We start from the raw sequence: 141,415 nt of genomic DNA, 5'->3' as shown, positions 1-141,415 counted from the left end.
ACTGTATGGATATGGTATCAGAAAACAATTTTATTTACAACCCCGATTCCAAAAAAGTTGGGACAAAGTACAAATTGTAAATAAAAATAGAATGCAATGATGTGGAAGTTTAAAAATTCCATATTTTATTCAGAATAGAACATAGATGACATATCAAATGTTTAAACTGAGAAAATGTGTCATTTAAAGGGAAAAATTAGGTGATTTTAAATTTCATGACAACAACACATCTCAAAAAAGTTGGGACAAGGCCATGTTTACTACTGTGAGACATCCCCTTTTCTCTTTACAACAGTCTGTAAACGTCTGGGGACTGAGGAGACAAGTTGCTCAAGTTTAGGGATAGGAATGTTAACCCATTCTTGTCTAATGTAGGATTCTAGTTGCTCAACTGTCTTAGGTCTTTTTTGTCGTATCTTCCGTTTTATGATGCGCCAAATGTTTTCTATGGGTGAAAGATCTGGACTGCAGGCTGGCCAGTTCAGTACCCGGACCCTTCTTCTACGCAGCCATGATGCTGTAATTGATGCAGTATGTGGTTTGGCATTGTCATGTTGGAAAATGCAAGGTCTTCCCTGAAAGAGACGTCGTCTGGATGGGAGCATATGTTGCTCTAGAACCTGGATATACCTTTCAGCATTGATGGTGTCTTTCCAGATGTGTAAGCTGCCCATGCCACACGCACTAATGCAACCCCATACCATCAGAGATGCAGGCTTCTGAACTGAGCGCTGATAACAACTTGGGTTGTCCTTCTCCTCTTTAGTCCAAATGACACGGCGTCCCTGATTTCCATAAAGAACTTCAAATTTTGATTCGTCTGACCACAGAACAGTTTTCAATTTTGCCACAGTCCATTTTAAATGAGCCTTGGCCCAGAGAAGACGTCTGCGCTTCTGGATCGTGTTTAGATACGGCTTCTTCTTTGAACTATAGAGTTTTAGCTGGCAACGGCGGATGGCACGGTGAATTGTGTTCACAGATAATGTTCTCTGGAAATATTCCTGAGCCCATTTTGTGGTTTCCAATACAGAAGCATGCCTGTATGTGATGCAGTGCCGTCTAAGGGCCCGAAGATCACGGGCACTTTTTTGTACCTTTTTTGTACCTTTAACTTTTCCAGCCTCTTATTGCCCCTGTCCCAACTTTTTTGAGATGTGTTGCTGTCATGAAATTTCAAATGAGCCAATATTTGGCATGAAATTTCAAAATGTCTCACTTTCGACATTTGATATGGCTTCTATGTTCTATTGTGAATACAATATCAGTTTTTGAGATTTGTAAATTATTGCATTCCGTTTTTATTTACAATTTATACTTTGTCCCAACTTTTTTGGAATCGGGGTTGTATAAGCAGTAGCCACATGTACCCATAGGGTACCTATTTTTCTTCCTGTTAAAGGCTGTCACACCTCCCTGCCTCCCTTCAAGCACAGTGGTCTGGTCTTGGTCTTGATACACTTTGGTCTTGGTCATGACTTGGTCTCGGTTTAGGTGGTCTTGACTACATCACTACTGTGGTGCCCAAGTTTCTCCACTTGTTGATGCCTTTCAGTGTTTCATGGTTTAACAATGTTTTGGAACTTCTTTTACAGTATACCCCTCTCCTGATCGATACCTTTCAACACTGGGATTCCATACATGCTTTGTAAGCTCTTTGTGGACCATGGCTTCAGCAGTTTGATAGAATGAACACGATGTCAAGAAAATCCTACAGAAGCAACTGTAGGTTGATTTGGTTAATTATAATTTCATTGACAGCTCTATTATAATTAGTTTTGAACATGAGATTGAATGTGATTGGTTCTTTTTGAACACAGCTACAAAACGGCTAAAAATTGCTTTTCGCTTTTTATACGTTGTAATTTCACATTGAGGGTGGAAAATGGTCTGACATGATTTAGCTTACATTTGTGGGATTTTTTTTTCTTCATTGCAAAAAAACTGCCATTTTAACATGGGGTGTGTAGACTTTTTATATCCACTGTATGTGTGAGCTTCCATATTGCATTCCATAGTGCCTGTTGAGGTGTCCACGACCATGGCAACCTTGACAGGACTGTGTGTGTGTGTGTGTGTGTGTGTGTGTGTGTGTGTGTGTGTGTGTGTGTGTGTGTGTCTTGTTGTGGATGCTACGAGATGCATGAATTTCTACTGCATACTTACCATTCTTATATGCATCCTGCACACTACACTATTACACTACACTGCACTATTACTTGCACTTACATTCCACACCCACCACTTGGCCTGTAATTTAGGTCTAATTTATGTCTTAACTTATGTCTTATTTGTTTATTGTATTATTTGTACATTATGTTGATATGTGCCTATATGTATATTGTTGCCTCTATTGTACAGCATATGTCTATATTATTATTTGTCTACTAAATGTATACTACTACATGTCTACTGTTAAGTGTATAGAGAGTTAACACCTACCAAAGTCAAATTCCTTGTGTATGTAAGTATACCTGGCCAATAAAACTGATTCTGATTCTGCATAAATGAGCTAGTGTTTTGTTTCATGCTCTTAACTGTCAGGGGTGATGAGAATCACCTCAGTAACAAATGCCACAATGTCCCGAGAAAGGAAAAACCCCTTAGTCTCTACTTATACAATGAAATCCCTTGTCTTTTTCCTCCATGAGAGTTGGTCTCAGGATCACCGTTCAGTAAAAGTAGTACCATGGGGTACATCCTGGTCAGAACAAAGATGCTCTAAGTTCGTCTTTACAGAACGTTCGGAGAGTGACTTTGGAGCTCCGATTCTTCTACAGAGGTCATTGTGTTTCAGTGGGTTATTTTCAAAGTCCCCAGTTCAGACACTGTTTATTAAATCAGAAAATTTTGGGGAGAATTTATACTTTTTTAAAACTTATTTTTAAAATCTGGTTAACCTGCAGTTCATTTTGTTTACAATAATAAACCTCTGTTCATGGTCATTTTTTATTTATTTTCATTTTATACAGACAAAATGTGCATTGTTTATGATTCAGAAATAAGTCTTCAGTCATAATTTTTTTCATTAAAAATTTTCTTCAAAATATTCTGCAGATAGAATCAAGATCCTGAAGCCACTATCATGAATCAAATCAAACTGTCACCAGAGTGTTACACCCCTAATATTTACATTTGATTTGCTTAATTGTACATCGGTTTATTGGTTCAAGTTTTGACAAGGGGAGAGAAAGCAGGTGGAGTGTAGTTGCCAGCTAGTGTAGATGTTTGCCAGTTAAGTGTCATAATTTTGGACAACACAAAATATGACAGTAAAACGTGCAACAACAAAACAGGGGGAACCCTTTGGGGAGTGTATTTTACCTGGATTTAGTAAGGTGCTGCAAATACATCATAATGACATGACTTCTTCTCGAAGGTAAGGATCTGTCTGTTAACAGTACAGAGTAGAGTGTGTTGAATGTTTTGTGTGTCTGTGTAAAGTTTTGATGCTAAGCTGGTGGTGACATATCTCTTTTACTGCTGTAAGTTTGTTTCATATTCAAACATTCAGAGATTTCTGGTCAATAACGCACAAACAACATGGCAAATTATTGTAAGACTACATGATTTGACTGTGGCATCAAAAGGAGAACCAGCTAAACCCTTTAAATCAAGTCAGGAAACATCTGATTCTGAGTTAAACATTTTCTCTCTGAATATCTGAATCATTGCTGAATTATAAGGGACCATCACTAAAGTGGAGCAAATAAGGAAAGTGTGAAGGAATGAAAATGTCATTACCAGCTTGATTTCAATCAGGTCTTTCTGCATATAGGGGTAATGAAATCAAAGCAATTCATAAGTTGAATTGTTCAGTTGGAAATAATTCGAACATGTCAACAGAAGCGACAAAATTAGTTATACAACAAACATGACCATGCAACAGATTTTAAATAATTATTAATCATTGATACTGATGGAAAATGAAAGTAGATAACATACATGTAACATACATACAATGTATGTAACATATGAGAGTGGCTGAGTTATTGCTATTACAGTGGTGCTTGAAAGTTTGTGAACCCTTTAGAATTTTCTATATTTCTGCATAAATATGACCTAAAACATCATCAGATTTTCACACAAGTCCTAAAAGTAGATAAAGAGAACCCAGTTAAACAAATGAGACAAAAATATTATACTTGGTCATTTATTTATTGAGGAAAATGATCCAATATTACATTATCTGTGAGTGGCAAAAGTATGTGAACCTCTAGGATTAGCAGTTAATTTGAAGGTGAAATTAGAGTCAGGTGTTTTCAATCAATGGGACAACAATCAGGTGTGAGTGGGCACTCTGTTTTATTTAAAGAACAGGGATCTATCAAAGTCTGATCTTCACAACACATGTTTGTGGAAGTGTATCATGGCACGAACAAAGGAGATTTCTGAGGACCTCAGAAAAAGCATTGTTGATGCTCATCAGGCTGGAAAAGGTTGCAAAACCATCTCTAAAGAGTTTGGACTCCACCAATCCACAGTCAGACAGACTGTGTACAAATGGAGGAAATTCAAGACCATCATTACCCTCCCCAGGAGTGGTCGACCAACAAAGATCACTCCATGAGCAAGGCGTGTAATAGTCGGCGAGGTCGCAAAGGACCCCAGGGTAACTTCTAAGCAACTGAAGGCCTCTCTCACATTGGCTAATGTTAATGTTCATGAGTCCACCATCAGGAGAACACTGAACAGCAATGGTGTGCATGGCAGGGTTGCAAGGAGAAAGCCACTGCTCTCCCAAAAGAACATTGCTGCTGGTCTACAGTTTGCTAAAGATTGCGTGGATAAGCCAGAAGGCTATTGGAAAAATGTTTTGTAGGCAGATGAGACCAAAATATAACTTTTTGGTTTAAATGAGAAGCATTATGTTTGGAGAAAGGAAAACACTGCATTCCAGCATAAGAACCTTATCCCATCTGTGAAACATGGTGGTGGTGGTGGTAGTATCATGGTTTGGACCTGCTTTGCTGCATCTGGGCCAGGACGGCTTGCCATCATTGATGGAACAATGAATTCTGAATTATACCAGTGAATTCTAAAGGAAAATGTCAGGACATCTGTCCATGAACTGAACCTCAAGAGAAGGTGGGTCATGCAGCAAGACAACGACCCTAAGCACACAAGTCATTCTACCAAAGAATGGTTAAAGAAGAATAAAGTTAATGCTTTGGAATGGCCAAGTCAAAGTCCTGACCTTGATCCAATCAAAATGTTGTGGAAGGACCTGAAGTGAGCAGTTCATGTGAGGAAACCCACCAACATCCCAGAGTTGAAGCTATTCTGTACGGAGGAATGGGCTAAAATTCCTCCAAGCCGGTGTGCAGGACTGATCAACAGTTACCGGAAACGTTTAGCTGCAGTTATTGCTGCACAAGGGGGTCACACCAGATACTGAAAGCAAAGGTTCACATACTTTCGCCACTTATAGATATGTAATATTGGATCATTTTCCTCAATAAATAAATGACTAAGTATAATATTTTTGTCTCATTTGTTTAACTGGGTTCTCTTTATCTACTTTTAGGACTTGTGTGAAAATCTGATGATGTTTTAGGTCATATTTATGCAGAAATATAGAAAATTCTAAAGGGTTCACAAACTTTCAAGCACCACTGTATATCAGAACTTGTTAGCCAATCCCATGTCACCATGATGTTATCTGCAAGGTTGACAATGTTGCTCGAAAACCAGCTATACAATTGTCCACCATGTCTAGATTGTACTATACCTCTGTGCACCTTTTGGACATTCTGACTCCCATGTGTTGTGGGTACTTTGTTAAAATAACTGCAGGTCTTTTTAAATTTGGCTTGCCTGTCTGTTCACATTCTCTATTACGCACACCGACTCTCTCTCTCTTATCTGATTATTTTTTCACCTTTGTATACTTGTCTTATTATAGCTGTTTATTATAACGTTAAGCTTTCCCATTGCACATGACTCTCTCTGTATCTGATGTCATTCATGTCTTTAGGTTGTGTTTATATGGGTTGATTTTGACTTTCCCCGTGGCTGATTGGATCACTATGTGATTTTTTTCTCCATGGCTCTATGGCATGTCTCCATGGCTGATTTGTGATTTGATTTGTTCACAAAACTCTTTGGCATTTAACTCACTCCTGAATGGTGACCCTCCTGGAGAAATGAAGAAGTCCACGTGTAACTCGTAAAGGAGAACTGTCTTAAAAACCATAAACACACAGTCCAGAACATCTAGATTGTGTCAGGTCTGAAGGCTGGTTTACCGGGGAGGCCAGCAATTCATACATGAGCTGTAGTTGCCAGGATTGACATAAGCCTGAAATCCAACAAGTCAGTGAAGAGGCTTTCTTTTTACCAGACATATGCCTTCATTATCAAAGTTGTACTCTCTGGACTTAACTGCTGACCTGTGAATAAACTCCTAAAAGGTCAACCTGCCCCATGTGTCCTCATCAGTATGATTAATGGTTCATGAGATATGAGCCAAAAATAGAAAATACTATGCTGTAGTGTCACAATGAAGCCAACTGTAAAACCTGGTAAAACCTACTGTTTGGTCTGTACAATCAGTTATAGCAAAGAAGTAAATATATGTAAAAGCAGCAATCTTTGGAGTCCAAGCACTTTTCACCAAGAGTGTTCCCAATGGCCAGTGTGTGCCAAGTTGCATAGAACAATATTGAGGCCATAAATGAACCTACTGTTGAAGTTTTGTGATGGTAAAGCAGTGCAAACCCTTTGTCAACTGCTGAAATCTGATTGGCTGATTTTTTTTTTTAAATTAACACAGCCATCATAGTACAATAATGCAGTATCACAAATTTCAGTCAATTGGATTTACATCCTTTAAGGATCATCACACCCCAGCCTTTGCATCAGAATCATGTCATGTTTCATGTGAATCCATATAACCAAACTGGCCTGAGTTTCCCAAAAGCATCATAGCACAAAGATCACCATTAAATGGTAGAGCGAGCAGCACAATAAGCACTCTCTCTCCTAGTTAAGATGCTCTTAGAATTAAGAGGCTTTTAGGAAACCCATCCCTCATCTCATCTCTCATTATCTCTAACCGCTTTATCCTGTTCTACAGGGTCGCAGGCAAGCTGGAGCCTATCCCAGCTGACTACGGGCGAAAGGTGGGGTACACCCTGGACAAGTTGCCAGGTCATCACAGGGCTGACACATAGACACAGACAACCATTCACACTCACATTCACACCTACGGTCAATTTAGAGTCACCAGTTAACCTAACCTGCATGTCTTTGGACTGTGGGGGAAACCGGAGCACCCGGACGAAACCCACGCGGATACAGGGTGAACATGCAAACTCCGCACAGAAAGGCCCTCGCCGGCCACGGGGCTCGAACCTGGACCTTCTTGCTGTGAGGTGACAGCGCTAACCACTACACCACCGTGCCGCCCCGAAACCCACCCGTTTTAATCAATTAAGTTTCACTCTGGGGCGGCACGGTGGTGTAGTGGTTAGTGCTGTCGTCTCACAGCAAGAAGGTCCGGGTTTGAGCCCCGTGGCCGGCGAGGGCCTTTCTGTGCGGAGTTTGCATGTTCTCCCTGTGTCCGCGTGGGTTTCCTCCGGGTGCTCCGGTTTCCCCCACAGTCCAAAGACATGCAGGTTAGGTTAACTGGTGACTCTAAATTGACCGTAGGTGTGAATGTGAGTGTGAATGGTTGTCTGTGTCTATGTGTCGGCCTTGTGATGACTTGGCGACTTGTCCAGGGTGTACCCCGCCTTTGGCCCGTAGTCAGCTGGGATAGGCTCCAGCTTGCCTGCGACCCTGTAGAACAGGATAAAGCGGCTAGAGATAATGAGATGAGATGAGAAGTTTCACTCTGTTAGAATTGATTAGCATGTGGTGGCCATCTGGTTTACAAATTTCAACATGCTTTCAATAATTAATGAGTTTAAGACTCATTCAGCAGATGTGACTTCTGACAGTAACTAAGTACACCATAATTAACTTGACAGTTTCACAGCAACTGGGGGTGAATAGTTATGCAATATAATGAAACTTTTATTATTTTTATTTGTAATGAATAAATTATTAATGATTAAGAATGACTAAATTAGTTGTTTTGCAAACTATATTAATTTCCACCCAGTTCAATATTATTGGATATTTTGTTTTAGATTCATGACGTAATCCCAGAAAATTCACATCACTTCCTGGTTATAACACTGCAAAAAGTTTAAGGGAGGTGAATACTATTGCAAGACACTGTAGTTCATTAGATTTATTCCTAAATTTAAAATGAAGAATTGAAACAATGCAGTTTTGCATTACATAAGAAAATCAATTGTTTTCTGTTTCTCTCCTAGCTATGAATGTAGTGACTAAAAAAAGTTCTTGGCTGGTAGTGGGTCGGTGCTGCTTTACTCATACCCACCCCCTTTTCTGTTCTTTTTTTTTTTTTAACTTCCTCAGTTGGTGACATGACTGCTCTGTACCGGTACTTCTTAACCACTAGAAGGCACTTACGAGCAAATGTAGCTTAGGTCTTATTACTAAAGACCACAAGCTGGTTCGCTGTTTCTGGTTTTGGGTCTCTGTGCTCTCAGTCAGCTTCCTCTGTACTTCATGCACACTGTAAATATTTATAGTCAAAATGTTATGTGTTCCTCTGTCACTGTTAAAATGCATCCTGCTGCCTTATGTTAATTCAGCAATTAATACAGTAGTGCATTCAAGATTCCAAGGATGAATGGAGCACAAATGGCATGGTACAGACTTTGCCATAGTAGAAGCTGGCAATCAGGTAAACAGAAGAAAGTGCAACATGACCAGCACTGCAAAAAAAAAAAAAAAAAGGTAATACAAAGAACAAGCACACCAAATACAGAAACACAACACAGGAATTAGTGATGTTAAATTTCTTGTGCATTTGAGGTTATAGATAAGATGCATAGAGAACCAAAACTATAACACTAAATGACTGAAAATAACTTAATTATTATTAGTAATCTACTCCAGTAATGGTGAAAAAAGTCAATATTTATTGCATATATTATTTAGTGCTTTGTTATATGAGCTTGTTTAACATTTCATTCTTGTCTATAAATAATATTCCAAATATCTAGAGTGTGTGTTTTATTCATATCCTTTATTTGTTCAGTTTTTCTTGTTTGGACATTTGTATTAATTTAAAAAAGGACATCTCAAAATCTCATGACTGAAGGCCACATTCACTTCAAAGTGGATAATGGTCGTATCACTTAATAGTCTGTGTCTTTGTTGTAATTAACATTTCCAAATGAATTTATTTGGCATGTATTTTAATGATGTGTTAAAATTAATGTCAAGTTATTTCAAATTATTTGTATAATAGATTAGTAATTACATACAGCTCTGGAAAGAATTAAGAGACCACTTTAATTTTTTTCTTAAATCAGCATCTCTGTTTGGCAGCCATTTCATTCCAGTGTCTGTGCTGGAATTCCAACACAAGCACACCTCATTTTACTTAATTAGGTACTGATTAGGTGATTACCTGAACTAAATCTTATTTAACGAGGAAAAGTATTTAAAAAAAAAAACACTGCTGTGGTCATCACTATCCTCTTGCAATAGGACCAGTTTGGATGGCAAAAATCATGCTCGTAGTCCCTTAAATTTAATTGGAATACAAAAATATCTATTCATCATGCTAAAAGAGTTAAAAGGAAAAGTTTTGAGAGAAAAAGAAGGGTTCAATTCTGACTTTACTAGCAGCAGGATACAGTGAGTATCATTGTTTCCTTCCTTAACATTTCAAAATCGGCAGTTCATAAGAACAAGTTCAAGCAGCAGACATTGGGGACAACAAAGTTAGAGACTGGCAGAGGGTGAAAACAATTCACCACTGACCAGGATGATAATCAATTCCTTCAAATGTCACTCAACAACCATAGAATGACATCAAGTGACCTACAAAAAGAATGGCAAATAGCAGCTGGGGATAAGTGCACAGCAAGGAGGGTTTGAAACAGGCTCCTCTGCGTGGGGATGAAGTCATACAAAGAAGAGCCAGGCTGAGGTTTGCTAAAGATTGGACCGTAGAGGACTGGAGTAAGGTCATCTTCTCTGATTAATCCAATTTTCAGCTTTTCCCATTGCCTGCTCATCTAACAGTTAGACGGAGACCTGAAGAGGCCTACAAGCCACAGTGTCTTGCACTCATTGTGAAATTTTGTGGAGGATTGGTGATGATCTGGGGGTGCTTCAGCAAGACTGGAATGGGGCAGATTTTTGTTTGTGAAAGACACATGAATTGAGCCATGTACAAGGTTATCCTGGAAGAAAACTTGCTTCCTTCTGCTCTGACAATGTTTCCCAACTCTGGTGATTATATTTTCCAGCAGGACAATACTCCATGCCACACAGCCAGGTCAATCAAGGTGTGGATGGAGGACAGCAAGATCAAGACACTATCGTGGCTAGCCCAATCTCCAGACCTGAACCCCACTGAAAATCTCTGGAATGTGATCAAGAGTAAGATGGATGGTCACAAGCCATCAAACAAAGCTGAGCTGACTGAATTTTTGTGCCAGGAGTGGCATAAAGTCACCCAGGAGCAACATGAAAGACTGGTGGAGAACATGCCAAGACGTATGAAAGCTGTGATTAAATGTCAGGGTTATTCCACCAAATAATGATTTCTGAACTCATCCTAAGTTCAAACATTAGTATTGTGTTGTTTAAAACTGAATATGATCTTGATTTCTATGCATTATTCAAGGTCTGAAAACAATTAATCTTTTTTTTGTTATTTTGACAAGTCATTTTCTGCAGCTGAATGCTCTAAGTGACAATATTTGTATGTGGAATTTGGGGGAAATGTCAGTAGTTTATGGAATAAAACAAAAATGTTCATGTTCCTGAAACCCATACCTATAAATAGTAAAACCAGAGAAACTGATAATTTTGCAGTGGTCTCTTGATTTTTTTTTTTCCAGAGCTGTATGTACAAATTTTAATTGGTTCTGCTGATTTTTGATTCCCCATATTGTATATGTTTAAAAGCAAGGCATACCAGTAATAGTGTTTGTATTTAATATATGTGAAATGCTAGTAATAATAGACCTACAATATTAACAAATCACATTATTTTCAACAATTATTTAAAAGTGTGCTAGAAAAAAAGACAATTACATAGCATCAACACTGTACAGAGTGGTCTATAGTAAGATCAATGTATTTTCATATGGTAGAGTAAATGTTTAAAGTTGAAATCCTCTGGATAATTAGACTTACATACTGGTACTCCATTTCATAGCTGCTATGTAGAAATGTGGGCAACTGCTGAGGAGCACCTCCTGCATTTTCTCCACATGTTGTTGTGTCTCACAAGGAAGGCAATAGACTGTATAGTTATCACCTCAATAGGATGTGATGTTTCCCACAAACTATACAACCTACTACCTCATCTTGTAGAAACACATGACCAGATGTGTCAAACTTCAGCAAAGTTCTTTGCTCAATTTTCAAAAAACACCATATATGACAGAACAACTGACAATGAAACCAACTCAAATATCATTAATGTCCTATTGCTCTTTAAATGGAAGCTCCATATGCGTAGGTGCTGAATCACCATGATGTCCAGTCACTCATGAGCAGGAGGTTGATCAGACTGTCTCCTTAGGAAAGACAGTAGATTGTATAGTTATCTCAGAGGGAGGATTAACACCCCACAACTATTCAATCTACTACCTCAGCCTTAAGGACAGTAGCTTTCACAACAAAGCTGCATTTACAACAAGAGTTGGGAGAAAGACAGTTACATATTTAGCATAATAATCTACACATAGCTACAATTTTTAAAATCTTATTTGCATCATGAAAAATAAGGCACACTATGCTCCAAGAAATATAATAGAAAATTTAGAAATGAATCATGCCTCTTAACAGAATTATGACATTTATTTCAAATGAAATTTTGCACATTTTCTGTCAAAAAATATGTCTATATAGTTATTGTGTTCTTGTTTTGCTGGTCCCATTACACAAAAGCTGTATAAAAGTGTATATTTCTCCAAGCGGGAATGAAAATATCTCTTTGTGGAATCTGATTCATTGGAAGCTGATAAAAGCATTTGAAAATGAATTTCATATCGTTGAGTTATCCACCGATCAGCCATAACATTATGACCACTGACAAGTGAAGTGAATCACATTATCTCATTACAGTGGCACCTGTCAAGGGGTGGGATATATTAGGCAGCAAGAGAACAGTCAGTTCTTGAAGTTGATGTGTTGGAAGCAGGAAAAATGGGCAAACGTAAGGATCTGACTGACTTTAACAAGGACCAAATTGTGATGGCTAGATGACTGAGTCTGAGCATCTTCAACATGGCACATCTTGTGGGGTGTTCCCAGTATGTAGTGGTTAGTACTAACCAAAAGTGGTCCAAGGAAGGACAACTGGTGAACTGGCAACAGGGTCATGGGTGTCAAAGGCTCATTGATTCACATGGGGCACAAAGGTTAGCCCATATGGTTGAATCCCACAGAAGAGCTATTGTAGCACAAACTGCTGAAAAAGTTAATGCTGGCTAAAACAGAAAGGTGTCAACATTAACTTTTTCAGCAGCATGTGCTACAATAGCTCTTCTGTGGGATTGGACCATATGGGCTAGACTTCGTGCCCCATGCAAATCAATGAGCCTTGGCATCTGGAATTGCAAGGAGAAAGTAGACACTTGCAGAGTGGTTGAACTCAGCATTTAGCCATGCTCACATCCATGAAGTGATGTGAAGAGACATGGGGTAGAGTTCCAAACAGAATATACAAACCATAATGACATAAGTGCAAGTTTTTATGTTCTACTGCAATAGCTAAACTGCAAACTGCAAGCAAACTAATGTTAGTGTAGCCTAACTAGCTAGAAAGTTATCTAAATAGTTACTCTGTGCATATAACAAGTATCATTTAACATAACTGTAGAAAATTAGCTATTTGAGGAGAACATACAAACTTTTATTTGGTTGACCACTCTGAAAGTGTCTGCTTTTCCCTGAAGAATTGCAAACACTTTTCTAATTTACACACAACCAGAATTTTGATGTTTGTACATAAGGTTCTCATTTCATAAAATATCTAAACTGTAAGCTGTAATTTGAAATTATGTGTTTTAATGGGACATTCATAGCCCTAGCAAGTTCAAAACAAACAATAAACATTAGCAAAAAATATATATATTAAATCTATTGAAAAGAGAAGTTATTTGATGTTAGAATGCATATAATTCAAATATCAATTTTTATATTCGCATACTTTTGTCAGGTTCAAAGCTCATAGTATGTAGCCCAATATCATCTGTGCCCCGTCCCCACACACTCCAAAAGCTGAACTGCAGAACTGTATTTAAATCATTGGTGTTAGTAAGTTTACCGGAGTCAACATTCAGTATGGAACTGCAGTTTACACCAAGTGTTCTGTGCATAGAACATTTATTTCTGTGCTCTCCTAGACTGGGTTAATAAATATAACATGCAAATGTTTGTACTACTATGCTCAATGGCACCTTCACAATGTTTAACTAAATTTTAATCACCAAGAGAATATGTGCTGCTGCTGTATGAATGAAACATTACAAACATGAAATATAGCAAAGTACTGCTTATACTGTGGCATACACTGCACAAAGTAGTATAATTATTGCTTTTTTTTTTACATCAAAATTATACAATAGTATTCTGTGTAATGAATTTAGGGTAAATTAAAGTAATATTATGATGCATTCTGGGAAATTTTAGCTGTTTGAAACAAATAACTGGAAAGTCATGTCCATGTGATTTTAAAGTAATGTATGATGCAAAAAATTACTATGCACTGAATAGATTTTCTGATAGCTTGAATAACATCTTTTGAAGTCCTTTTTTGATTCATTAAAAACACCAGATTTGGTTAAACATTTAAACAAGTTAAATAAGGCCCAGTGTAAAATTAGTGTGAGCTAAACTGGTTATTAACCTTCTGAAAATAAAGTCTCAAATCTATAACAACAACAACAACAACAACAAAAAGGGTTTAAAAAGTTAAGCAAAACCTTAATAAGTGGCATCACAGCAATCTTTGGTTTAAAGTCAGGTAATAGGACTCCTACTGAGAAAAGTAACAGATATCCTGTGTATTAACTTGAGGAAACTATTTCTTTTTCCTATCTGTCCTTTTGGTTTGATTTTAGAATTCCTGGTCGAAGTTCAAAAATCCTGAGTGAAATCTCATTCATCAGCCCCAATCTTTCTTCAATGGACAGGCCATGTCCTTCATCTAAACTCACAAACGGCAATCAGTAGTTGGATAAGAAGCTGAGAAGAACTGAGCTCATTTTGTTCCTTTTTTCCCCCTTTTTTTCTTTTGGAATGAGTATCAAAGTAATCGGCCTAAATAACACAGCCCCGATGGAAAGCATGATAATTTTGGGTAAACCTTATCCATAACTCTGAACTGGCATTCAACTGTTGGCATTAGGTCAAGAATTAATCTTTGCCAGGAAACAGTGCCCATTTTCTGCAAAATTTATCCTTTAAAAACCAGCAGAAGCCTGTTGTTTAACAGGTTGTGGTACACAATTATATCTTGTATTGATAGTAAGTAGTCAGCATAGAGGAAGTTTCAAAAGGGCCCAAACAAAATGGCTGTTCTGCTGCCATTTTAGATAGCTTGGCTCTGATGAGAGGGAACCTCTAATACCTGCCCAAGTGCCAATGCAATCCAAATACCCTGCATGATTTATAATATGTTTGCCAATGCAAGTGAAGATTAAAAAAAATTACAATGTCAAAAAGTAAAATTCTGCCTTTAGTTGTGTAATATGCAGATTTCATGATGGTAATCATTCATACTTGGAAGTGATTTTAACTCTGAAGTGATCTTGCATAGCTGCAGCTCTGATTATTTGATATTATTTGAAATAAACCCCATATTTCATATTAACTTGGTGTCTGCAGTGGCAGCTGAGGCAGTTAGACAATGCCAAGCTCTGGCATGAAGCTGTGCCTAAATAGGGTGGCAGACAAGGGTTATGGGAGCAGTCCAAACAATTGACTGGCATGCAAGGAGGGGTAGGACAGTTGCCCTGTCACTTTGCATAAATTAGCATGTGAACCAGAGACAGTGAAAAGCACCATGGTAGCTCATTAACATGCAAAATTCTTCTTTGGCCTAATTAATGGGGGCAGTGATTGAAATGTTTTGGCATGGCAGTTGGCAGAGGAAAAGGTGGCCCTCTACTCAACAGGGTGGAAAGAACAGCATGAGTGTGGGGGGTGGTGCTTCAGAAGGACAAATAGAAACCTCTTAATTGAGATGTTGAATCAGTTTAATGGTGAGTGGTATCAAGTCTGCAATATAAAATGTAAATATTAAAATCAGACAATTTTGAAAAATGCTTTAACTGCTGTCAAAGAAGAATGCAGATTTAAAATAATTGGGCAAAAACTGAAACTTGAACAGTCTGAAAAATGCCCATAAGCAATCACCATTTTCGAAACAGTTTTTAGGGCTTAACTCCTCAAGTCCAAAGAGCAATTTAATAATACAGACAATGATATCCAGTGTCACCTTCTTGTCTTCTTCAGGAGTATAATGAATATAATGAAAACCTTTCCAGATTTCTTCTAAAATAATGATTTGTTGTTTTTTTTTGTGATTCATGTCTCATGAAACCCATAGATCACTCCACATAGTACTGTGTCAACATAAGCTTTGGTGAGAGACAGTATATGTTAGCTGTAAAATGTATTCCTGAACAAATAATTGCATTTATATTCAAATGGATATTTAAGTTTTCATTTATTTGTATTTGAACTCTTTTTGCACCTATTCTAAAATTTTGGCTTAAAATGCAGCTTTAAAAAATATAACAACTTGACAGTGTTCGGCAATGATTTGGTAACTTTTTACTGTGTAAATAAATTGTTAAAGTTTCTTTATGTAACATTTCCAACATGAATTGAACTGAAGGCAGTTTCAACTTTGACATTTTATTAAGGGAAAGTGATAAACAAACAGGTTTTTACAACAACCTTGATAGAGCCCATATGAAACTTTTCGGGTTCGATAGATTTGCAAGTTTTGAACCGAACTATTGATTACATTTGCTGTTCATGTTCAATAAACAACCCCAGTACATCAATCACTGATTTGGAGGTTGATTAAGCAATCCACTAATAAGTTTCTGAATAAGCATATTAATCTACAATATTTGAATATAGTAACCTTTTGTACTGTGCAAAGCTGGTGATTTTCAGATGGAATCAATTAATTGTTTCTGTCACTTTAATAATGCCATAATATTACAAAGGCTAACTTTTGTTAGTCGTTCTATCATTCAGCAGTAACAGGGAAACCGCCCTGCACACAAAAATAGCATCTCTAAACAGGAAGTCTGCCTTCTGCCAACTTAGTTTGACTCTGTCCTGTGTGCGTGGAGGTCTTCAAGTTCATCTCTTATCACTCAGATAGTGGCTCAACAAACAAAAACAGTTATCAAGCCTAGTTTCTCCTTTGGTTCATTCGGCACATAGGCAAAAGCTGTAAATTAAGTTTGGGCAGTGTTACTCCGTGGTGTCAGATTAGACACAAAAACCTTCATAGAAGTCATATTCTTATCTTTGAAAATGATCAGTAATGCTATAATTGTTTAGGAAAGAGGAAAGTCCTCCAGTACTAAAGCAGACACTCCTGTATTTCTAGGTACAATTAAGCAAATTTGACTAACTTTGTATAACACACCTATAAACCTTTCAGCTAGACACATCATAAAAAGATATCCACGGTTTTGAAATCTTTCCAAATAGGCAAAAAAAAAAAGGTGTACAATTCAGTTCACTTTTACTCAAACTCCATAGTTGAAATGTGTTTCCTGATAAAGGAAGTGTGACTTTATTCCTGGTTACCATACCAGTAATAGTCAAAGACACAGGCAGAAAGAAAGAGGGAGGAGGGGACACAAAAATAGCAGGAAGTAGAGATGGCAGGCCTGAAAGAAAATATCATGAAGTAACACGACAAGTTCATCTGAGGATAGCAGAGGGGAGGGGAAATCCTTCTCATTTTCTGCCTGTCACCCCACCCTTTATCACTCCTGCTCTCTCAATCTCCATTTTTTGGACAACATTATACACCCATATCTCCCCCCCGCTTTGATAGCATTGAAATGGTTAGAAGACTGATCCTTTTTATGCTATAGAAAAACTGTATAAAGTAGTTATTGCTGTTATTGTTGTACAGAACATACTCGTAATCAGTATGCTGGCATAAGTACTGAACAGAGAGTTCACGCAAACTATTCACTAAAATTATACATTACCCAAATGCAGCAGACTTATTGGAAGTATGAATAGAAAGTTTTATGAATTAAATATATGCAAATTTAAGGGATATGCATGCATAATAAATATTTTTCCTGTATACATGCTTCAAATGATATACTCTGCATTTTTGTATGCATGTAATGCATGATTAGTGAGATCAAAAATAAACTACTGTTTAGATTTTGAACCCTTGAAAGCATCTTCTGCAGCTGTAATGTGAGAGAAGAGATCACTATAAATCGACTTAATTCATGGTTTCTTGCTTTTTCTTGCTTTCTGTTATAGATATGTTATATAACGGTAATTCCATCAATACTATTGTTTTACAAAGCTGCCTGTTGCTTTAGCAGAGTTCATTCCTCTCTTTACACAATCAATTCTACAATACTTATTAAATATCAGGCCAATAATAAAGATTCCCTGAACAGCTCTCAGTGTCAAGAGAAATAGACTATGTTCTCTTTAGGTTTATCGTGTTAGCTTTGTTGTTTATAAGACAAACGCTGCTAATGGTTTGTTTTTAAAATCTCTACAGTGCAATTTATTAGACTACACACAAAATGAATTTTGTTGCTTTTACGGTACACTACGTACGTTCATGTACCTCATCTTTGTGAGGTGCTTTCTTGACCGCCATTATACAAACAAGTTGTATGAAATGATTGAGCTCAGCCTTACTGTGAATACACAAATGGAGGCATGGATGAAATCTGATGAAGTTGCAGTCACTAACAGACGGTGTAAAGTCTTCACTTCTCAAGTACGGTTTGATTTTTTTAATAATATGGCATTACTAGAGAATAATTCTTAAATCAGACCGCATTATAAGGGTGGATATGGTAGCAATGGCGACAGGGGGAAGGCAGACACGTGTGCAGGCGAACAATGAGGACGATAGGAAGCAAGAATGAGCATAAAAGGGAAAAAAATTGAACACTTGTGAGAAAGCAGAAAGTTAAACGTGAGGAAAACAGTGTCCAAACTGAAGGAAAAGTGGGAAATACCTGAGTATGAATTCTGCAGGACGGCACAGCGACTCGGGCCAAGGGCTAAGGAGCACGATGGGCGGGTGGGTAGGCAGAGAAGGAGGAGACATAAGAAGAGGGAGATGAGATATTATTTGTGTCTTGATACTTCGCTGGCAAAAGGGAATAAAGAAAAATGAGAAAATGAGAGAAACTAACCGAGCCAACAGTAACACTCTGCAGCCATACCCTCCTATCTCCCTGCCCACTATGACCATGATGCCAAGAAACTAATGGGAAAGACATGGCATGAGGTCACAGCAGGATGAAAAGGGAAGAAAAAATAATTTGGGGTAATAATACTTTTGGAGCACGTCCTAACTTTTAGGTAAGAGAAAGCAACTGTATTTATGTCTTTGTAAGAGATGCCAGGCAGAATAGGGTTCCCTTCACCATTTCATCTTGAACACTACACGGCGTTTGCCTCCCAGGGCCCTGAGGCATGGAGAGAGAATGGATTCCCTCCAAAATCAGCAAAACAACATCGCTTGACACATCCCACCATGAGCACTTTATGACCAATGAGAGTTGCCAAGAAAGGAAAAAAGAAGCACATGTTTGTTGCGAAAACAAAAGTATGAAAAGAATCATATGAGTATACTTACACAAGCTTTGGCTTCTGTTCAAGGAGCAGGTTTGAATTAAGAGATAATGCCAGTGATTTAAGCTACCCTTAGAATAAAGAACTATGATTTCTCCCAGAGAGAAAGGGAGTTCGGTGAAGTCTTTTGTCAGCATTTGGCATTCGTCCCAGGTAGTACATGTCTCTCTGTTCCCCTTCTACAGAAGTCATTTCAGCGTCTTTAGCTGCCCTGGTGTTGCCTGTGCTTTTTGTGTGAATTTCCCTATTAGGTTCGTGTCCTCTTAGACATAATGGTAAAAATTTGTTTTGCTTAGCACCCCTGCAGCAATACAGGCTCTAACTTTGGAAAGAAATAATTTTGGAAAAAAAGTCTTTCGACAAACTTACAAAACAATCAAAATGTGCAACTTTTGTAGGTGAAAGACAATCCACCAGTCCACAGTCCTGGACTTTTAGCCTCTTTATGGCTAGGACACTAATAAGCTGAGTTTGCAAGAATGTTAAAAGTGATTTTTTAAGCCACTTGCAGGAGTAAGTTGTTCCTGTGATGAATCCTATTCAGCCATGGCGAAAAAGGGGCTCGGAGCCCAGGTGGCCAGCCAGCCAAGAGAGAGAAGTGTCACCGAAATAATCCAGTGTAACTGTCAAAAAGGTGTACTTCCTGGAATAAAGATATTAAGAAAAATAAAAAGAGAGTTTCCCAGCGAAGTGCTGTGCTTGCCATCCCTCGTCCTCATCTCAGGCATTGTCCAGGACAGCTCAGTGTGTGATGTCACGGCCCCCTTCGTTCGCTTTTGTTGTATGTTCATTTATTTTGCTCTCCCCACTGTACTCCTCAGCTCCTCCCCTCTGCAGCCAACACGTATACACTCTACCCTCGTCGCCAAAAAAAAAAATAGGAGAAAAGCCTTTCCAGAGTTTTACAGTAGTCCATTCCAACAGCATGTTATGGTTAAAGATATGAGGACAACCAAGGCAGCAGTAGCAGAGAGAGAGAGAGAGAGAGAGAGAGAGAGAGAGAGAGAGAGAGAGAGAGACTGCCTTCACAAATCTCTCACTATGTCTTTGCCTTCCTGCCTTTGCAAGCAGGGAGCTTGTAAAAGTTTCAGCTGCGCCGGCTTAGGGCCAGCCCCTGTTGGCAGCGTTTCAAGAAGAGCACTGACTGTTTCTAAAGCACCCAGAGATTGTCAGGGTGGGGGTGAACCTACCAGGGGGTAGAGAGGTTCCCATCAGTACACACGGGTATTGAGGGAAGGAAAGAGGGGCATATATGCCAGCTGCAACTACTCCAGGGTTGAAGCAGAGAGGAAAAGAGTACAGTCAAGATAGTTCTATGCACATTTTCCCCTTCTGCATGGACTATTCTGCTTTCTTCTTGTCACAGATGAAGCTGCAGTATAAAGCAATTACACTGTTTGTGAAGTTTGGATAGTTGGCTTCTGAGCAATGTTTTGATCTAAAGCTTTGATATTGTACACTGCCAATCATTATTTATGATGGGTTTTGGACCAAAATTGTGTATATAGTTTGACTGTGCACAGTTATCTACGAGGGCAAAACTCTTTATCAGTTTTAAAACGTGCGTCATTCTAGAACAAGTAAAAGCACTATGTTATCAGCTGTAACATTGTCAACTGTCTGCCCTGGGAGAGGCCACCTGTTGCTTGTTTGTATAGCTGTATAGTTGGCAGGTGTCAGCTAAGGACACTGTCCTGCTGTAACTGTGATTGCACCAATACACACACACACACACACACACACACACACACACACACACACACGTATATGCACATACTCATGCAAAGCATGAAAGCTGTCACACCACTTCCGATGCACACACAGATATATTTAATTTCTGTCTATGCTATATTCACCATATGGAAATTGAAGTAGACTCTCTTAGTTTAAGCACACTCTGCATAAGCCGGACTGTTGGAGAGGAACCAGTGTTGTGTTTGGCAAGTGGCAAAAGATGCCATACTTCAAGCCAGTCTTGGATTCAGTCTGACTTTCAAAACAATCCACAAATGAATACTTCACGCCACTGGATACTGTGAAACAGTTATTAGCGGAGCTCCTTGTGTATGCGTTGCAGAGCCCCATACTTAAGAGAAAATGGTAATACATCAACCTGATTTTTGATGGCTTTTGACCATATGACATCTGTCCCTACATATGAATGTACGTATGAACAATGAACGTGTACCACCACAGGGTACCCGACTGTAAGTGCAAGGCAATGTATCTCATAAACACTTGACCATCTGACAATTAAATTTGTATCTTTATTTACATAAGATAGATGGGTTTTTATCTAGAGGTTATTTTAATTGAGGCTTAGTTGTCCACAAGCAAGGAAGGGCGAGGTTCAGCATTGTGAAAAAACTGCATGGGCAAATAGTACAATAGTTTAAAGACAATGTTTCTCAATGTAGAGTTGCAAGAAATTTAGGGATTTCACTCTCTAGAATCCATAACAGTGGATTCCATAATACCGTACTTAACAGAAATGCATCAATCTGATTTCCAATGGCTTGACCGTACAATGTCCGTACATACATACAAACGTCAAACACGTACCACCAAAGGGAACCTGACCGTAAGTGGAAGGCATTGTATCTCAAAAACTTGACCACTGAACAATGAAATTTGTATCTTTATTTACATAAGATAGATGGGTTTTTATCCAGCAGTTATTTTTAATTTACTTTTTAAAAAATAACATGGGATTATTTCCTGATACATTTTGCGGAAAATATTCACGACAGTTTCATATAAAACTAGTTAAAGCATTTTTATGAGTCCACTAACTTGTTAGACAGTTGACAGTTTCTGTCATGTAAGGGTGATAGACGGATGTAAGTGCAGGAAGAGTTTTATTGAAAACACGCTAGCAAACAAATCCAAAACATAGACAAAGGTAGAGTAAAAAAAAAAAAAAAACAGGTAGTGATTGAGTGAGGCACAGACAGGATATCAGAGGTAATACAATACTCAAAGTCCAAAAACATAAACAGGGTCAAAACCAGAAAAGTGATACAGAATACAAGGCTTTCACAAAGTCTGTGTTACTAAGTGTCCTTATATGTATGTGCTGTAATTGTGCTCTAATCAGGAACAGATGCATGCTAATTAGTCCTAATGGCATGTGCGTACTTTGCTCCAACACTCATGGACCTGAACGATGTAAACAAGCAACTGTTTGACATATCAAGTTTGATATTGGACTGTAACTATGTAGTAATGATGTAAAGTGAAAGTGCTGGTTCACTGCTGTTCACCAGACACCCAGCAGAGTCACAACATAATAAATGCTGTGGTGTTGTTTCTGGCGCACGGCATGCGGTGTCAAAGAAAGGAATAAATATGTATTCATAACTGCAATGTGTATATCATTATTGGAGTCACTGTCACAAGAGAATGCAGCAATTTACTGATGTAAAATACATGACACGATACAATTTGATGGTTCATATGCTACAGGAGCTCTGGTTTTAGGCAGTGCCTATATCTATCTACCTACCTACCTACCTACCCACCCACCCACCTACAGGGGGCTGCAAAAGTAGGTATACAGTAATGTAAAATAAAATGATACAAAATGTTAGTATTAAATGAAACCTAGCACCACTATTATAATACTGGTAATACTGGAATAATCTTTACTGTATACCTACTTTTGCAGCCCCCTGTATATATATATATATATATATATATATATATATATATATATATATATATATATATATATATACAACCCCGATTCCAAAAAAGTTGGGACAAAGTACAAATTGTAAATAAAAACGGAATGCAATAATTTACAAATCTCAAAAACTGATATTATATTCACAATAGAACATAGACAACATATCAAATGTCGAAAGTGAGACATTTTGAAATTTCATGCCAAATATTGGCTCATTTGAAATTTCATGACAACAACACATCTCAAAAAAGTTGGGACAGGGGCAATAAGAGGCTGGAAAAGTTAAAGGTACACAAAAGGAACAGCTGGAGGACCAAATTGCAACTCATTAGGTCAATTGGCAATAGGTCATTAACATGATTGGGTATAAAAAGAGCATCTTGGAGTGGCAGCAGCTCTCAGAAGTAAAGATGGGAAGAGGATCACCAATCCCCCTAATTCTGTGCCGACAAATAGTGGAGCAATATCAGAAAGGAGTTCGACAGTGTAAAATTGCAAACAGTTTGAACATATCATCATCTACAGTGTATAATATCATCAAAAGATTCAGAGAATCTGGAAGAATCTCTGTGCATAAGGGTCAAGGCCGGAAAACCATACTGGGTGCCCGTGATCTTCGGGCCCTTAGACAGCACTGCATCACATACAGGCATGCTTCTGTATTGGAAATCACAAAATGGGCTCAGGAATATTTCCAGAGAACATTATCTGTGAACACAATTCACCGTGCCATCCGCCGCTGCCAGCTAAAACTCTATAGTTCAAAGAAGAAGCCGTATCTAAACATGATCCAGAAGCACAGACGTCTTCTCTGGGCCAAGGCTCATTTAAAATGGACTGTGGCAAAGTGGAAAACTGTTCTGTGGTCAGACGAATCAAAATTTGAAGTTCTTTATGGAAATCAGGGACGCCGTGTCATTCGGACTAAAGAGGAGAAGGATGACCCAAGTTGTTATCAGCGCTCAGTTCAGAAGCCTGCATCTCTGATGGTATGGGGTTGCATTAGTGCGTGTGGCATGGGCAGCTTACACATCTGGAAAGACACCATCAATACTGAAAGGTATATCCAGGTTCGAGAGCAACATATGCTCCCATCCAGACGACGTCTCTTTCAGGGAAGACCTTGCATTTTCCAACATGACAATGCCAAACCACATACTGCATCAATTACAGCATCATGGCTGCGTAGAAGAAGGGTCCGGGTACTGAACTGGCCAGCCTGCAGTCCAGATCTTCCCCCACAGAAAACATTTGGCGCATCATAAAACGGAAGATACGACAAAAAAGACCTAAGACAGTTGAGCAACTAGAATCCTACATTAGACAAGAATGGGTTAACATTCCTATCCCTAAACTTGAGCAACTTGTCTCCTCAGTCCCCAGACGTTTACAGACTGTTGTAAAGAGAAAAGGGGATGTCTCACAGTGGGAAACATGGCCTTGTCCCAACTTTTTTGAGATGTGTTGTTGTCATGAAATTTAAAATCACCTATTTTTTCTCTTTAAATGATACATTTTCTCAGTTTAAACATTTGATATGTCATCTATGTTCTATTCTGAATAAAATATGGAATTTTGAAACTTCCACATCATTGCACTCCATTTTTATTTACAATTTGTACTTTGTCCCAACTTTTTTGGAATCGGGGTTGTATATATATATATATATATATATATATATATATATATATATATATATATATATATATATATATATATAATGCTTGCTTTATATGTTACTAAAAAGAACAGCTCAATTTTTTACATGTAGAATTTTACTGTACCTATTAGTTGCTTTTATTATCAATTTGAAAGGTTAATGAGTTTATATTTTTGCAGCTTTACTAAACTCACAGGAACCGTAGCTATGGCCTTACCCTTCTCTGCATGCCTCACCTGTGAGCTCATCTAAACAGGCGCATGGACTGTACATTGGCCCTGATGGACTAGTCCTGTCTTCTACTGTGTCGCCTCCACAAATGGCTCTTACTGCCTTAATGACATTTAATGACTGGATTTTAGGAGGTTAGGAAAGGGCAAGAGGAACAATCTGGGCATGGTAGATAACAGGGTAACAGGAGGACAGAGGACGGGAAGGAGTAGTAGCCTAGCCTAACAATAAGCAATACCGGACAATGTGCAATATAAAGTGCAATATCTCTCCTGCTGCCACCCTTTTCCTTTTTTTTCTTCCTCCTCTCTCTCCCCCTTCCTGTCTTCCCCATATCTTATTATTTTTATATTTGTATATGTAAATACTTAATTTATTTTAATTTATCTAGAAGTTTTTCTCTATTTCTGTTCTCTGTTTATCTGTAATGATGCTGCTGGAAACTTAATTTCCCTGAGGGAACCCTCCCAAAGGGATCAATAAAGTTTTATCTAATCGAATCGAATCAAATGTTCTAATATCTCCTCCCCACTTCCCACCATGTCATTGAAAGCCATAGGTCCTGCTAGGACTAAAAGACTGGAGGGTAGAAGGTCTTTTACTCTGATGTTATTTTGTCATGATTTGAGAAATGCCAGTGTTTCAGAGCATCATCTACAGTATATCACATTCAAATGAACTACCTATCAGCCATTTTAACACAAACAAGAGGAATTTGTTTTAACACAGCTCAAAAGAAATGATAAAAGCACAATTACACAATTTATCATTTTAATCTCTATATAATCTTCATCTGAAAATATTAGTATGAAAAATCATCATGACAATCCAGAATTATTGATGGATATCTGCACAAGTCTTATCCATCCAAGTCTGGTCACGATAGTTATTTGAGGAACTTGTGTTGAGTTCTTATGGCATACAGAAAGAGGGTAGGTGCTGTTGACTACATGAGGCACAGCAGTGAATGCTCATCTGAATAAAGGGAGGCAGTTTGTAGTAGTTGTGGTAGAGTTCAAGATGCAAGTTAGATATTAACATTTAACACATGGCAGGATCACTGAGTGTGATGTGGTGATGCACCGTGATTGGAATGCCAGACCATCACAGGGAATGCACATGTACATTCGCACACCTATGGGTCAATCTATCTAATGGCATCTTGTTAGGAGGTGGGAAGAAACTTAAGAACCTGGAGGTAACCCACACAGTCAAAGGGAGAGAACTGCACAGACAGTAACCTGATCTCAGGATTGAACCAATAACCCACAGGCTGTGAGGCTGCAATGGCACTCCCCCACCATGCCACCCCACCAATATTTTAAATGATTATACATACAGGACACTTTTTCGATGGAATTAAAACGTATTCTATTCCCTTCTAGTGTGTTCCAGTCATTTGGTTTGATAGCATGCAATATTGTTAGCATATCGCTTATCCTATGTGTATTATGTCACTCCACCTAATGGAGAATGAGTGTTGAATATGGTTTGCGATATTGCATGGTTTTCAAAACAACATGACATCACACATTGGAGCTGATGTGACTATTCAATGAGAAAGTTTTCTGCTGCGCATGTGCAGAAGCATTTCTTTGTTTACTGGCAGTGCCGTCAGTAAACTGTCACAGTGAATTGAAAATGGTAAGTAACCCCCCTGTCCTTAACTTTTTGTAAACTCTGTAATTGTTCCATCAAATGTGTATGTATAACAATAATAATATTGGCTGGCTTTTTTTCATGGTATATCAGATGTATTCCATTCAGCTAGCATGATATTGAACTCATCTTCAACTCTTTTAGTATCATGCTAGCTGAATGGAATATATCTGATATACCACTCAATGCCAGCCAATATTATTTAAATATGCTCCCGAAGTGTCCAGTGATCAGTGTAAATTTTTCCGTGTGCATTTTAACATTATGTTTCTGAATATGAACTGACTTAGCAAAGTGAATTTTATTTTCAGAACCAAATTTAAGGAAATTTATGGATTTTGTAAATTAAATTTTATTCTTCACCCAATTTTATTGGAAAATCCCTAGGTATGCCTAGTACTTGCTTTGAATCACAAAGCACTACAGTGTCTGGTAGGGCAAAGGCTTGCTTATGCCTCAGTTCAGTCTTTGGGAGGCCTGTGACTAAGTCATTTCACAATGCTGCATGCACAGTAATGCAGTAAGCTCAGAGAGAAGTTAAATGAAGCTGTCTTATAGAATAATCATGATTATGAGCTTAAAAATAATGATAAACAGAGAAACGTTGTTCAGGAAATGTGGTCAGTGTTCTTTAACAAACAGTATAAACAAGCAACTCATTTTGATTAAGTCTCTTTACATAACACTATCTGAATGCATATCAGGTGAAAATTCAAATTCAATCCAAATTGCTTGAAACTGGTCTCACTGAATTCAGAATTGAATGCTAAACAACGTACTTTTTACAGAATTAAAATGTGTTTATCCGTTCTTGAGATATTACAAATGAAAGATTAAAACATGGCTTAATTTTTAGAAAACTGATGCAATATTATGTATGAGGATAACATGGTCCAAAATGGACCTCATTAATGAATGAGATGAAATGTTTTTTCTTAATAACTTTTTTTTAATTGTCAAGATAGTTACATGGAGGGCAGCACGGTGGTGTAGTGGTTAGCGCTGTCGCCTCACAGCAAGAAGGTCCTGGGTTCGAGCCCCGGGGCTGGCGAGGGCCTTTCTGTGTGGAGTTTGCATGTTCTCCCCGTGTCCGCGTGGGTTTCCTCCGGGTGCTCCGGTTTCCCCCACAGTCCAAAGACATGCAGGTTAGGTTAACTGGTGACTCTAAATTGACCGTAGGTGTGAATGTGAGTGTGAATGGTTGTCTGTGTCTATGTGTCAGCCCTGTGATGACCTGGCGACTTGTCCAGGGTGTACCCCGCCTTTCGCCCATAGTCAGCTGGGATAGGCTCCAGCTTGCCTGCGACCCTGAAGGATAAAGCGGCTAGAGATAATGAGATGAGAGATGAGATGAGTTACATGGAAATTGGCAGGCACATAGATGGTTGTATACGGAATACAAATTTGAAAAATTAGTAAAACCTGATAATGCAAATTAGTTTTTATTTAGTATTAATTATGCTAATTAGATAAAACATAAAATTGGGACACTCTTCTTCAAAGTTTCACTAAATGGCTTTATTTGTGCAATATAAAGCTGATCTTAACTCTAATTTATACATCACAAAGAAGGAGAAATCAGTGTTAATTATAAAATACGTATGCATAAATAAGCATTGAATGTCATTCACACCTACCATTCTCTATCAAAATAAAAAAGTTATAAAAGAATATTTCTAATAACCTCTGCGTTCTGTAGGCCTTTGTATTTCTATGTAGGGCCTACTAGTGTTTATATGAAAGAATATAAATGATAATATTCAGAGCTTTCAAGGCTAACCTCAAAAAAACTGTGAGCCACATCCAATAAACAATTTCATTTAATTGAACTGAAATTGACACTCGTGTTTCTAACTTCCATTTTTTTAAAGTATCATTCCACGCACTGAGATCTCAATATTTTTCATCAAAACAACTACAGTTATATTCTAAAATAGTTATTTATTTACATAAATCAGGTTGATTTGAAAAAAATAAGTAGGTAAAGCTATGAAAACTCACTTCAAAGTCTCCCATGAATCATAACATCAAAACTAGCTGACAGAAAATTTTGCTGAATACTTCATCAGAAACAGTGAGAGCTAGAAAATATCCCTATAAAAGTTATCTAATTGATATTCACAAGTAATCCAGTCAGAAACCAATTAAAAGAGAGCCTGACCACTTTCCCGTGACTCAAAAAGCACTGGCAGTTTCCCGACGTCACACAAACAGAGAGTGAACTCTGTTGTAACAATTTCAATCTGCCGTTACTCCCAAAGTACTGAACAGATCTTAACGATATACATTTCTTTGGAAAGCAGAAATTCTAAGCTTTTTAATGATAGTATTCATGATAGAAAATATTCAAGAGTTAAGCAATGACAGATTTGGAAACTTAGATGAGCGTCTGCATGCAGAATTTTCACAGCATGGACAGTGAGCATCTGATATGCCTAATAACACCATGACACATATTGCAGAACCAAGTTGTTTAGTCAGTGTTTAGTTGAAAATGAGGCTAGGTAATTTTTTAGAAGCATACTATGTTATATTTCCTGATATTTTCTTTACATCCTGATCAGAATTAATAAATCAAATGCTCTGACAATAAAAAGAAAAAAAATCCATAATCTGTGGCAGCTGCAGAGCTGTAAAAAAGGTTGCCTAATCATTTCATTTGGTCTGACTGAAATGATTAGATAGTCTGCCTACTTGTCTACTCCCTTACCTACCTACCTACAGTGTCTTGCAAAAGTATTTATCCCCCTTGGTGTTTGTCCTGTTTTGTCACATTACAAGCTGGAATTAAAATGGATTTTTGGGGGGTTAGCACCATTTAATTTACACAACATGCCTACCACTTTAAAGGTGAAATTGTTTATTTGTTTGTTTGTGACATAAACAATAATTAAGATGAAAAAAACAGAAATCTGGAGTGTGCATAGGTATTCACCCCCTTTCATATGAAATCCCTAAATAAGACCTGATCCAACCAATTCACTTCATAAGTCACATAATTAGTTAATTAAGATCCACCTTTGTGCAGTCAAAGTATCACATGATCTGTCACATGATGTCTGTATAAAGCAACCTGTTCTGGAAGGACCCTGACTCTGCAACACTACTAAGCAAGCAACATGAAAACCAAGGAGCACTCCAAACAGGTCAGAGACAAAGTTGTAGAGAAGTATAGATCAGGGTTGGGTTATAAAAAAATATCCCAAACTTTGAATATCCCAGGGAGCACCATTAAATCCATTATAGCAAAATGGAAAGAATATGGCACCACTACAAACCTGACAAGAGAAGGCCACCCACCAAAACTCACAGACTGGGCAAGGAGGGCATTAATCAGAGATGCAACAAAGACCCCAAAGATAGCACTGAAGGATCTGCAAAGAGCCATGGCGGACATGGGTGTATCTGTCCATAGGACCACTTTAAGCCATACACTCCACAGAGCAGGGCTTTATGGAAGAGTAGCCAGAAAAAAAAAGCCATTGCTTAACAAAACACATTTGGAGTTTGCCCAACAGCATGTGGCAGACTCCCCAAACACATGGAAGAAGATTCTCTGGTCAAATAAGACTAAAATTGAACTTTTTGGCCATCATGGTAAATGCTATGTATGGTGCAAACCCAACACCCGGAGAACACCATTCCTACAGTGAAGCATGGTGGTGGCAGCATCATGCTGTGGGGATGTTTTTCCTCTGCAGGGACAGGAAAGCTGGTCAGGACTGAAGGAAAGATGGATGGCACTAAATACAGGGGAATTCTAGAGGAAAACCTGTTTGAGTCTGCCAGAGGTTTGAAACTGGGACAAAGGTTCACATTCCAGCAGGGCAATGACCCTAAACATGCTGCTAAAGCTACACTGGAGTGGTTTAAAGGGAAACATTTAAATGTCTTTCAATGGCCTAATCAAAGCCCAGACCTCAATCCAGTTGAGAATCTGTGGCATAACTTGAAGATTGCTGTACACCAACACAACCCATCTAACTTGAAGGAGTTGGAGCAGTTTTGCCTTGAGGAATAGGCAAAAATGCCAGTGGCTAGATGTGCTAAGCTAATAGAGACATACCCCAAGAGACTTTTTTTTTTGCAGCAAAAGGTGGCTCTACAGAGTATTGAGTTTTGGGGCTGAATACCTATGCACACTCCAGATTTCTGGGGGGGTTTTTTCATTTAATTATTGTTTTTGTCACAATAAAACAACAATTTTCACCTTTAAAGTTGTAGGCATGTTGTGTAAATCAAATGGTGCGACCTCCCCCCCCCCAAAAAAAAAAAAAAAATTAAATTAAATTAAAATAAATCCATTTTAATTCCAGCTTGGAATGCAACAAAACAGGACAAACACCAAGAGGGATGAATAATTTGCAAGACACTGTACGTGCACTCTACCCTCATTGCATGTGACCGGAGTCTTCCACAAGGCTAGGCAGGCAGACATATTGCAGACATATTGCTAAAGCTAGCAAGCTAGTTGACAGCTGACTAACCATAGCCATGTTCATTGCTTACATTCATTATGATAATGTTAGTGGTTTTCTTACATGTGAATGAGACATGAGGGAACTGGAGATGGTAATGATAAACTTCGCTCCTCTCCCCAGTGCTCTCTCTCATGGACTCGTCCTACAGGAGTAATCAGGCCTTCATGTATTTTGGAGGAGTGACTTTGGAGAGAGGTCTGAAGGAAGGGGGGTGCTGAAGGGAGCTAGGGACCTACCCTAGCTATAATGTGAAATTAAGGAATTAGGTGAACGCATTGACCTGTTGTTGACCCATTATTTTGTCATTTTATTTCTCCCAGGATTTTTCTTTATTTGCATTTTTAACTCCAGAAAGAAGTATAGCACAGTACTAACTAAAAATGTGGCTTTCCATTGTAATGCAGGTCATGTCAATGTGCCCCAAGCATGCAGTTGTGTCTTGTGGTTTCCGTCTAATTGCAGAAGGTTTTTTTTTTCATTGACCTTAAAAGGGTTTCCCATTTCTTTAAAATGAACAATGTTTCATACAAAAGTTTCATTGCCATATACAATTATCTGTATCACATACATATTTTTTTGTTCCCAATAGCTGCAACAATGACAAGATTATTATCTCAGAACTTCCCCTAAGTGATATCACATGATCACTGGCAGTGTCATTTGAGGTGAGTGGTAGCTGACACAACTGGTTGAGTTAACCTTTAATTTTCCTGTTTGTATTTGTGACAACCTTGCATCATATCAGAAAACAGAGAAAATGTTCTCTGACGAGAGTTTGACTTAGTTTTACATCAAAGAAAGCCAATCAGTTGTTATGCTGAAGATTAATGTTATTAACAGGAAATACTACAAAGCAGAAATTCAGAAGTTGATTTCGATCCCTAATTAGCAAGCAATTGGTAACAGTGGCAAGACAACATGCAGAAGAAACCTGAGAGGAACCAGACTCAAAAGAGAACCCTTCTTGGACCTTTTTGATCAGAGAGTTCAGAGAAAATGGCCAGACTGATTTCAGCCAACAGGAAGGTTATGTTAATTGAAATGAACACTCTTTACAACTGTGGGGGGCAGAAATGCATCTCAGATGTCAAACACTGAGGTAGATGAGTTACAACAGTGGAAGACCACATTAGGTTCTATTCCTGTCATCCAAGAACAGGAATCTGAGGCTCCACTGGGCATAGGCACACCAAAACAGGATAGATCAAGATTGGGGGGGAAAAAAGGGGATTTTTTTTTTTCAAACTACCAGCTGATTTCCTTATAAAATTCCACAACAGTGTTCTGAAGACAGCTGATGTATGGCAATACAAGTGTTGGCCATACTAAATACTGATATATATATATATATATATATATATTTTTTTTTATATTTCTTGGAATGTATTTGTTGTCGGCAATTATTATGAAACACACATACCCTAAAACATTCAGGTGTCTGTAATAGAATTAATTGTTTTGGATCCATTTTGGTCCAAATCCAGGATTCAGAGAATGTAAAAGTTGATCCTCTGCACTGGGACCACTGTAATTTTGGTTTGGCTGTGAGGGCAAATCAGGTCAAGTGGTATGTCTGTGACAGTAAACAACTTCACACTAGCTCTTTCACTTTTCCTAGCAGCCCAGCTGCCTCAGACAGAATAATGGCACGCTAGCATATGCTACCCAGGCATGGCCTTCAACACACACAAACATATAGTTCCCTGGAGTCCTTACATATTCTACACAGTGTTTAAGATTTGGGTCTGTTGTATCCCAGCTTTTTTCCTGTGAGGAAGCTGGGACATTGTGTAAGAGGGAGCACACACTGACAGTATTTTCTTTTATACTGTGGGTTTCCCTGATCCCTGGCCTTGACTTGCTGGGTTTATTTGCAGTGAGACACAAACCTCCTGTCATTGTTTGTGTTTTGCTGGAAGACACAATTATTGTTTGGGCTAGAGACACATTGAGGCATCGTTGCCTCCCTTAGGTGTGTGTGTGTGTGTGTGTGTGTGTGTGTGTGTGTGTGTGTGTGTGTGTGTGTGTTTCTTTACCCTACACCTCCCTGGGTTGTCCTCATTGTGTTTCCTATGATAGGAGTTTGTGTGCATGTGTCTCTCTGACTGTGATTTGTACGGTGTGATGAGTTCATGTCCTTACAGTCATGCTACTTCAGCACTCATAGTTCAAGCAAACATCAGGGTCTTCCTGTCCTCTTTAGTGTTTGCTCTCTGCCCTGGATACCAGCAGCCAGCTATTAAAATTTATTCCTCTGTGTGTGTGTGTGTGTGTGTGTGTGTGTGTGTGTGTGTGTGCGCGCGCGCGCACGTGCGTGCGTGTGCATGTTTTATATACTGCTGAGGACCAAATGTCCCCACAAGGATAGTAGAATCTAAAATTTCTGACCTTGTGGGGACATTTGGATGGTTCCCACAAGGAAAGTGTTGTTGTTTAACAACAAAAAAGTGCCAAAAAGTTTCTTTGTCATGACTGAGGTTAAGGTTAGGTTTAGGTGCAGGCACAGCATTAATTAACTGCATTCATAATTATGTCAGTGGAATGTCCTCAGAAGGACAGGTAAGACAACAAATGTGTGTGTGTTGGATATGTGTACACTTGCCTGACTTTTCAGCTTCCATGATTTTACAATGGTGAGTCACATTCAAGGGTTAGACAAAGATAATTTTATGTAATAATAATAATAATAATAATAATAATAATAATGCGGCACAGTGGTGTAGTGGTTAGCGCTGTTGCCTCACAGCAAGAAGGTCCTGGGTTCGAGCCCCGTGGCTGGCGAGGGCCTTTCTGCGCGGAGTTTGCATGTTCTCCCCGTGTCCGCGTGGGTTTCCTCCGGGTGCTCCGGTTTCCCCCACAGTCCAAAGACATGCAGGTTAGGTTAACTGGTGACTCTAAATTGACCGTAGGTGTGAATGTGAGTGTGAATGGTTGTCTGTGTCTATGTGTCAGCCCTGTGATGACCTGGCGACTTGTCCAGGGTGTACCTCGCCTTTCGCCCGTAGTCAGCTGGGATAGGCTCCAGCTTGCCTGCGACCCTGTAGAAGGATAAAGCGGCTAGAGATAATGAGATGAGATGAATAATAATAATAATAATTCCTAGTTATAGCTTGAATGTTTTCAGCATATGACTTTGAAACCAGTTTTGCATCACATACACATTTTTTTCTTTCCTCAAAGTCCGAGGAACAACAGATTTGTTTCTGCATTTTGAATATGATTTTCTTTCTTTCCCCATATACCACAGAAGATGAAAACATACACGGTATTACATTTTACACTGTATTACAGTGTTAAACATACACTATATTACAAGTGCAAATACAAAGACATACATCTTCATTGATCCTTTTTTCCCCTCTGTGGCAGTAGTGTCTCTTTCAGAACTTGATTATGTCTCCTAGACTGTACAGAATTTATAGGCTTCCACAGTCTATCTGCTAAGTGGTTGTTAAGAAACTTAAGTAGGCCTTGCAGTCAGAAGCACATGTAAATTGTAGAATAGTGCCATCTTACGCTAAAACTAAGAACTGCCTGGGTTCTGTTGTCTTTATAACATTATTAATATTGTCATCTAGTGGCTGAGAGTGGAACATTCCAAATACACCAAAACATACTGCATGTTTAGGAACAGTGTGTTAGGATCTTGCAAGGGATGGGTTCTATCAGACTAGAAAACATGGTTCTAGTCAAAGTTGTAGTAGTAGTATTTTGCAAACTCCAGGTGCTTAGGTTTGTGGTTAACTGACAGAAAAGGCTTTTTTTCTGGTGTACCTTCCAAATAATCTGTTGGCATGGAGGTGGCGTCTAATGGTGGTTTTGGAGACTTGGAAACCCCAACATTTTACTTTTTCTTGTAATTCACCAACAGTGAACCTTGGGGATTTTTTTTTTTTTTTTGTCTCTCTTACCATCCTCCTCACTGTATGTTGGGGCAAAATAAACTTGGTTCCTCTTCCAGACAAGTTTATAACAGTTCCAGCTGGTGTCCACTTTTTTTATTATTATTATTGCCCTAACAATAGAAATTGACATTTTCAGGTGAGTAGCTTTTTTATATATATATAATTCCCTGGCTTATGAAGTTCAACACACTTCTCCCTCATTTGGTTTGTGTGTTCTCTCTTCTTTTTCCCATGCTGTTGGATGACTAGGGAAATTTGGCCTCTGTGTCACCTCATATTTGCACCCTAGTTAATCGGGAAGTCATGGGTTAGAGCTTGAAAGTTCCTACACACTCTAATCAACTCAAACATGTACAAGTTAAATGGGGAAACATGCTTCAGTGACATTGTGTTCACTATAATTTCCAGGGGTGCCAATAATAGTGGCACATGTGTTCTTGTTTCAAATAATTATTTCTTGATGAGGGATTTGTTTTTCTCTAAATAAACCTATTTCACTTAAAAGTTGTCTTTTTCTCATTTTTTCAGTGTGAGATGAAGCTACTTCACCAAAAGCAATTTACAGGTGTGCATAAGGTAAACAATAGACACCAGTGTGAGACAAGGACAGAGTCATAATAAACAAAATGGGAATCAGAGTCGGTAACGAGAATAACACAGGACATAAAGCAAGGCTTGGAAATGTGGGGTAATAGCGTGAGAAACTAAACAGTATATTTTGCGAAGTGCTAGCATGTGCAGAGTCCTTTTATGCGTGCACTAATTACGCTCAAAATAACAACAGGTGTATCTAATAATTAGTCCTTGCCATGGGCGAGGTGTGCCCTGCCCACTCCAAAAACAAATGGGCATGCACAGACATGACAGGGAGCCAATAATCATGGAGGTCACTGTATAACTCCAACTTTGGTTTTAACAGTCATTACAGATAGAAGGAATAAGTTATATTTACACTGTCATATATATATATATATATATATATATATATATATATATATAAACAGGCTTGGTAATTGGATTCTGTCTCTAAAGCACCTGTTATAGACTGTCCAATATCAATATGTCCTACATTTTCACCTTCATATGCCTGATAAATATTCACAATAAAAAAGATGCAGTAGAGGACTCATTCAGATTTTTTGAGCTATAAAACCTGCTATTCCTCCTAATTTGGTGTGTCATGTTGACGTAGCAGCACAGCAGATGGCTTAGCAGGAAAATCCTCTTAGCAACTTACTGCTGATTATAATTCATTGAGTAGAGCACTACACTCTCCCATCTCTAGATTAGTTTCCACCCTTTGTTGTGTACCACCAACATTTTCTAAGCCTAACAGAGCTGCAGAGCTATAGATAAAGTCTATACCAAGAAATGTCTTCTGACAAGGTGAGTTTGTCCTCTGCACTGTTTTATAAGCGACTGGCACTGAGAGACAAAGGGGTGGAAATTATGTAGAATTTATAGTCTACTCAGTTAAATTACTGAAATAGTTTAATGGTTTAGTTTGTAGCTTCTTTTGGAACAAAACTACTGAAATTGTTCAAATAGACAATTTAATAATGTCATCTTCTTTTATGGCTTGATATGCTATAGTGAAAAGCTATTATAAAAACTACATAAACCAACTAATAAGTTAATTATTTGGCAACTTTAGTATATTATTATATTTATATTATTCTATTATTTATTATATTACTTGGCAGCTATAAATTATGCTGTTATATGCTATGATATAAGAAGTATTGACATATACCCTTTAATGGTAGGTCATGCCAAATGTATGTTATTAATGTAATTAATGTATTTATTTATTAATGCAATTTTTGCGCTTGACCATTCTCACATTAACTATCTAATTATATACATTAATGTTAATGATTTGCCCATTAGTTTCAAAATATTGTATAGTTGTAAAGCAATCTACACAGCAGTCTATATTTAATATTGTGTTGCTTTTGTAGGAGTAATGTGTTGTCTATTACTTTAGGAAATCTGTCTTATTTTGTGACAACTTGATTGAATGACTATATGCGTGTGTCAGTTTCACCTAGGGGATTGTCCGAGGTTAAGGATATTTATAGTGCTGTTCAAAAGGTATCTGAAGTGGATCTTAGAGAGAGAGAGAGAGAGAGAGAGAGAGAGAGGTCAGACAGACAGACAGACTATTACAAGAGGTTTGTGTATATTTACCCATGTGGTCATTATGATTGCAAAAGCCTTAAATTTAAGTTTTGATGGTTCAGCTCGAATCCATACATACATTATTTATACCACTTATCCAAGACGGAAGCTGACTTTGAACGAGAGGCAAGGTACATCCTGGGAAGGTCACCAGTCTATTGCAGTGTTACACAAAAATGAATCACCACTCACACTTCCATTCACACCTATGGGCAATTTAGAGTAGCCAGTTGACTTCATCCACATGCCTTTGGCCTGTGGGAGGAAACCAGACCACCTGGAGGAAATTTATGCAGGCACAGGGAGAACATCAGAACTCCAAACTCCATATGGAAAGGCCCAAATCAGCCACTAGGTTTGAACCTAGAATCTTCTTTCTGTGAGGAGACATTGATAGCCACTCCATCAATGTCCTGCCCTGGGTCAGATGTAATATAATAATATAATAATAGGATTTGTGCTGTAAGAGACAATATGGATGTATCACTACTGTCTCACAGATGTTAACACATTCAATATTATTGTAAGGTCAGGGGAAAATCCCAAACTGATTTTATTCGATTTGGCATGATGAAATGTGTTATCCACAAGAGAATGACTTCACTGACTGGCTACTTCCATTTATGCTTTCTCTTTTGGGAAGGTGTTTTGTCCAGAGCATCTTACAAATGAGCAGAGCAGTTGATGGTTGAAGGTGTTGCTCATGGGCCTAAGATTTAAATTGACAAACTTTCTGATCAAGAGTTAGAGCCTAAAACACTTACCAGTTTGTCTGTCATTTCTGCCAAGAAAGAAAAAAAATAGCATCTATGTACAATTGAACTGCCATTTATGCTTTGGGTTGTTGGTTTTATTTTTTGCCATACAGTCAGACAGTTAATCTTTCCATTTATGTGACTTTATTTTCGAAACTAAACCAGATTTGCAGGTTGAAGAGAATTCTGAGAGTTCTTCTGAAATCAACTCCCCTCACAATTTGTGGAGGAAGTTCACCAAACTTGGCAAAAGGCCTTTTTATATGACAGTTGTACGCGTATTGAAATTTTGTTTAATTTGGGCAAATTTTACCAGAGTTATGGCCTTAATTATTAACAAACTTGTACTTTGGCAATTTCATCAAGGTGGGCTTGCTTTCTGAAATCAACTTCCCTCAGAATTTTTATTATCTCCCACTGACTGAAAGGCCCGAAAAGGGATTATGTTGTAGCGATGTCTGTCCGTCTGTCCATCTGTCCTGGGAAGGGTACTCACCTTCTGAAATCAACTCTTCTCACAATTTTTGGAGGAATTTCACAAAACTTGACAGGATGCTTTATTATATGTCAGTAATATACATATTGTAATTTCTTTCAATGCAGTTGCATTTTACCAGAGTTATGGCATAGTTGCCAGTGGGGAATATTGTGCTCTCAGAGCACTTTTTTTTAAAATATACACTCATTCTGAATTTAATGCCTGAAAAATGTTCCAAGAATGTTAAACCAGGAGCAACACAAGACTGGGAAAGTTGTGTGATGCTCAAAAACACACATTTGGAACATTCTACAGGTAAACAGGCTAATTGGTAACAGGTGATAGCTTGGGTATTAAAGGATCATCCTCGAAAGGCCTAGTTGTTCACAAGCAAGGAAGGGGCAAGGTTCACCACTGTGAAAAAACTGTGTGGGCAAATAGTACAAAACCTTAAAAACAATGTTTCTCAGTGTACAGTTGCAAGGAATTTAGGGATTTCACTATCTAGAATCCATAACAGCCGATTCCATAATACTTAACAGAAATGCATCAACCTGATTTCCAATGGCTTGAGGGTACAATGTCCGTACAACGTCCAGGGGTGTTTCTACCTATTGAAAAGAACAGCGGCTAAGTCAAGTTTTCCTGGGGTTTGTATTTTTTAAGGGAGATTGGCATAGATAGGTTGGCAAGGTTGGTGAGGAACTTTACAAGAAATATTCTCACCCACACACATTCAAAGGTTATGATGTCTTTATTACTGATTTTTGCACTGCTCTTTTTAAATTTATGTAGTTCACTTCAGTTTCTGTCTCCTTTTTATTAAGTTATTATCAACACCGGGCGGCACGGTGGTGTAGTGGTTAGCGCTGTCGCCTCACAGCAAGAAGGTCCTGGGTTCGAGCCCCGGGGCCGGCGAGGGCCTTTCTGTGTGGAGTTTGCATGTTCTCCCCGTGTCCGTGTGGGTTTCCTCCGGGTGCTCCGGTTTCCCTCACAGTCCAAAGACATGCAGGTTAGGTTAACTGGTGACTCTAAATTGACCGTAGGTGTGAATGTGAGTGTGAATAGTTGTCTGTGTCTATGTGTCAGCCCTGTGATGACCTGGCGACTTGTCCAGAGTGTACCCCGCCTTTCGCCCGTAGTCAGCTGGGATAGGCTCCAGCTTGCCTGCGACCCTGTAGAAGGATAAAGCGGCTAGAGATAATGAGATGAGATTATCAACACCCATAATGTCTCAGGAAACTGAGGCATGTATCAACGGACTATTAAAGGCCGAAAGAAATGCTTTTTTTTTGCGCTAAAACAGAATAGCAGTTAAATTCGGTGAGGTTTATTGAGTCCCTGGACAGAGGCAACTATTCTCTAAACCGCACGGTAGCGGATATATTTGCAGACAAAAGCCGAGTAAATTTAGCCCTTTTAGAACCACCCGCCAAGCAACTGGAAATAGCAGATGGGAGCCACGTGATGTCAAGACTGTATGTCGGCTATAAACAACAACATGAGCAACGAAAGCGAGCAGAAATTTTGTGAAGGAGAAAATTCAACTTTTAGCAGTTTTTCGTCAGTTCAAGTTGATGACGACGTACTGACCGAAGAAGAAGTGGCCAGCAATAGGGAAGAAGAGAGAGGTATTGAACTGTACTGATTTGAGCCAGAATTGTCCAATGAGAGCGGGGTCAGTGACAGTGACAATGATGAACCTTCAGTTTTGATTTGATCCACGGCTTCAACCGGCCTTTAAACACTCATAACTTGGCCACCGGAGGTCCCAGCGAAGCCATATTTTGCAGGCACTTCCCTCTACACAATCCCCTACGAACCAGCACAGGCACGGCCTGGTAGGACTGTGCTTCAGGATGTTATTTGCCCCAGCGCAAGCTCTACTCCGCGCCTTGAGTTTCTATATGATTCACGGCTATGGTCAGACTTTAAAGGAATGGAAAATGTAACATAAATACATGCATGGGTTGATAGCTTGTAATACTGAGAACCTGTAAGAAAAGTTTCAGGCATGTTTGACCATTTATGAGAAAGTTGTGAGCATTTTTGTATTGCTGCTCTAATGCCACCAATAGGCTGCCTTGTTGCTTGTTGGAAGGGCAGTGCATGACATCATTTGGGTGCAAGGCTGAGTGTCGCTCTTCAGTACTGAAGGGGCAAAGCGAAAGGTCTACTAAGGTGACAATGTCAATTTTTTCACTATACATCTGAAATAGTGTATTAATGAGATGCAACCCTGACTTATGGACAAACCCAAACTCTTTACCTGTAAAACAAGGCTGAAACTATGCGTTACATCACACTTGTACGGGAAAAGGCAGACATATTACTGGAAACACCTGAGCTGCTTTCCGAATGGTTTCTGTAAAGTGTGACATCACTTACAGTACACGGCCATATTTGACAAAATGGACCATAGCGCCAGCGACATTTCTTCACTGATTTTCTCGAGTATTTCGGACAATGACACGAATAGCGATGATGATCATGATAAACAAGCATTACCATATCAATTGATTACACACAAGTGAACAATATTTATAGAGTTGTTTTAGTTAGTTATTACCGAGGCTTTTTTGGCACCACCAAATCAAAGCATGACACCCATCATACAACAAACATCAAGCTGATTAGCTGCATCAGCAACTATTATGTTTACACCCAAAGGAACTCAAAATAACATATCATGCTAAATTAAAAGTTAGGGAAGCCATAAAGTGTTTTCTTACCCTTTGAACTTCTCTTTTGCGGACTACTGACCGTGTTGTCTCGTTTGTCTTGTCCGCTTTTTGGCCGGAGATTGTGGGAACTGCATCTGGATTCAGCGCTGACTTGTACGGTATTCCTTATGCCCGGTGCATCCAAGTTATTTGAGTGAAACAATTTTCTTCAAAATGTTCCGAGCACACGAGCTGCGAATGTGCTGTTTTTGCACCCAAAGGACCATTCCAGTCAGCCCGTGAGAGGTCTGTCCCTGTGTGGCAAATGGCATTTATCCATTACCTTCTTACCTTTTTGTACTTTGGGAATTGATGCAGGCTAGTTTTTTCACTTCTGCCATTGTTGCATCCTCAGGTAATGTTCACATAAATCCTGTATAGTAAAGCAGTGTTTGTTTACCCTCTTTCTGTGCTGCCACAGGGGTTGGACTGTCTACCACGGTAATTATGGTAGGCTAGCCTCGTGATGTATTGATGAGGAAGTTTTTTATGAATGAGTCAAGAGTATGCTAAAGAGTGCTTATGCTGCCAGGAATGTGGAAAAACTTGCACACTTGCCTCTTCGACAGATTTAGGTAAGTCAGATTGTATGCAGATCTGTTTGTAGGTAGTCTAGCAAGGTTACAGTCCGCAGAATGAGGATGAGGCTGTCACAGCAGCACTACTTGTACCAGGGACATAAATATGAAAAGTTGCCTCCCCCAATTCAGTCACGTAGGAGTATATGAGCTGTTCACTCTTCCCTCACTGTTTATCAGGGACATTATTATTATCGTTCCCCCTCCACTTTTTTGTTAGAGAAAGGGAATTTCCCTTTTTTTCATATAAGCTTTTAATGAAATAATCTCCAGCCAGGGGCAGCTTCAAGTCCTACTCGCTATGCAAAGTTTCCGTGTCTTGCGCCCAAATGATGTCGGACCATTGCCGGAAATGATCTGGGGGAATTTTCTGATTGGTTAAAATATTTTCAGTGGTGGCATCCATGAAATCATCCATTATGGGGGAATTCTGCATAGAAACTGACTTTTGGAGATGGATATCTTAGTTGTGTGAGCTCCTTATTTTCAATTATTCACATGAATCATTAGTTTATATCACAATCTATCTATATTTTAACCATGGGCTTTCTTTTTCTTTAAAAATTCATAACTCTGCGAGGGAAGCTCACAGCGAGGCAAAATTTCGCAGGCACGCCCCTCTCCCTGTGCCCTCATGAAGCAGCACAGGCACAGCCCACTAGGACCGCCCTCTTGGCCTTTAAATATCACGAGTAAAATTTATCATCAGTTGAATAAAAATACATAATTTCTCATTCACATATCTCTCCTTTTGGACCACAAGGACAAATTCTAAGACACATTATTATATTACAACAATCAGAATCCCAGATGACATCCCATCTCACAAGACTATTATCATATATATCTCATCTCATCTCATTATCTCTAGCCGCTTTATCCTCTTCTACAGGGTCGCAGGCAAGCTGGAGCCTATCCCAGCCGACTACGGGCGAAAGGCGGGGTACACCCTGGACAAGTCGCCAGGTCATCACAGGGCTGACACATAGACACAGACAACCATTCACACTCACATTCACACCTACGGTCAATTTAGAGTCACCAGTTAACCTAACCTGCATGTCTTTGGACTGTGGGGGAAACCGGAGCACCCAGAGGAAACCCACGCAGACACGGGGAGAACATGCAAACTCCGCACAGAAAAGCCCTCATTGGCCACGGGGCTCGAACCCGGACCTTCTTGCTGTGAGGCGACAACGCGAACCACTACATCACCGTGCAGCCTAGCATATATATGTGTGTGTGTGTGTGTGTGTGTGTGTGTGTGTGTGTGTGTGTGCGCGTGCGCGTGTATGGGGCATAGTGGTGTACCATCCTTCTCATAGGTTCTGACATTACTTCACCCAATCATTGGCCAGCTCCTCCCAGACATCCGTCGCAATGTCCAAGGCTATCATGTCACACTAGGTCACATTCTTGAATCAAAGCAGTGGTCACCCTTGCCCTCTAGTGCCATCTCTGCGCTCTCTGTACAAGATGACTTTTGGCAGCCACGCATCTGGCATTCAGTGAATGTGTCTGAGCCACCACAGCCTCCTGACTTTCAGCGTCTGGAACAGAGACTTGCAACCTGTCTGAGGCAGCACCACCTCGTTCGTGACCCTGTCCTGCCAAGTAATGCCAAAGATACTTCTCAAACAGCGCATGTGAAATGCATTCAGCTTCCTCTCATGCCGTGCATATGCTGTCCATGTCTCTGATCTGTAAAGCAGCACACTCACTATGCAGCACTCGTAGATGTGCGCCTTTGTGTGTTTAGTGATGTGCTTGTTTTGCCAGGCCTGGATGTGCAAGCGGCTGAAGGCAGTTGCAGCCTTGCCAATTCGACATTGGATCTCCCTGTCCACAGACAGGTTGCTGCTGATTGTTGAACCAAGATACACAAATTGGTCCATGATATCTAGCGCTTGGCTGTTAACTGTTACTGGCGCCACAGTACATTCAACTTGATGCATGACAACTGTCTTCTTTGCCTTGATGAATAGCGCAAATTCAGAGCATACTGCATTGAATCTGTCTAATAGGTACTGCAGGCAGGCTGCACTGTGGAACACCAGAGCTCCATCATCCATGAACAGGAGCTTGCGAACCAAGACCTTCCGAACTTTGCTTTTTGCATGCAGGTGAGCCAAGTTGAACAACTTTCCATCTGAGCATGTGTGCAGAAAAACATCATCTTCATCTTTGTGGTTGTTGAATACATGGTGCAGCAAAACAAAGAAGAAAATGCCAAAGAGCGTGGGCGCTAACCCACAGCCCTGCTTGACTCCACTGCAAATGGCAAAGCTGTCTGATGTTGATACTTTGAAGAAGACAGTTGCTGACATATCTTTGTGGCATGATCTGATTAACCCAAGCAGTTTTGGTGGACAGCCTAGCTTCTGCAGAATGGCAAACAATCCTTCCCGGCTCACCATGTTGAACAACTTCATGAGATTTGCAAATGCCATGTGCAATGGTATGTGTTGCTCTCTGCATTTTTCTTGAAGTTGTCGCATCGTGAATATCATGTCTGTTGTTGACCAGCCGCTATGAAAGCCGCACTGCGACTCCGTGTAGACACGGTTGGTGAGCTTCTGTAGCCGTGTCAGCAGTACTCTGGTGAACACCTTGGCAAGCACACTCAGCAGTGAGATTCCATGGTAAGTATTGCAGTCACCCTTATCGCCTTTCTGCTTGTACAACATGATGACCTTGGCATCCTTCATGGCTGCTGGGAATATGCCCTCTCGCCAGTATTGACAAAGCAGCTCATACATGTGTGGCAGCAGGCAGCTGTTGCACTTCAGCAGGTCTGTCGGGATGCCGACCATCCCTGGGGCTTTGCCTGTGGAAGTGTGCTTTAGCACATTCTGCAGCTCTGTCATGGTCGAAACAGTGTCCAGCTCAGCCATGGTGACAAAGCTGGGTGTCAAGGCCAGGGCCACATTACTGATGCTTCTTGCTTGGCCATGAGAGTAGTGCTCAACCCATCACACCATCTGCTGCCCCATGTCAGTGATCAACATTCCATCTGAATACTTCAGGGGGCATACCTTCCTTGCTGAGGGACTGATGGCTTTGTTCAGGCCCCATACAGTTCTTGTAGGTTTCCTGTGTCTGATGCCCATTGGATCTTGTCACAATGCTTGTTCCACTATCGATTGGTGCAATATCGTGCAGTCTTTTGCAGCTGGTGTTGCATATCTTAAAGTGCAGACAATGAGCTCTGTATAGCTCGTTCCTTGTAAATTGTGTGCCTTGTTTTTAGCAGCAATTAATGGCTCCAAGATTTCTGCACTTTTGGCCATCCAGTCCTCTTGCAGCAGCCTTTTGGTGCTGAAAGCCTCTGTTGCCATGTCATGCAAAGCAATTCTCAGGGTCTGCCAGGCTTCTCCTGGCCCTGTGCCTGTGCTGCCAGTGGCAATTTTCTTCTCGAACGACTTCCTGAATGTCGCAACATTTTCTGCATGTTTCATGTATGTGGTATTTAGACATGGTTTCTCTTTTTGTTTTGAGACCAGCTTCCATTCGGGCATTCTCATTTGTGTTACGACAAGGGAGTGATTGGTGTTGCCATCAGCAGTGTGATACATCCTGGAACACCTGACTAACCCAATGTCTCTCTTCCTGACCAGGGCCAAATCCAGCTGTTGCCACCGATTGGAATGTAGATGCCTCCATGTCACTCACCGCTGCTCTTTTTGCTTGAACCATGTGTTTGCTATGCAGAGCCCATGCTGGCTGCACAGTTCAAGAATTTGCTGACTGTCTTCATTGACTTTGCCGACGCCAAAGCAGCCAATTGCATTGGGCCACACGGAGTGATCAGCACCAACCCTTGCATTGAAATTGCTCAGCAGCACCACACAGTCACCCGGAGGAATCAAGGGTGCTGGCAAGGCTATCATAGAACTGGCCCTTGATGGAAGTCTCGCTCAGCAGCATGGGCATGTAGGCATAGATCAGATGGGCTGGGTTAGTGGATTGCTTGAGTGTCATGTAGGTGATTCTGACACACTGACTTGTTGGACACCACAAAGCCTACACCATGCATGCGGTGTTCATCTTCAGCATTTCCCATCCAGAAGAAGGTATAGTTCTGCTCCTTGATGGAGCCAAAGCCAGCTAGCCTAGGTTCCTGTAGCATGGTGACATTGATGGCAAGCTTTAACAGCTCCTGGTCAATCGGAGCCATTTTGCATGATGCTGCTTGTCTCTGGAGGTTACTGTCTAGATCCACAGTGAAGCCAGGACATAGTGTGAAGATGTTTCAGCTTCCTAGCCACAGACAAAGATTTGAATTCCAGTTTTGGGTTTTCTGTACTATCCTGGCTTTGGTAGGTGATGATTTTATGTCTATGTTTGCTCCGACCACCCATCGTAGCAGTAGACATGGCGGGTTAGCACTTAACTGGCCAGGGGCTGCCTGGCTTGAGGGGGTGGTAACTGAGCAGTGGGACATGAGGGCCCCTCCCACCATTGCAGAGGACCCATGGCGCACTGTCTTATACCAACCAGACTGGAGCTTAGAACCCATGACTGCCACTCTGCTGCGTTGTTGCCCCGGCGCAAGTTGATACCCCAGGATGGAGTGTCCTTTCCACTGCACTAGCCCAGGCAAGAGTGAGGGCTCCAGTGTTGTGCAGGCAGCAGGAACCACACTTGACCTCTGCTGACGGGCTCCAAGCAAAGACAGTGGTCAGTATGTTGGTGTCAGCACAGGCTGCAGGAGATGGCTGTTAGCTCACAAGGAGCTCATTCGCCCTTTGACAGGTCTTGTTTTTAGTGCTGCTGGGTCTCTCCAACACCCTCCTCACAAGGCTTGCACCAAGGGATGGGGGGTGGGGGGGCAGGTTTCACTGCCAACCACCTGACCATGAGACAGGTATTACCAGGCTTACAGTGTTTACCGGTAACAGATGAATGGTCTGACCTAACTAGTTTGCTATCAATGACTCTCTGTAATAATGTATATTAAAACTCAAATTATTATTAGTAATGATTATTAGTAATATTTATCATATTAGCCCTGTGATGACCTGGCGACTTGTCCAGGGTGTACCCCGCCTTTCGCCCGTGGTCAGCTGGGATAGGCTCCAGCTTGCCTGCGACCCTGTAGAACAGGATAAAGCGACTAGAGATAATGAGATGAGATGAGATGAGATGAGATTTATCATATTATGTACTTTGAAATCTATTGAATACATCTATTTCAATGCAGTCAAAACACAGCATAATTTAGACATTTTCTTACTCTGTATTTCATAAAATAAATAATTTCCCATCATTATTTGTAATAATGTAAGCAAGTTTAGTTAGTTTATATCAGTGAGACATTCAATGAATATTGTGATGTTGACATTAAAGAATATCCTAACAGACAAACATGTGGGTGCATTTGGGTAATTGAGTGATCAGTCTCATTAAATCAGTCTCATATTAAATTTGAAGGTTAATAATTAAATTGAATCAGTCTCATTTGAATCGTTTAAATTGAATCATTCAAAGTGAATCATTCAAGTGAATCACTCAAGTGAATCACTCAAGTGAATCATTCAAAGTGAATCACTTAAATTATTATGATCACTTACCGTATTACATAACTTATATGCACCTTTCTGAATTCTTTGGGAGATTGGGGACTTCGAGTATATTGTAACACAAATAAAACACACAGTTTCAATAATAAATGAATTTATTATAACAAAGATAAAAATGGTTCAGATACATGGATGACACCTGGGTTAAAATCAAAGCCCATGAAGTGGAAGCCTTCTCTAAACACATCAATGCAGTGGATATCAACATCAATTTCACTCGGGAGGACGTAAGTGGGAATAATCTAGCCTTCTTGGATTGTGATGTACACATTAGACAAGACAGAAGCCTTAGCATCGAGGTCTACCCGAAACCCCCACACACGGACCAGTACCTACTCTTCGATTCTCACCACCCACTGGAACACAAATTGGGGGTCATTAGGACCTTGCAACACAGGGCTCAGAACATCCCTACAACGGTAGAGGGAAAAGAGAAGGAGCAGAATCACATCAGGAAAGCACTTCAGAACTGTGGGTATCCCAACTGGTCTTTCTTCAAGAGCAGGAAAAGGAACATAACGGACAAGGAGGATAACAGGAACAAATGCAAGAACATTGTCATTCCCTACATTTCTGGTCTATCTGAGAAACTCAGGAGGATCTTCTACAAACACAACATTCCGGTACGTTTCAGACCCAGTAACACCCTGAAGCAGAAATTGGTCCACCCTAAGGACAGAATACCCAGACACAAACAGGACAACGTGGTGTATGCAATTCAGTGCAGTGAGCAATGCACGGACTCGTATATTGGTGAAACCAAGCAACCGCTTCACAGGCGTATGGCTCAACACAGGAGAGCCAGTTCCTCAGGCCAGGACTCTGCTGTCTACCTTCATCTTAACAACAAAGGACACTCATTTCAGGATTCCAACGTACGCATTTTAGCCAGAGAGGATCGTTGGTATGAGCGAGGAGTTAAAGAAGCCATTTTTGTCAACCTGGAATGGCCATCACTGAACAGAGGTGGGGGTCTAAGGCCCTGTCCACACGGCAACGGATTCAGGTGACTCCGATACAATTGCTTATCGTTTAGGCCTGGCGTCCACACGGCACCGGCGTTTTGGGTGCCCAAAACACAATCTTTTTGAGAACGGGTTCCAGAGTGGAAAGATCTGGCAACGTTGCCGTTGTGAAGTCGTCTGGATGAGTAAAACAGATTTGTTTACGATGACGTCACAACCACATGACTGTGAGTGCTTCACGCCGGGTAGAAGTGTAACGAATATCACCAGGAAAAAGCCTTACAGAGCACTAGTGAGAGTGAAACACGAGCTTGGATATTATTATTATTATTATTATTATTATTATTATTATGTTCAGTGTTAGTTCACAGTAGTAATGCAAGAAGCAGAATAGTGACAGTAATAGTGAAGCAAAAACATGCAATTGTACAAACACTGCAGCTCTACAGCAAAATATTCATTTATGAAATGGTCTGATTCTTAACACCAGTAGTGCCAATGATCTCATTGCGATGCGATGCGAGTTGTCAACAAATCCTATAACTTGGTTCATGAAACGCGCTTACAAAATATTTTCACTGTGAATATTTATTGTGTAATGGTGCAAAGTGAGAGAGAGAGAAAATAGCCCTTAGGGCAGAGTCAATCCCACCAGCAAAACTAGGGGGAAAAAAGAGCGATCTCACCTCTTCAGATGATGGTTTAAGTCCTAGAATACATTCCTCAAAAAAGCAAATTAATCCATCAACGTGTATCATTCAATTTATTCCGGACCATTAAAGACGCCGCCTTCCGCGTACGTCATCCTCGCCGCCATATTGGAAAGGTCAAAGCGGAGAATAAAGATTAGTTGCGTTTAACTGTACCAACAGGTTTACCATCCAAACGAGATCACATGGGATTACCTTTCACAGGTGAGAAACAACAAATTAATCCATCAACGTGTAGTATTCAATTTATTCCGGACCATTAAAGACACCGCCTTCCGCGTACATCATCCTCGCCGCCATATTGGAAAGGTCAAAGCGGAGAATAAAGATTAGCTGCGTTTAACTGTACCAACAGGTTTACCGTCCAAACGAGATCACATGGGATTACCTTTCACAGGTGAGACTGGAAAAATACTTTCCATTGTATTTGGTCATTATAATGTAATTTTTCAAACAGATTTTCCTGACTTTGTGGCTAATATGAAGTCTCACGCATAATAGTTTATGCGCATGCGTCCTTACTTCTTCTATTCCCATACGAAAAAGAACAGTAAAGAACTTATAAGAGTTTACCACTGTCTTAGTAGTAAATCCTTATAAATATAAGGATAAATCCTTATAAGGATTTATAAATAAATATATATGCCATGTATGATTTACTCCTGAAAGTAGCCCATTTTGCATTTTCCTCATACAATTTTTTTATGAAAATCTAGTATGTATGAAGTGAACATTGTGCATGGTTTTTACAGATAATGTGTATGATGAATTACACCATCTTTGTATGCTTCACGTAATGTTTGTAGTTTTAAATTATATTTTACAGTTTAAAATGTATATGCCTTTTATATGTAAATCGTTGGATTCGTTACACTTCTACCCGGCGTGAAGCACTCACAGTCATGTGGTTGTGACGTCATCGTAAACAAATCCGTTTTACTCATCCAGACGACTTCACAACGGCAACGTTGCCAGATCTTTCCACTCTGGAACCCGTTCTCAAAAAGATTGCGTTTTGGGCACCCAAAACGCCGGTGCTGTGTGGACGCCAGGTCTAAACGATAAGCAATTGTATCGGAGTCACCTGAATCCATTGCCGTGTGGACAGGGCCTAAGACATAATTTATCAGCCACCTACAATGCAGTCCTTGGCACACTTCCCAGACAACTGAATGCACACCAAAACCCAGCTGTTTTCAGTGGCTCACAGGAGGACAGAGAGAATCCGCATTCCATTGATCACCCTAACGGGCAATCCATTGATCACCCTAACGACTCTCGAGGCCATTCACATTCAGCCCCCAGTGACCCACACCAACAAGATGACTCAACGACACCTTAGATGAGCTTTTCATCCATGAGAGGATAAATACCTGATACTCCCTACCAGTCAGACAGAACTGAAGAAGCCTTTCGGATGAGAGGTGAAACGTCTTCAAGAATCTTCAAGCAAGTCCAGTTGCTCTCTTTTACCACCCATAGTTACTATGACCTGGATGACTGAGAATATTCACAGAAAAGATAAAAATGGATAATAGCAGATGGAATATATACAAACGGTGAGGTATGTGTGTGTGTGTGTGTGTGTGTATGAGAGGCCTTGTGTGGGTGTGGCCCACACAAGAGAATTAGCTTTGTGTAGCTAACTCCACGTGTGTTTGTGGGGGAGGAGTTGACCACGTGGCTAGGCCTATGGCCTAGCAAAAGAAAGAAGCTAGCATGGAATGCTAACTGAAGTATGTTTGGCCACGTGGTGAGGGCCTAGATTAACCTTGTGTTGCTAAGTAGACAAAGGAATGCTAGCTAGCATGTGTTTGAGGCCGTGTGTAAGGCCTAGTGATCCCTTGAGACATAATTAGCCCTGGAGGCTAATGGAACAAAGAATTAGCCGTAGGCTAATTTCACTAGCTTATAACAATACTGAACCCACTGGAATCTTGATGCGGTCAAGATGTATAATAAGAGAACTAAATATGTTAGTAGGAGTAAAGAGAAGCATGCACAGCCTATCTATTAAAAAATTGAGAGATTAAAACAAAACAATAAATCAATTATTCAACACGCTGCGTGTCTATAGTGGAACAATTAAATGTGAGTTTAAATACACACTATTTCAATAAAAGCAAATTCTTAAGACTAGCTTTAATTATGCCCCAAAATGCCAGTCTTACTTAATATCCCGCTTCTATGCGAGATTATGAAGAGATTTTCGAGACTTTGGAGTTTTTCACCATTGTGAAGCACGTGAGTCACAGGGAAGTACTTGGAGAAGTTGAGTTTCACAGAGGCCCGTGGAGCACGTCTGTGGAAAGCAGAGAATTCTTGATCCGGCGCTTCGTGGCTCATGGGAAGAAAAACTCTGATTAACAATGTGCACAGCGCTTCAATCAGGAGGAATTCTGGTTGCTCCTAATTATAAATTAACTGCTTTGACTGCAGTCCATACGTACTTAATGAATGAAAAACGGTTGTAACTCACTGAGTTTAAAATCGCACGATCTTAGAGTCTACCGTGGCCAAAGGTAAACAAAGAAATCGTGCTAACTCGTGGATCTTGCAAGAAAGAAAGAAAAAGAAAAGACGTCTTTATCTGGTTGGCTCGCAGAGCGAGCCTTCCTCTCTGTGTCCGTGTGGAATCACGGCGCCAAAAGAGGCGGAGCTAGGAGTTCCGGGGTTTCTTATGCCTTCATGTAAGATGTGACGTTGGTGATCCCGCCCCGGCGTGACGCAGGTCAACGCGGAAGTGGGCTGATGGGAAATGTAGTTTCTTAAAGAGACGGGCTGTGTACCTACAAACATTATATTTAAATATCATCAAACAATTAGAATTTTTTTTACATGTGCTTGTTTGTGTTTCTTTGCTGCATTTGCTTTTTCTTTACTGGTAAGTTCTAAACTTTATTCATTCATTAATTTATATTACCACGTGAATGTAGGTCTACTATGTAAACCATTCATTCATTCATTCATTCATTCATATGTGTCTGTCATTGAAACATTTATTTATTTCTGTCCATTAGCATATATGCATTAGAAGCCTAAAAAGAAGAAAACTGAGTCTGTTCCTACAGAGAGCAATGGGACAGAAACTAAATCCAAAAAAAGCAAGAATAAAAAAAATGGAGACCTGTCAACAGAGAGCAGCCCTACCACTCAAAAAAGTGAGATAAAAAAGATAGACATTTATACACATTGTTGACCATGGACTGCACTAATAAGTACATCTGTCATTCTGAAGCATGAAACACTCATATAAACACAAACGCATCCAAACAGATGGTGAAAAACTGAAGAAAAAGAAAACTGAAAAGGAAAAAGAAAAGGAATGCCCACAGAAGGAAAAGGCTGAACCCAAAAAGAAATCCAAAAATGCCCCAAAGAAGAAGAAGAAAAGTAAGATAATAATAATAATAATAATAATAATAATAATAATAATAATACAACCCCAAATCAGAAAAGTTGGGAAAGTATGTAAAATGCAAGTAAAAAAGAAAGCAGTGATTTGTAAATTTACTTTACTTGTATTTCATTGCATCCATTCCTTCATTTCCAGCCTGCAACACATTCCAAAAAAAAGTTGGGACAGGGGCAAATTTAGGGCTAGTAATGGTGATACTGCTGAAAAAGTTAATGCTGGCTAAAACAGAAAGGTGTCAGCATTAACTTTTCAGCAGTTTGTGCTACAGTAGCTCTTCTGTGGGAATGGACCATATGGGCTAGCCTTCGTGCCCCATGCGAATCAATGGGCCTTGGACACCTATGACCCTGTTGCCTGTTCACTGGTTGTCCTTCCTTGGACAACTTTTGGTAGGTACTAACCACTGCATACCGGTAACACCCCACAAGATGTGCCATTTTGGAGATGCTCAGAAACAGTCATCTAGCCATCACAATTTGGCCTTTGTCAAAATCACTCAGATCCTTATGCTTGCCCATTTTTCCTGCTTCCAACACATCCACTTCGATAACTGACTGTTCTCTTGCTACCTAATACAGTGGGGCAAAAAAGTATTTAGTCAGTCACCAATTGTGCAAGTTCTCTCACTTAAAAAGATGAGAGAGGCCTGTAATTTTCATCATAGGTATACCTCAACTATGAGAGACAAAATGAGAAAAAAAATCCAGAAAATCACATTGTCTGATTTTTAAAGAATTTATTTGCAAATTATGGTGGAAAATAAATATTTGGTCAATAACAAAAGTTCATCTCAATACTTTGTTATATACCATTTGTTGGCAATGACAGAGGTCAAACGTTTTCTGTAAGTCTTCACAAGGTTTTCACACACTGTTGCTGGTATTTTGGCCCATTCCTCCATGCAGATCTCCTCTAGAGCAGTGATGTTTTGGGGCTGTCGCTGGGCAACACGGACTTTCAACTCCCTCCAAAGATTTTCTATGGGGTTGAGATCTGGAGAATGGCTAGGCCACTCCAGGACCTTGAAATGCTTCTTACGAAGCCACTCCTTTGTTGCCTGGGTGGTGTGTTTGGGATCATTGTCATGCTGAAAGACCCAGCCACGTTTCATCTTCAATGCCCTTGCTGATGGAAGGAGGTTTTCGCTCAAAATCTCATGATGCATGGCCCCATTCATTCTTTCCTTTACACGGATCAGTTGTCCTGGTCCCTTTGCAGAAAAACAGCCCCAAAGCATGATGTTTCCACCCCCATGCTTCACAGTAGGTATGGTGTTCTTTGGATGCAACTCAGCATTCTTTCTCCTCCAAACACGACAAGTTGAGTTTTTACCAAAAAGTTCTATTTTGGTTTCATCTGACCATATGACATTCTCCCAATCCTCTTCTGGATCATCCAAATGCTCTCTAGCAAACTTCAGACGGGCCTGGACATATACTGGCTTTTAAGCAGGGGGACACATCTGGCACTGCAGGATTTGAGTCCCTGGCGGCATAGTGTGTTACTGATGGTAGCCTTTGTTACTTTGGTCCCAGCTCTCTGCAGGTCATTCACTAGGTCCCCCCGTGTGGTTCTGGGATTTTTGCTCACTGTTCTTGTGATCATTTTGACCCCACGGGGTGAGATATTGCGTGGAGCCCCAGATCGAGGGAGATTATCAGTGGTCTTGTATGTCTTCCATTTTCTAATAATTGCTCCCACAGTTGATTTCTTCACACCAAGCTGCTTACCTATTGCAGATTCAGTCTTCCCAGCCTGGTGCAGGTCTACAATTTTGTTTCTGGTGTCCTTTGACAGCTCTTTGGTCTTGGCCATAGTGGAGTTTGGAGTGTGACTGTTTGAGGTTGTGGACAGGTGTCTTTTATACTGATAACGAGTTCAAACAGGTGCCATTAATACAGGTAACGAGTGGAGGACAGAGGAGCCTCTTAAAGAAGTTACAGGTCTGTGAGAGCCAGAAATCTTGCTTGTTTGTAGGTGACCAAATACTTATTTTACCAAGGAATTTACCAATTAATTCATTAAAAATCCTACAATGTGATTTCCTGGACTCTTTCCCCCCATTCTGTCTCTCATAGTTGAAGTGTACCTATGATGAAAATTACAGGCCTCTCTCATCTTTTTAAGTGGGAGAACTTGCACAATTGGTGGCTGACTAAATACTTTTTTTGCCCCACTGTATATCCCACCCACTGCCAGGTGCCATTGTAATGAGATAATCAATGTTATTCACTTTACCTGTCAGTGATCATAATGATATGGCTGATTGGTGTATATTCACTGTGTCCAGAAGTGTCCTCGGCTTCTTTGTACTCGGAGGCATCTGGGATGGACCATCACACAGTGGAGATGTGTATCGTGGTCAGGTGAACCGGTATTCCAGGCCTTTTTTGAAGAAATGGATGCCATGTGCTCCGGACCATAAATGAAAAGGACCATCCTGACTGTTACCAGCAACAAGTCCAAAAGCCAGGGTCTGTTATGGTATGGGGTTGTGTCTGTGCCCTTGGCAAAGGTAATTTACACTTCTGTGATGCCAGCAGAAAAATACATTGCGAGTTTGAAGCAACATATGCTGCCTTCAAGATGACATATTTTCCAGGGATATTTCAACAAGACAATACAAAACCACATTCTGCACACGTTACAAAGGCATGGCTGTGGAAGAAGAGGGTGCCTGTCCCCTCTGTCCTCAATAGAGAATGAATGGTGAATTTTGAAATGAAAAATGCTACAATGACAATTCTTTGCAGGAAGAATGGGACAAAATAACACCTTAAACATTTCACCACTTGGTGTCTTCAGTCCCTAAACATCTTGTAAGTATTGTGAGAAGGAATGGAAACATTATAAAGTGGTAAATGCTTCACCATCCCAACTTTTTTTGAAATGTGTTGCAAGAATCAAACTTCAAATGTGTTTATTTTGAAAAAAACAAACAAACAATAAACTGCAAGAGGTTAAACATCAAATAATGTGCTGTTGTATTGTTTTGAGTGCAATGCAGGTCAAAGCTTATTTACAAATCATTGTTTTCACTTTTAATTTCAACATACCATCCATCTATCCATCTGTAACCACTTATCCTATGCAGGGTCACAGGCAAGCTGGAGCCTATCCCAGCTGACTATGGGTGAGAGGCGGGGTACACCCTGGACCAGTCACCAGATCATCGCAGGGCTGACACATAGAGAGAGATAACCATTCACACTCACACCTGCAGTCAATTTAGAGCCACCAATTAATGTAACCTGCATGTCTTTGGACTGTGGGGGAAACCAGAGCACCTGGAGGAAACCCACACAGACATGGGGAGAAGATGCAGACTTCACACAGAAAGGCCCCCGTCAGCCACTGGGCTCGAACCCAGAACCTTCTTGCTGTGAGGCGATAGTGCTAGCCATCACACCACTGTGTCGCCCATTTCAACATACCCTTCCAACTTTTTCTGATTTGGGGTTATAATAATAATAATAATAATAATAATAATAATAATAAAGTGATTTTCTTACAAATAAGATGTCATATTCCATTATCTGCTGATGTAACTTTTTTTTAAATGTTGTTTATATGGTTTCTGCTTTTAGAATTAAAAAAATACTGAATTTCTAAGATATGTTTGTTTACTATACTTCAGGTTTGACTGATGATGAAGATAATAGCAATGGTGAAGAAGAAGAAATGGCAACACTTCAGAAGAAGACAAAATCAAAGTCCTCAAAAGATGGTTCAGATGGCAAAGAAAAAGACAAAGACAAGAAATTTAAACCTAAAGGTGAGCTTTATGTTCAGCATACAATATTATTTAGTGTCTCTCAATTTGTATTGACATAAGAGTACTGGGTACAGGGATATGTTAATCAGGTGCATACTTCAAGACAATCTAGGTTTAGCAGTAATAGGATTAAGTTAGCTTTTATTTATTTATTTTTTAATCGACACTCTGAGAGATTTTGTCCACCGTTTTAAGGTAGTGTGCGCATGTTTATCTTTATAACTGCAGAGACATAAGATGTAAGGAGAATTTTCTAATCTACACTTATCTGTTCACCCCACTCCATTTATACAATGAGACAAAATACAGTGGTGCTTGAAAGTTTGTGAACCCTTTAGAATTTTCTACATTTCTGCATAAATATGACCTAAAACATCATCAGATTTTCACACAAGTCCTAAAAGTAGATAAAGAGAACCCAGTTAAACAAATGAGACAAAAATAGTATACTTGTTTATTTATTTATTGAGGAAAATGAGCCAATATTACATATCTGTGACTGGCAAAAGTATGTGAACCATTGCTTTCAGTATCTGGTGTGACCCCCTTGTGCAGCAATAACTGCAACTAAACGTTTCCGGTAACAGTTGATCAGTCCTGCACACCAGCTTGGAGGAATTTTAGCTAATTCCTCCATACAGATCAGCTTCAACTCTAGGATGTTGGTGGGTTTCCTCACATGAACTGCTCGCTTCAGGTCCTTCCACAACATTTCAATTGGATTAAGGTCAGGACTTTGACTTGGCCATTCCAAAATATTAACTTTATCCTTCTTTAACCATTCTTTGGTAGAACAACTTGTATGCTCGATGTCTTGCTGCATGACCCACCTTCTCTTGAGATTCAGTTCATGGACAGATGTCCTGACATTTTCCTTTAGAATTCACTGGTATAATTCAGAATTCATTGTTCCATCAATAATGGCAAGCTGTCCTGGCCCAAATGCAGCAAAACAGGCCCAAACCATGATACTACCACCACCATGTTTCACAGATGGGATAAGGTTCTTATGCTGGAATGCAGTGTTTTTCCTTTCTCCAAACATAACACTTCTCATTTAAACCAAAAAGTTCTATGTTGGTCTCATCCATCCACAAAACATTTTTCCAATAGCCTTCTGATTTGTCCACATGATCTTTAGTAAACTGCAGATGAGCAGCAATGTTCTTTTTGGAGAGCAGTGGCTTTCTCCTTGCAACCCTGCCATGCACACCATTGCTGTTCAGTGTTCTCCTGATAGTGGACTCATGAACATTAACATTAGCCAATGTGAGAGAGGCCTTCAGTTGCTTAGAAGTTACCCTGGGATCCTTTATGACCTCGCTGACTATTACACGCCTTGCTCTTGGAGTGATCTTTTGTTGGCCGACCACTCCTGGGGAAGGTAATAATGGTCTTGAATTTCCTCCATTTGTACACAATCTGTCTGACTGTGGATTGGTGGAGTCCAAACTCTTTAGAGATGGTTTTGCAACCTTTTCCAGCCTGATGAGCATCAACAACACTTTTTCTGAGGTCCTCAAAAATCTCCTTTGTTCGTGCCATGATACACTTCCGCAAACATGTGTTGTGAAGATCAGACTTTGATAGATCCCTGTTCTTTAAATAAAACAGGGTGCCCACTCACAGCTGATTGTCATCCCATTGATTGAAAACACCTGACTCTAATTTCACCTTCAAATTAACTGCTAATCCTCGAGGTTCACATACTTTTGCAACTCACAGATATGTAATATTGGATCATTTTCCTTAGTAAATAAATGACCAAGTATAATATTTTTGTCTCATTTGTTTAAGTGGGTTCTCTTTATCTACTTTTAAGACTTATGTGAAAATCTGATGATGTTTTAGGTCATATTTATGCAGAAATGTAGGAAATTCTAAAGAGTTCACAAACTTTCAAGCACCACTCTAGATGTTTGAAGCATGACAGTGCAATACAACTAAACATTGCAAGGACTGCATGAAGGTAAAATGACTATCTAAAGTCCAAATTGTATGACATTCTCTGAAGGGAACAAGGGCAGTATTTCAAAACTGTGGAAGAAAGAATATAGATAAGTAAATATAACCTCTGTAAGGCTGTCTTGATAGACAAATGAGGTCATTTCAGTCGATGTTATTGTGCAATAAAGTGCTCGTGTCAGAGTGGAAGAGTGAAAAGTCTGACTGCCTGAGGGAAGTTGTTCCAGGGTCTGTCAGTACCTATCCTGATGTTGTGGTGCCTTTTGCCAGATGGCTGAGAGGTAAAGAGAGGTGAAAGGCTGCTGTTGGTGGCGCTACTCATTTGCAGTAATTTCAAGTTAGATTCATCATTTTAAAGAAAGATGTGTGAATGCATAGTTGTGTTTTTTGTCAGTGAACCATCCAATGCCACTTAAAGTACCACAAATGTCCAAACTGCATAGTTTTAGTTAGGAAGGTCTACAGAAATGTGTTGAAATTGTCTGTACAGAAACCAGGTTTCTTATTACCTGATGTGAACATTTAGAGGAAAAAGAAGACAAAGACAATAAGGGAAAGTCTAAGACCAAAAAGAAAGAGACAGCATCTATGTTCCAGATAAATGGAGACAAATCTACCACTAAGGGTAAAAAGAAAGGTAAATAACATATTATTTCAACCTACTGTTTCTTATTATAGATAGTAGTTCTACAATAAAGGACTTACTAATGTAAAATAAATTCTTGAATATTTCTTTTAGCTTCAGATATTTTTATATGAGATTATTTGTATGTGTTTACACATAAAACACGAGTTTATTTTACCTTGTACATATTTTGCTGCCACAAGCTGCCAAATCAGACAGTGAAGAGGTGAGTGAGCCAGAAAGCAAAACCAGCAAGAGCAAGAAAAAGAGCAGTTTGAACCCAGGCTCCATGTTCCAGGCTGGTGGAGAAAAAGATAAAGACAAGGGCAAAAAATCTAAAAAGTCCAAAAGTGAGTAATTAACAAATTAACACATTACTTTATCGCCATCAACCAATAAGAATTTTATGTTTGAGTATGGATGCATTACTTCTTTACTCAGGTCTGGCAAAAGCTGAAGAGAGCAATGACTCAGAATCTGAGGTGACACAAAAGAAGAAAAAGGGAAAAGGCAAAAAGGGGAAAAAGGTAAAGTCAGGTCACTGGCAAGCGGTCAGTCGCTTTTGTTGTCAGAGTGAAAAAATAGCCTCAATGAGGCTGTAGCTCATACTGGCCACTGTTGTTGTGTGTGAGCCTGAAATCTGATTAATCCTGTGGGAGGAGTAGTGATTTTTGTGAAATAGTATATGACCCCCGTGTAGCTGCATCCATGGCAGGTGGCGCCACCTGATGAACAATTCTTGTTGGAATATGTCTTTAGAGTCTTCTGGGTGAGTTTCAGTGAAAACATACTCACAGTTTGCGAACAGTAGTGTTTGGTGTGTCAAGTCACCCAAAATTTTCAAACACCTATAAAATGTTAAATATGACAGGTGGCGGGTGGCACAGTGGTGTAGTGGTTAGCGCTGTCGCCTCACAGCAAGAAGGTCCGGGTTCAAGCCCCGTGGCCGGCGAGGGCCTTTCTGTGTGGAGTTTGCATGTTCTCCCCGTGTCCACGTGGGTTTCCTCCGGGTGCTCCGGTTTCCCCCACAGTCCAAAGACATGCAGGTTAGGTTAACTGGTGACTCTAAATTGACCGTAGGTGTGAATGTGAGTGTGAATGGTTGTCTGTGTCTATGTGTCAGCCCTGTGATGACCTGGCGACTTGTCCAGGGTGTACCCCGCCTTTCGCCCGTAGTCAGCTGGGATAGGCTCCAGCTTGCCTGCGACCCTGTAGAACAGGATAAAGCGGCTAGAGATAATGAGATGAGATGACAGGTGGTGCCACCGTCTTGACAACTTTTATACAGATCAACCTGGGGAACATTTCATATGAGCTTGATCAACATCTGATCACTGCTGTAGGAGGAGCAGCGATTTTCGTGAAATTGCACGTGACCCCCCTGTAGCTCATCCATGGTAGGTGGTGCCACCTGGTGAACAACTCTTGTTGGTATACAGTATGTCTTGAGAGTCTTCTGGGTGAGTTTCAGTGAAAACGTCCCAGCAGTTTACGAAAAGTAATGTTTGATGTGACAAGTCACCCCAAAATTTCAGACGCCCATAAAATCATAAATATGACAGGTGGCACCACCATCTTGACAACTTTTATGCACACCCACCTGGGGAACATTGTCAGTTTGATTGAAATCCGATCAATCCTGCTGGAAGAGTAGCGATTTTTGTAACTTGTGGATGGACGACAACAGACGATGTGTGATCGCATAAGCTCATCCAGCCTGGCCAGATGAGCTAAAAAGTCCTTTTCTAATAATTATTTCATTTTCATTTATAACACATCTTCATGCATATGTTCGAAGCTTGCTGATACTGTTTTTTTTTCTACTGGATACACAGCATTGTGTCTTTAAGAAAAAGAAAAATGCATCCAGACTTGTCATATGATCAGCCAATCTTTTTTTCTTGGTATGCTGCATAGTGAAAGGATGAGAAAAATCCCACTGTCATTCCTTCTAAATAAAAATGAAAATGAGGCCAGTTGCAAGGACATGTGCAGCACTTCACACAACTATGTGCTGAATCTGATGAACCTTGCATATAATTATTTGAGAGATCTGAAACTTTGTCTCTTTCTGGACATTTTTAAAGGAGGAACGAACACCTTCACCAGTCATTGAGTTTGATGACCTGGATGAGTTTGTGCTTCAGCCAGCAGAGCAGGGCATCACAGTGAAATGTAAAGTGACCCGGGACAAAAGAGGAATGGACCGGGGCCTTTATCCCACTTACTACCTTCATCTAGATAATGAAAAAAAGGTCTGCATATACAACTGCACATATAATCAGCACTGCTTATCACCTATGCAATTAGAAATATAACACTCTACAAAACCATACAAGACCTTGGAATATAAGATTCTATCTGAATTTGTTTGGCCAAAATGTCGTAAAGTCATGAATTTTAGTTACATGGTAATATAGGCATATACTGTATACAGTACAAATCAAAAGTTTGGACACACCTACTCATTCATTGGTTTTTCTGTATTTTTTCTCTTTTCTACATTGTAGAACAATACTGAAGACATCAAAACTATGAAATAACATATGGAACATGTATGAAATGATATGGTACTGTAAACAAAAAAGTGTTAATGTTTCATATTTTAGATTCTTCAAAGTTACCAGCGTTTACCTTGATGACGCTTTGCACACTATTGGCATTATCTTAACCAGCTTCATGAGGTAGTCACCTGGAATGGTTTTCAATTAACAGGTGTGTCTCGTCAAAATTAGTGCAATTTCTTGCCTTCTTAATGTATTTGAGATCAAACAGTAAATAGTAAATAATATAAATACAGTAAATAGCTCTATTCCACACCTGTAGTAATCCATATTATGTCAACAACCGCTCAACTAAGTAAAGAGAAATGACAGTCCATCATTACTTTAAGACATGAAGTGAGTTTTAATAGATAAAGAACAACATTGAATTAGAAGGTGTGTCCAAACTTTTGACTGGTACTGTATATAACATGTTTGACACCAAAATATTGTTTAAAAGTGTAACAAAATTTAAAGTTGTATCTTTTATTTCATCTTAATATATCACTAAAAGTCAGAGCCTTATAGCTGCAATATCTAGAATTCTTGATGAATTTCTTTAAAATATTAACATTACTGTTTAGATCTGAGCTTCTTAAACAATACATTGCAGCTGGAAAGGTCTTGAAAGCTAAAAATCAGATTATATTCAAAGCAGGTCTTTTTGCTGGCGGGGCGAAAACGCAAAAAGAGCACAACCTCCAATTACTTGATCTCAGTTGACCCTACTGACCTCTCTAGAGGCGGTGAAAACTACATAGGGAAAGTAAGGTAAGTTACATACATTTACTCAGTGTCTGCAGATTTGACCATTTGCTAATGACTTCAGTTGAATGTCTGTCATTTCAGGTCCAATCTGATGGGCACTAAATTCACAGTATTTGATAATGCACTTCATCCTGACCGAGCACTTCCTGACATGTCAAATGCAAGGCAGGAACTGGCAGCCATTATTTATGTAAGCTCACCTACAACCCCGATTCCAAAAAAGTTGGGACAAAGTACAAATTGTAAATAAAAATGGAATGCAATAATTTACAAATCTCAAAAACTGATATTGTATTCACAATAGAACTTTTGCCGCTTTTCCACTACCAACGCGGCTGAGTCGGGCTGAGCCGTGCCGTGCTGAGTTGGGCTGAGTCGAGCTGAGCGGGGCTGTTGGAGTTGCATTTCGACTACAACCGCGCTGAACCGTGCTGGCTGGAAGTGGGTGGACACATTGGGTGGAGTTAGCGAAAGTGGGTGGACGTCATGTGATGTCGTTAAGCAGCGCAAACAGTGACATCAGTGAGCTTTTAAGCGGTAGTCTCACGACCCGAATAGTAAACAATAAACATGGAGGACATGGAGTCGTTAGTGTTGCTGGTCTTGGTTCTGTGACTTGTTGTCACCGACAACGCCAACAGATACTGGCAAGAGCGTATAGATGAGGCGAGGCGCATAAGGCTCCAGAAATTCTCGTAATTCGTAATTATTATTCTTCCGGGTTTACGGTGTTTACAGATCCCAGCGTGCTCACGGGGCATGTGTGGGCATGTGAGGACACTCCTCCTCACCAATCAGTGCACAGGGGAGTGTCTGCTCACGCCCCCAGCCTCACTCGGCTCGCTTTGGCTCGCTTCAGCCCCACTCCAAAACGGTGCGAGTTTTAGGGGCTAAGCAGGGCTGAAGCGAGCCGAGTCGTGCTGTTCTTTGGTAGTCGAAACGCGAGCCGTGTCGGGCTGAAGCGAGCTGAAGTGAGCTGAAAAAGGGTAGTGGAAAAGGGCCAATAGACAACATATCAAATGTCGAAAGTGAGACATTTTGAAATGTCATGCCAAATTTTGGCTCATTTGAAATTTCATGACAGCAACACATCTCAAAAAAGTTGGGACAGGGGCAATAAGAGGCTGGAAAAGGTAAAGGTACAAAAAAGAAACAGCTGGAGGACCAAATTGCAACTCATTAGGTCAATTGGCAATAGGTCATTAACATGACTGGGTATAAAAAGAGCATCTTGGAGTGGCAGCGGCTCTCAGAAGTAAAGATGGGAAGAAGATCACCAATTCCCCTAATTCTGCGCCGACAAATAGTGGAGCAATATCAGAAAGGAGTTCAACCGTGTAAAATTGCAAAGAGTTTGAACATATCATCATCTACAGTGCATAATATCATCAAAAGATTCAGAGAATCTGGAAGAATCTCTGTGCGTAAGGGTCAAGGCCGGAAAACCATACTGGGTGCCCATGATCTTCGGGCCCTTAGACGGCACTGCATCACATACAGGCATGCTTCTGTATTGGAAATCACAAAATGGGCTCAGGAATATTTCCAGAGAACATTATCTGTGAATACAATTCACCGTGCCATCCATCATTGCCAGCTAAAACTCTATAGTTCAAAGAAGAAGCCATATCTAAACATGATCCAGAAGTGCAGACGTCTTTCTGGGCCAAGGCTCAATTAAAATGGACTGTGGCAAAGTGGAAAACTGTTCTGTGGTCAGACGAATCAAAATTTGAAGTTCTTTATGGAAATCAGGGACGCCGTGTCATTCGGACTAAAGAGGAGAAGGACGACCCAAGTTGTTATCAGCGCTCAGTTCAGAAGCCTGCATCTCTGATGGTATGGAGTTGCATTAGTGCATGTGGCATGGGCAGCTTACACATCTGGAAAGACACCATCAATGCTGAAATATATCCAGGTTCTAGAGCAACATATGCTCCCATCCAGACAACGTCTCTTTCGGAAAAGACCTTGCATTTTCCAACATGACAATGCCAAACCACATACTGCATCAATTACAGCATCATGGCTGCGTCGAAGAAGGGTCCGGGTACTGAACTGGCCAGCCTGCAGTCCAGATCTTTCACCCATAGAAAACATTTGGCGCATCATAAAACAGAAGATACGACAAAAAAGACCTAAGACAGTTGAGCAACTAGAATCCTACATTAGACAAGAATGGGTTAACATTCCTATCCCTAAACTTGAGCAACTTGTCTCCTCAGTCCCCAGATGTTTACAGACTGTTGTAAAGAGAAAAGGGGATGTCTCACAGTGGTAAACATGGCCTTGTCCCAACTTTTTTTGAGGTGTTCTTGTCATGAAATTTAAAATCACCTAATTTTTCTCTTTAAATGATAAATTTTTTCAGTTTAAACATTTGATATGTCATCTATGTTCTATTCTGAATAAAATATGGAATTTTGAAACTTCCACATCATTGCATTCCGTTTTTATTTACAATTTGTACTTTGTCCCAACTTTTTTGGAATCAGGGTTGTATTTACTTCTATGACTATTAGAGACCTGATCAAATGTTATTCGAAATAATCGTAATTTGGAGATTGGACATACTGTATAATGCTATTACGTGATGAGATCTTCCTCCTGGCTGTCTTCCAGGAGACCAATGTGCTGGGAATGAAGGGTCCAAGGCGGATGACTGTCATTATCCCTGGCATGGACAAGAATGGAGAACGAGTACCCATACGGCCACGCAGTGTAAGCAAAAAGCAAACAAACAAACAAAAACAAGCAAAAAAACCTCCTAGTAAGTCTGACATATAATACATTTGTTATACCCGGGGTTGGGGCTCGTATGCGAGCGCTTGGTGGCTGGGCCTTTGCCCACAGGGCCTGGCCGGGCTCAGCCTGAAGCAGTGATGTGGGCCCGACCTCCTGTGGGTTCACCACCCACAGAGGTAGCCATAGGGGGCTGGTGCAGTGTGGATTAGGCGGCAGTCAAAGGCAGGGGCCTCAACGACCTGATCCCCGAACACAGCGGCTAGCTGTTGGGACATGGAATGTCACTTCGCTAGGGGGGAAAGAACCTGAGCTTGTGCGGGAGGTTGAGCGGTACCGGCTAGAGATAGTCGGGCTCACCTCCATGCACAGCTTGGGCTCCGGAACCCAGCTCCTCGAGCGGGGCTGGACTCTCCACTTCTCTGGAGTCGCCCATGGTGAGCGGCGGCGGGCTGGTGTGGGCTTGCTAATAGCTCCCCAGCTCAGCCGCCATGTGTTGGAGTTTACCCCAGTGAACGAGAGGGTCGCCTCTCTGCGCCTTCGGGTCGGGGAGAGAGCTTGTTGTTTGTGCCTACGGGCCGAATAGCAGTATAGAGTATCCGGCTTTCTTGGAGTCCCTGGGAGAGGTACTGAGAGGTGCTCAGACTGGGGACTCCATTGTTCTACTTGGGGACTTCAACACTCACGTGGGCGACAACAGTGACACCTGGAGGGGCGTGATTGGGAGGAATGGCCTCCCCGATCTGAACCCGAGTGGTGTTTTGTTATTGGACTTCTGTGCTAGTCACGGTTTGTCTATAACGAACACCATGTTCGAGCATAGGGGTGTCCATAAGTGCACATGGCACCAGGACACCTTAGGTCGGAGGTCGATGATCCACTTTGTTGTCGTTTCATCTGATCTCCGGCCCTATGTCTTGGATACTCGGGTGAAGAGGGGGGCTGAGCTGTCAACTGATCACCACCTGGTGGGGAGTTGGATCCGCTGGCGGAGGAGGAAGCCAGACAGACCTGGCAAGCCCAAACGTATGGTGAGGGTCTGCTGGAAACGTTTGGCCAAGCACTCTGTCAGGGAGGTCTTTAACTCCCACCTCCGGGAGAGCTTCTCCCAGCTTCCGAGGGAGGCAGGGGACATTGAGTCTGAGTGGACCATGTTCTCTACCTCCATTGTAGATGCAGCTGTTCAGAGCTGTGGCCGCAAGGTCTCCAGTGCCTGTCATGGCGGGAATGCCCGAACCCGGTGGTGGACACCGGAAGTAAGGGACACTGTCAAGCTGAAGAAGGAGTCCTATCGGGCCATGTTGGCCTCCGGGACTCCGGAGGCAGCTGATGGGTATTGGCAGGCCAGACGTGCTGCAGCTCAGGCAGTTGCGGAGGCAAAAACTTGGAACTGGGAGGAGTTCGGTGAGTCCATGGAGGAGGACTATCGGTCGGCCTTGAAGAAATTCTGGCAAACCGTCTGGCACCTCAGGAGGGGGAAGCAGTACTCTGCCAACACTGTTTACAGTGCGGGTGGGGAGCTGTTGACCTCGACTGGGGACATTGTCGGGTGGTGGAAGGAATACTTCGAGGATCTCCTCAATCCCACGATCACGTCTTCCATTGCGGAAGCAGAGGTTGATGACTCAGAGGTGGACTCGTCCATTACCCAAGCCGAAGTCACTGAGGTGGTTTTCAAGCTCCTCGGTGGCAAGGCACTGGGGGTGGATGAGATCCGCCCCGAGTATCTCAAGTCTCTGGATGTTGTGGGGCTGTCTTGGCTGACATGCCTCTGCAGCATCGCGTGGCGGTCGGGGACAGTGCCTCTGGAGTGGTAGACTGGGGTGGTGGTCCCTCTTTTTAAGAAAGGGGACTGGAGAGTGTGCTCCAATTATAGGGGAATCACACTTCTCAGCCTTCCCGGGAAGGTTTACTCCAGGGTACTGGAGAGGAGAATTCGGCCAGTAGTCGAACCTCGGATCCAGGAGGAACAATGCGGTTTTCGTCCTGGTCGTGGAACACTGGACCAGCTCTATACCCTTCATAGGGTGCTTGAGGGTTCATGGGAGTTTGCCCAACCAGTCCACATGTGCTTTGTGGATCTGGAGAAGGCATTCGACTGTGTCCCTCATGGTATTCTGTGGGGGGTGCTTTGGGAGTATGGGGCTCGGGGCTCTTTGCTAAGGGCTGTCCAGTCCCTATACGAACGGAGCAGGAGTCTGCTTCACATTGCCAGCAGTAAGTCAGACCTGTTCCCAGTGCATGTTGGACTCCGGCAGGGCTGCCCTTTGTCACCGGTTCTGTTCATAATTTTTATGGACAGAATTTCTAGGCACAGCCAGGGGCCGGAATGAATGCTGTTTGGGAACCACAGGATTTCATCTCTGCTTTTTGCGGATGATGTTGTCCTGTTGGCTTCTTCAAACCAGGACCTTCAGCATGCACTGGGGCGGTTTGCAGTCGAGTTTGAAGCGGCTGGGATGAGAATCAGCACCTCCAAGTCCGAGGCCATGGTTCTCAACTGGAGAAGGGTGGCTTGCCCTCTCCAGGTTGGTGGAGAAGTCCTGCCTCAAGTGGAGGAGTTTAAGTATCTCGGGATCTCGTTCACGAGTGAGGGAAGGATAGAGCATGAGATCGACAGGCGGATCGGTGCAGCCTCTGTAGTGGTGCGGTCGCTTTACCGGTCCGTCGTGGTGAAGAAGGAGCTGAGCCAAAAGGCGAAGCTCTTGATTTACCAGTCGATCTACGTTCCGACTCTCACCTATGGTCATGAGCTTTGGGTAATGACCGAAAGAACAAGATCGTGGATACAAGTGGCAGAAATGAGTTTCCTTCGCAGGGTGGCTGGGCGCTCCCTTAGAGATAGGGTGAGAAGCACAGTCACTCGGGAGGAGCTTGGAGTAGAGCTGCTGCTCCCCCACATCAAGAGGAATCAACTGAGGTGGCTCTTGCATCTCTTTTGGATGCCTCCTGGATGCCTCCCTGGGGAGGTGTTCCAGGCATGTCCCCCCGGGAGAAGTCCCCAGGGAAGACCCAGGACACGCTGGAGGGACTATGTCTCTCGGCTGGCCTGGGAACGCCTCGGTGTTCTTCCCAAGGAGCTGGCCGAGGTGTCCGGGGAAAGGAAAGTTTGGGCTTCCATGCTCAGACTGCTGCCTCCATGACCTGGCCCCGGATAAAGCGGATGAAGACGAGACGAGACATTTGCTATAGTTTGTTTTCTTTTGCTCCATTATCTGTTACTTATACAATATAACTAAAAGCAAAATCCTGAACATCACATTATGTAACTAACAATGCAGAATTTTACCAGGCACATTGATTCATTAAAATAATATTTTAGCTTTCCATTAATAAAACTTTTTATTTAATCTAAATATAACACATTTATGTTAACCTGAGCTTTTACATCTCACACTTTACAGGAAAATGATGGCCTTCTGATTCGACACCAGAATAGGAACATGGAGAATTTGATAGAACTTCGCAACAAGACACCCGTGTGGAATGAGGAGACGTCGTCTCATGTGCTCAATTTTAATGGCAGAGTTACACAAGCCTCTGTTAAAAACTTCCAGATTGTTCACAACAAAGACCGTAAGCAAAACTCATAGCTTCCTTCCATGTATAGGTGCTAAGCCATAACAACATTAGCTCTCATGACCTAGACAATTATTTGATCAAACATATTGCAAATTGCAACTATGATCGATGTCCTAATAAATTGCATCACATTGTGTATCTTTAGGAATCATCTCATCTCATTATCTCTAGCTGTTTTATCCTGTTCTACAGGGTCGCAGGCAAGCTGGAGCCTATCCCAGCTGACTACGGGCGAAAGGCGGGGTACACCCTGGACAAGTCGCCAGGTCATCACAGGGCTGACACTTATAGACACAGACAACCATTCACACTCACATTCACACCTACGGTCAATTTAGAGCCACCAGTTTACCTAACCTGCATGTCTTTGGACTGTGGGGGAAACCAGAGCACCCGGAGGAAACCCACGTGGACACGGGGAGAACATGCAAACTCCGCACAGAAAGGCCCTCGTTGGCCACGGGGCTTGAACCTGGACCTTCTTGCTGTGAGGCGACAGTGCTGACCACTACACCACCGTGCTGCCCTTTAGGAATCATGGACTATTTAAATAATACTGGCTGGTGTTGAATGGTATATCAGATATATTCCATTAAGCTAGCATGATATTGTATGAGTTGAAGACGAGTTCAGTATCATACTAGCTGAATGGAATACATCTGATATACCACAAAAAAATCCAGCCAATATTATTATTATTATTATTATTATTATTATTATTATTATACATGCATATTCGATGGAACAATTATAGATTTTACAAAAAGTTAAGAACGGGGGGGGGGCTTACCAATATCCAGTGCTCATTGGTAAAGAGAAAACTTTCTCATTGAATATTCACATCAGCTCTGACTTGTGACATCATGTTGTCTTGACAGCCATGCAATATCATAAACCATATTCAACGCTTATTCTCCACTCGGTAGAGTGACGTAATACGTGTAGGATAAGCGATATGCTAAAAATATTGCATGCCATCAAACCAAATGAATGAAATCCACTAGAAGAGAATAAAATACATGTTTTTATTCCATCGAAAAAGTGTCTTGTATGTATCATAATTAACAATTATTCCATGAAATCGAGTCGTACATGAAAGGTGTAGAAAGTGCCCTCTTGCTGTTGTGCCGAGGTATAGAATAGCTTTCGATGTTTATTAAATTCTTCCTTGGATGTTTCATTTATGTAATTTTCAAACTTCTTTGAACTTTTGAACCAGTCTAAAAAACTTCAACACATTTCATTGCTTAAAAATGAAGAATGTAAACAAACTGGTAAGATGACAGTAGCAATTTGTGAAAAATGCTATAATAATAATAATAATAATTATTATTATTATTATTATTATTATTATTATTATTATTATTATCATTATTATTATTATTATTCTGTGATGACCTGGCGACTTGTCCAGGGTGTACCCCGCCTTTTGCCTGTAGTCAGCTGGGATAGGCTCCAGCTTGCCTGCGACCCTGTAGAACAGGATAAAGCGGCTAGAGATAATGAGATGAGATGAGATGTTCTTCCCATCAAATACTTTCAGTCCATATTTTGTTGCTTTTTTTGTATTTTGGGGGGTTTTGTTTTCAAGAAGGGTTTTTATTTCGTCCTTGGATGGTTCAGCAAAATGCTCTGCCATTTTGTTTTTCTCTACTCACGGTATATGAGCTGATAGCCTAGTAGAAGAGTAACCAATCAGTGTGCGTGATTGCTCATATCCAGTGAATGTGGATATAATAATTACGTATATTGCCCTTCTAGCCCATGTCATGAGTTAGCTGTATGCTGGCAATGAATACAATATGTAATGTAATATGGTTAAATATCACAGCAAGTGTATGTCATGTGATTGCAGAGGACTACATAGTGATGCAGTTTGGGAGAGTTGCAGATGATGCCTTCACCCTGGACTATAACTATCCTCTGTGTGCAGTGCAGGCCTTTGCTATTGCCCTGTCTAGCTTTGATGGCAAAATTGCCTGTGAGTGACAGATTCAACCAACAGAAGCTTCTGCTCTGCTTCTATATGTCTCTGAAAAACTGCTGCAAATTGCAAATATGAAAGTCATTAGTCTCGGAACTACATGAGAATAATGATGAAAAGTATGCAGTTCAGATCTACTATGCTCAAATAATGAAGTCTCTTAGCAACTTTCAGGTGGCACACATTCTGAAGGCTGTTTTCAAGAAATGAAGGTTTTGACAGAAAAGCAAGTGCAGGGTTTTTTTTCTGTTAAATTTGAATGATAATTGTCACAGGTTAGAGAAATACTAACCCCATTTCCAGAAAAGTTGGGATATTTTCCAAAATACAATGAAAACAAAAATCTGTGATTTGTTAATTCATGTGAACCTTTATTTAACTGACGAAAGTACAAAGAAAAGATTTTCAACAGTTTTATTCACCAACTTAATTGTATTTTGTAAATATAAATTAAGTTAGAATTTGATGTTTGTAACACACTCAAAACAAGTTGGGACAAAGACAAAATAAGACTGAAAACTTTATAGGATATTCAAATAATTCAAGTAACTCTTTTGGAAGGTTCCACAATAAGCAGGTTCATTGGTAACATGATTGGAGGAGCCTACACCAAAGGCTCAGTCTTTGCAAGCAAGAATGGGTCGTGGCTCACTCCATTCTCAGTGTGTAAAGGGCAAGGTCAGAAACCACTGTTGAATGTGCGTGACCTTTGAGCCCTCAGGTGGCACTGCCTGAGAAACTGTCATGCTAATGTGACAAATATAACAACATGGGCTTGGGAATACTTCAGAAAACCATTGTCACTTAACACAGTCTGCCAATGCATCCAGAAATGCAACAGGACTCTGTATTATGCAAGGAGGAAGCCATTCATCATTTCGATGCAGAAACGCCACTGATTTCTCTGGGCCTGAATTCCTCTCAGATGGACTGAAAGACAGTGGAAATGTGTGCTGTGGTCAGATGAGTCCACATTTCAGCTTGTTTTTGGGAAAACTAGATATAGAGTTCTCAGTGCCAAAGGTGAACATGGCCATCCAGTTTGTTATCAGAGAAAGGTGCAAAAGCCAGCATCAGTGCCCATGGCATGGGTGAGTTGCATGTGTGTGAAGGTATCATTGATATATTGGGGCATATATTGAGATTTTAGAGAGACATATTCATCAAGGCTACGTCTCTTCCTGGGAAGTCCATGCATATTTCAGCAGGACAATGCCAGGCCTCATTCTGCACAGGCTACAATAATGTGGCTTCGTAGACACAGAGTATGTGTGCTTGACTGGCCTGCCACCAGTCCAGATCTGTCTCCTATTGAGAATGTATGGCACATCATGAAGAGGAAAATCAGACAACAGCGACCACGGACTGTTGAGCAGCTGAAGTCTTGTATCAAACAAGAATGGACAAAAATTCCAATTGCAAAACTTCAACAATTAGTATCCTCAGATCCCATATGATTAAAAAGTGTTATTAAAAGGAAAGGTGATGTAATACAATGGTAATAATGCCTCTGTACCAACTTTTTTCAAGTGTATTGCAGGCATCAATGTCTAACGTCATTTATATTTACAGAATGTAATTAAGTTGGTCAGTAAAACTACTGGAAATCTTTTCTTTGTTTTTTTTTTGTTCGTTAAATAAAGGTTCACATGAATTAACAAATCACAGACTTTTGTTTTTATTGCATTTTGGAAAATATCCCAACTTTTCTGGAAATGGGCTGAGTATAGCAAAGGTAATTTAATAAGTTTTAACTGGATATTTGTGAGAGTAGATATGAAGAGAGAAGTATGACTTGAGTCTTTGGATGCATCAGGAAACTGCATGCCATAGTAATTTTAACAAGTATAACTTCGGTGTATTAGAAAATTGAGAATTAATAATAGTATTTTGTTTTGTTTGCCTTTTCATATCTTGAAAGTGTTATATGATTGCTTTTATTTCATCATGTTAAACTGTCAATTTTGATATTATATTCATTATCTATGTTTGTTTTCCTTGTTTTCCTTTTTGCACATCACCTAATAGATGTCATTATATCCATAAATGTTTCCATATTGTAAAATTGTAAAACGGAGCTTATTTTTTTGTGTTGATGGCCTTTTTAGTGTTTTATTATATCACTATTCAGTTATGGTCTTTTGTATGAGATTTAGAATATTAATGTGACATCATATTCTTTCCCAGTTTTGGCAGGGATAGGAGAGATTTTATGTAGAAAATGAAAGAAGGGTGATTGCATACAATATTTGCGTATAAAACTTATTTCATTTCACTGTTGGTTTTTTTTTTCCTTTTTTTTCTTACTATGGCTCTGGAGTACAGCATAGTTTGATGATTTAATGCTTAACGACTCCATCCCCCAAGTACCACAACTGTGCACATCTGGGTGATTCCATGACCAGGAGGGTTGTGCTTTTTAGCATAGAATAAACAAATACGCAAAATGTCATTAAGAATGAGTTCATGATTTACTTTTCTTTCATTAATAGTTTGCTTTCATTCTATAATTTGAGTAAGAGTGTTACATGTTCAAAGTGATCTTGTCAGTCAATATCACATTATCACAAAAAAGAAAGAAAGAAGTTTCTTCTTCTCATGCTCGTTAGGGAATTCTGATGATACAATTTCCCAACGTTAGGAATTTTCTAAATATTTTTGGAAAATGTTGAATTTTCCCAAAAACAAGCTGAAAAGTGGACTCGTCTGATCACAGCACACATTTCCACTGTCTTTCGGTCCATCTGAGATGAGTTCGGGACATTTGTGGAATTTTTCAAATATTTTTGTGTTTTAAAATATGAAATGTGTTCAGACAACAGGGTTGAGTGAATGTTGTGGGATCTAAAATGTACATTTTAGAATAACCTAGATAAGTCAAGGAAAGAATACAGGCAAAATACTGTTTTAGTATGTTTTAGTTTAATGTAAGTTTTAGTTTTATTTATGTTTTGGTTTTTGTGAAGGACAGTATATGTATGTTTAAAATGTTTTTTTAACCTTTACTTTACATACATACAGTATTTGTAAGATAAATGTAACATCAGTGGGACAAAAAATGACACCGCTGTCATTGAATCACTCCTCTGACTTAAGCTAATCCATTCAGCATTGAATGTGATTTCAGTTCAAAATACTGTGTAGTAAAGGGCCTAAGGAGGGTCCTACTTTTGGGCAAACTTGAACATTTGAGAAAGTTTTACCAAGGATGTGATAGCTTTGAAATTTTTCTTCTTGGTAGTGCAGTGGTTAGCACTGTCGCCTCACACCAAAAAGGTTCCAGGTTTGAAACTCATGGCCAACTGGAGCCTTTCTGTATAGAGTTTGCGTGTTCTGTCTGTGTCGGTTTCTTCAAGGTGCTCCGGTTTCTTCCTACAGTCCAGAGACATGTGGATTAGGTCAACTAGCTACTCTGGTGTGAATGTGAGTGTGAATGGTTGTTTATCTCTGTGTTAGCCCTGAGACCTCTCCAGGGTGAACCCTGCCTCTCGCCTGAAGTCAGCTAGGATTGGCTCCTGCTTTCAACATGACCCTGAAGGATAAGTGGTACCGTATAGAAAATAAATGAACGAGTCTTTTTCTTAATTTGAGTTGCTAACTTTTTTGAGGTGCACGTTTCAAGCTCATCCAACAGACGGAGCTGTAGGTTTCTACACGGGTGAGGAGAGAACTATGGTGAAAGTGGCTTGCAAAGGAAAAAAAAACATTTTAGGCTGTCTTCCAGAGCATGACATCACTAAGTTTAACTCCTCTACTCTTTTGAGACAAAGTGGCAAACTGTGAGGAACTTTCAGTGCTTACTCATTACTCTGGAATGCTGACAGATTCTCAGTGAATTCCTGGACAAGTTTGTCCTTCTAAGGGTTTGGGAGCTGCTCACATTGCTGCTTTCATTCAGGACTTCACCGAGCTTCTGTCCAAAAATTGCCCTCTGTGTTCAAAACCCAAAAGTCTTTAGTCTGTTGTGTAGGTTATATAGTTTAGTTATTATTCTGTTATACTTTAATCAACGTGTCTGTGGTAATATGTGAGAAAAATGTTTTGACTGTAGCTAAGTAAAGAATTGCCTTTATTTAAAAACAAAACAGACAAACTACTATTGTGTGCTCCCTTTTCTGGGTGTTAGGGGTGGGGTTTGGAATAAAGGCCCGCCTCTAAACTTGTTGATTGACGCCCAGTAAGGACTCCGCCCCTTCTTCAACTTTTTTCCCCCTCCTTCATTTTTTCTCCACTAGTGAAGTGCGTGAATTTCATACCAAACCCATACCTTGCATTCCACCTTTACTGTCAAACCAAGAGAAATATTACTGAAAACAATAAGCGGCTCAAGCAAGAAATAGGTTTTGAACTAATGATATTTCGTCCTTCTGCTGTCCATCCAGACGCGTTTTCCTCATTTAAAGGTGAGTATTTGCGGAGCAGCGCGTGCCCTTTGTCTTGAGCCTGGTTGGTTTTTTTTTTTTTTGCTGGAGTTTTCGTGCCGCTCTTGCGAAGTCTTGAGATCTTTGTCATATTTTGCATTTTTCCACGGAGCTCCCCGCATCGGGTGGGATGGAGAAGAGATTTGCGAATGGATATGCTATGTAGAGAGAGAGAGTGTGCATGAGAACTCATGGAGTTAGTGACAGTGGGAAACTTAACATTTGACTGATGTAAAATGTTTGTTTGTTTGTTTGTTTGTTTGTCAACTTGAGACCATATCGAAGTGTTAAACTGCTTCAGCATAAGATAAGCGGGCAAAATGTTATTCCTGTTATTCTTAAAACATGCTCGTTGTTTTCCCTCAATCTTATTTCTGAGGATAAGAAAAAAGCTTTTACTCTTCTTTAGGACTCTGCCAAGGACAGGGAGAGCTGTTTGGGAAGACAGGTCCCTCACACCCAGAACACTGCGGTTACGGGTAAGGGGCGTCTCTGTGTCTCTCTGACTGAGTCCATGGGCACATCACTGTCGCTTTTACAGTGCTGGGAGACTCGATCACTGTTTATTTAGACAGACAGAGAGAGAGAGGGAGAGATCTCAGATCTCTGTGTAGGTTATTTTTACACTGTCATAAAGGAAATGATGCTAATAATCTGTAAAACAACAAGCAGACGATACTAACTGACTGACTGACTGACTCAGCAGCTGAAACACTCCTGTCTGAGTCATAATATCTGCTCTGGATAATGAGAATAAAGTCACCATCATTTTAGCAAAACTAACTGAAGGGTTGTTTTACAATCAGGGTACAAAGTTTGTGTCACAGGGGTCCAAAATTCAAATTGATTCAAACTGGTTCTTGTGCCAGTTTTTAAGTGAAGGACAAGTTAAAGAACAGATTTCAGGTAATTTTTTGACGTGTGTATGGTAGTTTTGTGTCATCTGCTATAAGATAAAGAAGATTAAGTGTAGCTTTAAGCAGGGCTGGGAGAAACAAATGAAGTGATTCTCGGAGAGGACGTTTTTTTTTTTTTGACAATTCAGAATCCACTACTTCCATAGTGCTTTTAAATATAAGGCTGTAAGCTTTGTGTTAGTTGTCTCTAATATTTATGTCCCAATATCTTGACCACATTTTAGGATGAAAATAATCATTTTAGATATGTTATTTTATATTGAAAAATTAGCTGTCTCGGAGAGGACTTTTTTTTTTTTTTTGGACACAATTACATACTAATTTGATCAAAATAGTCTGAAAACTTACTGGCATTCAACATTAAAACTTAACTATGTTTCCAATGATATGGAACCAAATATTTGTTTTATGGTATAAAGAATGATTTAAGTGCATCCCTTTTGGAGCTACAGTACCTGTGGTCAAAAAAGCACTTTTTCTAAATGACACGAGTAATTTTGCTAAATATGACATATATTGCCATACATTCACCAAAAATAATGTTATCACCAATTTTTTTTTTTTTTGCATGGTGAATAGAGCTATCACAGGGCTACAATAAACAACCAAGTTTATTTAGTCAAGCCTTTTGATATTGAAGATAATAAGTGTTAAATGTGATTTTTAGCTTGCGTACACTGATTGTAAAACAACCCTGAAACACTCCAGGTGATGTTTAAAACAGTACATATCACAGTCAACTTTTTGCCAGATGATTGCTGATATTCCTACGAGTATCTTTTTTTAATATTTATTAGCACAAATTTACATTTATGTAACTGAGGCACTGTAATTAAATATGCATGAATTTGCATGCTTAATAAAAAAAAATCTAGTCGCTTCATGTTCTTGTAATTTACATTACTTATTTCACCGTAAAGACACTGGGAAAACTTAGAAATGTTTGTTGGAATACCATTTCTTTTTTGTTTAATGAAGATTATAGTCTGTCATGCACTTATACAGTATATATTTGGTTGTCTATGTCCAGGACTTAGACAACCGAACCGTGGTGAAAAATAAATGTACTTTATTGTATTTAAAGTATATTCATATTTTCAATAGTGTATTGAAAATGTACTTACACAAATTGTACTTTTTGCAAATATATAAAAAGTATACTAACATCACGCTTTCACCCTAACACTTTTAACACACTTTAAAATAATTATACTATATTACACGTTATAGAAATATACTAAAATATACTTTAAGTGAAAGTTATGTGTAATTTAGCACATAAAAGTACACTAAATACACTTCAAGTTGCACTTTTCTACAATTTAATTACAATTAAAATATATTTAGTACAAAATTAGTTGTTCCAAAATAGCATGCCTCAAGTTAACTAATCATAAACACACTTGAAGTATATTGATGATTAGTGTGGCTTCAAGTACACAAAAGTATGCTAAATTTTAGTACACTTAGCACATTTATTTTTCACCAGGGAAACCATGACATAAATCTTTTTTCGCAGTCCGGTTTCCATCAAATCGTGCGCTCTGATTGGCTCGCAAGCAGTCCGGAATCCTACGATCCGGACCCCGGTTACGGACCTTTGGTGACTCGCTCGTTCACAACAACAAATATAGTAGCAATTTTTTGTCAGCATTTATTTCTGCATTTCTCAGTATTAGATTAGATTAGATTAGATTAGATTAGATTAGATTAGATTAGATTAGATTAGATTAGATTAGATTAGATAGAACTTTATTGATCCCTTTGGGAGGGTTCTCTCAGGGAAATTAAAAATTCCAGCAGCATCATTACAGGATAAACAGAGAATAGAAAATAGAGAAAACTTCTAGATAAAATAAATATTTACATATAGAAATATAAAAAAAAGATATGAAAACAGTCCAGCAGGAGAGGTATTGCACATTATATTGTACATTTATATTGCACATTGTCCAGTATTGCTTTTTTGTCAGGCTAGGCTACTGCTCCTGTTACCCCTCCTCCCCCCCAGAGAGGAGTTGTACAGTCTGATAGCGTGAGGGACAAAGGAGTTTTTAAGTCTGTTAGTCCTGCACTTGGGAAGGAGCATTCTGTCACTGAACAGGCTCCTCTGGTTGCTGATGACGGTGTAATAGCATTTGTTTTAAGGCATGGATAGCGATAACGACAGTGTTCACAGCGAAAGCAAGTTTTACTACCCTGATGAAGACGAAATAAAAGAAAACATTTCAGAAGAAAGCCTAAAAGCTGTAACTGTTGCTAACGCCGAGCTTGTAGCAAGTTTATTCTAAATATGGTTTCCCTTTCGGGCGCTCTCATTTTCTGTTAGAATTTGTTAAGGAAAAAAATAAATATATTATTTACCAGCTTAAGGTTGGTCCGTATCGTGAAATACCATGGCCGAGGTCAGTATTTTCAAGGTCAAGGTCTCGGTATTTCACGATACGGACCTCCCAGCTGGTAAATTTTATATATATCACTCGTGAGGAAATCGACAAATTGTTTTGATAAATTTGGGAACTTTTTGTTTGTGAATGTGTCGATATAATAAAAAGAAAATCACATGTTGGCTTGAGGATATGAAGTTTATTGTCTCGTGTTAAAAACCTCGCATTTTTCATACGAAATACATCGTGGATCTGAGTGACATATTTCCCAATGATGGCACTCCCGATGTTTTCCTGCTGACTAGATGTGCATTGTCAAAATGGCGAACTGCTTCGCTCACTCATGAAATATACATTCACCACTCAGCATATTTCCTGATATTCCACTCCAATAACGTCACTCCGAATGTGATATATGAAAAATATATCACTTAAAGATAAACTTCATATCGTTGTGTAACCCTGTAATGTCTGAGAGAGAGAGAGAGAGAGAGAGAGAGAGAGAGAGAGAGAGGATATTACACAGTAGCGTGACGATATGAAGTTTATCTTCGAGTGGTGTACATATTCACGAGCTAGCAAAGTGAACAAGTGAAATAATTTTCAATATGAGAAGATAAACTTCATATCTTCACACCATCATGTAATGCTCTTTATATTATATGGACACATCCACAAAAAATACGCAAGTTAATCAAAAGAATTTTAATTTTGAACCGGTTTGCTATTTTTACAACGCGTACCAAGTCAGCAGGAAAACACTGGGAGTGATGTCTTCGGAGTGAAATATCAGGAATTATTATACATACAGGACACTCTTTTGATGGAATAAAAACATATTTATTCCCTTTTAGCGGGTTCCATTCATTTCGTTTGATAGCATGCAATATTGTTAGCATATTGCTTATCCTACGTATATTACGCCACTCTGCCCAATGAAGAATGAGCATTGAATATGTTTTACGATATTGCATGGTTGTCAAGACAACATGATGTCACACATTGGAGCTGATGCAAATATTCAGTGAGAAAGTTTTCTGCTGTGTATCGCAGAAACAGTTCTTTGTTTGCCGGCAGCATCTACAGTATACTGTTGCAGTGAATGGAAAATGCCATAAGATACATATTACTCTAACTCCCCTGTTCTTAACTTTTTGTAAAATCGATAATTGTTCCATCGAATGTGTATGTATAATAATAATAATAATTATTATTATTATTATTATTATTATTATATTGGCTGGCTTTTTTTCATGGTATATCAGATATATTCCATTCAGCTAGCATGATATTGAACTCGTCTTTGACTTGTTCAGTATCGTGCTAGCTGAATGGAATATGACGAAAAAAGCCAGGCAATATTATTTAAATACGTCACTCAGATCCGCAGTGTATTTTATATGAAAAATGTGAGTCTTTCAACATGAGAAGATAAACTTCATATCTTAAAGTCAACGTGTAATTTTATTTTTATTACAAAAACACATTCGCAATCAAAAAGTCCCCAAATTTATCAAAAACAATTCATTGATTTTCTCGCAAGTGAAGATATTGAAAAATATGTCACGGTCATAGGTCTCCATGTCCTGGATGTAGTGCATATGAAAAATACGAGTGGTGTGTGTGTGTGTGTGTGTATGTATATATATATATATATATATATATATATATATATATATATATATGGGTCTGTCTCAGAAACTGGGTACTGTGGGGTACCCCACTAAATATACTCGCAGTCAATAAACTATACAATTTTGAATGGTGATGTTGGTTTTAATTTGAAATAAAATGCTGAAAGAAATAATACAGAAAAAACGAAATCTTTGATGTGAATATTTAGAATTTGGCAAAAATTCTGCAAATTTGTGGAAAAATGGCAGCTTGATCTGGGACAGGATAAATGGTTGACTACATCGCATTCCCTTAAAAAGGTTGTAGTCCACTGAAAAGTCTACAGTTATCACTAATTGTATTTTAAGTTGTAACTTTATACACCTAAGGATTGGTGCGCTCACAGAATAATCATAACCATAATAAAACATCATGCAAAATACTTGATCACCGTTGTAACTCCATTTTCCGCAGACCCAAAACCAATACGATCGTGTGTTTTGATCTAAACGGAAAGCCTCAGGGTCAAGGTCACTACCTCACCAAAAGTAGTAACTTAAAATCACTACGCCATATAAATATTTAGTTATAAACTAACTAAACTAACTAACTAACTTTTGTTTTTTAAAAAGAAAGCTGAAAGTTAGGTATAGAATATGTTTCTTACAGAATATGTTACGATGGTAGCTGGTCTTGTATGAATTTCTGAGCTATAAAATGAGTTGTGGTCTATTTTTTACCGTAGCGTGTTATTTGTGTGCGGGGAAGGACACATATTAACAATTTGCATGTGTAGAATGGAATTTTCCACTCCAATAGTTAGAAGTTGATCGTGTTTCCATTTGTGGTCTTTCTGTTACGCGAGTGATCTGTTCGGACGTTATCACTGAAAAGGTGAGTTTTGACAGTTTTATTTTGTTTTAGTCTTGCAGTATAAGGCAATAGAATGTTTCTTTTTCATCTTACTTTCATATTTTGTAGTGTTTGCGTATTTTTGGCCAATATTTTGTAACCATGGTCAATTTAGGTCGAACTTTTGATAGAATCTACGGCCAGTCATTTTGCCCCGCCTCTGCCTCACACTCCGTCCGGTGCGGTAGTGATGTCCCGTTGTCCCGCACGACCTTCAGCCGGTACAGTCGCTGTTCTTTTACCACCGCCGTTATTCTCATCTTTCCGGTGTGTTCTTGATTTTTCCATTGCGTCCTATTTCGCCATATCAAATACCCAAAATGTATCATATTATTCATATTTAAGTGAATAATCAATTCAGTCATCATAACTTGGCATTTTTAACCCAAGCAATCAAAAAGAGGAAATTTATTCAATATTTTCACTCATCTGTGAAGGAGGGGCTTTAATTCTTCATGATGGAGTTATTTTATATGTAAATCAATTTTGCAAAAGCATTTGAATTGTAATAAAAAAAAATTTCCACAGTGGAGGCCAGATAAAGCAAGATACTATCTTTATTCTTATTAAACATGAGAAAAAAAACATTGAGTGTTAGGTAAATGCAAAAAAAAATAGTAAAATTAGAAAATTTATTTTTTGACCATAATGTCCCAAATGAGAGACCAGTTTCTGAGATGGCCCCATATATATATTCTAGTCAGAATGAACATTTTGGGAAATTGCTATAATATCTTTCTAATTAGTGATATAAGTGTTTCATGCGTGCAAGTTTCCAGAATTAGAGATTTTTGGTTATGAATATGATATGCTTTTAAAAACGCATTGTTTCTACTCTACTTTTATATTGATTATGAGGGTTATAAAGGAAATTTGACATGTGTATCCAAAAGAAGCTTTATTTAAGGGATTTTATGACATGGATTTCATGATTGTGCCAAGTAGACAGAGCTTAAAGCCTTCTATAAACTTGCTACGTTTCAGATAAGATGATGGTCACAAGTGAACAAAAACATTGAACGAAACATTTTTCTGTTGAGTTTTGATATTTTATTACGACAGTTTATTAAGAGACGGTCTGTTATAGATGCAGCTGATCAAAACTCTGAAAAATGATTGATGTGACCAAAATTCATTAATAAGGATATTACTGTAGTCTTTATCGGGTCATTCATATTGACTTGATTGCTATGGCAGGCCTCCATTAAAATCCCAAAGGTTCTTGTCTCAGTTCGTTGGTGATTCTCACATGAACAGATGAAATGACAGCATGGTGCAGTCAGATCCATGCAGACAGACTACTCAGGCTCAGACACTCTGAACAGTCTGGACATTCCCAGCAACACAAAGCTGTCCTTTAGAGCCATGGATCTCAGAGTGGATCCAAGGATCCAAGAAGCATAACCAGGGGTCGGTGATTCTTAAATTTTGTTACAGTGGTGGAAATTACAACCCACCATTATCAAAGTTATGATATTTATTCTGGAATTCATATAATTATTAGCTTGTTTGACTGGTCACAGCAGTTGAATGGATTTAATCCAAAGTTTAAAAAAAAAGGCCATAAATAAAGTCAGCTTGGCAATCTTTTAATAAAATTTGTTCTGCGAGTGGGAAGAGCAGAAAGTAAAAAGATCTATACCTCAAGTAAATAGCCAAAATATTATTGTTAGTATTTTGTACATGCTTAAATAATGTGCCGGATGTTTTAATAAGTTGGGTTGCGTTCATAAAACGAATTGATACTGGATGGGTTTATGTGTTAAAGTGTCAGGTTTTAATGATGTACCCAACAAATGTTTTGCATTCAAACATTTTTACATGTGAATTTTATTCATTTAAAATTATTCCTTTATTATTGCCTTTATTATTGTACATGTCAGACTGAATGATTCATTTTTCTTTCTTCTTATATCTTTTCTTTCCTTTAACTTGCATAAATCTGTCTTTTGAGGTTAACAGTATCATCCATTGGCAGATTTGCTAAAGGAGCAGAATGCTGTGATTCAGGTTCATTCCACATGGTTCAACCCAGACTGCCTGTTCTGGTTAGACTGCATACTTAGATGCGTCTTATAATTTACTGCCTTTTAGAAACACTGTTTGTCTTCTCTAGAAAAGGTTTCTGCCTCTTAAAAAGAGGTCAGTGCCCAGGTTAACATGCTATTTACTAAGCCGGTAAGACTGGAAAAGTATTTTACGTAGGCACTGGATACCTTGTTCTACAAGTTCTGAGCAAAATGGTGTGTGATCGAAAAATGTCTAAATCAAGACATGAGAAGAATTACTTTGTTAAAAATTGATACGTACAACTGAGCACAGAATTTACTCAGAGCTAAATGAAAAGGACAGTACATTTTATTTATTTCAACTTAAAACTTTATGTAGTCATGGTTTCTTTTAACTGTAAAATAAACACCATAAAACCCCTCATTTATTTCATGAATATTATTCACAGTAATACTTTATCAATTTTTGGATCCATAGAGATTTTTTTTTATTCCTAAACTTTCCACCAATGAAGCATAGTGCAAGTTGAAATTATTTATAGGTCTACCTGTTTTTGGATTATTGATGTTAGGATCAAACCCATTCAATCAAAGAAACCAGTCGATTAGGCTAATAGCTATAAGAACTCAAAAATAAACATAGTACTGTAATTTGGTAGGTTGTGATGTCCACAGCTGTACCTAAATTAAACCACCATCAACTTGACTATGTTTCATGGATCACTACTTTAGGAACCAGACAGATTACATGGAAATGTAAAATGTTCAAAAAATGGTCAGTTTATGTTTCGTTATCTAATAATGACCTTCATTAAATCAGGTCTAGAAATCAAGACAATTGTGACAAAACTGATAGGTTTTGTGAAACAAATTTTCTGTTGGTCTTTCCTTATGTTTTGGAATGTTTTCTTACAGACCACATCGATTTAATCTTAAATCTTTTTTTTAAGCAAATTGTTATGAACTGCAGGTACATTTTCTTTTTCCTGCACCCAAAAACGTCAAAATCAGAAGTCTCATCTCATCTCATTATCTCTAGCCGCTTTATCCTGTTCTACAGTGTCGCAGGCAAGCTGGAGCCTATCCCAGCTGACTACGAGCGAAAGGCGGGGTACACCCTGGACAAGTCGCCAGGTCATCACAGGGCTGACACATAGACACAGACAACCATTCACACTCACATTCACACCTACGGTCAATTTAGAGTCACCAGTTAACCTAACCTGCATGTCTTTGGACTGTGGGGGAAACCGGAGCACCCGGAGGAAACCCACGCGGACACGGGGAGAACATGCAAACTCCACACAGAAAGGCCTTCGTCGGCCACGGGGCTCGAACCTAGGACCTTCTTGCTGTGAGGCGACAGCGCTAACCACTACACCAACGTGCCACCCTTATTTATTTATTTATTTATTTAATTTCTCATTCCTTGCAAATAATATTTAAATAATATTTCTTAACAGAAATCTATTTTGTCTTGAGGGAATAACGTTTTCAAAAATGTGTAACACTTATAATGCTCCTCCATGCCTCCCAGACCAGCTCATTTGAGTTGGGTGACTGGACAGGTCATTTCATTAACGACAGCACTTTCTCCTTTTCCCCAAAGTATATATTGCATCCAACCAATCATCTGAACATTTTTTAACAAAAGGCAAGAAGTCACCAGAATTTTGATGTCCATTATAGGTCCAGACTTAGGACTCAAATAGTAACTTAATTTTTTAGGATATTTTAGATGTGTGTGTGTGTTGTTGTTGTTGTTTTAAATCACAGTATGCAGTATACAATGAGAACACTAAAACTGATAGAAGATTAATTGGCAGTGTGTGTCACTTTTAAAGAGCAAGAAATAATTTTAAAAAGATGCATCAATTGTTTTAACCCATGAACAGAACAGGAGGGACTTTTGCTTCAGCCCCTCAACCCGAGTAAATTGAGGAACTAAAAGATCAGATGTAACACAGGTCTTGTGAATGGCCTGACATAAGGCTTCTAATATTAGGTTTTGAAGGCACAGATAAATCTTGGGTGGATTAACAGTAAGGTTCTGCTGCACTGGCAGGTTGGCTTCAGTGTTTGTGGCACATTTTAAAATGGATAAGTTGCTTTCTTTCTTTGCTCTGGCTACCAGGCATTCAGTTGGATCCATAGCATAGGAGTTTTCTATGATCTTCTTTTGTTCTTTGGAGAAGGACTCTCAATTAGTGGTGGTGTTTATGTCCAATTAAAATACACAGAAAATACACTTTTACAGTGGTCTTTACCCTGTTCTGCTCTGTTCTTTTTGCGCTCCTCAAATACTTTTCACAGACATTTTCTGAACAGAACTAGAAAGATTGTAATGATATTTTTCTGAATTGATTTGCCGTTATTTTATAAGACTAAAAGTATTAAATATGAGTGGCTAAGTATTTGGCTCGTATAATAAGGTTCTTTTTGTTGAATTTTTAAAAATTAAGAATAAAATTTCGATCCTGTCAGAGATTTTGAACTTGATACATTCTTTCAAGTAACTGTAGCCAGTTCTATTAATAGCTTTTTAACATATTTGTTTGTTTAATGTTAATTTGTACTCATTGTCTAGATTGCTGTCTCAGCTTACTAAATGAGCCTTTGTTATTTAATAAATTAGCAACTGAATTTAGTTGATTTGCTTGTTGTGTTACTTAACTCTCACCTGGTTACACTTTCATTACAGGTTTTAATATTATTAAATCTGGATACATATACATATATATATATATATATATATATATATATATATACAGTGGCATGCAAAAGTTTGGACACCCTTACTGAAAATGTCTGTTACTGTGAATAGTTACGGTGGGGCAAAAAAGTATTTAGTCAGTCACCAATTGTGCAAGTTCTCTCACTTAAAAAAATGAGAGAGGCCTGTAATTTTCATCATAGGTATACCTCAACTATGAGAGACAAAATGAGGAAAAAAAATCCAGAAAATCACATTGTCTGATTTTTAAAGAATTTATTTGCAAATTATGGTGGAAAATAAGTATTTGGTCAATAACAAAAGTTCATCTCAATACTTTGTTATATACCCTTTGTTGGCAATGACAGAGGTCAAACGTTTTCTGTAAGTCTTCACAAGGTTTTCACACACTGTTGCTGGTATTTTGGCCCATTCCTCCATGCAGATCTCCTCTAGAGTAGTGATGTTTTGGGGCTGTCGCTGGGCAACACGGACTTTCAACTCCCTCCAAAGATTTTCTATGGGGTTGAGATCTGGAGACTGGCTAGGCCACTCCAGGACCTTGAAATGCTTCTTACGAAGCCACTCCTTCATTGCCCGGGCGGTGTGTTTGGGATCATTGTCATGCTGAAAGACCCAGCCATGTTTCATCTTCAATGCCCTTGCTGATGGAAGGAGGTTTTCACTCAAAATCTCACGATACATGGCCCCATTCATTCTTTCCTTTACACGGATCAGTCGTCCTGGTCCCTTTGCAGAAAAACAGCCCCAAAGCATGATGTTTCCACCCCCATGCTTCACAGTAGGTACGGTGTTCTTTGGATGCAACTCAGCATTCTTTCTCCTCCAAACACGACAAGTTGAGTTTTTACCAAAAAGTTCTATTTTGGTTTCATCTGACCATATGACATTCTCCCAATCCTCTTCTGGATCATCCAAACGCTCTCTAGCAAACTTCAGACGGGCCTGGACATGTACTGGCTTAAGCAGGGGGACACGTCTGGCACTGCAGGATTTGAGTCCCTGGCGGCGTAGTGTGTTACTGATGGTAGCCTTTGTTACTTTGGTCCCAGCTCTCTGCAGGTCATTCACTAGTTCCCCCATGTGGTTCTGGGATTTTTGCTCACCGTTCTTGTAATCATTTTGACCCCACGGGGTGAGATCTTGCATGGAACCCCAGATCGAGGGAGATTATCAGTGGTCTTGTATGTCTTCCATTTTCTAATAATTGCTCCCACAGTTGATTTCTTCACACCAAGCTGCTTACCTATTGCAGATTCAGTCTTCCCAGCCTGGTGCAGGTCTACAATTTTCTGGTGTCCTTTGACAGCTCTTTGGTCTTGGCCATAGTGGAGTTTGGAGTGTGACTGTTTGAGGATGTGGACAGGTGTCTTTTATACTGATAATGAGTTCAAACAGGTGCCATTAATACAGGTAATGAGTGGAGGACAGAGGAGCCTCTTAAAGAAGAAGTTACAGGTCTGTGAGAGCCAGAAATCTTGCTTGTTTGTAGGTGACCAAATACTTATTTTACCGAGGAATTTACCAATTAATTCATTAAAAATCCTACAATGTGATTTCCTGGACTCTTTCCCCCCATTCTGTCTCTCATAGTTGAAGTGTACCTATGATGAAAATTACAGGCCTCTCTCATCTTTTTAAGTGGGAGAACTTGCACAATTGGTGGCTGACTAAATACTTTTTTGCCCCACTGTAAGTGAGCAAAAGATGAACTGATTACCAAAAGGCATAAAGGTAAAGACAGCACATTTCTTTTCAGCGTTTTCTTCAAGATTTGTGTATTATTTTTGTTTTGTACAATTGGAGAGTGAAAAAAAGAAAAGGAACACCATGCGAAAGTTTGGGCACCCCAATACATTTGAGTTCTCAGGTAACTTTTACCAAGGTTCCAGACCTTAATTAGCTTATTGAGCTGTGGCTTGTTCAAATTCTTCATTAGGAAAGGTCAGATGATGCAGATTTCAAAGCTGTATAAATTCTCTGAATCCTCAAACTTGTCCCTAAAATCAACAGCCATGGGCTCCTCTAAGCAACTCCCTCTCATTCTGAATAATAAAATAATTGATGCTCTCAAAGCAGGAGAAGGCTACAAGAACGTAGCAAAGTGTTTTCAGGTAGCTGTTTCCTCAGATTGTAATGTTATTAAGAAATGGCAGTTAACAGAAACAGTGGAGATCAAGGTGAGGTCTGGAAGATGAAGAAAACTTTCTGAAAGAACTGCTCATTGGATTGCTAGAAAGGCAAATAAAAACTCCTGTTTGACTGCAAAAGACCTTCAGAAAGATTTAGCAGACCCTGGAGTGGTGGTGCACTGTTCTACTGTGCAGCAGCACCTGAACAAATATGACCTTCATGGAAGAGTCATCAGAAGAAAACCGTTCCTGCGTCCTAGCCACAAAATTCAGCGTCTGAAGTTTGCAAATGAACATCTAAATAAGCTTGATGCATTTTGGAAACAAGTCCTGTGGACTGATCAAATCAAAATAGAACTTTTTGGCCACAATGTGCAAAGGTATGTTTGGAGAAAAAAGGGTGTCAAATTCCAGGAAACGAACACCTCTCCAACTCTGAAGCATGGGTGTGGATCGATCATGCTTTGGGGTTGTGTTGCAGCCAGTGGCACAGGGCACATTTTATTGGTCGAGGGAAGCATGGATTCGAATAAATACCAGCAAATTCTGGAAGCAAACATCACACCATCTGTAAAAAAGTTGAAGTTAAAAAGAGGATGGGTCCTACAATAAGAAGATGATCCAAAACACACCTCAAACATTCGTATGGGCACTGTGTGAGATGGCTGCCTCTCCAGTAGCTCTGTAGTTTTTAGCTCTTTAAACCTCTTTTTTTCCACCTTTTTTTACTTTTTTGCTCTTCTTACAAAGACATAGTGTGTTTAACTATATAACATGGATATATTTAACTTTAACACGCAACCAGGAGCCAGTTTTCTCACTTATTCGAGAGAGGAGCTGCTGGCCCTGAAAACAATGGGATGAGCCAGGATACGACACCCCATCCCGGCGGAGCTGAGGAGGAAACCCAGGGGCTGCAAAGCCGGAGCTAAGCTAAAGGCTAGGCTAGCGGACAACCGGCGGCGCTACAAACCATCCATTCCCTCCGTTATCATGGGGAATGTGAACTCGCTGCCGAATAAAGTCGACGAGCTTTCCGCTCTGAATAACCAGCGGATTTACTGGGAGAGCAGCTTATTTATCTTTACGGAGACATGGCTAACACACCTTGTACCGGATGCTAACGTGGACCTGCAGGGATTCACTGCTGCGAGAGCCGACGGAGACACTAATACATGCGGGAAAAGCAAAGGTGGGGGACTCATCATTTATGTCAACAACCGCTGGTGTAACCTGGGACATATCTCCGTAAAGACAGTTTTATGTTGCCCGGACTTGGAGCTGCTAGCCGTTAGCCTGCGGCCATATTATCTGCCGAGAGAGTTCAGTCACGTGATCACCATCTGTGTTTACATCCTTCCGAAGGCAGATGCAGCCGCTGCATGTGAGAGGATTCACTCTGTCACAGCAAGGCTGCAGACACAGCACCCTGAGGCATTTATCATCATTTCTGGGGACTTTAATCACGCTACTTTGGACTCTACTTTGGCTGCTTTCTACCAGGCTGTGGATTGTCCAACAAGGAACAACAGGACAATTGACTTGCTGTATGCCAGGGGTGTCCAAACTGATCCATAAAGGGCCGTGTGGCTGCAGGTTTTCATTCCAGCCATGCAGCAGCACACCTGACTTGGCTCATTCAATCAACTGAACTGCCTTCACACAGTCAAATACTTGCAGCCACACCCACCCTTGATTAAAGGGTGGGTGTGTCAGTTGATTGAATAAGCCAAATGAGGTGTGCTGCTGCATGGCTGGAATGAAAACCTGCAGCCACACGGCCCTTTATGGATCAGTTTGGACACCCCTGCTGTATGCTAATGTGAGGGATGCATACAGAGCCACACCCCTCCCCCCACTAGGGAAGTCTGACCACAACCTGGTTCTTCTACAGCCGAAGTACACCTCCCTGTTTCAAAGGCAGCCTGCAACAACTAGCTCCATCAGGAGGTGGTCCCCTGAAATGGAAGATGTCCTCAGAGACTGCTATGACATCACAGACTGGGATGTGCTGCTTAGCCCACACTGTGAGGACATAGAGGGGCACTGTCTGACAGATTACCTCAACTTCTGTGCAGACGTGGTCTCCCCCGCTAAGACTGTACGGTGTTACCCTAATAACAAGCCATGGGTAACACAGGAAGTCAAAGCTGTCCTCAACAGGAAGAAGGCTGCCTTCAGGAGCAGGGATAGGGAGGTGATGAAAGCAGCACAGCAGGAGGTGAAACACTGCATGAGGGAAGCTAAGGACAGCTACAGGAGAAAGGTGGAGCAGAAGCCGAAGGAGAACAGCATGAGGGAGGTCTGGGAAGATGTGAAAACCATCACAGGCCACAATACAAAGACCAGAGTTGTTGAGGGGACAGTGGAGAGGGCGAACGAGTTGAATGACTTCTTCAATCGGTTCAACCAGCCCACGTTCCTCCCCCCACCCTCTCCCTCACTGCAGCCATCTCTCCTTCTTCCCTCAAAACACCTCCCCCCAGTCATCACAGCAGCCCCCTCCTCCCCCACCTCAACACAGACTCCTCCATGCATTACTGCAGACCAGGTCAGAGGTCAACTGAGGAAGCTTCACCCCAGGAAAGCAGCAGGCCCAGACAAGGTGTGTCCACAACTACTGAAGACCTGCGCTGCTGAACTGGGTGAACCAGTCCAACGCATCTTCAACCTCAGCCTGCAGCTGGGGAGAGTGCCAACCCTCTGGAAGACATCATGTATCATTCCAGTTCCCAAAAAGAATCGGCCCAGCGAGCTGAGCGACTTCCGACCGGTGGCGCTCATTTCACATCTGATGAAGACGTTGGAGCGGCTCTTCCTCAGCCTCCTCAGACCCCAGGTACAACATGCCCAGGACTGTCTGCAGTTTGCGTACCAGGCAGGTGTTGGTGTGGAAGACGCCATCCTCTACCTGCTACACCGAGCCCACTCGCATCTGGATAAGGGAAATGGCACAGTGAGGATCCTCTTCTTGGACTTCTCAAGTGCCTTCAGCACCATCCAGCCCCTACTGCTTCAGGACAAACTGAACAGGATGCGAGTGGACCCCTGCCTGGTCACCTGGATCTCCAGCTACCTCACTGACAGGCCGCAGTACGTCAGGCTGAAGGACATCACGTCTGACACTGTGATTAGCAGCACCTCAGGGCACGGTGCTGGCCCCTCTTCTCTTCACCCTGTACACCGCGGACTTCTGCTACAACTCGGAGCTGTGTCACATTCAGAAGTTTGCCGATGACACAGCCATCGTTGGGTGTATCAGTGATGACAGAGAGGAGGAGTATAGGAGCCTGGTGAGGGACTTTGCTGTGTGGTGCAACAGGAACCATCTGCAGCTCAACACCTCAAAGACCAAGGAGCTAGTCATTGACTTTGGGAGGTCCAGACCAAGGTCACGATCAGTTCTGATCGAGGGAGTCGAGGTGGAGGCTGTGGATTCCTACAAGTACCTCGGGCTGTGGCTGGACAGCAAGCTGGACTGGACTTGCAACACCAATCACTTATACAGGAAGGGACAGAGCAGGCTATACTTCCTTAGGAGGCTGCGGTCCTTTAACATCTGCAGGAAACTCCTGTGGATGTTCTATCAGTCTGTGGTCACCAGTGTCCTGTTTTACACCGTGGCGTGCTGGGGGGCAGCACATCCAAGAAGGACACATCCAGGCTGGACAAACTGATCAGGTGGGCCGACTCTATGGTCGGCATGAAGCTGGACTCTGTGGTGACGGTGGCAGAGAAGAGGTCTATGGACAAACTATTGAACGTCATGGACGATGCCAGTCACCCTCTGCGCACCGTCATCAGCAACCAGAGGAGCCTGTTCAGTGACAGAATGCTCCTTCCCAAGTGTAGGACGAACAGACTCAAAAACTCCTTTGTCTCTCACACCATCAGACTGTACAACTCCTCTCTGGGGGGGAGGAGGGGTAACAGGAGGACAGAGGACGGGAAGGAGCAGTAGCCTAGCCTAGCCTGACAATGTGCAATATAAAGTGCAATATCTTTCCTGCTTCCCCCCCCCCCCCCCCACACACACTTACCCTAACCCCACTTCTCCCCCCTTTCCCCCCTCCCCCTTCCACTCTTCCCCATATCTTATTCTTTTATATTTGTATATGTAAATGATTAATTTATTTAAATTTAGCTAGAAGTTTTTCTCTATTTATTTTCTCTGTTTGTCTGTAATGATGCTGCTGGAATCTTAATTTCCCTGAGGGAACCCTCCCAAAGGGATCAATAAAGTTTTATCTAATCTAATCTAATCTAATCAAAATCTACAATGGAATACCTCAAGAGGCACAGGCTGAAGGTTTTTCCATGGCCCTCACAGTCCCCTGACCGAAACATCATTGAAAATCTGTGGCTAGATCTCAAAAGAGCAGTGCATGCAAGACAGCCCAAGAAACTTGTAGAACTGGAAGCCTTTTGCAAGGATGAATGTGTGAAAATCCCCCGGGTAAGAACTGAAAGATTATTAGCTGGCTACAAAAAGTGTTTACAAGCTGTGATACTGGCCAAAGGGGGTGTTACTAGGTATTAACCATGCAGGGTGCCCAAACTTTTGCTTCGGGCCCTTTTCCTTTTTTGTCATTTTGAAAATGTAAAAGATGAAAATAAAAAAATAGTTTTTGCTTAAAATATAAAGAGAATGAATCATCTTTAACTTTATGCCTTTTGGAGATCATTTCATCTTCAACTTATATATATATATATATATATATATATATATATATATATTAGTTTTAATGTCGGGAAAGTTTCCTTCTTTTAAGAGCAAATTGGGGCCAGTGGGAACAGACTGTTTGTATGTTTATGTTGCTGGCCAGTTGACAGCTTCTTCACTGGCCTGTGTTAGAGTCCCAGGATGTAATGAGGCCTGTCCATTTGCACAGACTGGAGCAGCTTTTTAGCACCCGCCTCAGAAGTAGCCTTCCAAATGGTTCCCACTTACCCAGCTGTCAACACAGGCCTGAACAAATAACTTTCTGTGTGTGTATGAGAAAATGAGACAAGACACACACTAATCACTGCTGCTTAATTGTGTTACCACTGTGTATATTCTACATCGCTTTTTTTGTTACTGGCTCTGCTTTTCAAGTCTCCCAAATATTTCAGAAGGGAAACATTTTATATAGTTTCTCAAATAAAATTTTTCCCTCTTTCCTTTTTCCACATACACTTCTAATAGGTAGTATTAACACCTCGGGAGAAACATACCATGCCACAATGCTTTCTTAATTGTGATGGAATGGTTGTGTCTGGAAATGTGTTTACTTTGAAGATGAAAATTAATGCACACTCTTTAGACACATGTTTACATACATTTCCTGTGCAAGACATTGGCAGATAAGATTTTTTGGCTTCTCTCTGGCCTTTCAACTCCAGGGGAGGAGCAGTTCATTGGCTGGAACAGTGTAGCCTTTGTTTCTGTCAGTCTGAAGTTGCTGAACTTTCCAGTTGTTCTTGAAACCAACTGTTTTGTGGCAGTGTGTTGAAGTTTGCAAACCGGTAGGACTCCACACACACACACGCATGCACGTGTGCTCATGCGCACACACACACACACACACCTGAGCTGGTTATTTAGAAGTGTGTGTGCATTGGGTTCATGCAACCGTTGTCCTTTTAACCTGTTATTATTATGATGAACAGATCAGATATATCGTGATTTTCACCACAGTGTAGGAAATGAACAACCCCCAAGATTATAAATCAGCTCAAAAAGATGAGCATACCTTCATGTCTTGCAATTAAAGAGAGTAGGTCAGACATGGAAAGGACCCTCCTCCTCACCCAACATCTCACTCTTTTAATTCCCTTATTTACTTGCCCTCAAGCAGTGATGTTTAGATTCAGTCATTTAGCAGAAGCACTTGTTTAGAGCAACTTTGAAATGTGCAAAAATTGAAGACCCAGTGGTATAAAGCATATAGCAAATGTGCAAAGTTTTGTAACTTGAAAAACAAGAGACAAACGCTAGTGTGACAAGTGACAAGTAGGAAGTGCTAGAGATATCTAGCTGGTAATCAAAAGACAATTCCAAAATACATACACGATACAAAAGGCAATCAGTATTGAAAGGACAATTTAAAAACCATAATACAATAAACTGAAAATCAAGAAGCAGTACAAAACAAATTTTTGGGTGGAGGGAGTGAGGGTGGTTGCTGTTCCACCACTGAGAAGCCAAGACGCTCCCCTCTCTGTGCGTGTCTTTCAGGTTTCATGGGGTTTGGCAGAAGCCCCTGGCCTAGCCACTAAATGACCAAGTCAGGCAGTGAATGCTGCTCCGCAGATTTGCCCTGGAGACTTTCCGAAGAAAGTGCTGAATCAGGAGTTCGCGGAAGTCTTTTGGCCCACACGCCAGACCCTGTGTCAGTCTTTCCTCTGCTGGTTGGATTACAGCTGCCATGAATGAAAGAGTGTGCAAGCTGAATCCTCTATACGTGCACATTCTTCTAAACGATGTGAAAATCTGGGATCCAGAACTCTTAATTCCTCTGACAGTCCCATCTGCATCTCTAGCTTTGAAGCAGAATTAAAGGAGAAGGTATTTTGTGTTGTGTAACTTACATTGTTACAAGATGCATAGTTGCGTAGTTCTTTCTCTCCCTTTATTTTCTCTCCCCTGATACTCACTCACTCACTCTCTCTCTCTCTCTCTCTCTCTCTCTCCCTCCCTCCCTGTCTCTTTCGGCTCTGATTGTTTCCTGAATGTCGAGCCAGAGCGGAAGTAGGAGGAAGCCATTGGAGAGGAGCTGTGGAGAATTTATTAGACTCAAACACAGACAGAAAGAGAGTGAGAAAGACAAACTGAGTAGAAGTCAGCTGCAATCCTAAATCGGTTCTGGAGGGGTGTTAAAAAGTACTTGGTAACACGTCTTCAACTCTGCTTTAGTGCAGCACACTCTTGTGTGCGCAATCTTCTCAAAGCTAAGCAGGAGTGTCCAAATACAAAAAAGTGACAGGGCATTATACCAAATTAATTCTAAATGTGGTTTATGAAGTTCTGGTCTCACAAAGATGAATCTTATAGCATGTTTAGTGAGGAAGCAGATAGCAACTGAAATATAGACTATACTAAATAATAACAACGATATAACTAAAACCACAAGTTTATGACTGATAAGCTACACTACTCAAACTGGAGGCTTTGCTGTCCCTCACTTCTCAATGAAATCCCTCCAAACATTTTATGGTGGGAAGGACATGATGGGTGTGTGATCTCATGTTCTGTCATCAAAAATACAGCACTTGACAGTGACATCCGTCCAGAAGCACATACTGATATCCAGATCTAGCCTTGTTTGTTTATTCTGTGCACTTGAATGGTTTCTTTGTGTGTCATTAAGTGCTTACTGTATGATATTCAACTCTCATTGCCCTTAACAACCACATCACAAGTATTTATTTGTCTATCACTCCTTGAGCATGGCTAACATTGTATTAAGGAGTAATTGATGCATAGCAGTAGAATTGTCTGCCCACTATGTGTTTTTTTTTTCTGATTAAAGCCAGTGAGTGAAGTCAGTGTAGAATTGTAACTCTTGGGACCTTGGTGCATGTTTGGCGGTATGTGGAGCTCTATGTCGGTTTGTGGAGAGGAGGGCAACTCTGCCCAAAGCCCAGAGTGTCTTTATCTGTAATCTGACCTGAAAAGGCAGCTGCTGCTACACTTGTCCAGCCCTGTTGTTCTCTCAAGAGTGTGTGTGTGTGTGTGTGTGTGTGTGTGTGTGTGTGTGTGTGTGTGTGTGTGTGTGTGTGTGTGTGTGTGTGTGTGTGAGAGAGAGAGAGATAGAGAGAGAGAGACAGAGAGAGAGAGAGTGCGTTTGTGCTCGCACACTTGATTGAATGAATTGATGAATGATGATTGAAACAAGGGTGTCTTACAACTAGGGAGCTGAAGTCCCTAGGGTGTGTGGTTTAGCTGTAACAGTTCCTAAGAAGAAGTCCCGTTCTTACTAATGCTGAAAAACAGGGTATGCTCTGAGAGTGCTCTTTTGAAAACCTAATATCTTTTCTCTCAAGCACTTGTACACTAACTACAAGTAAGTCAGCAATGGCCTTTGAATCCTAGAATCCCCCCACCCCCCAGCGGTCCGGTCTCGGCTAGTTGTGACTTGAATGAGCATTCACCTCAGCCCAGATTATTATAAATGACTCCCACTTTCCCATAACTGCTGTCTTCTCTCTAAGGTTTGGATTCCACATGTTAAGTTAAAGAGAAGCAGATAAAAACACAAAAGGCAGGTTAGGGTTGTTAGCTGCACAGCTCATCTTTTAATGACAAAAGTATATAACATCTCCATTCTGTGTATAATCCTTTTCTCAAGTGTTTTCCCGCCAAAAAAAGTGGCCCATCAGGGAAAACTAGCTCGCAGATGGGCTGTGAGCTCACTCGATGAGTGGAATCATCTGTTTGCACTGGAAAGTCCCCTCACTCTGTCAACAGTTTGAGGACTCCCTGAAATTCGTGAGATGACTCATTGAGAGACACAAAAACCAAACTTAAGACCTTTACGTTAGTTATAAAGCTAGATCTTAGTCACATTTCTTGATAAATGGGAAATGGTTTAATTTTATATTTCTAAAAACATTGCTCTTTTTGTTTCTTTTTTAAAAATTTTCGCAGTATGTTTACCTTGGATAGCATCGATAACTATCTACTTTATTTTCCGGCTTTGTCTGTATTGAGTGAAAGGCAAACGCATTACTGAGTCACTTCACTGTTTCCTGCAAGTCCAAATAAAATCCATGTGAATCTTTATCAGTGTGTCTAGCTATACTGTACACGTCATTCACATTTCATCTCCTGTTTGTGGGTCAAACATAAAACACCCAACTGAGCCTCCATTGGCCATCATTTCTCTCATTCCCAGAAAAGACCTGTGACTAAGGGTTTCCTACTCTGGGCTCTCATTAAAGATTGTGCACCTGAATTTCACAACACAGCATCCCAAACACAAGGAAAAGGATGCTGATTAATATACACTCGTCTGAGCATTTATCATACGGCATGGCAATATAGTATGTCAATTTAAATTGAAGTCAAACAACAAGCTGGAGATGGACAGTACTTTAACTGTGTTATATGTACACTAGTTTAACTGAAAAGCAAAAGTAAACAATACGCCTCATGAACACAGGCAAATTTGGCAAGTTTACACTAGCTGGTGTTTGAAAGAATGTGTATGCCACAGAGTATTCACTATTATTTATGTTCCTGTTACACATGGGGATTCTTCAGCATTATATACCAAGGGCTCGGTAACACAGAGACCCTTCAGACTTGGTTTTCACATCTGTCTCTGCGGATTCAATCAAGTGGGTATCTGAAATTGATACCTATTTTTCATGTTTTGAATGAGTTTCCAAATCTGCCAAAAGTGACCTGATATCACTTCAAAACCAGAACCAATACCAAATAAAAACTCAGTGTTTAGCTTTCAGCTGTGAATTCTTAATTGTTGGGTGCTCAGAGTGGTTGATTAAAATATTAAGGTACAAGGATTTAAAATATCGATCTCTTACAAACACAACTTTGATGAACTTGACCACAAAGTGCAAGGCCATAAAGTCAAATTTATTATCTAATACATCTATCCATGGGCGGCACAGTGGTGTAGTGGTTAGCGCTGTCGCCTCACAGCAAGAAGGTCCGGGTTCGAGCCCCGTGGCCGGCAAGGGCCTTTCTGTGCAGAGTTTGCATGTTCTCCCCGTGTCCGCGTGGGTTTCCTCCGGGTGCTCCGGTTTCCCCCACAGTCCAAAGACATGCAGGTTAGGTTAACTTGTGACTCTAAATTGACCGTAGGTGTGAATGTGAGTGTGAATGGTTGTCTGTATCTATGTGTCAGCCCTGTGATGACCTGGCGACTTGTCCAGGGTGTACCCCGCCTTTCGCCCGTAGTCAGCTGGGATAGGCTCCAGCTTGCCTGCGACCCTGTAGAAGGATGGAGCGGCTAGAGATGATGAGATGAGATGAGATCTCTTACAAACACAACTTTGATGAACTTGACCACAAAGTGCAAGGCCATAAAGTCAAATTTATTATCTAATACATCTATCCATGGGCGGCACAGTGGTGTAGTGGTTAGCGCTGTCGCCTCACAGCAAGAAGGTCCGGGTTCGAGCCCTGTGGCCGGCAAGGGCCTTTCTGTGCGGAGTTTGCATGTTCTCCCCGTGTCCGCGTGGGTTTCCTCCGGGTGCTCCGGTTTCCCCCACAGTCCAAAGACATGCAGGTTAGGTTAACTTGTGACTCTAAATTGACCGTAGGTGTGAATGTGAGTGTGAATGGTTGTCTGTATCTATGTGTCAGCCCTGTGATGACCTGGCGACTTGTCCAGGGTGTACCCCGCCTTTCGCCCGTAGTCAGCTGGGATAGGCTCCAGCTTGCCTGTGACCCTGTAGAACAGGATAAAGCGGCTACAGATGATGAGATGAGACATCTATCCATACCGCTTACACATCAGGGTCACAGGGGAAGCTGGAGCCAATTCCAGCTGACTTTGGGTGAGAGTTGGGGTTCACCCTGGGCAAGTCACCAATCTATCACAGGGCTACACAGAGATGAACAAGCATTCACACACACGGGCAATTTACAGTAGCCAGTTGACCTGATCCATATGTCTTTGGCCTGTGGGAGGAAACCAGAGTCCCTGGAAGAAACCCACATAGGCACAAGGAGAACATACAAACTCCACATAGAAAGGCCCAAGGCCGTGAACCCAGAACCTTCTTGCTGTGAGGCAATAGTGCTAACCACTGCACCACCATGCCATCCTTATTATCAAATATCAAATATAAATTAATAATGTTCCAGTACCGAAGCTATACATTTTGTGTTTGTAGAATGTGTCCAACTGAGAACAGTTTCAAGCTCATATCTGGAAGTTTATCTGTATGCTTTCTGGCCAACAGCTTTTATGTAGCGAATACCATATTAATGGTATTAAAATGTCTTATAATAATGATTCCTTTAACAGTGCTGTCTGATGGGTGAATATATTGTATACTGGCAGTCTCAAAATCTTCCTCTTCCAAGCCTTTTCATTTTTAAAACCCATCTAGACCATCATTGCAAAATGAGTCATCCTGTTAAAATGCAACATCACCCCGATCATTATTCCTTAATAAAGCAGTATTAAAACATGTTATTTTCTTAACAGGCTAGGTTTTCACCAAACTTCTAAATCATCTTGTATTATTACATACACTCACCATCCAGTTTAAGAAGGACAGTTGTGTGGGTTGAAATGGCCTTGTTGATGAGAGAGGTTAGCGCAAAATGCCAGACTGGTTTGAGCTGACAGAAAGGTTACAGTAACTCAAATAACCACGCTTTACAATGATGGTCAGCAGAAAAGCATGTCAGAATGAACAACACATTGAACCTTGAGATTAATCAGCTACAACAGCAGAAGATTTACACTGGGATCCACTCCTGTCAGCCAGGAACAGGAATCTGAGGCTAAAGTTTCATTGAAACTAGATCATTAAAATCAAATAAACCCCAAAAAACCAAAACTCCTTTATCCTGACAGATTATATCCATACAAGACATGTTCAAATCTTCAGTTCTTCATATTTGTACCTGTATAGTGTATACAAAGAGTTTTTCTTTTAAAATAAAATGTTCCTGTGCGCTGACATCTTACTCTCTCCAAGGTTCAAATATCGTGCTTTCCGAGTCTGAGATCTAGTGGATACATATCGCTTCTAAATTCAACCCAAAAGATGCCCATGTGTCAAACAATTGGCTATAAAAATAAGCCTGATCATTGAAGCAGTGAACACACACACACACACACACACACACACACACACACACACACACACACACACACACACACACACACACACACACACAGCCTTTGGGAGCCTTTTGCTGCCTATAAACTCCAGCACCGTTTACTCAGTTTGTTTGTTTGTTTGTTCCAAAAAAATTCAAATTTTCCTTGTATTTTTATGTGGCATGCTTTAGTTTCTTTTTATTCACTGAGAAAAGTGATCTTTTAGACAGTGAGAATTGTGCTGCTATGACAATGGACATTGTTTACTAGTGTTTGTGTAAGTACTGCATATGCATTATCTAGCCATGTTAGATGTAGTCAAAGTCTGTTGATTCACATATTTTGTTGCCAGTGAAGATCACATGGTTACAGAAAATTTTGATGGATTTTTAGAATTAGAAGCCTTTATTTGTCACATACATTACAGCACAGTGAAGTTCCTTCTCTATATTTAACCCATCTGAAGCAGTGAAAACACGCACACGCAAGCACACACACACGCGCGGAGAGAGAGAGAGAGAGAGAGAGAGAGAGAGCACAGTGGTTCCTGGGGATTTTTTTTTAATTATAAGCCTTTATTTGATAGCTCTGTGTTACTTAGTTGTACGAGTGATTCAGTTACGTCATAAGTGGAAATCTGGTTTCAGATTTCAGCAAACGGTTGTATCCATATAAAACTATTTTTATCAATCTCATAACTTTTAAAATGGATAAATTGTCGTTATAAAGTTTTATTTTTAATTTAAACATGGGGGGGTGGCACATCAGGGCATGTGCTGTGATTGGCAAACGGCATTTATTTTTAGTTTTGTTTTCCTTTAAACATAAAATAGATATTAAGGCACTGCCTAAAAGCAGAGCTCCTAATGAATGCATGAGGAAAATATTGGCAAGGGCACAAACTTGACCTGAATAGAATAATAATTATAGCATATAAACCATTAAATTGTGTAGTGTAGTGTATTTCACGTTAAAAAATTGCTGCGTTGTCTTGTGACTGTGATACCAATAATGAGATACACATCGCAGTATTTATTCCTTTGTTCCATAGGCATATTTATTCCTTTCTTTGACACTGCATACCATGCACCAGAAACAACACCACAATATTTATGATGGTGTGACTCTTCTGGGAGCCTGGTGGACAGCAGTGAACCAGCACTTTCACTTTACATCATTACTGTATAGTTATGATCCAGTGTCAAACTTGATACCTCAAACAGTTGTCTGGTTACATCTTTCACGTCAATGCGTGTTGCATGCAGCTGCAAACTGCAAAGTACACGCACGCCATTAGGATTAATTAGCCTGCACCTGTTTCTGATTCGAGCTCAATCACAGCAAATCAATTGACCAATAAGCTACGGACTAATTAAACTGTTTTAACAAGTTTTACATGAAACTGTCATGAATATTTTCCGTAAAGTGTGTTGGTAAATAATCCCATGTTATTTTTTTAAAAAGCAAATTAACAATAAGTGCTGGATAAAAACCCATCTATCTTACGTAAATAATGATATAAATTTTGTTGTCCAGTGGTCAAGTGTTTATGAGATATGTTTCCTCGTACTTATGGTCGAGTTCCCTGTAGTGGTACACATTTGTTAAGCCATCAAAAATCAAGTCAGTGCATTACCGTATTCTCTAAAGTATTGAGCTCTGCAAAGCGCCCATGAGGAGCTCTGCTATGAAAACGGCCAGGTAATGCTTTTCCATTCTTCACATAAATAAAATATATACAGTAATATATACATAAATATATATACGTACATACAGTAATATACTTAAAATATATACAGTACCAGTCAAAAGTTTGGACACACCTTCTAATTCAACGTTTGTTTTTTTCTTTTTATTAATTAAAAGCCACAGTAGTGGGCAGCACGTTGGTGTAGTGGTTAGCACGGTCGCCTCACAGCAAGAAGGCTCTGGGTTCGAACCCAGCGGCCGGCGAGGGCCTTTCTTTGTGGAGTTTGCATGTTCTCCCCGTGTCTGCATGGGTTTCCTCCAGGTGCTCCGGTTTCCCCCACAGTCCAAAGACGTGGTTAGGTTAATATGGGATGGCCTTGGGCTGAGGCACCTAACTCCCAACTGCTCCCTGGGCACTGTTAGCATGGCTACCCACTGCTCTGGGTGCGTGTGTGTGCTCATTGCTCACGTGTGTGCATGTGTGTGTTCACTGCTTCAGATGGGTTAAATGCAGAGAGGAAATTTCACAAGTGTGTGATGAATAAAGTTGTGCTTTGCTTTGCTTTTTTAGTGTACAAAACGTTATCAAGGTAAATGCTGGCTACTTTGCAGAATAAAAAATGTGAGGCATATTTTGTTTTTAACACGTTCTGTTTACCACATAATTCCATATACAATACCAATCAAAAGTTTGCACCCTCCTACTCATTCATAGGTTTTTCTGTATTTGGACTATTTTCTACATTGTAGAACAATACTGAAGACATCAAAACTATGAAATAACATATGGAACTTATATAGAATTATGTGGTAAACAAAATAGTGTTAAAAAACAAAATATGTTTCATAATTTAAATTCTTCAAAGTTGCCACCTTGTTGACATTTTACACACTATTGGCATTATCTTAACCAGCTTCATGAGGTAGTCACCTGGAATGCTTTTCAGTTAACAGATGTGCCTCGTCAAAAGTCAATTAGCACAATTCCTTGCCCTTTTAATAAGTTTGAGCCCAAACAGTAAATAGTAAATAACAAAAATACAGTAAATAGTCCTTTTCCACAACTGTAGTAATCCATATTATGTCAAGAACCGCTCAACTAGAGAAACGACATCCATCATTACTTTAAGACATGAACTGACTTTTAATTAATAAAAATAAAGAAAAAGACCCCCATTGAATTAGAAGCTCTGTCCAAACTGTTGACTGGTCTAGATTTAATAAACATAATGTATACAAACTGCCCAGGCTTGGGATTAAAAAAAAAAATTAACCATTACAGTGAGAGTAAAAAGCATTTGATCCCTTGCTGATTTTGTTGGTTTGCCCACTAATAGACATGATCATTCTATACTTTTAATGGTAGATGTATTCTAACATGGAGAGACAGAATATCAAAACGAAAATCCAGAAAATAACTTTAAAGAATATATTTTAATTGATTTGTATTTCATTGAGGGAAATAAGTATTTGATCCCTCTAGCCAGAAGCACTTAATACTTGGTGGCAAAGCCTTTGTTTGCAAGCACAGCGGACAGATGTTTGTTGTAGTTAACCACAAGGTTAGCACACATATCAGGGGGAATTTTGGCCCACTCTTCTTTGCAGATCCTCTCTAAATCATTAAGGTTGGTGGGCTGTCGCTTGGCAACTCGGACCTTCAGCTCCCTCCATAGATTTTCGATTGGATTGAGGTCCGGAGACTGGCTGGGCCACTCCATGACCTTAATGTGGTTCTTCTTGAGCCACTCCTTTGTTGCCTTTGCTGTATGTTTCGGGTCGTTGTCATGTTGGAAGACCCAACCACGGCCCATTTTCAACTTCCTGGCAGAGGGGAGGAGGTTGTCCCTCAGGACTGCACGGTACATGGCTCCATCCATCTTCCCACTGATGCGGTGAAGTAGCCCTGTGCCCTTGGCAGAGAAACACCCCCAAAACATAATGCTTCCACCTCCATGCTTGACGGTGGGCACAGTGTTCCTGGGGTCATAGGCAGCATTTTTCTTCCTCCACACATGACGAGTAGAGTTTAGGCCAAATAGTTCAATTCTGGTCTCGTCTGACCACAGAACCTTCTCCCAATCACTTTGTACATCTTTGAGGTGATCATTGGCATACTTTAGGCGGGCCTCCACATGTGCCTTCTTAAGCAGGGGTACCTTTCGGGCACTGCAGGATTTTAATCCATTGCGGCGCAAAGTGTTGCCAATTGTTTTCCTGGTGACTGTGGTCCCAGCTGCCTTGAGGTCATTCACTAACTCCCGCTGTGTGGTTGCAGGCCGATTTCTCACAGTTCTCATGATCATTGACACCCCACGAGGTGAAATCTTCTGTGGAGCACCAGACCGAGGTCTATTGATGGTCATGTTATACTTCTTAAATTTTCTCACAATTGCACCAATGGTTGTTACTTTAATACCCAGCATCTTGCTAATGTTTTTGTAGCCCATTCCAGATTTGTGCAGGTCAACAATCCTGTCTCTGAGGTCCTGAGAGAGTTCTTTGGTCTTACCCATGTTGGAGAGTTTGGAATCTGTCTGATTGTCTGATTCTGTGAACAGGTATCTTTCATACAGGTGATTAGTTAGAACAGGTGTCTTCAATTCAGGTAACAAGTTGATTGGGAGTGTCTAACTGGTCTGTGAAAGCCAGAACTCCTAAAGGCCAATTTATGCTGACAACCCAGTCCTCGCAGATAGCGTCGCAGACAGTGTCTGCGTAGCCCCCCCCACCTTCGCAGACGCTCTGCGCGCACCTCCCAAAAATTGTGACCACCGCAGAAGCCTCGCAGACAGCGTCGCAGACAAGAGGGCTCTGATTGGTCCACTCTACATCCGCTGTACACGCACTTCCGCTTCCCTACTTTCCCGGTTTGGTTTGTTTTCACGACCGGCGTTTTTAAAAACACGAGCGAAGATGGAGCAGCATGAAGAGCGGTTGATTGAGGAAGTACGTACATCTATACGACTCCAGTTCTAGTCATTATAAAAAAAAAAGTTCTAGTCATTATAAGTAACCGGAGGATAAACACTCCACTAACCACACCCACCAACTACTCCTAGCGACTTCGCGCCCCCTTGCGTTGTGCCGGTGAATAACATCGTGCACGCCTATTACTCCCCGCTCAACGATAAATTACAACTGTCTGCGAAACGCTATCTGCGAAAGCCTTGTCGCAAGAGCATGCAGAGGCCTTAATGCATACTAGGGGATCAAATACTTATTTCCCTCAATGAAATACAAATCAATTAATATATATTCTTTAAAGTTATTTTCTGGATTTTCGTTTTGATATCCTGTCTCTCCATGTTAGAATACATTTACCATTAAAAGTATAGAATGATCATGTCTTTATGTTGGGCAAACCAACAAAATCAGCAAGGGATGAAATACCTTTTACTCTCACTGTATATGTCTGATTAGTTCAAAGTATAAGCAGCTGTACTTTGAATGCAAACATCTGCAAGTGGTCTGAGGGATTGGATCACATGGCACATGTGATTCTATTCATTACCTTACAGGTGTTCAGCAGACGCCTTTATCCAGAGCAGCATACAACATACCTAGAGCAGCCCAGGGAGCAGTAGCAGGTTAGGTGCCTTGCTCAAGGGCACTTCAGCCACTCCTGCTGGTCCAGGGAATCAAACCAGCAACCGTTTGGTTCCAAAGCTATTTCTCTAACCTTTAAGTCATTGAAACCTGTACATCATGCTGTCCACCTTTGGTCCAGTCACCTGAGACGGATGTTAATACCAAGTGTGAATGGTGTGCTATTTCATTGAGTCAAGAGCTGTAATACCACAGCTGTCTGCCTGGAAAACTACGTGTGTGTGTGCATGCGTGTGTGTGTGTGTGTGTGTGTGTGTGTGTGTGTGTGTGTGTGTGTGTGTGTGTGTGTGTTGTGCAATTTGGAATAGTGTCTCTCTCACAATACCCTTGCTGTACCATATAATGCCAAAGGTCTTTTGAGCCTTGAGGGGAAGATAATTTGATGAAAGCAGCAGTGTTTCTGATTTCTCCAGATGTTAAGGAGGACTGAAGTTGTACCTCCATATGTGTTTGTCAGTTCTCAGTTTATATATTTAGTAACAACATTACACGTATAGGCTAATGTTTCAAAATGCTACTTTAAGTAGAGTAAAGTGTGTCAGCCATATGCTACTGAAAGACATTAAACTAACTCCCTTTTTAAGCTGTTTCTTCAGTAGTGTTTTGCACCAGTGTTTTTCAGTGTTCTTTAATGAATCAGTAGTTGTTCTCCTGCCTGTAGGCCATACACAAGCTTTAGCTTCAGTGTGATTCTTTAGCATATAAGTGCTGGGCGCTGCTGTCGTTCCCACTGTTTTCCAGACCCCTGAAACGGACGCCTAAATTGGTCACTCCACCGTTTGCCTCCCCTCCTTCTACACCAACCCCCAGCCCACATAACACACACACACACACACACACACACACACTCCTCCTTCCCTCTGTGTGCTCCCCTCCTCTCATCCCATGTTCTCCTCTCCTTATTTGGGCAGAGTGCTTGAGAGCGTGGGGCGGCTGGGCTCGGGTGGGGATGAGGGCAGAGAGGGAGCTCAGTTGACACATGAGAGAGAGAGAGAGAGAGAGAGAGAGAGAGAGAGAGAGAGCTTGCTGTGATTCCTTAATAAGGAGATGTCTGGAATTTAAGCCCAACTCTCCAATAGAGCAGCCTCTCTTTCTACATGTACGCTTATCATCTCTTCACACAGCCCCCCCCACACACACACACGCGCACACACACAGAGGTTATTTAGAAGAATATCTGGTGAATATCTGAGCCTAAATTGCTACAAATTATTAGCTCCTCCAGTTAGTACACTGCACACAACACTAATGTTAAATGTTTGTCTATGTTTAATGGTGTGTACCACCTGAACATATAATAATGGTACATAATAGAAATGTACTTGAAGCCGGGCACTTTACACCTCAGTGTACACTTGTCTTTTTCGGACTTTCCAGGTTCCTCAGGAGTTAAGTGCTCCAGTATCACCATTGGTCTGTTTATGGCTGTGTACTGCATGCACGTGTATACACACATACACACACACACACACACACACACACACACATATTCACTAAGCTGCTGAAAGGCAGCACCTCAGTTCTGCCAGAAATCAGTCTGGATGTTTAGTACTATGGCTCTGGAAGCACAGGTTCATATTTCTCAGGTTTAACTCAGCTTTTTCAGCAGGCCAAATTTTGGCCTTCAAAGGAAAATGAGTAACTCTTTACCCCCTTGCAAGTCTCTTTAGCACCTACACATCTACACTGCCTAAACGTCCCCATTAGGCACAGCTCATTTTCACATCGGTACTAAATATTAGGCTTATGACCTGTAATAACAATGATAAGATCCAAGTCAAGTTTATTCGTTCACATTTGCTTGACCTTTTTCCGTTTAAGATATCTAGTCTTGCACATGTGTGTGTGTAACATACAGCAGCTTCTGTTGTACATCAAATTGGACATCAAGTTAACGATCACACTCATTTCCTTTCGACCTTATTATGCCTTGGAAGCAGCTCGCTGTATCACTAATTAATCTGCCCAACATTTTAGACCACATCATAGCCTGCATTTGCAGTTAGACTGCTCCCATTCCAGACGGGCTCTCAGTTTTTGGTTGTTTTGCTCATTCACTCTCTCAGCCTGCCAAGCAAAGCTTATTCTTTCAGCGTGGCCGTAACCAGAGCGCTTCAAGTATCCCCCCAGGAAGGTCACGTGCCGAGTCAGCCGTATTTACCCAAGCTGTGTATTTTAGTCAACATCAGCAGAAAGTGAAATAAAAGAATGAATTATGTGGGTATAATAGTCACTCCTGGGACCTGAGTCTTCGGGAACAATACCACGCAAAGAGAAGCAGCCTGAAAAACACTTAAGATCTCTTAACCAGTTTCAGACGTTCCGACAGCCACATTGGACCACTCTCTCCCAACCGCAAGAATTCTTTCAGGCCTGGCCCGATTATTGAGAGCTTTTTAAATGAGGTTTTATATAATGTCAGAAATTCGTTTGTCATTTGGAGGGGCGTTAGCATTGAGGAAGTCACAGTCAGGATATGGTTCTTTATACATGCCATTTTATGAGTGAATTAGAAATAAAATGTAATGTCTGCTAATTTGATGACTTTTGCAGTGCTTTAAATTTGACTTATGAGACGTCTCCAGACTGGGCAAATGTAAATGTTTTTGCAACCTAACGTTATTTGTCTATTAGTTTATTTCTGCATTTTATGAGCATTTTCTAAGTTATCGATCAGCATATATGGAGTTTTTATAGGAAGACTAATTTACGATCTCTCCCATTCCCTCTTTTGCAGTCCCAGAATAGTGTGTGGGCTCGTGGCAGGGCCCGATCAGAGCCGGCACCATTGCGTCAAACGAGTGGAGTGCGAACGGGAGCCCTCAGCAGGGGCTGGAAGATGGTGGCGATGAGCTCGATAAGACAATGGACAGTGATGCAGAGGGTGTATGGAGCCCCGATATTGAGCAGAGTTTCCAGGAGGCCCTCGCAATCTACCCACCCTGTGGCCGTCGCAAGATCATCCTCTCAGATGAGGGAAAGATGTATGGTATGTGAGCTTCAAGTGCTACTTCTTTAAATGTATATCTTTTTGTTCTTATTAGGCACACATCACAGTATAATGACAAATACATTACATGAGAGTTGCATATTCCTACTTTTATTAATTTCTCATCTCATCTCATTATCTCTAGCCGCTTTATCCTTCTACAGGGTCGCAGGCAAGCTGGAGCCTATCCCAGCTGACTACGGGCGAAAGGCGGGGTACACCCTGGACAAGTCGCCAGGTCATCACAGGGCTGACACATAGACACAGACAACCATTCACACTCACACTTTTATTAATTTTTTTCCAAATATAAAAAAAAAGGTTGAAACTGATAATAAAGTCACATCCCAAAGTACTGTTTCAATTTGTCCCCCATTTTTTAACAATAGTATTAGCTCCTAGTTTGTCTGGCTTCCTTATGCCTAAAATGAAGCCAGAAATAAATAGGTGTCTTTATTCACTAATGTGTCCTCTAATGGCAAGAGCCAGGGGACAATAGGAGCTGTAGAAGATCAGGTTAGTTTTATCATTGTGATTCACTCTGACCATGTTTGGTTATTTCTAAATTCTATCTACAGCATTTCTAAAGAAACATGAAATTGCACACTGGCTGATTGCTGATTGTGTGGTTAGATGTGGAATAGGATGTATTAAGTTCAAATGCAGTGATTACTCCTTCTTTTTTTTAAATCTGTATACCAGCTTAAACTTCCACTGTGTATAAAAATGTGTACTCAGCACAGAGAAATGCATGTAAACTGATTCCAACACATTTGAAATCTAAGCCCTTATTATTCTTACTGTTGACTGTCAAAGAGGGTATTCTAGTGTAAAACAAACTTTACTCATTTTTCAAACACTCTGCAGATGTAAACATTTGCTTACATTTGACGATCTATTCAGTACTGTGCAAAAGTCTTAGGCTACATCCACACGACAACGGCAACGAGATTTTTTTTTTTAAATATCGCGTCCACCTGGGCAACGGATCAGTAAAATTTCAGGTACATATTGCAACGCAACGCTTGCTGAAAACGATGCAATACACATGCCACACCACTACGTGCGCTGTAAGACGGTCCCATCGGAGACACCAGAACAGTAGAAGAAGTAGACGCATGCGCATAAACCCCTTTTTCTGTAGCATCAGCCACATAAAGTTTTGATTATTAATCAGTAGCGTAAAACGAAAGACGTGGAAAGAGGAATGAATGGGGGTAGATGGAAGCCGGTACGCCAACATTCTGATATCCTTCAGAATTTTTTAATGGTCCGGAATAAATTGAATGCTACACGTTGATGGATTACTTTGTTCTTCTACACCCTTTTTGAGGAATGTATTGTCGGACTTAAACCAACATCTGAAGAGGTGAGATCGCTCCTTTTTTTTTCCTATTTTTGCTGGCGGGATTGTTTTTGGAAAGCGCACGGGCGGTGCGCGGTTTGGTACTGCTTCCGCAGTGTTTGGACTAAAGACTCTGCCCTAAGGGCTATTCTCTCACTCTCTCTCTCTCTCTCACACTTTGCACCATTACACAATAAATATTCACAGTGAAAATATTTTGTAAGCGCGTTTCATGAACCAAGTTATAGGATTTGTTGACAACTCGCATCGAGTTCGTTACACTTCTACCCGGCGTGAAGCACTGACAGTCATGTGGTTGTGACGTCATCGTAAACAAATCCGTTCTACTCATCCAGACGACTTCGCAACGGCGCCATTGCCAGATTTTTTCACTCTGGAACCCGTTCTCAAAAGATTTCGTTTTGGGGCACCCAAAACACCGGTGCCGTGTGGACGCCAGGCCGAAAGGATAAACAATTTTATCAGATTCACCTGAATCCGTTGCCGTGTGGACAGGGCCTTAGGCACCCTAATATTTTTAATACAAATTTTGTTATAGATGTATATTTTATGACTTCTGCATTATTGAGTCAGTACAAAAACATTTTAGATTTCCAAGTGTTACAGAAAAGTGTCAGTAAAGAAAGCAACACGTTACATAATACACCACCTTTCAGACAAACAGCTTAATGAAGACTGTTGGGTTTTACCTGCAAAAAACGTCGCAAGTGTGACAGTGAAAGTCTCGAGAAGAACTGCAGCAGGTTCTCCCAAGATGCTCAGTAAAATTTACCATCTAATTTACTCATAAAACTCCACAAATTGTACCTGAGACTCTTCGTTTTTATGCATAAGCATTTAATTTCATTATTTTTGAAGGCATCTTTGCTTTACTGCATTTCTTTGCATGTGCTTAAGACTTTTGCACAATACTGTGTGTACGTCTTATTTATGGAGATGTTTTTTCTCTAATTTTCTCCTCTGAGAGAAACTCCATTAGTCATAATTTACACTTCTACCACCAGACCAAATGCTTTGCATGCAGCATTTTTGAGGGTTCTTGTCTTATTTTCCTGTAATTGTAAGTAATTATACCTCAACAACACTGAATTGGTGAGCCTGGTTGAGTTTGTGCATTATAGATAAAAATTTGTTATAATTATGGAAACAAATTGCTGGCCACAAGTATGTATATGACAGTGTTTACAGTTGATTTTTGAGCATTACTGACATTTGTATGGTTCAGATTATGTGCAAGAAAGTGATCGCTGGGGGGAAAATAGTTGATTGATGGTTTGTGGGTGTTTCCAAATAGAGAGAGACAGAGATAGAGAGAGTTGGATTGGACAGATTTGATGGTCATAATATTTTGTACACTTGTATAAATGAGGTGATGAAACAGAAACAGCAGACCACCATTAGTTATTACACTCTGTACCCGCTAAACACACACACACGCACACAAAGGTTGTACTTTTCATGCCATGTCAGTCACACCTGTTCTTTCAGATCTTATCAGTCATGTTTACGACAACATCGGGTTTCCATAGTTAATAATAATTTGGACTTACGTACTAAGAAATTAATAATTATGTTAAATCAAAACTTATTTTAATTGTATTTAAAGAATTAAATGTTTACCTTTTGAAGATTGTTGTAATAATATGGATATATGAACTAGTTTGGCCCTTTGAACATGTTTTAAATATGTCATATTAGACATATTTCATGTGTTTAAAATATTGAGTTCTGATTTGGTTCAAGAAGAGGAAATAGGCCACATACACATACAGATTATAGCCAGCAGTTGTGTTTTTCATAGTGCAGTACTGAACAGGCCTCCACTTGCCCTGTGTTGGGGATGAGAAGGCCAGGCTACAGACAGGTTTCTCCTGTAGAGCACAAACACCATGATCACTTTTTTCCTGCTTGTCAGTTTTTTATTTGCCCCTAAACTGGTTTGTTTTATTATCTAAGATCAGTGGCAACTTCACTTCCTAGTTAGTTATAAGTTTTCTCTTTCTTTTATACTCTCTTTGTTTCTTTCTCTTCATTCCCACCACTGAGAAAAGTAGCAAAACCAGCTCTGTTTGTCTTGCTCAATCACAGCTTGTTTTTTAAACCAGATTCTCTTTCTGTTTCTCTCTCTCTCGTTCTCTCTCTCTCTCTCAGACACACACTCTCTCTCTCTCTCTCTCTCTCTCTCTCTCTCTCACACACACACACCAAAAATAGACAAATTGTTTGTCAGAGCTTTACTTCTGTACAATAGTCGACAGTTGCTAATGAATTCCATCTTGGTAACACTCATTCACTTGAATATCAGAATGTTATTCACTGCATATTTGTTCATTTTTCCTCTTATTTCTTTAAGGAAAAAACACCCTTACATCTTCCTCAGTTGTAAAATTGATAGTCTGAAGTGAAGTGAAGTCAGAGTGCTACTTTGGCCAGTCCTGCACACATACGTAGCACTGCATGTTGTATATATGTTATTTACCAGCTGGGAGGTCCGTATGGTGAAATACCATGACCGAGGTCTTGAAAGTACTGACCGAGGCCCTCTGGGCCGAGGTCAGTATTCAAGGCCGAGGTCACGGTATTTCACCATACAGACCGACCTTAAGCTGGTAAATAATTTAGATATTTTTTTTATCTACCAAATACTAACAGAAAACGAGAGCGCCCGAAAGGGAAAACCGAACCGAGCCGCCATTTTGAATCCTCATTCACGGCTGTAATGCAAATGGCTTCCTTCTCGGTATACAAGTGCACTTCCATGGCAGGAAAAAAACTACATTTTGCTGCCTATGTAGTCCCCTATTTATACAGAATTGAGTCATTCAGGATTCAGGCATGTTTTTGCTCAGCATTAGCAACAGTTAGAGGTTTTTAGCTTTCTCCTGAAATGTTTTCTTTTATTTCTTCTTCCTCAGGGTAGTAAAACTCGCTTTCGCTGTGAACACTGTCGTTATCGCTATCCATGATGTAAAATTAATGCTATTTTCCTGAGAAATGCTGGCAAAAATTTATAAGATTTGTGATAATCTTATAAATAAATCTTATTAAAAAAAGATAAATGTTGACAAAAAATGCTACTATGTTTGTTGTTGTGAACGAGCGAGTCGCCAGAGGTCCGTAACTGGGGTCCGTATGGTAGGATACGGACCCGCTCGCCAGCCAGTCAGAGCGCAGGATTTGATGGAAACCGGACCGCGAAAAAAATAACTTACTTTATTTTTATCTGCAAAAATTTGCTGAAAATAAACCACTTTGATCTTTTCAGTTAAGGACACACTGCACATAAAATTACTGCCTGAAGAAATGCCATTGTGACGATTGCATTGTTAGCATTTCTCCAGCACTAATTCTGCTTGAATTATATTCAGTTTCCCTAATGTGCTGTTTAAAAATGACATGACTGGGTTCTGTTTTTATTATGATTATATTTCTATTTTTAGAGGCATACCTCATTTCCAAAGATGTGACCAAATGATCTAAGCTTTGGTTTCCCAAAACCACTTTGCAGGTTCTCATGGAACCGACAATATTGGAAAACCTGTAGTAAGATGGGAAATCTTAGTGACTCACTTTCATGTCGTAGACATTTTAGGTGGCTATGGAAACTCATTATAATAAAATAAAACTACTAAATAATTTACACTTGATTATGGCACTTCAGTAATGAAAACTAATGACTCAGGACTAAAAATCACTGTAGCCAAATCTAATAGATATTTAATCAGCCAAAAATGAATATCTGATAATCATGCAAATTTCCATCTTCCATTTCCAATTGTTTCTTTAAATTAGTGGTGGAAAAAAATCATGTGAACATTCACCAGCACACAGTGTGTTTCGGAGCAAGATACAGTCAGATCCAAAACTATGAGACCACAGTGATACATAATGTGGGAATTTTTTTTTTTTTTTAAAGTTGGAAATAAACAGAAGGTTTTAGAATTTTGAAATATTTAAAACAAAGAAAATAAACATTTAATATCTTGAATAGTTAAAATTCTGCACTATTTCTTGGTCCCTATTCACATATAAGCAAATGTGTGATATTGATCATGTTAACTGCTTTGTACAAAAGGTCAGATTTTCCTCATGTCTAATCTCTTCCATTGAAGCCTCTGTTCAGACGACACTCCAATGAATTTGATCTAAAATGGATCATAAGGTTTTGCACAAACTTGAGTCTGTGCCAGCTCGAGTAAACACTGTCATTAAAGCAAAAATGGGACAAACCAAATACTAAGAAGCTCTGAAATTTGTGTAAATATTTCAAAGATTCTACTTTTCACTAAAGTTGTCAGTGATATAAATTTTTAATTTAATAAAAATTATTGTCAAATTCCAAAAGAATGCAAAATTGAAGCGTCTTGAGCATCTTCACTAGTGCTTTCAGACTTTTGGAGCCCAGTGTGTGTGTGTGTGTGTGCCAGGCCTGGAATTTCGTCATTTTAGGGGCAAGGCCACTTGGCCTTTTGTGCTGTCAATTTTTTGAGAGAACGAAGGCCAAAAGCCAGGGCACCAAGGCCATAAAATAAAACAATGATTTTAAGTTCACATCTATAATGAATTTAATTTAAGGACTAATGACTCTTCTGCGGAAGATTGGAGTCTCAGTCGAAACTATCAAGCAGGTAAAGAAACATCTCCTACACTATTATGTCTGAAGATAAGAAAATATTGAACACATCTAAACTTATCAATCCATCACTCACTTCAAAAATTGTAAAACTTATTAAACCTATATCCTCCCATAATTTTTGTTCAGTTGACACCGAATGTGCAAGAGCATCTTCAGACTGTACTACTACGCAGATTTTTGATTAATCAAAATTGAGCCTGGAGTACATCAAAATGTTTGACTGTAAATGGAACATATACTAGCATGCAGGCTACTGATTAACCCATAAGAGCCCAGACCGATTTCTCAATCAAGGAAAATTATTGAGGAAATAAAATGAACTAAATAGACGACAAAGAAAACATTTCTGATCTTTTATTTTTTAAAATAGCACTTTCATGTCTCAAGATCTGAAATATTAAATTGCAAATTTGCAGAACACTGCAACACTATTACACTGTTAACCCGAAAGTTCATTCTATGCAGTTTGAGTAAATACCACTTTTAAAGATTAGTTTTATTGCATTACTTAAACAGTATGAGTATATGAAGAGTATATGAGACAGTCATTGGGTGTACTCATTTTTGTAATTTAAACAAACTTAAACTATCATGTTTTACCTCAGGCCACAGTGCTGCCCTGTTGTGATTGGCTCAAAACTCAAGACAAGTCTGTGCTTGTCCGTTGATGGCTACAGAGGAAGTTGCACCATTTTCTAATTTACACAGAGCAATTTAAGGTCTTTGCACTTTTGACAGCAAACTAATTAGCATTTGTTACCAGCTACAGTCGGTACTCGGCACGTTAAAAGTGGGTCAACGTTGTAACGACATAACGTTACTGTACAAGCAATGTTTATTTAATGGTAACAAACTTAAGCCCTATATGTTGAAATTCCTCTCTTATTCGTTCGTTAATTTATCACAGTCTTACCTCAGTCAACTTCTTCCCTCCTTCTTTGAAAATTCAATGTCTCAGATGCGGACACAAGTGGGCGGGGGATGCGTTTGATTAAGTCTCCTGGTTGGCTGGTGATAGATTGCTGTCATTATAGCACGTCGGAGCGGTTCATGCCAGACTCGAGTCCGATCCACCACTGATGAGTTACCCAATAAGAATCCAGAATGTCATCAAAAGACGTATTTTTTTCTCAATAGACGCAGGTGATGTTAAAGCCTATTGGCAGTCACAAGGCAGACTACAAAACCGCAAAACCGCAGGGCATCAAGGCCACTGTGGCCTTATGGCAGATATTTTTTTCCAAGGGCACAAGGCCAAATTGAGAGGGCACGAGGGCCATGGCCCTCGTGGCCCTCGTGAAATTCCTGCCCTGGTGTATGCATATATTAGTGCATCTCAAACAATTCTTTTTTTTTCTTAATTTAATTACAAAAGGTAAAGTTTCATATATTTTATATTCATTGCATGTAAAGTGAAATATTTCAAGACTTTTTTTTTGTTTTAATTTTGATTATTATGGCTTATAGCTCATGAAAGTCAGAAATCCAGTATCTCAAATTATTTGAATATTTCCTAACATCAATCAAAAAAGGATTTACAATCAGAAATGTCCAACTTCTGAAAAGTATGTTCATTTATGCACTCAATACTTGGTTGGGGCTCCTTTACCATTAATTACTGCGTCAGTGACTACGTTTACATGCACGTCCAAATCGAGCTGCTGTTGGTAATCGAGCAAAGGGTCCCAGCAGGGGTGCCAGAGAAATCCAATCCTACATGCACAAGTGAAATCAGGCTATTGTGCAAGGTGCATTGTGCACCCGAGCCACACGTGGCGCTACACGCCCCATCGTGTTGGTACACTTCCGGTTGTCGTCATGAAGAAGAGCTATAGTGTTGCCAGATACTGCTGACGTATTCCAGCCCAAAACATGTTCAAATCCGCTAAAATGCACTTAAAACACCCAATCTGGCAACACTAGCAGTTCCGTGTTCAAGCTGTTAGGCTTGCTCTATGGCTACAAACTGTCCGGCGCAGACCACTGTTTTGTAAGACAACTTATTTTGCACAATAATATTTTTCTAAAGTCCATTTTTTGCTTACAAAAAATATTTTTTTTTTGCTTACAATTTAACTTATGTCTTAATAAACACACAAAAAGTTCAGTTGTTTTGTTTTTATTGACATTCTTCAGATGTTGGACATATATATACACGCACACAAATACAATGACTTGTTTATGTACACAATTCACAGCTATGCAACAGCTGTACAGATGTATTTGGTGATACAGTAAGTGAGCTAAATTTTAACAGTGCAAACAATGCCACAAAAAGAAAAGATTCATGCCGTTGTCATGATTCGTTGTCATGCCGACCGAGGCTGTTGTGTTTCCCGCTTGTGGTCTCGTCACTCGTCACTTCCGGAAGTAGCTCGACAACTAACTCGATAGGGTTTACATGCGCAAAATAGCTCGGCAGAAATCGCATAAACTAGGTCGTGTAGCTCGATTCCGAGAAATCAAGTTCGGTTCAGTTTCAGCCGAATTAAGGTGTATACATGGCATTTTGAACTTCGATTTCAGTCGAGCAACGGCAGAAATTCGATTCTCTCTATGTGCATGTAAACGTAGTGAGTGTAGTGTGGCATGGAGGCGATCAGCCTGTGGCACTGCTGAGGTGTTATGGAAGCCCAGGTTGCTTTCATAGTGGCCTTCAGCTCGTCTGTATTTTTGGGTCAGGTGTTTATCATTTTCGTCTTGACAATACCCCATAGATTCTCTGTGGGCTTTAGGTCAGGCAAGTTGGCTGGCCAATCAAGTACAGTAATATCATGGTCAGCAAACCATTTGGTAGTAGTTTTGGCACTGTGGGCAGGTGCTAAGTCCTGCAGGAAAAGGAAATTGACATCTCCGTAAAGCTTGTCAGCAGATAGAACCATGAAGTGCTCTAAAATCTCCTGGTAGATGGCTATGTTGAATTTGGACTTAATGAAACACAGTGGCCCTACACCAGCAGATGACATGGCACCCCAAATCATCATAGACTGCGGAAACTTCACACTGGACTTCAAACACCTGGGATTCTGGGATCCTCCACTCTTCCTACAGACTCAAGGACCTTGATTTCCAAATGAAATGCAAAATTTGCTTTCATCTGAAAAGAGGACTTTGGACCACTGAGTAACATTCCAGTTTGTTCTCTCCTTAGCCCAGGTTAGACACTTCTGACGTTGTCTCAGGTTCAGGAGTGGCTTGATATTAGGAATGAGACAGTTGTAGCCCCTTTGCTGAAGACTTTGTGTGTGATGGCTCTTGATATGCTAACACCAGCCTCAGTCCACTCCTTGTGAAGCTCTCCCAAGTTCTTGAATTGACTTTTCTTGACAATCCTCTCAAGGCTACGGTAATCTCTGTTGCTTGTGCACCTTTTCCAGCCAGCCTTTTCAGCAATGAACTTCTGTGGCTTACCTTCCTTGTGGAGGGTGTTGGTGATCGTCTTCTGGACAGCTGTCAAGTCAGCAGTCTCCCCACGATTGTGGTTGTGTGCACTGAATGAGACTACATACAGACACACAGTATTTATACTGTTTTACTCAAACCTGAAATGAAATACACTAATATTTTGAGCTTTTTTTTGTGCTGTAGACTATGATTATCAAAATTAAAATAGAAAAATACTTGAAACATTTTAGTTTACATGTAATGAGTCTAGAATTTATTAAATTTTCGTTTAAATAACTGATGGAAAATATTGAACTTTTTCATGATATTCTAATTGTTTGAGCTGCACTAGTGTGTGTGTGTGTGTGTGTGTGTGTGCATGACGCGCGTGTCAAATACTTTTTGATTATTTTGAATAATCATCCTTGTATGTGGGTCTGTGCCTGGGGTCTAATCTGTGCAAGCAGGCCTGGCCATCTGTCCATCTGTTTCAATGAATATACAATGTTTAACTTTACCATTTGATTTATGACTCTACAATGTTTCCATTTGTGGGGTTATACTATTTTCCTGGGAACTTGTTTCCGACCACAGGCCTGTAGTGCATAGGACTGGGTCAGTAAATCTCAGGACCTTGATTTTTATGTGCTACTGCTTATTCAGGAAAGCCTGTCACATCTCAGTAGATGCATTTCTTGATTTCAAAGACTTCATAATTAATTTGTTAAGCGAGGATTTGCGCATGTGTGGCTTGATGCCACTAAATAGCATATCTACCCTCACTTAAAACCTTCTGCCTTTTTAAAATTTTATCTCGTCTCAATAGCATGTAAATGTGCTTGAATAAATGGAAACAATAAACTGTGGCACTCAGGAATGTTCACATTCTCTGGTACTGCTACAAAAGCTGATTCCCACGCAACCAGTGTTTGTTCCTTATTAAAGACATTTCTTGCACTTAAATATACTTTGAAAACAAACATTCACCACAACATCTGAACTTTGCACTTGCTCTCACCATTTTTTTATTTTATTTTTTGGCTTTTGAGCAGTCAAGACCCCCTGTGGCTGTTTCAAGTGCTTGCTCTTTTCCATAGCTGTAAATGCCTTCTCCGCTTACACTCAGTCATGTGAGGCCAAAGGCCCTGCCACTGAAGAAGTCCTCTCATGAGTGGGATGAGCTCAGCATTCCTAATTCCACCACTGACGTGAGGCCAAAGGCATGCCGACTGCTTCTGCCCTGGCATTGCTGCCTTGGTCAGCTGCGTGTGTGTGTGTGTGTGTGTGTGTGTGTGTGTGTGTGTGTGTGTGTGTGTGTGTGTGTTGGGGGGCTTTTTTTTTTTTTTAATGTGATGGTCAGTCTATTTTTTCCACAAATGTCGACCTTATTGACTTTCAAGGGTGCATGATGGGTGAGAACTTATTTGCTTGGATCCATCCAGTGGGGTTTTTGTTTATGTCAGAAACTATGCTTAATTCTATTAATTACAAAGGATATTCTAGGTTGGCCAATCTTACTTTTTTTGTCTCCACTCTCTTATGATGAGTTGTTGTTTTACTTCAGAGAGTGGCTCAGGGTGCAGTTAACTGGTAGAAATGCAGCCAGTCTGGTTCTGCTAGTAAGATACTTGCTCTCTACCTGGGTTTCATCAAACTATGTATATTTTGGTCTAGCACTCTAGAGAGGAAAGAGATGGGACCCTCCCTTCAGGGAAACAGGTTGAGCAGGGCCCAAATGTTGCATGAAGGGAGGTAGAGTATCTGATGATTTAGACCTTTAGAACAGGAGATACAGTTTTGTGCAAATGTATTTAGACAGTGACAACATTTTTGCTTATGTACACCACCACAATGGATTTGAAATGAAGCCAATAAGATTTGATTGAAGTGTAGACTTTCAGCTGTAATTCAAGTGGTTTAAATAAAATATTGCATTAACCATTTAGGAATTACAGCCATTGATGTTTACATAGTCCCTCCATTTCCACAGCTCAAAACTAACTGGACAATTGACAGATAACCTGTTTCATGGCCAGTTATGGCCTGTTTCCTCATTATTTAATAACAAATTAAGGAGATAAAAGGTCTGGATTTGAGTCCAAGTGTTGAGTTTGCCTTTGGTAGCTGTTCGTGGGAACTCTCACTATGTGGTCTAAAGAGATGTCAGTGCAAGTGAAGGAGGCCATCATGAGGTTGAAAAAAAAAACTATCAGTTTGGTACATTCCTAAAAAGAAAGAATGCACTGATGAGCTCTGCAGCACCAAAAGGCCTGGAAGATCATGGAAGACAACTAAAGTGGATGATCGCAGAAGTCTTTCCTTGGTGAAGAAAAACCCCTTTTGAACATCAAGTCAAGAACACACTTGACAAAGTAGGCATATCATTGTTGAAGTCTACAATCAAGAGATGCCTTCATAAATGTAAATGATGCAAACCACTGGTACCACTCAAGAACAGAAAGGCCAGATTTGACCTTGCTAGAGAACATCGAAAAAAAAGATTATTCTGTAGCAGAATGATGGGAAGAGAAAAGTATGGAGAAGGAAAAAAAAGACCACATCATCTGTCAAACATGGTGGAGGCAGTATTATGGCATGGGAATGGATGGGTTCAGATTCTGCAAAAGTCAAGTGAAGTTTATTTTTATAGTACTTTTAACAATAGACATTGTCGCAAAGCAGCTTTACAGAAAATTAAAGACTTTAACATGAACTAATTTTATCCCTAATTTATCCCCAATGAGCAAGCCTGTGGCGACAGTGGCAAGGAAAAACTCCCTCAGATGACATGAGAAAGAAACCTCGAGAGGAACCAGACTCAAAAGGGAACCCATCCTCATTTGTGTGATAACAGATAACATGGTTATAAATAACTTGCTTCTATAACTGTGTCCTATATAGTCACAAAGTATAACTGTGAAACCAGGAAAATCATTATAGTTTTAACATGAAATCTGTTTTGTTGAAGTTCATTGATGGAAACTTGAGTGCAAAACTGTTCATGACAACTGCAGTCCTAAAGTTAGCAAGTCAGGTGTAGTCCTCAGACATAAATGTATTACTGTAAGTGTCCAGAGACATCTTCTACAGTGGTGCTTGAAAGTTTGTGAACCCTTTAGAATTTTCTATATTTCTACATAAATATGACCTAAAACATCATCAGATTTTCACACAAGTCCTAAAAGTAGATAAAGAGAACCCAGTTAAACAAATGAGACAAAAATATTATACTTGGTCATTTATTTATTGAGGAAAATGATCCAATATTACATATCTGTGAGTGGCAAAAGTATGTGAACCTTTGCTTTCAGTATCTGGTGTGACCCCCTTGTGCAGCAATAACTGCAACTAAACGTTTCCGGTAACTGTTGATCAGTCCTGCACACTGGCTTGGAGGAATTTTAGCCCATTCCTCCATACAGAACAGCTTCAGCTCTGGGATGTTGGTGGGTTTCCTCAAATGAACTGCTCGTTTCAGGTCCTTCCGTAACATTTTGATTGGATCAAGGTCAGGACTTTGACTTGGCCATTCCAAAACATTAACTTTATTCTTCTTTAACCATTCTTTGGTAGAACGACTTGTGTGCTTAGGGTCGTTGTCTTGCTGCATGACCCACCTTCTCTTGAGATTCAGTTCATGGACAGATGTCCTGACATTTTCCTTTAGAATTCACTGGTATAATTCAGAATTCATTGTTCCATCAATGATGGCAAGCCATCCTGGCCCAGATGCAGCAAAACAGGCCCAAACCATGACACTACCACCACCATGTTTCACAGATGGGATAAGGTTCTTATGCTGGAATGCAGTGTTTTCCTTTTTCCAAACATAATGCTTCTCATTTAAACCAAAAAGTTCTATTTTGGTCTCTTCCATCCACAAAACATTTTTCCAATAGCCTTCTGGCTTGTCCACGTGATCTTTAGCAAACTCCAGACAAGCAGCAATATTCTTTTTGGAGAGCAGTGGCTTTCTCCTTGCAACCCTGCCATGCACATCACTGTTGTTCAGTGTTCTCCTGATGGTGGACTCATGAACATTAACATTAGCCAATGTGAGAGAGGCCTTCAGTTGCTTAGAAGTTACCCTGGGGTCCTTTGTGACCTCGCCGACTATTACACGCCTTGCTCTTGGAGTGAGCGTTGTTGGTCGACCACTCCTGGGGAGGGTAACAATGGTCTTGAATTTCCTCCATTTGTACATAATCTGTCTGACTGTGGATTGGTGGAGTCCAAACTCTTTAGAGATGGTTTTGTAACCTTTTCCAGCCTGATGAGCATCAACAACACTTTTTCTGAGGTCCTCAGAAATCTCCTTTGTTCGTGCCATGATACACTTCCACAAACATGTGTTGTGAAGATCAGACTTTGATAGATCCCTGTTCTTTAAATAAAACAGGGTGCCCACTCACACCTGATTGTCATCCCGTTGATTGAAAACACCTGACTCTAATTTCACCTTCAAATTAACTGCTAATCCTAGAGGTTCACTTACTTTTGCCACTCACAGATATGTAATATTGGATCATTTTCCTCAATAAATAAATGACCAAGTATAATATTTTTGTCTCGTTTGTTTAACTGGGTTCTCTTTATCTACTTTAAGGACTTGTGTGAAAATCTGATGATGTTTTAGGTCATATTTATGTAGAAATATAGAAAATTCTAAAGGGTTCACAAACTTTCAAGCACCACTGTAAGTGCAACTTTTGACTGTCTATGTGGGGCCATCCTCCACAGGACCGATGAGATGAGACTCCAGCCAGACGTAGAGCATCAGGATGGATCAGGCAGGTCCAAGGAGCAGAAGAGGTCATCATCTCGGTCTCAGGATCGACATGTAACTCAGAGGGACAGACAGAGAGTGTGTGTGTGTGTGTGTGTGTGTGGTGGTGGGGACAGGTTGTTAGGTATGCCCAGTGTCACCTAATGAGTAAGAACAGTATACATTTTGCGCTGAGTACAAGCAGGGACTCCGGCAAAACTAACTATGACAGCATAACTAAAAGGGGAGAGACAGAAGGTAACACAGACATGAGGGCGCCCTGGGACATAAAGCAGCCTGACACTACACTGTCAACGAACCCGAGTGAGTGGGGGGCTAACAGCATCCATACATCCCAGTTTACCAAAATACTCTATGCCTGAGGACCCTCCAGATCTACTCCTTACCCTAATAAAACTATTAACAAAAGGCTTGACTAAACAGATATGTTTTCAGCCTAGACTTAAACATTGAGACTGTGTCTGAGTCCTGAACACTACTTGGAAGGCTGTTCCATAACTGTGGGGCTTTGTAAGAAAAAGCTCTGCCCCCTGATGTAGCCTTCACTATATAAGGTACCAGCAGATAGCCTATGAAACTAATATTATGGCTCTTCACAGTAATATTAGATGGATAATGACCCAAAGCATACCATGAAAGCAACTCAGTATCTTCTTAAGGCAAAGAAATCAAATGTTCTTCAATGGCTGAATCAGTCAGCCCACCTGAGTAAAGGTCTGGCAAAGCATCTCAATGCATTTGGCATTTGGAGATGTCCATGGGTTCCGGATGTCAAGTGGTCATTGACGGCAAAGGAATTGCATCCAAATATTAAAAATAATCCTTGTATTTATAAATATGTTCATTTGTCCAATTACTTTTGAGTCTATAAAAATGGAAGGACTATGTAAAAATTGCTGTAGTGCCTAAACAGTTAATGTAATCTTTTTGTTATACTCCTTGAACTAAATCTGAAAATCTACACTTCAATCACATCTTGATTGCTTCATTCCAAATCCTATGTAGTGGTGTACAGAGATAACAATACAAAAATTTTGACACTGTCCAAATATGTATGGACCCAATTTATGTTTGATGGGCAACGTGGGGTAAAAGAGTTCGGTGAGGTTAAAGAGGGGGAGAATGGTAAAGGGATAAAGGGAGAGACAGAGGAGGAGTTCAGTTTCTCAGCAAAGGTGTAAATTTCCACAGGGCATGCCGTTAAAAAGCTGGCTGGACGTGTTCTAGCACAGAAAAGGTTAATGCATCCGCCCCCGGCCATGTCCCAAACAAGGCAAAAAAACAATAATCTGTGTGAGAGAATGACAACGTGTGTGTGGGGTGTGCATGCATGTGCATACATGCGTGTGCACATGTGTGCGTACGCGGCTACACATTGATTCATATGTTGTATGGGCTTGTTTGTCACCTGATGAAATTATTGCTGTCCCTTTGCCTATCTTTCATAGTGAATTTAATAGAAACATTTGTATGATTGTCTTTTTCCCATTTTCACTTTCTTGATTATATTTGACATAGACCAAATCAAAGGATTCCTACTTATTCTCAGATATATGCATAAACTAATCGAGTGGCTTGGCTACAGTATTCTAATTTAGAGCAACAGTTGAAAACTTGGACAGAAAGAGTGAGAGGTTTTGGGGGAAGGGGATTGGTAGTGAAGGAGGACTGTCCACAGCAGATGCAAGCATCCGTTGTTGAGAGGGATTTGGGGTGGGGGACTCCAGCTGCCCATTGTTGGCAGAAACATTGAAGCCATTTTTCTCTTTCCCTCTCATTCTGTTTGCCTCTTTTCTCTTTCCACGCATGCTCTTTCCCTGCTTCATCCAGTCAGACTGTGTGGGGCAGATGTGACAGGCGCTCAGGAATGTAAGGAATGCGGAGGCAGAGAGAAGCAGAGGCATATGCGGGTGTGTCAGTCGGGGGAGGGGAGGAGGGGGAAGCATATGGCTGGGAAGGGCTAACACAGTACATGTGTCTCTTGCTTTCTCTTGCAGCTTCTTTCTGTGTCCCTCCTCTGCTCAGAACTGCACTGCTTGACTTTTATGGTCAGAGAGAGAGAGAGAGAAAGGGTGACTGTTAAAGTAGGGGTGTCAATATAACAAGATATCATCATGATATTTGAAGGCATTTATACAATACACAATACGTATCATGCTATATAGGTTTGCTAACAAACTGTGCCAGTGCAATAGCATTGGAGGGAAAAAAAAACCCTGAACGTTTCAATTCATGGATACTATTATTTATTGATTTGACATTAAAAATGAGACATTAAAATAAAAAAAAACATGATTTTACAATTCAGTACAAAATTTGAACATCAGATCAGCTCTCAATGTTATTAAAAATGTGTTACTACAATTTACCACAATACCAAAAATCATATAACGTTGTCCAGCCCGAGTAGGAAGCATTGTGCCTGCTTATCTCACATGTGGTTATTTTGCTGCCTAGCAAAAAGTCTGTCCATGGGACGTGTCAGTAAAGGGGGGGGGGCCTATATATCGCTACCACTTTAAAAGGCAAGTAATTCTGATGGCTTTATGTTAAAGTGTGACTTACAATGTGTAAGTGATTTACTATGCAAATGATGATGATTTGCATGTAAGTAATGCTTCAGGCAGTGCCTTTTCCTGACAAACAGTGATGAGACATGAGATATAGAACGAGACAGACCCAGGTGTTTGACTACCAGGAGATCCATGGTTTCCAGTTTCCTCCTGCACTCTGTAATCCCTGTCCATTCCATACAGAAATAGCCACTGTCAATGCTATAAGCAACAGAGGGGAAAATAAAGACTGCTGGCCGTCTCCAGCTTTTTGTGGCTAGCATCAGTATATGAGCTCTCTGTATATGCACACACAGCCTGTTGCTCTCTGTACACACACACACACACACATACATGCACTCAACTGTTCTGACACATCTGTCTGATGAATTACTCAGTTGGAAAATTTATGTAGCACAAATATTAAAAACTCTCTTGACACAAAGGACCTCCATGCCCTGAGAATGATATATATGCAGAACATAAACCAAGTCTTCCCGAGACATTGATGTTGGGAGGACACTTCCAGTTCCTGCCAAATCAGATGTGGTTCAGTCCAGATTAGAAATATTTGAGTATGTTTAGTAGTTAAGCACCGAATATAATATAGATAGATGACCTGTAGGTTAATGTTATGCATTGTATTTATGTGGATGAAGATTTTTCTTTTGAGACTATTCTTTATACTTTTGAGCATCCCTCTCGTTCGTGTATAGTGAAGTTTTTGAAAGCGTCCCAATGTAGATATAGCTAGTGCTCAATGTTAAACACTATTTAAATATGGCCAGTGTGACTTTATTCATTTTCTATTTGTGGTAAATCACCTCATTAATGCTTCAGGGCTTCTTGTGTGTGTGTGTGTGTGTGTGTGTGTGTGTGTGTGTGTGTGTGTGTGTGTGTGTGTGTGTGTGTGTGTGTGTGTCGCACACACACACACACACACACATAGTATTGAACTAGCACTTTCTTTGAGTGCCACCTTGTGGAAATGTAAAGAATGAAAAGAGACGGGTGCGTTTTAAAATCATTGTTCCTCCCCTGTCTCCACAGGTCGTAATGAACTCATTGCCAGGTACATTAAGCTGAGGACAGGAAAAACCCGCACAAGGAAACAGGTACTTGATCCCCCCCCCCAACTAACACACTTCTTATTTTATAGTGTTGCATAATTAAATCAACTTTAAAGGAACAGTCCACCGTGCTTCCATAATGAAATATGCTCTTATCTGAATTGAGACGAGCTGCTCCGTACCTCTCCGAGCTTTGCGCGACCTCCCAGTCAGTCAGACGCAGTCAGACGCGCTGTCACTCCTGTTAGCAATGTAGCTAGGCTCAGTATGGCCAATGGTATTTTTTGGGGCTGTAGTTAGATGCGACCAAACTCTTCCGTGTTTTCCTGTTTACATAGGTTTATATGACCAGTGACATGAAACAAGTTCAGTTGCACAAATTGAAACGTAGCGATTTTCTATGCTATGGAAAGTCCGCACTATAATGACAGGCGTACTAACACCTTCTGCGCGCTTCGGCAGTGCATTGATACGGAGCTCAGATATCAATGCGCTGCCGAAGCGCGCAGAAGGTGTTAGTACGCCTGTCATTATAGTGCGGACTTTCCATAGCATAGAAAATCGCTACATTTCAATTTGTGTAACTGAACTTGTTTCATATCACTGGTCATATAAACCTATGTAAACAGGAAAAACGCGGAAGAGTTTGGTCGCATCTAACTACAGCCCCAAAAAATACCATTGGCCATACTGAGCCTAGCTACATTGCTAACAGGAGTGACAGCGCGTCTGACTGCGTCTGACTGACTGGGAGGTCGCGCAAAGCTCGGAGAGGTACGGGGCAGCTCGTCTCAATTCAGATAAGAGCATATTTCATTATGGAAGTACGGTGGACTGTTCCTTTAAATCATGATGTACATTTATTTAAATTATTAGTTTATTATTAATTAAAAATGATTAATTTTGTTTAAAGACATGTTTTAAATATTTTTTAATATAAGAAGCCCTGTATTATTTGTAAAGGTGGAAAAGCACCTTCTTTTTTTTTTTACATGATTATGGTAGGTGCTTAGTAAATTATGATTGTCCTTGTGTGCAGTTTTTCTGTATCAAAATGTGTCTGCATGGGTGTGTTTTAAAGTTATTTTACACTCCCTTAGGTCTCTAGTCACATACAGGTGTTAGCACGGAAGAAAGTCCGCGAGTTCCAAGCGGGTATAAAGGTAGGTGTCTCCTGCTAGCCCCCTTGGGCTAGCATGCAAACAGCAGTCTCTTTCCTCTTTGGTTATGGCTTCTCTTTTCTCTCTCTTTCCCTCCTCTCTCTCTCTCTCTTTTTCCTCTTGCCCCCTCTATCGCTTTTCTCTTCTGCAGGTTTCTAGCCATTTGCAGGTTCTTGCCCGGAGAAAATCTCGTGAAATACAGTCAAAGCTGAAGGTATGCGCTGCTTGCAGGTGGGGCGGGGCTTTGCAGCATTTGGCTTTGCACTAACAAATCAGAGACAGTGTTACTTTATGGAACCGTGTATTCCATTGTGCCATTGGCTGACCAAACCCTAAAGAAGCGCCCAGTGAAAGTCCTCTTAAAACAAAGGCTGCCTGTGTTAGATGGAGGTTGGAGTGGTGTGAGTGGAGTTCAGTGCTCAGCACTCTCTTGCTTTGTAGCAGTTAAGTCTAAAAGTGCATGATGGCTCCATGCTCTCTGCCTGTAGTCTTTCCTGAGGCTCCTTGTTTCTTTAACCTTTAACCCTTGCCCTCCTTTCACCCAGAGCCCCTACGTCCATCCAACTTTTCACTATGACCACTTACACCCCAAACTCTCACAGCGCAATCCAGACAGGTAGTGTTTTTTTTTTTTTTGTTAAAGTTGAGCTTTTTCCCCTCTCAGTGATCAAGGCATGTTATGTATAAGAGATGGTTAAGGAAAAAATCAGCTTCACAGCACTTTACCAGCTACAGAAAGTATATGTTACATGTGCGTTGTATCGTTGTGTTACTATAAGTCATTCAGTAAGTCACACCTGAATGAGGGGTGCTGCTTTGGTTTCTGCTGGTAAAGTAGACCTGAATCCAGATGACACAGGAAGTTATGTTGTGAGATTCTTTGTGAATACATATTAGGTTGTTTGTTAGCTGTCCAGTGAAATGCATCCACACTTTTTAGCTGCTGTAAAAGTGGTCGCCTTTATTTGACTTTATACTAATTGTACTGCTTAATCTATTTTTCTTCCAAAGTGCATTCCTATCTCCTTAAATTGTATTTGTATTGTATTTGAAAGCTACAAAAGTTTAAAATTATATTCAAATATTCAGAGCATACTATGAGCCTAGTTTCCCATGAATAGTTCAAAATGAACATGCTATAGAAAGAATTCAAAATGATATCCACTGCTTGTTTGTTTCTATCTTTGTGCTGGGAAATAGACTTTTCGCAGACATCTCTCACATATTATTAGAACCAGATCTAATCATATCTGAGAGAGAAATAATCCAAAATCACTGAGAAAGACATAGCTCCTCTGGATATTGTACTAACGGTCTCTTTTTTCTTTGATTCAGGCCATGAACTTGGTAAGTGTGGATTTGGATATTTGTGCATTTTCTTGGCTTTACCACACACTGCACAGCACTTCTAATGCCCAGCACTGCTCTTCCGCTCTCCACAGCCTCGCCGTTCTAAATGCACACAGTTTCTGTGAGCGCTGATGTGTCTTTATAATAGCTGGACATCGTGTCTCCATGCATTCCCTGCTTCACCCTACTTTTGTCTCATGACTTTTTTTTGCTTATACCTGTAGTGATATGATTTGTGTAGAATAAATGGAAAATTAGACAAGTGTCGGCAAGTGCTACGTGAATGCTGATCTCGAAAATAGTGAGAGATGTGAAATGTGTATTCCAGTAACTTGCATTTCTGAACTATGTTGTATATTTTGCAAACAAAAAGCAGATGTTCTTGTTGAAAATGCCTGCATGCCTCAAATGTGTCCTGACTTTAACCAACATTAAAATCTTTATCAAAGCAGGTTGATTTGAAACCGGTTGACTAGCTGTGAATTAAGACAGATTAGTAGGGGAAATAAAATTGGCTTGTTAAATTGGTGCTTAATGGACCTGGTTGTTGTATTGGACTCAGTGTTGTCTCGTATCACAACGTTTGCTCAGGAGCTGACCTACTGATCACTTCTTCTAACTGCTTCTGCCTGTCACCTCTTTCTGCTATTTATTAGGGAAACCCAGAGGAGCACTATAAACAAATTCATAATCATATATCCATATATACTGTGTATGTAAATGTACTGTGTGTGTGTGTGTGTAAAATTGTGTGTGTGTGAGAGAGAGAGGGAATACTGTATGGTTGCGCAAAGATATGAAGTTTATCTCTGAGTGGTGAATGTACAGTTATGTTCAAAATAATAGCAGTCCCTCAACAGTAGCAAGATAAATCACTGTTTTTGTTAAAATTTCAACCTTTACACCGCAAGCAAGTTTCTGGAGGGTATAGTAAAGGTATAGAAAACCAAGAGACCCAACAGGCCTGCTGTGCATGCTACTGATTCTGTGAAATTGAATGATTAGCTGAAAGAGGTGTGTTCAAAAAAATAGCAGTGGTGAGTTCAATTAGGGAGGGCATTGATTTTGTGAAAAAAAAAGGTGTTAACAGGTGGTCCTTATTTAAGGATCAAGGCAACTGACATTGCATATGCTGGCTGTCCTGCATTGGTCCTGAAAAACCAAGTAAAATGGGTCGTTCAAGACACTGTTCTGATGAAGAGCGGCTTTTAATCAAGAAATGGATAAAAGAGGGGGAACCTACAAAGAAGTGCAGAAACTTATAGGCTGTTCAGCTAAAATGATATCAAACGCTTTAAAATGGCAGCCAAAACCAGAAAGACGAGGAAGAAAAAGAAAAACAACTTCTCGAATGGATCGGAGAATAACCAAACTGGCAAAGGCTCAGCCAATGATCAGCTCCAGGAGGATCAAAGAAGATCTAAACTTGCCTGTGAGTACTGGTACAATCAGATGACGTCTATGTGAAGCCAATCTACCAGCAAGAAGCCCCCGCAAAGGCCCTGTCCACACGGCAACGGATTCAGGTGACTCCGATACAATTGCTTATCGTTTCGGCCTGGCGTCCACACGGCACCGGCGTTTTGGGTGCCCAAAACGCAATCTTTTTGAGAACGGGTTCCAGAGTGGAAAGATCTGGCAACGTTGCCGTTGCGAAGTTGTCTGGATGAGTAGAACGGATTTGTTTACGATGACGTCACAACCACATGACTGTGAGTGCTTCACGCCGGGTAGAAGTGTAACGAACTCGATGCGAGTTGTCAACAAATCCTATAACTTGGTTCATGAAACGCGCTTCCAAAATATTTTCACTGTGAATATTTATTGTGTAATGGTGCAAAGTGAGAGAGAGAGAGACTCTGCCCTTAGGGCAGAGTCAATCCCGCCAGCAAAAATAGGGAAAAAAAGGAGCGATCTCACCTCTTCAGATGTTGGTTTAAGTCCGACAATACATTCCTCAAAAAGGGCGTAGAAGAGCAAATTAATCCATCAACGTGTAGCATTCAATTTATTCCGGACCATTAAAGACGCCGCCTTCCGCGTAGAATCATACGTCATCCTCGCCGCCATATTGGATAGGTCAAAGCGGAGAATAAAGATTCATGTGCTGCATTTAACTGTACCAACAGGTTTACCGTCCAAACGAGATCACATGGGATTACCTTTCACAGGTGAGAAACAACAAATTAATCCATCAACGTGTAGCATTCAATTTATTCCGGACCATTAAAGACGCCGCCTTCCGCGTAGAATCATACGTCATCCTCGCCGCCATATTGGATAGGTCAAAGCGGAGAATAAAGATTAGCTGCATTTAACTGTACCAACAGGTTTGCCGTCCAAACGAGATCACATGGGATTACCTTTCACAGGTGAGACTGGAAAAATACTTTTCATTGTATTTGGTCATTATAACGTAATTTTACGAACAGATTTTCCTGACTTTGTGGCTAATATGAAGTCTCGCGCATAATAGTTTATGCGCATGCGTCCTTACTTCTTCTATTGTTCTGGTGTCTCCGAAGGGACCGTCTTACAGCACCCCTAGAGGTGTGGCATGTGTATTGCATCGTTTTCAGCAAGCATTGCGTTGCCATATGGCCCTGATATTTTACTGATTGTTGCCCATTTGGACGCGATATATTTTTAAATAACATCTCGTTGTCGTGTGGATGTAGCCAAAGTCCCATTGTTAAAGAAAAGACGTGCTGAAGCGGCTACAATTTGCCAAAGAACACATTGACTGGCCTGAAAAGAAATGGCGTAATATTTTGTGGACAGATGAAAGTAAGATTGTTCTTTTTGGGTCTAAGGGTCACAGACAGTTTGTCAGACATCCTGCAAACACAGAATTCAAGCTACAGTACACAGTGAAGACTGTTAAGCATGGTGGTGCAAGCATCATGATATGGGGATGTTTTTCATACTACGGTGTTGGTCCTATTTACCGCATACCAGGGATCATGGATCAGTTTGAGTACATCAGGATACTGGAAGAAGTCATGTTGCCATATGCTGAAGAGGAAATGCCTTTGAAGTGGGTGTTTCAACAAGACAATGACCCCAAACACACCAGCAAGCGAGCAAAATCATGGTTCCAGACAAACAGCATCCAACTAATGGAGTGGCCAGCACAATGGAGTGGCCAGCACAATCCCCGGACCTCAATCCCATAGAAAACTTGTGGGTTGACATAAAAAATGCTGTTCATGAGGCAAAAGCAAGAAATGCAGAGGAATTGTGGAACGTAGTACAATTGACCTGGGCTGCAATACCTGTTGACCGTTGCCAGAAGTTGGTCGACTCCATGCACCACAGATGCGAAGCAGTTATCAGAAACCATGGTTATGCAACAAAATATTAGTTTAGGATACTCAGCAAAGTTGAATTTTCAAGAATTTCTTAGTTTGTATGATACATTTTTGAGTTTCCAAAGAAAGATGTCAACACTGCTATTTTTTTGAACATTACATTTCTTGACTTTCTGTGAAATATTATGAAATGTAATTACTTTTTCCAATTTTCTTGCTTTGAAATAGAATGTGCAGTATGCCCAATGCATTTGTGTTCATTAAAGTACAATTTATTTGAAGAATTTTGACATTTACTCGCCTTTTTAAAGACACTGCTATTATTTTGAGCACAACTGTATATTTCACGAGTGAGCGAAGTGAACGAGTAAAAGCTTTTTCAACACAAGAAGATAAACTTCATAAATTCATGCCACCGTGTACTGCTGTTCATATTATTTGGACACATCTGCAAAAAAATAAATATGCAAGTTAATCAAAAGAATTTTAATTTTGAACCAGCTCACCATTTTGATAACGTGCATCTAGTCAGTGGCAAAACAGTGGGAGTGACGTCATTGGAGTGAAATATTGGGAATTATTATACATACAGGACACTTTTTCAATGGAATTAAAACATGTATTCTATTCCCTTCTAGCAAGTTTCATTCATTTGGTTTGATAGCATGCAATATTGTTAGCATATTGCTTATCCTACATGTATTATGCCACTGTACCCATTGAAGAATGAGTGTTGAATATGGTTTATGATATTGCATGGTTGTCAAGACAACATGATGACACATGTTTGAGCTGATGCAACTATTCACTGAGGAAGTTTTCTGCTGCGCATGCACAGAAGCATTTCCTTGTTTGCCGACGGCACCTGCAGTAAGCTGTCGCGGTGTATTGAAAAAGCTGTAAGATACGTATTACACGTAAAACTTCCACACTAGCAAGCGACTGTGACAATTTGTAAACAAACATGACCGCCAGATTTGCTTTGTTAAATACGGAAAATTCTGAGAGAATTTTGAAAGAGAAAGACGTATTGAACAGTCAAAAGGAATGTATAATAATAATAATAATAGCTGGCTTTTTTCGTGGTATAGAAGATATATTCCATTCAGCGAGCATGACATTGAACTCATCTTCTACTCATTCAGTATCATACTAGCTGAATGGAATATATCTGATATACTACTGAGTGCCAGCCAATATTATTTAAATATGTCAGATTTGTGATGTATTTTGTATGAAAAATGCAAGTTTTTCAACACAAGAAAATAATCTTCATATCTTCAAGCCAACATGTGATTTTATATATATATATATATATATATATATATATATATATATATATATATATATATATATATGTGTGTGTGTGTGTGTGTGTGTGTGTGTGTGTGTGTGTATACACAGTTACACAGTACCAGTCAAATATATACAGTACCAGTCAAAAGTTTAGACACACCTTCTAATTCAATGTTGTTTCTTTATTTTTATGAATTAAAAGTCACTTCATGTCTTAAAGTAATGATGGATGTCGTGTCTCTTCACTTAGTTGAGCGTTTCTTGACATAATATGGATTACTACAGTTGTGGAATAGGGTTATTTATTGTATTTTTTATTATTTACTATTTACTGTTTCATCTCAAACACATTAAGAAGGCAAGAAATTCCACTAATTAACTTTTGACGAGGTACCTCTATTAATTGAAAAGCATTCCAGGTGACTACCTCATGAATTCCATATATATTCCACATGTTATTTCATAGTTTTGATGTCTTCAGTATTGTTCTACAATGTCGAAAATAGTCAAAATACAGAAATTCCATTGAATTAAAAGGTGTGTCTGCATTGTCAAACTGGTACTGTATACACAATATTGTTTTAACAACATTTTTGATACTTTGTATGCTCTCTGATTTCCTTCTCTGGCGTTCTGTCTGAAATTGTCTGCATTTGTTCATGTTTCTGATGCTTTTACTTTATCCGTTATGAACAATAAACAAACTGTGGAATTGTTTCTAGCCCTTCATAATGAAATTAAACGTTTCACCCAATATCAAACTTTGGTGTGTGTGTAATACTCGTCCGATTGGTGTGTCTTGCTCATCCTCAGGATCAAGCATCCAAAGACAAAGCTCTTCAGAATATGGCGTCACTGTCCTCGGCCCAGATAGTGTCTCCAAATCTAATCAAAGGCCAGCTTCCTCCACTGCACCAGCCACCCTATGCGCCTCCCCCTCGGGTCAGTAGTCCCACTTTGGCCCCAGATCCTAGATTTCATCCAGCACACACTAAACATCTGTGTACTTCTTTGATTTTAACAGTTTCTAAATTGTTCTTTTTCTTCTGCATTTTATAGTTTTGGCCAACTCCAATCCCAGGACAACCTGGACCCTCTCAGGAGTGAGTTTCTTTTTAAAAATTTGTGTGTAATTAATGTGCAGGTCAGTTCAGAATAAGACCAACTGGTGCATTTATGCATGTGCATTTACAGTAATATGAGTTTGAAAATGTTGTGAAATGCATCATAACATAAAAAAGACAAATGAAATTATCAGTAGTTAAATAAGTGTACTATAGCAATCCAGATGTTTAAAAGAAAAGAAAACCCAAAATACAGTTATGAAGATAGATTATGATATAAACTAAGGATTCATGTGAAAAATTGAAAATAAGGAACTCACACAACTAAGATATTCATCTCTGAAAGTCAGTTTCTATGCAGAATGGACGATTTCATTGAAAATATTTTAACCAATCAGAAAATCCCCCCGATCGTTTCCAACAATTCTCTGACATCATTTGAATGCGAGACACAGAAGCTCTGCATAGTGAGTAAGACTTGAAGCTGCCCCTGGCTGGAGATTATTTCATTAAAAGTTTATCTCATCTCATCTCATTATCTGTAGCCGCTTTATCCTGTCCTACAGGGTCGCAGGCAAGCTGGAGCCTATCCCAGCTAACTATGGGCGAAAGGCGGGGTACACCCTGGACAAGTCGCCAGGTCATCACAGGGCTGACACATAGACACAGACAACCATTCACACTCACATTCACACCTACGGTCAATTTAGAGCCACCAGTTAACCTAACCTGCATGTCTTTGGACTGTGGGGGAAACCGGAGCACCCGGAGGAAACCCACACGGACACGGGGAGAACATGCAAACTCCACACAGAAAGGACCTCGCCGGCCCCGGGGCTCGAACCCAGGACCTTCTTGCTGTGAGGCGACAGCGCTAAACACTACACCACCGTGCCACCCATTAAAAATTTATATGAAAAAAATTTTTTATTCCATTTCTCTAACAAAAAAGTGGAGGGGGAAAGACAATACTGATGTCACTGATAAACAGCGAGGGAAGAGTGAACAGCTGATGTATTCCTATGTGACTGAATGAAGGGAGGTAACTTTTCATATTTATATCACAGGTACAAGTAGTGCTGCCATGACAGCCTCATTCTGCGGACTTTAACCTTGCTAGAAGGTTACCTACAAACAGATCTGCATACAATCTGACTTGCGTAAATCTGTCCAAGGGGCAAGTGTGCAAGTTTTTACACGTTCCTGACAGCATAAGCACTTGTTAGCACACTTAACATGCTGTCGACTCATTCATGAAAAACTTCCTTGTTAAGACGTCACCAGGCTAGCCTACCGTAATTACCGTAGTAGACAGTCCAACCCCCGCAGCAACGCAGAAAGAGGGTAAACAAACATTGCTTTACGCAGCTCATGTGCTCGAAACATTTTGAAGAAAATTGTTTCACTCAAACAACTCAGATGCACCGGGCATTAGGAATACTGTACCAGCCAGTGCTGAATCCAGATGCAGTTCCCACAATCTTCGGCCAAAAAGCGGAAAAGACAAACAAGATATCACGGTCAGTAGTTCGCAAAAGAGAAGTTCAAAGGGTAAGAAAACACTTTTTATGGCTTCCCTAACTTTTTTTTTATTAAGCGTGATATGTTATTTTGAGTTCCTTTGGGCATAAACGTAATAATTGCTGATGCCGCTAAGCAGCTTGATGTTTGCTGGGTGTCTTGCTTTGATTTAGTGTTGTCAGAAAAGCCTCGGTAATAACTAACTAAAACAACTCTATAAATATTCTTCACTTGCGTGTAACCAATTGATATGATCATGCTCGTTTATCATGATCATCATCATTATTCGTGTCATTGTCCGAAATACTCGAGGAAATCAGTGAAGAAATGTCGCTGGCGCTATGGTCCATTTTGTTGAATACGGCCGTGCACTGTAAGTGACATCATGCTTTACGGAAACCATTCAGAGTTCTTTTAGGTATACAGGAATTTGTTTGTGGAATAAGTGACCTCGATCAATGCAATCTAGTCAAACACGTGATAATTTTAAGAAACAGGTGAAACAGTTTTTATGGAGTAAATTCCAAACCCAGTTTTATGATGTGTGTGTATATAACTAATTTTTTTTTATCATTTTGGTGCCATTTCTGTAATCTAGTTGTACTCTGTGATAATTACAGTTATCATATATTTTTTTGTTTAGAACTTTCATCATTGTTTATAGAATTTTGTCAATTTATTATTGTCTCTTATATTTTATTGTTTCCTGCTGTCATCAAGAGGACCACATTGGAAATAAGTGTATTTTATACTTTGTGTTGTCCTCAGTGCTATTTATACTGTATCTTTTTACATGTATGAATTTTACCAAATAAATCTATACCATACCAACAGCTCAGGTGTTTCTGGCAATATTTCCGCTTTTGTTTGTACAAATGCATCCTGCTGTAATGTTCACATGAATCCTGTATAGTAAAGCAGTGTTTGCTTACCCTCTTTCTGTGTTGCTGTGGGGGTTGGACTGCCTACTACAGTAATTACGGTAGGTTAGCCTGCGGACATCTTGATGAGGAAGTTTTTCATGAATGAGTCGAGAGCATGCTAAGTGTGCTAATGAGTCGTATAACACATAGTTTCAGCCTCGTTTTACAGGTAAAGAATTTAGGTTTGTCCATAATTCAGGGTTGCAGCTCATCAATACACTATTTCAGATGTATAGTGAAAAAATCGACATTGTCACCTTAGTAGACCTTTCGTTTTGCCCCTTCAGTACTGAAGAGCGACACTCAGCCTTACACCCAAATGACGTCACACATTGCCCTTCCAACAGGCAACCTGCCAGCCTACTGGTGGCATTAAAGCAGCGATGCAAAAATGCTCATAACTTTCTTATAAATGGTCAAACATGCCTGAAACTTTTCTTACGGGCTCTGAATATTACAAGCTACCAACCCATGCATGTATTTACTTTGCATTTTCTATTCCTTTAAAATGACACAATTTTCTAACAGTACAACATTATTATTGTTCCAGCATCAAGCCTTTTGCACATACCTACACAAACCTATCTGGACCTGTTCCACCTCCCATATCAGGTAGACTTTTTGCTTCAGAATTGTAGGTTGGGTGTGTGCATGTCATGTTTGTGTTGTGTTTCACTGGTGCTCTTCTGTGTCCCTTGCCCAGCATACGAACCTTTGGCACCCCCTCTGCCCCCAGCGGCCACTGCCGTGCCTGTGTGGCAGGACCGCACCATCGCCTCCTCCAAGCTGCGCATGCTTGAGTACTCCGCTTTCATGGAGGTTCCCAGAGACCAGGATACTGTGAGTGACTACACACTGTATGTAAGGATGTTGTGTGTCATTTGAAATAAAATGTTATAAGAAAATTAGATAAAGGTGGCTTTCTTGAAACTCACCCCATCATTTAGTCAGTTCTATCTGGGTTATAAAAATCAGCTCTATTTCAGTAATAAACTTTTATAAATTTAAATGCAAAAAATTTAATTGACAGAGTAAGAAATTGATGGAAAAAAACCCTTTTGTTACCTTGTCATGTCATACTTATATAAGACCAGTCAAATTTGATGCTCTGCTTTCCTTTTTACAGTACAGCAAACATTTGTTTGTGCACATTGGTCAGACCAACCCATCATACAGCGATCCCCTGCTAGAGGCAGTGGACATCCGGCAGATATACGACAAATTCCCAGAAAAGAAGGGAGGGCTGAAAGAGCTGTATGAAAAGGGCCCACAAAATGCCTTTTTCCTGGTCAAATTCTGGGTAGGTATATTTCAGCAGTGAACATGCCAGAGAGGATTATCAAAACTAGTCCTATTGAAATGTAAATAAATTATAAGGGTAAAACTTAAGCTAAGGGCTTGATCTGTTATGCTTTTATGATTCAGGCGGATCTGAATAGCAACGATATGCAGGATGGGCCTGGATCTTTCTATGGCGTCAGCAGCCAGTACTGCAGCACTGAGAATATGACCATCACCGTCTCCACAAAAGTCTGCTCATTTGGCAAGCAGGTGGTAGAGAAAGTAGAGGTGAGTTTTTTTCAACTCAGAAAATCACATTTGTGTAATTAGCATACAAGCCTGGACGGTATGTTTATCAGAAAACATAGGAGATAATGCTATGCTATATTAAACTGGTTGGTTTAATCCAGCAGGTGGCGATGAGTGACCTCAAAAAAATCGAACCTTTTTGCAGTGTTGGCTGGTCTCTATTTTTTACACATAAATGCCCAGTTGTAGATTTATTTTGCATAGACAGTCATAACAGTGTAATTGTTTGATCTGATTTGCACAAAGGATTGATCATATTTTCTGGTATATGCATTTAATTGACAGACAGAGTATGCAAGAGTGGAAGGAGGAAAATGTGTGTACAGGATCCACCGCTCGCCCATGTGCGAATACATGATCAACTTCATCCACAAGCTCAAGCACCTGCCTGAGAAGTACATGATGAACAGCGTCTTGGAGAACTTCACCATTTTACAGGTTAGACAATACAAGTCCAGTCTCACATGAATGCATACACATATGTATACATATATATCATGGATTTAGGTATTGTATATACTGTAACCATGCTACGATGTTTTTCATTGTCACATAATGGTAATTGTATGGTTTTGTACGTTTTAGACTGGTGTTATGAGTTCATGATTTCTTTTTCCTTTCAGGTGGTGACTAACAGGGAAACACAGGAAACTCTGCTTTGCATAGCATTTGTATTTGAAGTGTCGACGAGCGAACACGGGGCACAGTACCACGTCTACCGTCTCATTAAAGACTAGCCACTCTGCCAGAACGGGTTTTGCCAACGGACATTCTGTCTTTTTGTCCAGACGTCAGAGCAATACACCAGCATGTAGCCAAGAACGGAGCCATTCTTCGTTTCCGTTCCAATCTGACTAAAAGTGGATGGAGGCTCAAATAGAGGGCCACGCACAAACGGAAATTAGAAATGTAGTATTGCTCTGTTAAAGGACAATCTTTTTTTATATTCATATTTAAATGCCTTAAAAACAAAGTGGGTCTCACAGGTTTTATTGCATACAAATTCTAAATGTTTTTTTTTCTCTTTCTGTTTTACTGAGGGACTATGAATGTTGAATATGGCAGGAAGTTGAGGTTTTAGCATTGGAAGACAATGTGTGTTCTTAGGTGCACAGTGCATATTAGAATTAAGGACAAGGGCTAACAATTTTTTTTTTCAATAGGACAGGTCTGATGAAAAGATACTGCTTCTGTTTCTCCTACATTGGAGCAATATTGAACAATGAATTGAACTTTAACCATAAGTAGCAAGAGTTAAGACCATTTTGTATTAAGTAAAAGATAAACAGTTTGATGCAGAATTTTTATCAGACGTTGTAGTGTGCAGTGTTAAAAAGCAACCTATTTTCTCCTGTTCATGTACCGTAGAGAGTGAGGAACACAAGCTGTGTCCGAAATCACTCGCTCATTCACTACTCCCTACTCACTATCTAGGGAATTCTATATAGAGGACTATATAGTGAGCTCATTGGTAAAATGAAAAAAACACTTTCGGACACTACTCTGCCACGCCATTATTTACATCATTACTGTCGCACAATTCAAACGTGCCAGATCAGTTGACTAGTGGGTTTTCAAAATAATAAATACATATTATACTGAGCGTATTTCCCACATTAATAAATACAAGGTACTTTGCGTCTGCTGCATCTTTCAATTATTTTAAATCAAGGCTGAATACTTTCTTCTTTGCCGCTGCCTTTTATTAAATCAAATTTGAGGCTTTTGATTAATTCCTCACTCTGCACTGGAACTTTTATTCTTGTATTTTATCTGTCTTATTATAGTTTAGCTTATTTTCTATTCTCTTACTATGTTTAATTGTACGTGAATGTCTGTTTATAATGTTTCTTCCTCTGTCAGTTCACCCCCAACACACTACAATATTATTGCCATTTTTATGCCACAACTAATAAATTTGTCTTGTGCCGGTAGTCATAAGGAAAACCAAACTACTGCTATACTCAATCTAAAATACTTAACGCTCCTTATGAAACAGCTTTTACAGCTTTTCTTTCAGTGCGACCACAATGCATGATGCAATGATGATATTGCTTGGTTAGTGACCATCGGTTGTACACTACTTTTCACAGTGCATTGTGGGATACTATGAGTCTACTATATAAGGTGTTATAACTCTCACTATACATTCGGACAGCACTACAAAATGGCGAACTCATTATATAGTCCACTATATAGCGAACAGTGAGTAATTTGGGACACGGACAGTGACACATTTACATTGACCTGTCCTTTATGCAACAAGGAGGTGTCAGAGACAAGAAGGTTTACATGCCCACTATTCAAGTCAGTGAAAATTGCCTCTGTCCAAAGAACTCAGTGTGGGTGACATTCTGAAGTGCCTTTTGACTACCTCTTGACATAAATCAAAAAAGAATATTTGCTAGGGTTTTGATACTAGAGCATGATTAAGCATTTAAGTCTCATAATCATTATCAGATATCACTTCAGTTCGTTGTTCAGTTTGTTTATTTGTTATTTGTAACGAGTACATTGAAGCATGAGTAAGCGTTCGAATGGCCTTGTTACAAATGGATAATGGTACATTGTACTAAAGAGAGGTCAGCATGTAGATGTGATTTGCAATAAATTATCTCTAACACAAAGAAGATGGCTTAACTGTGGCTGCCTATGGGTAATTTTGTGATGGTAGTGGTACTATACCCCTGATTCAAATGTTTTGGTTTTGACAATGGAAAGTCCTGCCTTTTGTTATTTTTGTTCTTTGGTGCTTTTAGATCCTTACAGGACATTCAACATTATAAAATTGTGCCTACTATGAGATTGAGTTCTCCCACACAAGTCCTTGTGCCATACTCATAACTTAAATTCATCTTTTCAGTTAATGGAGAATACTGGGGACTCCTAAGTAAATACAAACTGCTCAATGTATTTTAATCAGAAACTTACTTTTTAAATTATAAAAGTGACAAATGATTTCATCCTTGCGCCATGCCATTCCCCTTAGTTTACTTGGTGGTAAAAGCTGTCCAACCTTTGTTCTTTATGAATAATACGGTACTATATTGTCTGCTCCTTATAAAAATTTAATTAAGTCTGGAAAGTACTGTGTTTAAACTGAACTGACGCCAAATGTTCACTATTTGTCTCCCAGCGTAACATACTGCTGTCACTACAAATATACAGTTGCAGGGCTTTCTTGTACTGACAGTCTTTGTTGATTCATTTAATTCCTTTGAAGGGTTTTGCATAAGCTTTAATTGAATTTATTGAAGATTGAATGAATGGTTTAGAAAATAAATTTGTCTAGAAGTCCATTTATTGATGCTATTCATGTTAAACGGTACTTCATGGAAAACGGACAGTGACAGGCTCAAGCTGTCATTGGATTGGTACAGCCTTAGCATATAAATGGTGGTGTCTGTGACCTTTGATGACAGCTTCCTCAACTGTACTTTTTTACAGGCTCCTGTTTTTATTTTTATTTTTATTATTATTATTATTATTATTATTATTATTATTATTATTATTATTATGTTTGCTTTTTGACTTTCAGTTAATGCTGTTTGCATCAATTGAAAATTGTGTGTTAATAATCTAAATGGTGTTGGAATTTTCTTTTCCCCCTCAATACCCAGTAATGGTTCACTGTGACCTTGGTTACCAAATGTGCATTGAAGTCATTTATGTTATATACAATGTGAGGGTTTTGTACAATATTATCTAAACAACAATACCAATACAGCAATACCAATAAAAAAATGTCTTGGCTCCCCTTGGGACATTTGTGTGATGAAATGCTGAATTGATAAACCTGTATTTTCTTATTCAGCACACTTGTCTCTGCTACAACCTCAAATTCAATGATTTTTGCAACAAAAGTCAGTGACGTTATTCTATTGCAATGTATTAGTTCTAAGCAAATATTCAAGATTCAAGAGAGCTTCATTGTCAATATGTCCATATAAAGTTGTGTTAAAAAAATAGCAGTACAACATCAGTAACTGATTAACCACCGTTAGTAGTAGTCATATTTCTGCATGGCAAATAATTTACTTGTAGATGTAGTTGTGTCATAGAAAAACAACATACCCAGCTGTCATGACATACACACCTGCTTGTTCTGAGTAATTGGCTCATTCATTGAAAGGGGCGTGTTCAAAATACAACCCCGATTCCAAAAAAGTTGGGACAAAGTACAAATTGTAAATAAAAACATAATGCAATGATGTGGAAGTTTCAAAATTCCATATTTTATTCAGAATAGAACATAGATGACATATCAAATGTTTAA

The 141,415-nt window shown here is 40.1% G+C and overlaps 2 protein-coding genes and 1 long non-coding RNA gene across 6 annotated transcripts; 2 read left to right on the top strand and 1 right to left on the bottom strand.

Moving 5' to 3' along the window:
* Positions 1-15,956: 15,956 nt before the first annotated feature.
* Positions 15,957-19,982, bottom strand: LOC132885061 (uncharacterized). 2 transcript variants are annotated; one of them, XR_009654544.1, is made up of 3 exons: positions 18,935-19,982; positions 18,489-18,559; positions 15,957-18,353 (listed from the first exon to the last, which is right to left on the bottom strand). It is a non-coding gene; the product is annotated as an uncharacterized LOC132885061 (long non-coding RNA). The 2 variants fall into 2 exon arrangements; XR_009654543.1 differs by having other exon boundaries at positions 15,957-18,559.
* Positions 19,983-55,673: 35,691 nt separating this feature from the next.
* LOC132884398 (tubby-related protein 1-like) lies at positions 55,674-69,933 on the top strand. The gene is made up of 10 exons (XM_060918238.1): positions 55,674-55,719; positions 58,211-58,321; positions 58,513-58,659; positions 58,751-58,836; positions 60,397-60,564; positions 61,511-61,623; positions 61,702-61,810; positions 64,243-64,341; positions 67,767-67,938; positions 69,800-69,933. The coding sequence occupies exons 2-10, from the start codon at positions 58,273-58,275 to the stop codon at positions 69,931-69,933; spliced, it is 1,077 nt and encodes a 358-aa protein (XP_060774221.1). The 5' UTR covers positions 55,674-55,719; positions 58,211-58,272.
* A 4,221-nt stretch (positions 69,934-74,154) lies between these two features.
* Positions 74,155-140,903, top strand: tead3b (TEA domain family member 3 b). 3 transcript variants are annotated; one of them, XM_060919326.1, is made up of 14 exons: positions 74,155-74,331; positions 74,759-74,828; positions 106,879-107,130; positions 124,905-124,969; positions 126,025-126,087; positions 127,420-127,431; positions 132,855-132,983; positions 133,101-133,144; positions 136,100-136,161; positions 136,253-136,389; positions 136,676-136,849; positions 136,975-137,118; positions 137,425-137,577; positions 137,763-140,903. In XM_060919326.1, the coding sequence occupies exons 3-14, from the start codon at positions 107,007-107,009 to the stop codon at positions 137,874-137,876; spliced, it is 1,221 nt and encodes a 406-aa protein (XP_060775309.1). In that variant the 5' UTR covers positions 74,155-74,331; positions 74,759-74,828; positions 106,879-107,006; the 3' UTR covers positions 137,877-140,903. The 3 variants fall into 3 exon arrangements, with proteins under 3 accessions (XP_060775309.1, XP_060775311.1, XP_060775310.1); XM_060919327.1 differs by lacking the exon at positions 74,155-74,331 and adding an exon at positions 74,474-74,580; XM_060919328.1 differs by lacking the exon at positions 127,420-127,431.
* Positions 140,904-141,415: the final 512 nt, after the last annotated feature.

The sequence above is a fragment of the Neoarius graeffei genome, chromosome 4, assembly GCF_027579695.1.
Source record: "Neoarius graeffei isolate fNeoGra1 chromosome 4, fNeoGra1.pri, whole genome shotgun sequence".
Classification (NCBI taxonomy): Eukaryota; Metazoa; Chordata; class Actinopteri; order Siluriformes; family Ariidae; genus Neoarius; species Neoarius graeffei.
The sequence above is the reverse complement of the archived record's forward strand: the minus strand, read 5'-3'. Positions and strand labels throughout refer to the sequence as shown.

Bases quoted from the DNA above. Each gene is read 5' to 3' on its own strand.
- tead3b (XM_060919326.1), top strand. From the start codon at position 107,007: ATGGACAGTGATGCAGAGGGTGTATGGAGCCCCGATATTGAGCAGAGT. The intron at 124,970-126,024 runs GTACTTGATCCC...ACACTCCCTTAG, and splicing joins AAACCCGCACAAGGAAACAG to GTCTCTAGTCACATACAGGT. The intron at 136,162-136,252 runs GTAGACTTTTTG...TCCCTTGCCCAG, and splicing joins TGTTCCACCTCCCATATCAG to CATACGAACCTTTGGCACCC.
- LOC132884398 (XM_060918238.1), top strand. From the start codon at position 58,273: ATGTTCCAGATAAATGGAGACAAATCTACCACTAAGGGTAAAAAGAAA. The intron at 60,565-61,510 runs GTCTGCATATAC...TATTCAAAGCAG, and splicing joins ATCTAGATAATGAAAAAAAG to GTCTTTTTGCTGGCGGGGCG. The intron at 67,939-69,799 runs GTAAGCAAAACT...ATGTGATTGCAG, and splicing joins GATTGTTCACAACAAAGACC to AGGACTACATAGTGATGCAG.